This window comes from Fundulus heteroclitus, unplaced genomic scaffold (assembly GCF_011125445.2).
Source record: "Fundulus heteroclitus isolate FHET01 unplaced genomic scaffold, MU-UCD_Fhet_4.1 scaffold_261, whole genome shotgun sequence".
In the NCBI taxonomy this organism is placed as follows: domain Eukaryota; kingdom Metazoa; phylum Chordata; class Actinopteri; order Cyprinodontiformes; family Fundulidae; genus Fundulus; species Fundulus heteroclitus.
The window spans coordinates 25-144,203 of record NW_023396671.1 but is presented as its reverse complement, the minus strand read 5'-3'; the positions used below and the strand labels follow the sequence as shown (position 1 = coordinate 144,203).

Genomic DNA, 144,179 nt, shown 5'->3' with positions numbered 1-144,179 from the left:
CAAGTGGATTCGATGGAGCATGGCGGCGTGGCGAAGTCACCTCCAACGCCACTGCCATACGTTTGGCTCTGAATTCCACAGTTTTGTGCCGAGCTACTTAAAACTCACTTGGATGCATCCTTATCCACCCCCCACAGGAATCCATAACAAACTTTGGTGGGCGTGACCTAATTTCTCTATAGCGCCCCCTACAATATTTTAAATGATCAGCCCCAAGCCAACTTTTCACATGAAGCTGGATTAACAGCTAGTAAGATACCTTTGATTAAATTGGTATATTAATGTTTAAACCAGGGGTGTCAAACGTACGGCCTGTGGGCCGGATCCGGCCCACCAAACGATTTAGTCCGGTCCGGTGGCCAAATGCATTGTAATTATTCAACGCCGGTATGTCCTCGCTGCATCAACCGATCTGCACCAGATTTTTTGTTCACGAATGAGGGGAAGATGGAGCGGGAGATCGACAGGCGGATTGGTGCAGCGTCTGCTGTGAAGCGGAATCTGTACTGGTACAATGTGGTGAAGAGAGAGCTGAGCCAAAAGGCAAAGCTCTCGATTTACCGGTCGATCTACATTCCTACCCTCATCTATGGTCATGAGCTTTGGGTCGTGACTGAAGGATCGAGATCCCTGATACAAGCGGCCGAAATGAGTTTTCTCCGTAGTGTGTCTGGGCTCTCCCTTAGAGATAAGGTGAGGAGCTCAGTCATCCGGGGAGGACTCAGAGTAGAGCCGCTGCTCCTTCACGTCGAGAAGAGCCAGTTTACGTGGCTCGGGCATCTGGTCTGGATGCCTCCTGGACGCCTCCCTGGTGAGGTGTTCCGGGCACGTCCCACCGGGAGGAGGTCCAGGGGAAGACCCAGGACACGCTGGAGGGACTATGTTTCTCAGCTGGCCTGGGAATGCCTTGGGATTCCCCCGGAGGAGCTGGCCCAAGTTGCTGGGGAGAGGGACATCTGGGCCTTCCTACTGAAGCTGCTACCCCCGCAACCCGACCCCGGATAAGCAAAAGACGATGGATGGATGGATGGAAAAAGGAAAGTTTTAAGATTAGTCTTAAAAGTAGACAGGGTGTCTGCCTCACGGACCAAAACTAGGAGTTGGTTCCACAGGAGAGGAGCCTGATAGCTAAAGAATCTGCCTCCCATTCTGGTATTAGAGACTTTAGGAACCACCAGCAGACCTGCAGTCTGAGAGCGAAGTGCTCTGTTAGGAATTACGAAAGTTGTTAAACAACATAGACATGTGGAATATTGCTAAAGTAACACTTTAGCAATATTCCAATTGCTAAAGTGTTACTGTTACAGTATTTCTTTTGGGTGTGTATCCACCGATTTAACTGTCAAACTTTCATAAAGCCTGTCTTAATGCAAGAAACGAAACCCTTAAACACATGAAATAACAATTAACTTTAAATAACTAAAAAGATTTTGTTAACTTTTCACATGAAGCTGGATTAACAGCTTGTAAGATACATTTGATTAAATTGGTATACTAATGTTTAAACCAGGGGTGTCAAACGTACGATTTAGTCCGGTCCAGTGGCCAAATGCATTATCATTATTCAACGGCTGTATCTCCTCGCTGCATCGACCGATCTGAACTAGATTTTTTGTGAGTAGTGGGGGAGCGCTGCCGAACGCGTTCGTGGAAATTGCCCGGTGGACGGGGGGGGGAAATGCGTGACATCTTCTGCGGTGGCTGGTGGCCGGCTGTGCGCGAACCCCCACGGTGGCCAATAGGCCAGAGCGGCGCTTGGCTGCGAGGGACGATCAACGCCGCCTGCGGATTTAATTAGACCCGAGCAGCGAAGCGCTGCGAAGGCCTATTGTATCTGTAGTGTTAATAATTATTATTAGGCCCGAGCAGCTAAGCGCTGCAAAGGCATATTGCAACTGCAGATTCTATTAGGCCCGAGCAGCTGAGTGCTGCGAAGGCATATTGTAACTGCAGATTTTATTAATATTATTATTATTATATTAGGCCCGAGCAGCTAAGCGCTGCGAAGGTCTATTGTAACTGCAGATTTTATTATTATTAGGCCCGAGCAGCTAAGCGCTGCGAAGGGCTGTTGTAACTGCAGATTTTATTATTATTAGGCCCGATCAGCTAAGTGCTGCGAAGGCCTATTGTAACTGCAGATTTTATTATTATTAGGCCCGAGCTGCTAAGCGCTGCGAAGGCCTATTGTAACTGCAGATTTTATTATCATTATTATTATTATTATTATTAGGCCTGAGCAGCTAAGCGCTGCGAAGGCCTATTGTAACTGCAGATTTGATTATTAGGCCCGAGCTGCTAAGCGCTGCGAAGGCATATTGTAACTGCAGATTCTATTAGGCCCGAGCAGCTGAGTGCTGCGAAGGCATATTGTAACTGCAGATTTTATTAATATTATTATTATTATATTAGGCCCGAGCAGCTAAGCGCTGCGAAGGTCTATTGTAACTGCAGATTTTATTATTATTAGGCCCGAGCAGCTAAGCGCTGCGAAGGGCTGTTGTAACTGCAGATTTTATTATTATTAGGCCCGATCAGCTAAGTGCTGCGAAGGCCTATTGTAACTGCAGATTTTATTATTATTAGGCCCGAGCTGCTAAGCGCTGCGAAGGCGTATTGTAACTGCAGATTTTATTATTATTAGGCCCGAGCAGCTAAGCGCTGCGAAGGCCTATTGTAACTGCAGATTTTATTATCATTATTATTATTATTATTATTAGGCCTGAGCAGCTAAGCGCTGCGAAGGCCTATTGTAACTGCAGATTTGATTATTATTAGGCCCGAGCTGCTAAGCGCTGCGAAGGCATATTGTAACTGCAGATTCTATTAGGCCCGAGCAGCTGAGTGCTGCGAAGGCATATTGTAACTGCAGATTTTATTAATATTATTATTATTATATTAGGCCCGAGCAGCTAAGCGCTGTGAAGGTCTATTGTAACTGCAGATTTTATTATTATTAGGCCCGAGCAGCTAAGCGCTGCGAAGGGCTGTTGTAACTGCAGATTTTATTATTATTAGGCCCGATCAGCTAAGTGCTGCGAAGGCCTATTGTAACTGCAGATTTTATTATTATTAGGCCCGAGCTGCTAAGCGCTGCGAAGGCGTATTGTAACTGCAGATTTTATTATTATTAGGCCCGAGCAGCTAAGCGCTGCGAAGGCCTATTGTAACTGCAGATTTTATTATCATTATTATTATTATTATTATTATTAGGCCTGAGCAGCTAAGCGCTGCGAAGGCCTATTGTAACTGCAGATTTGATTATTATTAGGCCCGAGCTGCTAAGCGCTGCGAAGGCATATTGTAACTGGAGATTTTATTATTAATAGGCCCGAGCAGCTAAGCGCTGCGAAGGCCTATTGTAACTGCAGATTTTATTATTATTAGGCCCGAGCTGCTAAGCGCTGCGATGGCATATTGTAACTGCAGATTTGATTATTAATAGGCCCGAGCAGCTAAGCGCTGCGAAGGCCTATTGTAACTGCAGATTTTATTATTATTATTAGGCCCGAGCAGCTAAGCGCTGCAAAGGCCTATTGTAACTGCAGATTTTATTATTATTAGGCCCGAGCAGCTAAGCGCTGCGAAGGGCTATTGTAACTGCATATTTTATTATTATTAGGCCCGAGCAGCTAAGCGCTGCAAAGGCCTATTGTAACTGCAGATTTTAACTGTTAATTATTAGGTCTCCTACAATATCCAATGGTCAAATGACGACATTGCTTAGGCCACGCACCCTGACAACAGGAAGTGTCATGTTTTGTTGTAAGCGGTCGCTATGTTACCCCTCTGAGCTAATCAACATGAAACCGTGTCAAGAGACAGAAGACATGTTGGTGTGTTGTGGATTCCAGGCCCAACTGGATTCCATGGAGCAGGGCGGCATGGTGGCGTGGGGAAGTCACATAGAACCATATATTTTTAATCTTTTGACAGCATTGTTATTTGCTCAAACTTGTCCACCAGGTGGTAGCAAGAGACCACAAATAAACCACAAACCAAGTTGTCTTGTTCAATAAGGCAAGGCAAATTTATTTATATAGCACAATTCAGTACAAAGACAATGCAAAGTGCTTTACATGATTAAAATATAGCAAAATAAAACAGAATAAAAGCAAGTAGGAATAAAATGTAGATAGAAAAAAGAACAAAAAAGTGGTGATTCAGTTAACTAGAACAGTTGAAGGCAGTCCTAAACAAATGTATTTTTAATCTTGATTTAAAGGAACTCAGGCTTCCATCACCTTTACAATTTTCTGGAAGTTTGTTCCAGATCAGTGGAGCATAGGAACTAAATGCTGCTTCTTCTTGTTTAGTTCTGGTTCTAAGTATGCAGAGTAGGCTAGAGCCAGAAGACCTTAATGGTCTGGATGGTTGATACACTTATAGACAAGTCCGATGTATTTAGATGCTAAGCCATTCAGGGATTTATAGACTAACAGAAGTATTTTAAAGTCTATTCTCTGAGATACAGGGAGCCAGTGTAAGGACTTTAGAACTGGGGTGATGTGCTCTACTTTCTTAGTCTTAGTGAGGACGCGGGCAGCAGCGTTCTGGATCAGTTGCAGCTGTCTGATCCACTTTTTAGGCAGGCCTGTGAAAACACTGTTGCAGTAATCAATTCTACTAAATATAAACGCATGGATTAGTTTTTCCAGATCCTGCTGAGACATTAGTCCTTTAATCCTAGAAATGTTCTTCAGGTGATAGAAAGCCGACCTTGTAATTGTCTTTAGATGCTTTTGGAGGTTCAGGTCTGAGTCCATCACTACACCCAGATTTCGGGCCTGATTAGTGGTTTCTAGCTGAAGCGACTGAAGCTGTGTGCTAACCTTTGATCTCTCCTCTATTGGTCCAAAAATTATTACTTCTGTTTTGTTTTTATTCAACTGAAGAAAATTTTGGCACATCCACGTATTGATTTCTTCTAGGCATTTACTCAGTGCTTGAACTGGTCCATAGTCACCTGGTGACATGGTGATGTAGAGCTGTGTGTCGTCTGCATAGTTATGGTAGCTGATGTTGTTGTTTCTTATGATCTGAGCTAGAGGAGCATGTAGATATTGAATAGGAGGGGACCCAGGATGGACCCTTGGGGAACCCCACATGTGATTTTTGTAATCTCCGATGTAAAGTTACCTACTGATACAAAAAAGTCCCTGTCCTTTAAGTAGGATTTAAACCAGTGGAGAGCTGTACCACAGAGGCTGACCCAGTTCTCCAGGCGCTCTAACAGAATGGAGTGCTGCACTGAGGTCCAATAGAACCAGCACGGTGGTTCTTCCACAGTCTGTATTTATATGGATGTCAATAAACACCTTGATAAGGGCGTTCTCTGTACTGTGGTGAGCACGGAAGCCAGACTGGAAAACATCAAAGCGGCTGGTCGTTGTTAAGAAGGTGTTTAATTGTTGAAACACAGCCTTTTCAATAATCTTACTGATAAAGGGGAGGTTTGAAATGGGCCTCTAGTTCTGGAGTAGTAGTTTGTCTAAATTGTTCTTTTTTAACAGTGGTTTGATAATTGCTGTTTTTAGGGACTGGGGGAAAACACCTGACAGAAGGGACGTGTTTATTTGAGTCAAATCAGATGCTATGACAGGCAAAACTTTCTTAAGGAAAACTGTGGGTAGAGCATCAAGACAGCATGAGGAGGAACTCAGCTGCTGAATGATCTCCTCTAAGCTTTTGGAGTTTATTTGGCTGAATTGGGACATTTTGTCAGGATAAGTTCCAGCTGAATATGGCTTTAGTTCTAGAGTTGGTGTGGATGTACAAACTGATCTTCTAATTATCAGTTTATTTATTTTTTAGACTAGTTCCATATGAGAGGTTGTTAGAAATCTTGTAACTTAACTGAATTTGCAGCTTAAGAAGATTGGGTTTGACAGACAACACCAACTGTCCCCTCAATCCAGTGCACACAATACCACAACAGACCTCATCACGCTCTACAGTACATTAAGACAACTAAATCAACTAAAACAAGTTCACGAGTGCACATGAAATGAAGTTAATCCATATTTGTGTGTCAGGGTGTCTAAGCACTCTCCAGAATTTGACATCTCAGCAGAACCTGTAATAATTATAGAAAGTAACGTTATAGTTGTTCTGCCTTTTGTTAAGACAGCAAGGAATTCATGTTGTGAATACATTACATAAATAAGATATAACTTATTAGTCAGAGGAAATCCATGCTAAAAACAGAAACGTTTTGGATTCATATTTAATCAGAGTGAGACATCACAACCTTGTTAGATCTCTATGTGAATTACGTGAGATAGTGAGTGCTCTCACCTTAAAAAAAGATCTTTGACGTATTTTGCTCCAGTAAAAGCTGCTTTTCAGTGATGAAGCTAGGGAAACAGCTAATGTTGACGTTGAATTTGTTCTACACGCTTCTGCCTTGGAAAATATTCGTCTTTTTACAAAAAGAATGTTCAAAGCCAGATTTGTGAATAAAGGTTATTCAGAGAACGCAAGAAAAGGAAGCTTTGTGTGGGGAACTTTTGTCCTAGCTGTCTAGCCGCATATGGCCCCAGGACAGCACAATAGTTTTCTTGAAGTATAATTTTGGAGAAGTAGAAACAAGTATTAATTTCAAAAGGTAGGTAAAAAAGGAAAAAAGTTTTTACAAAATCTTAAAATGTTGATAGCCATTATTTCCATCTTGCTGTGAAAATTGGTTAAATATTTTCATTTTTAATGCTTAGATATAAAATTGCTAGGCAATTACTAAAATTGCCTTTTCTTGAAAATGTTTTTTGGCATGCAATACTTTATATTTATAGGTAGCATCGATGTGCATAATAAAAGAGTGGAACTAAAACCTGGTCTAAAATTATTATGGAGCTTTAACTTGCTAAGAGTAATAACGTTAGATGATTATATCTTTAAAATGAGATAACTGTCTCATAAAATGTGATAGTTTACTTGGTCAAAAGAGATGATGCAATTCAATGTTATTTATATAGCGCCAATTCATGAAACATGTCATCTTAAGGCGCTTTACAAAGTCAAAATTAATCAGATTGTACAGATTGGGTCAGATTATACACATTGGTCAAATAAATCCTATATAAGGGAACCAGTTCATTGCATCAAAGTCTTGACAAGTAGCCTTCTCTCCTGAAGAAGCGTAGAGCCACAGGAAGAGTCGTCTGCATTGTCCATGGCTTTGCAGCAATCACTCATACTGTGCAAGGAAAAAACTCCCCATTAACGGGAAGGAAAAACCTTCAGTAGAACCGGGCTCAGTATGAACGGTCATCTGCCTCGATCGACTGGGGGTTACAAAAGACAGAGAAGAGACACAACGCAGCTGTTTAGAGCATTGAGCTTGGGTCCCAGATGTTCTGAGTTCAACTCCCATAGACTGCCACTCTGGGTCCCTGAGCAAGACCCTTAACCCCCCTAGGGCCAAAACCAAAATTTCCAGGGCGGGCGGGCGAAACGAGACCCTCCATTTCCGTACAGCCCCGTACGGCCCAAAATGCCCAGGTATGCGTTCCGACTCCCGCCCGCCCCGCCGCCGCGCCGTCCCGCCGCCGCGCACGCCGGCCGTGCAGCGGCCCCCCAAAGAAGGCCCTTCTCCGCTCGCAGCGTGGGCTCCATCCACAGTGTGGCACTCGGGGGTAGGGTCGCGAACCGTACGGCCCGTACGCAGGCAGGGAAGGGCCGTACAGCCCGCGGCGGACGGGAGGGGAAAAACGGGAAAGGTTCACGCATTGGCCGAGCCCGCGCGTCCGTCGAAGTGGCGCGATTTTGGGAGGGGCCAGGCGGCCGAAACATGGACTGGCCGTACAGGACCCATAGATTCCCTTTGCCGCTGGCGTCGGGCCTTCGGCGCCACAAACCTGTCGGAGAGGGTATGGCGCCAGCGTGGCAGGGGGCGGGAAGGGAAAAACGGGAAAGGTTCACGCATTGGCCGAGCCCGCACGTCCGTCAAAGTGGCGCATTTTTGGGAGGGCCAAGCGGCCGAAACGTGGACCGGCCGTACAGGACCCATAGATTCCCTTTGCCGCTGGCGTCGGGCCTTCGGCGCCACCAACCTGTCGGAGAGGGGATGGCGCCAGCGCAGCAGGGGGCGGGAGGAGAAAAACGGGAAAGGTTCGCCCATTGGCCGAACCCGTGCATCCATCGAAATGGCGCATTTTTGGGAGGGCCAAGCGTCCAAAACGTGGACCGGCCGTACATGACCCATAGACTCCCTTTGCCGCTGGCACGGGCCAGAACTAAAAAAAATACGCCACTTCCAGGCTGGGGGTGTCTCAGTCAGAGACTTCTACCCAGGAAGAGTGCCTCTCGCTAGGCTAGAGTGCTTGACTGGACCCCCCCTTCTGGAAGTCTGCCTTATCATAGGCACAATTAGAGCTACTCCTGTTGATTTCGTATCCACCCCATGCTGGAGACAGAACTCAAAAAAAATATGCCACTTATTTTAATATAATGTTAAAATTATTATTTAACCCGTTTGCAAATATAGCTTCCAGACCCCTAATATAAAATAAAAAAATAAAATAAAATAATCTCCCACTTCCAGGCTGGGGGGGGGGGTCTCTCCCCAGGAAGAGTGCCTCGCGCTGGGTAAGAGTGCTGGAACGATGACCCCCCCTGCTGGAGCTCTGACATGCATCAGGCAACATCTCTAAATGTTTGGTAGGACAGGTTACAGTTTGTAACAGTGGTAGCCACATGCTGAACTTCATAAGACAATGTTATATTTATTAAAAATAACCTACCACGATATGTACACTTTAGATGTACGGCAGCTACCGCGTTATGTACACTCTGCCCCCTATATATAGGGGGGCAGAGAGCCGTTTTGTACTTCCATGTTGCCTGTACAGCCTCCCTCCTTCCGTACACCTTGATCCCTCCTTAACCCACATAATTACATAGGCCACGCTCTCAGTCAATAGCAAAAGCTGTTCCCCTCCCCCGGTAGTTGTGGTCGTGTATTGCAGTTTCAGACACAACAGTGGAGCTTGATTTCCAATGAGTCCCAGCATCAGCCCGTAACCTACTGCGTTAAGTACACTTTATATGTACGTCCGCTACCGCGTTATGTACATCTAGTTTATGTACAAAGTTTTAAGCTTAGTCCTAAAAGTACACAGGCTGTCTGCATTACGGACCAAAACTGGGAGTTTGTTCCACAGGAGAGGAGCCTGATAGCTAAACGATCTGCCTCCCATTCTACTTTTAGAGACTCTAGGAACCACCAGCAGACCTGCAGTCTGAGAGCAAAGTGCTCTGTTAGGAACATAAGGGGTAATCAGAGCTCTGATATATGATGAAGCTTGATTATTTAGGGCTTTATGTGTTAGTAGAAGAATTTCTATTTTTGATTTAACAGTAAGCCAGTGAAGGAAGGCTAAAATTGGAGAAATATGATCCCTCTTGTTAATTTTCATCAGAACTCCTTCTGCAGCATTTTGGATCAGTTGAAGACTTAAAACTGCATTTTGTGGACTTCCTTATAGTAGTAAAGAATTACAATAGTCCAGCTTTCAAGTAACAAATACATGGACTAGTTTTTGAGGATTGCTCCTAGACAGAATGTAAAGTAAGTAAGTAAAATTTATTTATATAGCACTTTTCTCAGATAAAAATCACAAAGTGCTTCACAGTAAAATACAAATACAAAAAACAGTATACAGCAATACTAAACAGCATTTTAAAACAAAATGGAAAAAAAAAAAAAAAAAAAAAAAAAAAAAAAAAAACATACAAACGAAACCATAAAACCCACACGTCTAATTAAAAGCCTGCTTGAATAGCAGCGTCTTTAGTTGCTTTTTAAAAGAAGCAACAGAATATGTTCCGGAGGTGAAAAAAGGAAACTCTGGAAACCTGTTTAATATGGGATTTCAATGACATGTCTTTGACAAAAATAGCACCAAGATTTTTGACTTTATTACCAGAGGCGACATGTGGAATATTGCTAAAGTAATACTTTAGCAATATTTCCAATTGATAAAGTGTTACTGTTAAAGTATTTCTTTTGGGTGTTTATCCACCAATTTAACTGTCAAACGTTCATAAAAGCTGTCTTAATGCAAGAAACGAAACCCTTAAACACATGAAATAACAATTAACTTTAAAGTACTAAAAAGGTTTTGTTAACTTTTGACATAAAGCTGGATTAACAGCTAGTAAGATACCTTTGATTAAATTGGTATACTAATGTTTAAACCAGGGGTGTCAAACGTACGGCCCGTGGGCTGAATCTGGCCTGCTGAACGCTTTAGCCCGGTCCGGTGGCCCAATGCATTTTCATTATTCAACAGCTGTATCTCCTCACTGCATCGACCGATCTTCACCAGATTTTTTGTGAGTCGTGGGGGAGTGCTGCCCAACGCGTTCGTGTGAATCGCCCGGTGGACGTGCGGGAAAAATGCGTGACAACTTCTGTGGTGGCTGGCGACCGGTGGTGCGCGAACCCTTGTGTTGGCCAATTGGCCAGAGCGGTGCTTGGCTGCGAGGGCCGATCATCACCGCTTGCGGTTTTAATCATTATTATTAGGCCCGAGCAGCGGAGCGCTGCGAAGTGCTATTGTATCTGTAGTGTTAATTATTATTATTATTAGGCCCGAGCAGCGAAGCGCTGCAAAGGCCTATTGTATCTGTAGTGTTAATTATTAGGCCCGAGCAGCGAAGCGCTGCGAAGGCCTATTGTATCTGTGTTGTTTAATTAGGCCCGAGCAGCTAAGCGCTGCGAAGGCCTATTGTATCTGTAGTGTTTAATTATTATTATTATAAATCTGCCACCCCAAAGAGGGGCCTTTTTGAGGGCTTTATCATATTCAAAAACTCACCAAACTTGGCGGATGTATGAAGACTGTTTAAAAATTTTGTATTTTAAGGTCGTCACAAAAATCAAAAGAAAAATGCCTCAACGGCGCCACCTAGCAATTTTCAAAGGACCCTTTGCTATTCACTTACTTCATCGTAGAGACATGAGATTTGGTACAGTGGTAGAGCTCAGCAAGACGCTCAGAATCTACAATTAATGTCATAGTGCAAATATCACAGGAAGTCGGCCATTTTAGATTGAAGGTCTGATTTTGACCCCATTTTTGACGTTTACAGCATTGGTATTTGATCGAACTCCTCCTAGAGATTTTGAGCGAGCGGCTTGAAACTCGGTCAGTCTGATCATAAGGCATGGCCAATTAAAAGTTATCAAAACGGTGAGTTTTTGAGCATGCTGAAGGGGCATTAGCAGGGGTCAAAGTTCACCTACTCGCCACAAAAAATAAAACTGTTATATCTCCTACACAGAAACACACAGAGGCACCAAACTTTCTGTGATTGATCATCATCGGGTCTTCTTTAATATCCAATGGTCAAATAATGACATCACTTAGGCCACGCCCCCTGACAACAGGAAGTGTCATGTTTTGCTGTAAGCGGTCGCTATGTTACCCCTCTGAACTAATCAACATGAAACTGTGTCCACAGACAGAACACATGTTGATGTGTTGTGGATTTCAGGCCAAACTGGATTCGATGGAGCAGGGGGGCGTGGCGGCATGGCATATTCACCTCAAACGCTGCTGTCATACGTTTGGCTCTGAATTCCACAGTTTTGGGCCGAGCTGCTTAAAACTCATTTGGATGCATCCTTATCCACCCCCCAACAGGAATCCATAACAAACTTTAGTGAGCAGGACTTAGTTTCTCTATAGTGCCACCAAGCAATTTTCAAAGGACCCTTTGCTATTCACTTAGTTCATCATAGAGTAATGAAATTTTGTACAGTTGTAGATCTCAGCAAGACGCTCAGAATTTACAATTATTGTCATAGTGCAAGTATCACAGGAAGTAAGCCATTTTAGATTGAAATCTAAATTTTGACACCATGTTGACATGTAAAGCATTTGGATTTGATCAAACTTGTCCAGCAGGTGGCAGCAAGAGACCACAAATAAACCCCAAAGGAATTTCTCTTGGTAAGTAAGTGATCTTAACTCTGGTTTTTTTTATATATTTAAGTTGAACAGATATACAAATCCTGCTTGAAAACTGACAAACTTACTCTTGTTCAGTACATTTCAGTTTTTATTTATATAGCGCCAAATCATGAAACATGTCATCTAAAGGCAGTTTACAATGTCAAAATCAATCAGATTATACGTATTAAGTCAGATTATCCAGATTGGTAAAAGAAATTCCTATATAAGGGAACCAGTTGATTGCATCAAAGTCCCGACAAGCAGCATTCACTCCTGAAGAAGCGTAGAGCCACAGGGAGAGTCGTTTGCATTGTACATGGCTTTGCAGCAATCCCTCATACTGATCAAGCATGAAGTGACAGCAGAAGGAAAAACTCCCCATTAACAGGAAGGAAAAACCTCCAGCAGAACCGGGCTCAGTATGAACGGTAATCTGCTTTGACCGACTGGGGGTTACAAAAGACAGAGCAGAGACACAACAAGAGAGACAAAAAAGCACAGAAGCACACATTGATCCAGTAATCTGTTTTACATTAGATGGTAATAACAGGTGATCTGTCTTCCCTGGATGATGTCACAGCTAACAGAACGCCAGACCAGGTGTACCTACTATGAAGAAAAAAGAAAAATCAAAAAGTTAAAAGCTGAAATGACAACAGTCATGCAAAATTGAAGAACAATAGACCCTGATGTCCTCCAGCAGCCTAAGCCTATAGCAGCATAACTATAGAGGTAGCTCAGGGTAACATGAACCACTCTAACTATAAGCTTTGTCAAAAAGGAAAGTCCCAAGAGCCAGCTTCTAGTGGAGGAGTTCAAGTATCTTGGGGTCTTGTTCATGAATGAGGGGAAGATGGAGCGGGAGATGGGCAGGCGGATTGGTGCAGCGTCTGCTGTGAAGCGGGCGCTGTACCGGTCCATTGTGGTGAAGAGAGAGCTGAGCCAAAAGGCCAAGCTCTCGATTTACCGGTCGATCTACATTCCTTCCCTCATCTATGGTCACGAGCTTTGGGTCGTGACCGAAAGAACGAGATCCTGGATACAAGCGGCCGAAATGAGTTTTCTCCATAGTGTGTCTGGGCTCTCCCTTAGAGATAGGGTGAGGAGCTCAGTCATCCGGGGAGGACTCAGAGTAGAGCCGCTGCTCCTTCACATTGAGAGGAGCCAGTTGAGGTGGCTCGGGCATCTGATCAGGATGCCTCCTGGATGCCTCCCTGGTGAGGTGTTCTGGGCATGTCCCCCAGGGAGGAGGCCCAGGGGAAGACCCAGGACACGCTGGAGAGACTCTGCTGGCCTGGGAACGCTTTGGGATTCCCCCGGAGGAAGTGGCCCAAGTGGCTGGAGAGAGGAAGGTCTGAGCCTCCCTCTTGAAGCTGCTACCCCCCGCGACCTGACTCCGGATAAGCGGAAGACGATGGATGGATGGAAAAAGGAAAGTTTTAGGATTAGTCTTAAAAGTAGACAGGGTGTCTGCGTCACGGACCAAAACTGGGAGTTGGTTCCACTGGAGAGGAGCATGATAGCTAAAGGATCTGCCTCCCATTCTACTTTTAGAGACTCTAGGAACCACCAGCAGACCTGCTTTCTGAGAGTGAAGTGGTCTGTTAGAAATTACTAAAGTTTGTACACAACATACACATGTGGAATATTGCTAACGTGTTACTTTAGCAATATTCCAATTGCTAAAGTGTTACTTTTACATTATTACTTTTGGGTGTGTATCCACCAATTTAACTGTCAAACTTTCATAAAAGCTGTCTTAATGCAAGAAACAAAACCCTTAAACACATGAAATAATTAACTTTAAATAACTAAAAAGGTTTTGTTAACTTTTCACATGAAGCTGGATTAACAGCTAGTAAGATGCCTTTGATTAAATTTGTATACTAGTGTTTAAACCAGGGGTGTCAAACGTACGGCCTGCGGGCCAGATCTGGCCCGCCAAACGATTTAGTCCGGCCCGGTGGCCAAATGCATTATCATTATTCAACGGCTGTATCTCCTCGCTGCATCGACCGATCTGCACCTGATTTTTTGTGAGTTGTGGGTGAGCGCTGCCAAACGGGTTCGTGTGAATCGCCCGGTGGACGGGCAGAGAAATTGCGTGACAGCTTCTGCGGTGGCTGGCGGCAGGCGGTGCGTGTACCCCAGCGGTGCTTGGCTGCGAGGGCCGCTCATCGCCGCTTGCGGCTTTAATTATTATTATTAGGCCCGAGCAGCTAAGCGCTGCGAAGGCCTATTGTATCTGTGTTGTTTAATTATTATTAGGCCCGAGCAGCGAAGCGCTGCGAAGGCCTATTGTTTCTGTGTTGTTTCTTATTAGGCCCGAGCAGCGAAGCGCTGCGAAGGCCTATTGTATCTGTAGTGTTAATTATTATTATTATTATTCTGCCCCCCTAAAGAGGGGCCTTTTTGGGGGCTTTCTCATTTTCAAAAACTCACCAAACTTTGCAGATACAAGGTGACTGTTTAAAAATTTTGTATTTTAAGGTCGTCACAAAAATCAAAAGAAAAATGCCTCAACGGCGCCACCTAGCAATTTTTAAAGGACCCTTTGCTATTCACTTACTTCATCGTAGAGACATGAAATTTGGTACAGTGGTAGAGCTCACCAAGACGCTCAGAATTTACAATTAATGTCATAGTGCAAAAATCACAGGAAGTCGGCCATTTTAGATTGAAGGTCTGATTTTGACCTCAATTTTGACAGTTACAGCATTGGTATTTGATCGAACTCCTCCTAGAGATTTTGAGTGAGCGGCTTGAAACTCGGTCAGTCTGATCATAAGGCATGGCCAATTAAAAGTTATCAAAACGGTGAGTTTTAGAGCATGCTGAAGGGGCGTTGGCAGGGGTCAAAGTTCACCTACTCGCCATGAAACACAAAACTGTTATATTTCATACACAAAAACTCACAGAGCCACCAAACTTTCAGTAGTTGATCACCACTAGGTCTTCTTTAATATCCAATGGTCAAATGATGACATTGCTTAGGCCACGCCCCCTGACAACAGGAAGTGTCATGTTTTGTTGTAAGCAGTCGCTATGTTACCCCTCTGAGCTAATCAACATGAAACTGTGTCAAGAGACAGAAGACATATTGGTGTGTTGTGGATTCCAGCCCCAAGTGGATTCCATGGAGCAGGGCGGCGTGGTGGCGTGGGGAAGTCACATCAAACCATATATTTTTAATCTTTTGACAGCATTATTTGCTCAAACCTGTCCACCAGGTGGCAGCAAGAGACCACAAATAAACCACAAACCAAGTTGTCTTGTTCAGTAAGGCAAGGCAAGGCAAATTTATTTATATAGCACAATTCAGTACAAAGACAATGCAAAGTGCTTTACATGATTAAAATATAGCAAAATAAAACAGAATAAAAGCAAGTAGGAATAAAATGTAGATAGAAAAAAGAACCAAAAAGTGGTGATTCAGTTAACTAGAACAGTTGAAGGCAATCCTAAACAAATGTGTTTTTAATCTTGATTTAAAGGAACTCAGGCTTTCCGCACCTTTACAATTTTCTGGAAGTTTGTTCCAGATCAGTGGAGCATAGGAACTAAATGCTGCTTCTCCTTGTTTAGTTCTGGTTCTAGGTATGCAGAGTAGGCTAGAGCCATAAGACCGTAATGGTCTGGATGGTTAATACACTGATAACAAGTCTGATGTATTTAGGTGCTAAGCCATTCAGGGATTTATAGACGAACAGAAGTTTTTAAAGTCTATTCTCTGATATACAGGGAGCCATGGAAGGACTTTAGAACTGGGGTGATGTGCTCTACTTTCTTAGTCTTAGTGAGGACGCGGGCAGCAGCGTTCTGGATCAGCTGCAGCTGTCTGATCCACTTTTTAGGCAGGCCTGTGAAAACACCGTTGCAGTAATCAATTCTACTAAATATAAACGCATGGATTAGTTTTTCCAGATCCTGCTGAGACATTAGTCCTTTAATCCTGGAAATGTTTTTCAGGTGATAGAAATCTGACCTTGTAACTGTCTTTAGATGCTTTTGGAGGTTCAGGTCTGAGACCATTACTACTCCAAGATTTCGGGCCTCATCAGTGGTTCCTAGCTGAAGCGACTGAAGCTGTGTGCTAACCTTTGATCTCTCCTCTATTGGTCCAAAAATTATTACTTCTGTTTTGTTTTCATTCAACTGAAGAAAATTTTGGCACATCTACGTATTGATTTCTTCTAGGCATTTACTGATCTGAGCTAGAGGAGCATGTAGATATTGAATAGGAGGGGACCCAGGATGGACCCTTGGGGAACCCCACTTGTGATTTTTGTAATCTTCGATGTAAAGTTACCTATTGATACAAAAAAGTCCCTGTCCTTTAAGTAGGATCTAAACCAGTGGAGAGCTGTACCACAGAGGCCGACCCAGTTCTCCAGGCGCTCTAACAGAATGGAGTGATCAACAGTATCAAATGCTGCACTGAGGTCCAACAGAACCAGCATGGTGGTTTTTCCGCAGTCTGTATTTATATGGATGTCATTAAACACCTTGATAAGGGCGGTCTCTGTACTGTGGTGAGCACGGAAGCCAGACTGGAAAACGTCAAAGCGGCTGGTCGTTGTTAAGAAGGTGTTTAATTGTTGAAACACAGCTTTTTCAATAATCTTACTGATAAAGGGGAGGTTTGAGATGGCCCTGTAGTTCTGGAGTAGTAGTTTGTCTAAATTGTTCTTTTTTAACAGTGGTTTGATAATTGCTGTTTTTAGGGACTGGGGGGAAACACCTGACAGAAGGGACGTGTTTATTATCTGAGTCAAATCAGACGCTATGACAGGCAAAACTTTCTTAAGGAAAACTGTGGGTAGAGCATCAAGACAGCATGAGGAGGAACTTAGCTGCTGAATGATCTCCTCTAAGCTTTTGGAGTTTATTTGGCTGAATTGGGACATTTTGTCAGGATAAGTTCCAGCTGAATACGGCTTTGGTTCTAGAGTTGGTGTGGATGTACAAACTGATCTTCTAATTATCAGTTTATTTATTTTTTAGACTAGTTCCATATGAGAGGTTGCAAGAAAACTTGTAACTTTACTGAATTTGCAGCTTAAGAAGATTGGGTTTGACAGACAACACCAACTGTCCCCTCAATCCAGTGCACACAATACCACAACAGACCTCATCATGCTCTACAGTACATCAAGAAAACTACATCAACTAAAACAAGTTCACGAGTGCACATGAAATGAAGTTAATACATATTTGTGTGTCAGGGTGTCTAAGCACTCTCCAGAATATGACATCTCAGCAGAACCTGTAATAATTATAGAAAGTAACGTTATAGTTGTTCTGCCTTTTGTTAAGACAGCAAGGAATTCATGTCGTGAATACATTACACAAATAAGATATAAATTAATTATTAGTCAGAGGAAATCCATGGTAAAAACAGTTAGAAACGTTTTGGGTTCATATTTAATCGTTCGGCGGTGGCCAACGATTTAGTCCGGTCCGATGGCCAAATGCATTATCATTATTCAACGGCTGTATCTCCTCGCTGCATTGAGCGATCTGCACCAGATTTTTTGTGAGTCGTGGGGTAGCGCTGCCGAACACGTTCGTGTGAATCGCCCAGTGGACGGGAGGGCAAAATGCGTGACAGCATCTGAGGTGGCGGCCGGCCGGCGGTGCGCAAATCCCAGCGGTGGCCAATAGGCCAGAGCGGCGCTTTGCTGCGAGGGCCGCTCATCACCGCTTGCGGTTTTAATTATTATTATTATTATTATTATTTTTATTCTGCCCCCCTAAAGAGGGGCCTTTTTGGGGGCTTTATCATATTCAAAAACTCACCAAACTTTGCAGATGCATGGTGACTGTTTAAAAATTTTGTATTTTAAGGTCGTCACAAAAATCTAAAGAAAAATGCCTCAACGGCGCCACCTAGAAATTTTCAAAGGACCCTTTGCTATTCACTTACTTCATCGTAGAGTAATGAAATTTTGTACAGTTGTAGATCTAAGCAAGACGCTCAGAATTTACAATTAACGTCATAGTGCAAATATCACAGGAAGTCGGCCATTTTAGATTGAAGGTCGTAATTTTACCTCATTTTTGACGTTTACAGCATTGGTATTTGATCGAACTCGTCCTAGGGATTTCGAGCGAGCGGCTTGAAACTCGGTCAGTCTGATCATAAGGCATGGCCAATTAAAAGTTATCAAAACGGTGAGTTTTTGAGCATGTTGAAGGGGCGTTAGCAGGGGTCAAAGTTCACCTACTCGCCACAAAACAGAAAACTGTTATATCTCCTACACAGAAACACACAGAGGCACCAAACTTTCTGTGATTGATCATCATCGGGTCTTCTACAGTATCCAATGGTCAAATGATGACATCACTTAGGCCACGCCCCCTGACAACAGGAAAAACTGTTTTATCTCCTACACAGAAACACACAGAGGCACCAAACTTTCTGTGATTGATCATCATCGGGTCTTCTACAATATCCAATAGTCAAATGATGACATCACTTAGGCCACGCCCCCTGACAACAGGAAGTGTCATGTTTTGTTGTAAGCGGTCGCTATGTTACCCCTTTAAGCTAATCAACATGAAACTGTGTCCACAGACAGAACACATGTTGATGTGTTGTGGATTTCAGGCCCAACTGGATTCGATGGAGCAGGGGGGCGTGGCGGCGTGGCATATTCACCTCAAACGCTGCTGTCATACGTTTGGCTCTGAATTCCACAGTTTTGGGCCAAGCTGCTTAAAACTCATTTGGATGCATCCTTATCCACCCCCCAACAGGAATCCATAACAAACTTTAGTGAGCAGGACTTAGTTTCTCCATAGCGCCACCAAGCAATTTTCAAAGGACCCTTTGCTATTCACTTAGTTCATCGTAGAGTAATGAAATTTTGTACAGTTGTAGATCTCAGCAAGACGCTCAGAATTTACAATTAATGTCATAGTGCAAGTATCACAGGAAGTAAGCCATTTTAGATTGAAATCTGAATTTTGACACCATGTTGACATGGTATCAAATACCATCATCATCAAGTTTGATCATATTTGATCAAACTTGTCCAGCAGGGGGCAGCAAGAGACCACAAATAAACCCCAAAGGAATTTCTCTTGGTAAGTAACTGATCTTAACTCTTTGGTTTCCTTATATATTTAAGTTGAACAGATATACAAATCCTGCTTGAAAACTGACAAACTTACTCTTGTTCAATACATTTAAGTTTTTATTTATATAGCGCCAAATCATGAAACATGTCATCAGGGGTGTACTGGGACAAAAAAATCGGCCCTGGCATTTTGGATTAGACTGGCCCACCACATTTTGTTGTGAACTGAATGTGTATACCAACTGTACAATACCTTGAGGTCAGGTTAATGGAAATTAGTGAGAGTGGACACTTAAAATACTTCTAAAATCTTAATTTATTAACACGGTAAAATGTAAACTCCATCACAGCACAGCAACTATTCTTAGATCAGAGAGAGAGAGAGAGAGAGAGAAAGAGAGGTGTCAGGGTCAATCACACATATTATCACGTTACATCATTATAAGAAGTTATTGTAAGTTGCTCATCAGATCTATTCAGTCTTCCAGATACTGTAGGGTAACATTGGACTAATGTGCACTCACTGTGTAAAAAAGGATGCCAATGACAAAATGAACCAGAGAAAGGCCTCACTTATCATGGAAAGAAAGAAAATATATAATAACATAATATAAATTTTGATTTACTCAGTCATTTGTAATAAGTATTTTATTTATCTAATTTCCTAATTTTTGATCATATTTTCTTTAAAATCGCAGACTTTTTGCTATTTTTCATGTAAATCCTTGGTGGCGCTTCATAGCGAAGCCGGTGAGGCCGCAGCGAGCTTGGCCTCCCCTGGGATTGTGCAATCCCATGTTAACTGCGCTGACTTCCATTCTGTGAATGCATCTTCCTGTCTCTAGATCATAAATTAAATTGTTCAAACAGTTATGAACAGATTTTCCACAATTTAATATATGTGGATTACGAATTGTGTTTTGGTCATCAAACTGTGTGCAGATAACATGTTTTCGTGGTGCTGGCTGATCATAAACAGCAAAGAACTGGTTGTAGATGAGGTCGGCAGTTCCTTGGCCGCTAGGCAGGGGGCGCTCAAGGAGCACCGCTCTGATCCTAAAACTGTAGAGTAACAGCAAGTTATGGATGTTTTATTAGCGAGTTTTGCTAAACAAGTAAAGCACTAAAAAGACTCTAAACATACAGCTGGAACAGGACTGATGAAGGAAGGCTTTCCTCCCTGGCAGTGAGCTCCATTGAGACTGAGAGACTTTTAAAACTGAAGAAGATAAAGAGAACTTTTACCGGAAAATGATGATATTTTTGTTCAGAAAGAGCGCCGCATGGACTTTATTTATAAGTAGAGGTAAGACAGCGATACTTATTCATGTTTTGTTTTTGTGATAAAATGTGCGTAATGTGGGTTATAGTTTTAGAATGTGTTACAAATGCAGAAATCCATCATAACTCATAAACTGTTACAGTCAAATGACAAATAATTTATTTTTATTTTTTCATCAAATAATCAATATTTTTCCATGTCTCTTGGTGAATTAATTTGGCTCAATCAGTCTCCTTCAGCACTTTGCAACGAGTCTACTCTGTAGAGTGTAAATATTTGTAAATCTGACTCTGATGACGTCAGTACCTCACCAGCTATGAACCCTGCCGCACGTCACTGATTACAACCACCACCACCATAATCTGCCTTGACCGACTGGGGGTTACAAAAGGGAGAGAAGAGACACAACAAGACAGACAAAAAAGCACAGAAGCACACATTGATCCAGTAATCTGTTTTACATTAGATGGTAATAACAGGTGATCTGTCTTCCCTGAATGATGTCACAGCTAACAGAACGCCAGACCAGGTGTACCTACTATGAAGAAAAAATAGAAAAAACAAAAAGTTAAAAGTTGAAATGACAACAGTCATGCAAAATTGAAGAACAATAGACCCTGATGTCCTCCAGCAGCCTAAGCCTATAGCAGCATAACTATAGAGGTAGCTCAAGGTAACATGAACCACTCTAACTATAAGCTTTGTCAAAAAGGAAAGTCCCAAGAGCCAGCTTCTAGTGGAGGAGTTCAAGTATCTTGGGGTCTTGTTCACGAATGAGGGGAAGATGGAGCGGGAGATCGACAGGTGGATTGGTGTGGTGTCTGCTGTGAAGCGGGCGCTGTACCGATCCGTTGTGGTGAAGAGAGAGCTGAGCCAAAAGGCGAAGCTCTCGATTTACCGGTCGATCTACGTTCCTACCCTCATCTATGGTCACGAGCTTTGGGTCGTGACCGAAAGAACGAGATCCCGGATACAAGCGGCCAAAATGAGTTTTCTCCATAGTGTGTCTGGGCTCTCCCTTAGAGATAGGGTGAGGAGCTCAGTCATCCGGAGAGGACTCAGAGTAGAGCCGCTGCTCCTCCACGTCCAGAGGAGCCAGTTGAGGTGGCTCGGGCATCTGGTTAGGATGCCTCCTGGACGCATCCCTGGTGAGGTGTTCTGGGCACGTCCCTCCGGGAGGAGGCCCAGGGGAAGACCCAGGACACGCTGGAGAGACTCTGCTGGCCTGGGAACGCTTTGGGATTCCTCCTGAGGAGCTGGCCCAAGTGGCTGGGGAGAGGAAGGTCTGGGCCTCCCTCTTGAAGCTGCTACCCCCCGCGACCTGACCCCGGATAAGCGGAAGACGATGGATGGATGGAAAAAGGAAAGTTTTAGGATTAGTCTTAAAAGTAGACAGGGTGTCTGCGTCACGGACCAAAACTGGGAGTTGGTTCCACTGGAGAGGAGCATGATAGCTAAAGGATCTGCCTACCATTCTGGTTTTACAGACTTTAGGAACCACCAGCAGACCTGCTTTCTGAGAGTGAAGTGGTCTGTTAGAAATTACTGAAGTTTGTACACAACATACACATGTGGAATATTGCTAACGTGTTACTTTAGCAATATTCCAATTGCTAAAGTGTTACTTTTACATTATTACTTTTGGGTGTGTATCCACCAATTTAACTGTCAAACTTTCATAAAAGCTGTCTTAATGCAAGAAATGAAACCCTTAAACACATGAAATAATTAACTTTAAATAACTAAAAAGGTTTTGTTAACTTTTCACATGAAGCTGGATTAACAGCTAGTAAGATACCTTTGATTAAATTTGTATACTAGTGTTTAAACCAGGGGTGTCAAATGTACGGCCTGCGGGCCGGATCTGGCCCACCAAACGATTTAGTCCGGCCCGGTGGCCAAATGCATTTTCATTATTCAACGGCTGTGTCTCCTCGGTGCATCGACCGATCTGCACCATATTTTTTGTGAGTCGTGGGGGAGCGCTGCCCAACGCGTACGTGTGTTTTGCATGGTAGATGGGTGAGGAAAATGCATGACAGCTTCTGCGGTGGCTGGCGGCGGGAGGTGCGCGTACCCTAGCGGTGGCCCATAGGCCAGAGCGGCGCTTGGCTGCGAGGGCCGATCATCACCGCTTGCGGTTTTAATTATTATTATTTTTATTCTGCCCCCCTAAAGAGGGGCCTTTTTGGGGGCTTTATCATATTCAAAAACTCACCAAACTTTGCAGATGCATGGTGACTGTTTAAAAATTTTGTATTTTAAGGTCGTCACAAAACTCTAAAGAAAAATGCCTCAACGGCGCCACCTAGAAATTTTCAAAGGACCCTTTGCTATTCACTTACTTCATCGTAGAGTAATGAAATTTTGTACAGTTGTAGATCTAAGCAAGACGCTCAGAATTTACAATTAACGTCATAGTGCAAATATCACAGGAAGTCGGCCATTTTAGATTGAAGGTCGTAATTTTACCTCATTTTTGACGTTTACAGCATTGGTATTTGATCGAACTCGTCCTAGGGATTTCGAGCGAGCGGCTTGAAACTCGGTCAGTCTGATCATAAGGCATGGCCAATTAAAAGTTATGAAAACGGTGAGTTTTTGAGCATGTTGAAGGGGCGTTAGCAGGGGTCAAAGTTCACCTACTCGCCACAAAACAGAAAACTGTTATATCTCCTACACAGAAACACACAGAGGCACCAAACTTTCTGTGATTGATCATCATCGGGTCTTCTACAGTATCCAATGGTCAAATGATGACATCACTTAGGCCACGCCCCCTGACAACAGGAAAAACTGTTTTATCTCCTACACAGAAACACACAGAGGCACCAAACTTTCTGTGATTGATCATCATCGGGTCTTCTACAATATCCAATAGTCAAATGATGACATCACTTAGGCCACGCCCCCTGACAACAGGAAAAACTGTTATATCTCCTAAACAGAAACACACAGAGGCACCAAACTTTCTGTGATTGATCATCATCGGGTCTTCTACAATATCCAATGGACAAATGATGACATCACTTAGGCCACGCCCCCTAACAACAGGAAAAACTGCTATATCTCCTACACAGAAACACACAGAGGCACCAAACTTTCTGTGATTGATCATCATCGGGTCTTCTACAATATCCAATGGTCAAATGATGACATCACTTAGGCCACGCCCCCTGACAACAGGAAAAACTGCTATTTCTACACAGAAACACACAGAGGCACCAAACTTTATGTGATTGATCATCATCGGGTCTTCTACAATATCCAATTGTCAAATGATGACATCACTTAGGCCATGCCCCCTGACAACAGGAAGTGTCATGTTTTATTGTTAGCAGTCGCTATGTTACCCCTCTGAGCTAATCAACATGAAACTGTGTCCACAGACATGTTGCTGTGTTGTGGATTCCAGGCCCAACTGGATTCCATGTAGCAGTGCGGCATGGTGGCGTGGCGAAGTCACCTGAAACGCCGCTGCCATATGTCCAGACTTCCATAGGGTATTGACAAATTTATTAAAAAGTAACTTAAAATTACCTTAAAAGGACAACATTTTTAAAAGTCAAAAGGCTTATTTGATGCTTTGAGAACATCTCTTCTATTCGGCTACAAAATCAACTGGATTCGATGGAGCAGGGCGGCGTAGTGGCGTGGCAAAGTCACCTGAAACGCCGCTGCCATATGTCCAGACTTCCATAGGATATTGATAAATTTAATAAAAAGTAACTTAAAATTACCTTAAAAGGACAACATTTTTAAAAGTCAAAAGGCTTATTTAATGCTTTGAGAACATCTCTTCTATTCGGCTACAAAACCAACCAAAACAGGATGATCTTTTAAGCTATAAGACCATTTTTAAGATGTCAATACATAGATTTTAAGCTGGTGGGTCGCCACTGCCTCCGGTGGCCAAATGCATCGCTGCATCAACTGATCTGCACCAGTTTAATCTCGTCATGGCAAAATTATTTTTTCTCTTCATGTGTGGCCCTAATACTCCATCGTAAGAACACCGCTGTCGTTACCGCGGGTCCTGGGGAAAAAAAAAAACGCTGCTCCTGGGGGGAATTTTTGATTATGCTCACGCATAGATGTGTAAAACTTCACATTGCAATTCAGACAGGCGCAGACTGAACCGTGCAGTTCATTTTAAAGAGGCAGTTTTGGCGCATATTCCGATAGAAACGGGCTGCGGGGAGCCTAAGTGTGTTGTCGTGGGCGTGTTTACCCGCTGCAGGTAACCGCTGTGAAACAATCAGAAAGATTTCCCTGATTAATAACATCTTTATGGCGCTCATCTTTATTGTTACTATGTGCTGCTTTACCAGTTCTCTCTCTCTCGCTCGCTCGCTCGTCATCGGACAAAAATCAAACTGCTTCGTGTTTGTATTTGAAATTGTGCGTCAGACTCAGATTTAGAAGTGTTGTTACGACGTTTGAGCTGTAACTGCAACCGTTTTTTATATATATATATATATATATATATATATATATATATATATATATATCTGGTAACTTTACTGAATTTGCAGCTTAAGAAGATTGGGTTTGACAGACAACACCAACTGTCCCCTCAATCCAGTGCACACAATACCACAACAGACCTCATCATGCTCTACAGTACATCAAGAAAACTAAATCAACTAAAACAAGTTCCAAGTGCACATGAAATGAAGTTAATCCATATTTGTGTGTCAGGGTGTCTAAGCATTCTCCAGAATTTGACATCTCAGCAGAGCCTGTAATAATTATAGAAAGTAACATTATAGTTGTTCTGCCTTTTGTTAAGACAGCAAGGAATTCATGTCGTGAATACATTACATAAATAAGATAATAATTCTTAGTCAGAGGAAATCCAAGGCAAAAACAGTTAGAAAAGTTTTGGGTTCATATTTAATCAGAGTGAGACATCACAACTTTGTTAGATCTCTATGTGAATTACGTGAGATAGTGAGTGCTCTCACCTTAAAAAAAGATCTTTGACGTATTTTGCTCCGGTTAAAAGCTGCTTTTCAGCGATGAAGCTAGGGAAACTGCTAATGTTGAAGTTGAATTTGTTCTACACGCTTCTGCCTTGGAAAAATATTCGTCTTTTTACAAAAAGAATGTTTAAAGCCAGATTTGGGAACAAAGGTTATTCAGAGAATGCAAGAAAAGGAAGCTTTTGTGGGGAACTTTTGTCCTAGCTGTCTAGCTGCATATGGCCCCAGGACAGCACAATAGTTTTCTTGAAGTTTAATTTTGGAGAAGTAGAAACAAGTATTAATTTCAAAAGGTAGGTAAAAAAGGAAAAAAGTTTTTACAAAATCTTAAAATGTTGGATAGTCGTTATTTCCATCTTGCTGTGAAAATTGGTGAAATATTATCATTTTTAATGCTTAGATATAAAATCGCAAGGCCATTACTAAAATTGCCTTTTGTTGAAAATGTTTTTTGGCATGCCATACTTTATATTTATAGGTAGCCTAGATGTGCATAATAAAAGAGTGGAACTAAAACCTGGTCTAAAATTATTATGGAGCTTTAACTTGCTAAGAGTAATACTGTTAGATGATTATATCTTTAAAATGAGATAACTGTCTCAAAAAATGTGATAGTTTATTTGGTCTGAAGAGATGATGCAATTCAATGTTATTTATATAGCGACAATTCATGAAATATGTCATCTCAAGGCACTTTACAACGTCAAAATCAATCAGATTGTACAGATTGGGTCAGATTATACACATTGGTCAAAAATTCCTATATAAGGGAACCAGTTCATTGCATCAAAGTCTTGACAAGTAGCATTCTCTCTTGAAGAAGCGTAGAGCCACAGGGAGAGTCGTCTGCATTGTCCATGGCTTTGCAGCAATCCTACCTACTGAGCAAGCATGAAGCGACAGCAGGAAAAAAAACTCCCCATTAACGGGAAGGAAAAACCTCCAGCAGAACCGGGCTCAGTGTGAACGGTCATCTGCCTCGACTGACTGGGGTTAGAGAAGACAGAGCAGAGACACAACAAGACAGACAAAAAAGCACAGAAGTTCTACATTAGATGGTAGTAGCGGGTCATTCAAAATTGAAGAACAATAGACCCTGATGTCCTGCAGTAGCCTAAACCTATAGCAGCATAACTATAGAGGTAGCTCAGGGTAACATGAGCCACTCTAACTATAAGCTTTTTAAAAAAGGAAAGTCCCAAGGGCCAGCTTCTAGTGGAGAAGTTCAAGTATCTTGGGGTCTTGTTCACGAATGAGGGGAAGATGGAGCGGGAGATCGACAGGCGGATTGGTGCGGCGTCTGCTGTGAAGCGGGCGCTATACCGGTCCGTTGTGGTGAATCTGCACCAGATTTTTTGTGAGTCGTGGGGGAGCGCTGCCGAACACGTTCGTGTAAATCGCCCAGTGGACGGGCGGGCAAAATGCGTGACAGCATCTGCGGTGGCGGGCGGCCGGCGGTGCGCAAATCCCAGCGGTGGCCAAGGCCGGAGCGGCGCTTTGCTGCGAGGGCCGCTCATCACCGCTTGTTATTATTATTATTATTAATCTGCCACCCCAAAGAGGGGCCTTTTTGGGGGCTTTATCATACTCGAAAACTCACCAAACTTGGCGGATGCAAGAAGACTGTTTAAAAATGTTGTATTTTAAGGTCGTCACAAAAATCAAAACAAAAATGCCTCAACGGCGCCACCTAGCAATTTTCAAAAGACCCTTTGCTATTCACTTACTTCATCGTAGAGACATGAAATTTGGTACAGTGGTAGAGCTCACCAAGACGCTCAGAATTTACAATTAATGTCATAGTGAAAATATCACAGGAAGTTGGCCATTTTAGATTGAAGGTCTGATTTTGACCTCAATTTTGACGTTTACAGCATTGGTACTTGATCGAACTCCTCCTAGGGATTTCGAGCGAGCGGCTTGAAACTCGGTCAGTCTGATCATAAGGCATGGCCAATTAAAAGTTATCAAAACGGTGAGTTTTTGAGCATGTTGAAGGGGCGTTAGCAGGGGTCAAAGTTCACCTACTCGCCACAAAAAATAAAACTGTTATATCTCCTACACAGAAACACACAGAGGCACCAAACTTTCTGTGATTGATCATCATCGGGTCTTCTACAGTATCCAATGGTCAAATTATGACCTTGCTTAGGCCATGCCCCCTGACAACAGGAAGTGTCATGTTTTGTTGTAAGCGGTCGCTATGTTACCCCTTTAAGCTAATCAACATGAAACTGTGTCCACAGACAGAACACATGTTGATGTGTTGTGGATTTCAGGCCCAACTGGATTCGATGGAGCAGGGGGGCGTGGCGGCGTGGCATATTCACCTCAAACGCTGCTGTCATACGTTTGGCTCTGAATTCCACAGTTTTGGGCCAAGCTGCTTAAAACTCATTTGGATGCATCCTTATCCACCCCCCCAACAGGAATCCATAACAAACTTTAGTGAGCAGGACTTAGTTTCTCCATAGCGCCACCAAGCAATTTTCAAAGGACCCTTTGCTATTCACTTAGTTCATCGTAGAGTAATGAAATTTTGTACAGTTGTAGATCTCAGCAAGACGCTCAGAATTTACAATTAATGTCATAGTGCAAGTATCACAGGAAGTAAGCCATTTTAGATTGAAATCTGAGTTTTGACACCATGTTGACATGGTATCAAATACCATCATCATCAAGTTTGATCATATTTGATCAAACTTGTCCAGCAGGGGGCAGCAAGAGACCACAAATAAACCCCAAAGGAATTTCTCTTGGTAAGTAACTAATCTTAACTCTTTGGTTTCCTTATATATTTAAGTTGAACAGATATACAAATCCTGCTTGAAAACTGACAAACTTACTCTTGTTCAATACATTTAAGTTTTTATTTATATAGCGCCAAATCATGAAACATGTCATCAGGAGTGTACTGGGACAAAAAAATCGGCCACATTTTGTTGTGTACTGAATGTGTATACCAACTGTACAATACCTTGAGGTCAGGTTAATGGAAATTAGTGAGAGTGGACACTTAAAATACTTCTAAAATCTTAATTTATTAACATGGTAAAATGTAAACTCCATCACAGCACAGCAACTATTCTTAGATCAGAGAGAGAAAGAGAGGTGTCAGGGTCAATCACACATATTATCACGTTACATCATTATAAGAAGTTATTGTAAGTGGCTCATCAGATCTATTTAGTCTTCCAGATACTGTAGGGTAACATTGGACTAATGTGCACTCACTGTGTAAAAAAGGATGCCAATGACAAAATGAACCAGAGAAAGGCCTCACTTATCATGGAAAGAAAGAAAATATATAATAACATAATATAAATTTTGATTTACTCAGTCATTTGTAATAAGTATTTTATTTATCTAATTTCCGATCATATTTTCTTTAAAATCGCAGACTTTTTGCTATTTTTCATGTAAATCCTTGGTGGCGCTTCATAGCGAAGCCGGTGAGGCCGCAGCAAGCTTGGCCTCCCCTGGGATTGTGCAATCCCATGTTAACTGCGCTGACGTCCATTCTGTGAATGCATCTTCCTGTCTCTAGATCATAAATTCAATTGTTCAAACAGTTATGAACAGATTTTCCACAATTTAATATATGTGGATTACGAATTGTGTTTTGGTCATCAAACTGTGTGCAGATAACATGTTTTCGTGGTGCTGGCTGATCATAAACAGCAAAGAACTGGTTGTAGATGAGGTCGGCAGTTCCTTGGCCGCTAGGCAGGGGGCGCTCAAGGTGCACCGCTCGTGATCCCCAAATAGTAGAGTCAAAACAAGTTATGGATGTATTCACAGACATATATACGTAGACGCGTCATAGGGCGCAGGTTCGCACGTCAACGTCACCGCCATATTGTATGTGGCAGAAAAAAGTTGAGTTCTGTTATTGTGAACGTGGATCAGAGAAGATGCCTCATTCCTGTGCTGCAATAAATACACACACAGACACACACACACACACACATATATATATATATATATATATATATATATATATATATATATATATATATATATATATATATATATATATATGCCTGTGTATGTGTTATGAATATAAGGATCAATTTGTTAAATCTAAACATTGTGGTCTTCATTATTTCATTAAACCGTGTCACATGTGAACCTTTAGGAACAGACTTTTTGGGGGAGTATTAAAGAGGTAAAATTAATAATATGAGAAAAAAAGTACTAGGTAAATAAAGTAAAAATAAACAAACAAACACAAAAGTGATAATGTTATGATAAAAACATCATATTATGAGAATTAAGGGGGAACATTTCCAGAATAATCACAGTTTGCAGAATTATTTCACTCCTGGAGTAATAGGGCCAGGTTAGATTATTTTAATTATTTTTATTCTTTAGGAGAATAAATTCAGGAGAATGAAGCTAAAGGGATACGAAAATAAACTTGTAATATTACAAAAAATACTACGAATACAAAGTATATTCAGAGATTAAAGTCCCTCTGATACTGTTTAAGTGACTGAGTAACTGCAGATTTGCCACATTTAAGATGGCGGACGCTCTGACACATCTCAGCATAGGCAGAACCCGCCCAATGACGCGTCTACTCTTATATTATGTCTATGGATGTATTATTAGCGAGTTTTGCTAAACAAGTAAAGCACTAAAAAGACTCTAAACATACATCTGGAACAGGACTGATCAGGAAGGCTTTCCTCCCTGGCAGTGAGCTCCACTGAGACTGAGAGACTTTTAAAACTGAAGAAGATAAAGAGAACTTTTACCGGAAAATGATGATATTTTTGTTCAGAAAGAGCGCCGCAGGGACTTACATTATAAGTAGAGGTAAGACAGCGATACTTATTCATGTTTTGTTTTTGTGATAAAATGTGCGTAATGTGGGTTATAGTTTTAGAATGTGTTACAAATGCAGAAATCCATCATAACTCATAAACTGTTACAGTCAAATGACAAATAATTTATTTTTATTTTTTCATCAAATAATCAATATTTTTCCATGTCTCTTGGTGAATTAATTTGGCTCAATCAGTCTCCTTCAGCACTTTGCAACGAGTCTACTCTGTAGAGTGTATATATTTGTAAATCTGACTCTGATGACGTCAGTACCTCACCAGCTATGAACCCTACCGCACGTCACTGATTACAACCACCACCACCACCACCACCATAATCTGCCTTGACCGACTGGGGGTTACAAAAGGGAGAGAAGAGACACAACAAGACAGACAAAAAAGCACAGAAGCACACATTGATCCAGTAATCTGTTTTACATTAGATGGTAATAACAGGTGATCTGTCTTCCCTGAATGATGTCACAGCTAACAGACCGCCAGACCAGGTGTACCTACTATGAAGAAAAAATAGAAAAAACAAAAAGTTAAAAGTTGAAATGACAACAGTCATGCAAAATTGAAGAACAATAGACCCTGATGTCCTCCAGCAGCCTAAGCCTATAGCAGCATAACTATAGAGGTAGCTCAAGGTAACATGAACCACTCTAACTATAAGCTTTGTCAAAAAGGAAAGTCCCAAGAGCCAGCTTCTAGTGGAGGAGTTCAAGTATCTTGGGGTCTCACGAATGAGGGGAAGATGGAGCGGGAGATCGACAGGCGGATTGGTGCAGCGTCTGCTGTGAAGCGGGCGCTGTACCGATCCGTTGTGGTGAAGAGAGAGCTGAGCCAAAAGGCCAAGCTCTCGATTTACCAGTCGATCTACGTTCCTACCCTCATCGATGGTCACGAGCTTTGGGTCGTGACCGAAAGAACGAGATCCCGGATACAAGCGGCCAAAATTAGTTTTCTCCATAGTGTGTCTGGGCTCTCCCTTAGAGATAGGGTGAGGAGCTCAGTCATCCGGGGAGGACTCAGAGTAGAGCCGCTGCTCCTCCACATCGAGAGGAGCCAGTTGAGGTGGCTCGGGCATCTGGTCAGGATGCCTCCTGGATGCCTTCCTGGTGAGGTGTTCTGGGCACGTCCCTCCGGGAGGAGGCCCAGGGGAAGACCCAGGACACGCTGGAGAGACTCTGCTGGCCTGGGAACGCTTTGGGATTCCCCCGGAGGAAGTGGCCCAAGTGGCTGGGGAGAGGAAGGTCTGGGCCTCCCTCTTGAAGCTGCTACACCCGCGACCTGACCCCGGATAAGCGGAAGACGATGGATGGATGGAAAAAGGAAAGTTTTAGGATTAGTCTTAAAAGTAGACAGGGTGTCTGCGTCACGGACCAAAACTGGGAGTTGGTTCCACTGGAGAGGAGCATGATAGCTAAAGGATCTGCCTACCATTCTGGTTTTACAGACTTTAGGAACCACCAGCAGACCTGCTTTCTGAGAGTGAAGTGGTCTGTTAGAAATTACAGAAGTTTGTACACAACATACACATGTGGAATATTGCTAACGTGTTACTTTAGCAATATTCCAATTGCTAAAGTGTTACTTTTACATTATTACTTTTGGGTGTGTATCCACCAATTTAACTGTCAAACTTTCATAAAAGCTGTCTTAATGCAAGAAATGAAACCCTTAAACACATGAAATAATTAACTTTAAATAACTAAAAAGGTTTTGTTAACTTTTCACATGAAGCTGGATTAACAGCTAGTAAGATACCTTTGATTAAATTTGTATACTAGTGTTTAAACCAGGGGTGTCAAATGTACGGCCTGCGGGCCGGATCTGGCCCACCAAACGATTTAGTCCGGCCCGGTGGCCGAATGCATTTTCATTATTCAACGGCTGTGTCTCCTCGGTGCATCGACCGATCTGCACCATATTTTTTGTGAGTCGTGGGGGAGCGCTGCCCAACGCATACGTGTGTTTTGCATGGTAGATGGGTGAGGAAAATGCATGACAGCTTCTGCGGTGGCTGGCGGCGGGAGGTGCACGTACCCTAGCGGTGGCCCATAGGCCAGAGCGGCGCTTGGCTGCGAGGGCCGATCATCACCGCTTGCGGTTTTAATTATTATTAATCTTCCACCCTAAAGAGGGGCCTTTTTGGGGGCTTTATCATACTCAAAAACTCACCAAACTTGGCAGATGCATGAAGACTGTTTAAAAATTTTGTATTTTAAGGTCGTCACAAAAATCAAAAGAAAAATGCCTCAACGGCGCCACCTAGCAATTTTCAAAGGACCCTTTGCTATTCACTTACTTCATCGTAGAGACACGAGATTTGGTACAGTTGTAGAGCTCACCAAGAAGCTCAGAATTTACAATTAATGTCATAGTACAAGTATCACAGGAAGTCGGCCATTTTAGACTGAATGTCTGATTTTGACACCATTTTTGACGTTTACAGCATTGGTATTTGATCTAACTCCTCCTAGGGATTTCGAGCGAGCGGCTTGAAACTCGGTCAGTCTGATCATAAGGCATGGCCAATTAAACGTTATCAAAACGGTGAGTTTTTGAGCATTTTGAAGGGGCGTTAGCAGGGGTCAAAGTTCACCTATTCGCCATGAAACACAAAACTGTTATATTTCATACACAGAACCACACAGAGGCACCAAACTTTCAGTAGTTGATCACCACTTGGTCTCCTACAATATCCAATGGTCAAATGATGACATTGCTTAGGCCACGCCCCCTGACAACAGGAAGTGTCATGTTTTATTGTTAACAGTCGCTATGTTACCCCTCAGAGCTAATCAACATGAAACTGTGTCCACAGACAGAAGACATGTTGGGGTGTTGTGGATTCCAGGCCCAACTGGATTCCATGTATCAGTGCGGCATGGTGGCGTGGCGAAGTCACCTGAAACGCCGCTGCCATATGCCCAGACTTCCATAGGATATTGACAAATTTAATGAAAAGTAACTTAAAATTACCTTAAAAGGACAACTTTTTTAAAAGTCAAAAGGCTTATATAATGCTTTGAGAACATCTCTTCTATTCGGCTACAAAATCAACTGGATTTGATGGAGCGGGGCAGCGTGGTGGCGTGCCGAAGTCACCTGAAACGCAGCTGCCATATGCCCAGACTTCCATAGGATATTGACAAATTTAATGAAAAGTAACTTAAAATTACCTTAAAAGGACAACATTTTTAAAAGTCAAAAGGCTTATTTAATGCTTTGAGAACATCTCTTCTATTCGGCTACAATATCAACCAAAACAGGCTAATCTTTTAAGCTATAAGACCATTTTTAAGATGTCAATACATAGATTTTAAGCTGGTGGGTCGCCACTGCCTCCGGTGGCCAAATGCATCGCTGCATCAACTGATCTGCACCAGATTTTTTGCGAGTCATGGGGGAGCGCTGCTCAATGCCTTTGTGTGTATTGCCCGGTGGCCAGGTGGGGAAAATGCGTGACAGCTTCTGCCGTGGCTGGCGGCCGGCGGTGCGCGAACCGCTGCGGTGGCCAATAGGCCGGAGCGGAGCACAAAAAAGATTTAAAAAGAATTGTAAAATATTTTTCTGGAGCTTGACTCAAAGCAAAACAATGTTTATAATTATTTGTAAACTCTATGTTTATCTTGTTTTTAAATATTTTATATTTACAATAAAAGAAAGCATTTGAGCAGAAAAACACCATCTTGATGACCCAGTTGAAATCAATAGAGCAAAAATTGGCAGCATCAGCTGAAAGGATTGATGTGTTGGAAGCAGCACAGTTGTTTTGTAAGGACGGTAAGACTAGTTGGTTGTTATTGTGTTTAGTTGATTATATAATTTATGTAACTTATTTATTGTTTTATTCCCCCAAAATTTCAGAAAAAGAAGATGCAGCAACTCAAACAAATTGTGAAATGGACGACATTGTGGAAGACATTTAGATTTGATAAAGTATTGTAAAGTATTTTTCACTGTAAAAAACAGTTTTTGTAAAAATAAACCTTTTGTTATTTGGAATTGATTTATGTTTTGTATTCTTATGTGACTATATTACAAATAGTCAATGGTATTATACAAATAAAATACTAATACATGAAAAATACTTTTTATCTAGTCAGTGTTATAATTTTTGCCAAGGTAAATAATATAACATAAGCTCAAGGATATCCAAACAGTTAGATAATTTTTAATAGACTGTATTATTCATATGAAGGTTGTTTAAGCCTGTTCTGAACTTGTGAAAGTTTGGTCTAAGAGAATAATCTTGTTAGATACAGCTGATACAGCTGAAATGTTATAACATTGAATCAAGCAGTATAACAGTAAAAATAAAATTAATATGTACACAGGTCCTTCAGCTGTAGTTAGTAAGCTTGTAGTAACTCATGTTTTGAAGATGGATTTAATAAACCCAGTGAATTCATAGAATATATATATATATATATATATATATATATATATATATATATATATATATATATATATATATATATATATATATATATATATATACAGGGCTCAGTCCTCAAAAAATTAACTTCTTAACCAATCACTTAATCTGGATGGCATTAATTTCACCACTGGTTATAAAGTAAAAATCTTGGTGTTATTTTTGACCAGTACATGTCATTTCAATCCCATATTAAACAGGTTTCCAGAATTTCCTTTTTACACCTCCGCAATATTGCCAAAATTAGAAACATACTGAGGTGATGCTGAAAACTATTCCATTCATTTGTTAGTTCAACAAAGGACTATTCTAATTCTTTGCTATCAGGAAGTCCACAAAATGCAGCTCAAAATCTTTAGCTGTATAAGGCCCTTAATAATCAAGCTCCATCATATATCAGAGCTCTGATTACCCCGTATGTTCCTAACAGAGCACTTCCCTCTCACGCTGCAAGTCTTCTGGTGGTTCCTAGAATCTATAAAAGTAGAATGGGAGGCAAATCCTTTAGCTCTCAGGCTCCTCTCCTGTGAAACCAAGTCCCTATTTTGGTCCGTGAGACCAAACACACACTATTGCTAAAGTGTTACTTTAGCAATAGTCCAATTGCTAAGTGTTACTATTACATTATTACTTTTGGGTGTGTATCCACCAATTTAGATGTCAAACTTTCACCAAAAGCTGTCTTAAAGCAAGAAACAAAACCCTTAAACACATGAAATAACAATTAACTTTAAATAACTAAAAAGGTTTTGTTAACTTTTCACATGAAGCTGGATTAACAGCTAGTAAGATACCTTTGATTAAATTGGTATACTAATGTTACTAATGTCAAACGTACGGCCCGCGGGCCAAATTCAGCCCACCGAAACATTTAGTCCGGTCCGGTGGCCAAATGCATTTTCATTATTCAACACCTGTATCTCCTCGCTGCATCGACTGATCTTCACTAGATTTTTTGTGAGTCGTGGAGTAGTGCTGCCCAACGCGTTCGTGTGAATCGCCCGGTGGACGGGCAAGAAAAATACATGACAACTTCTGCGGTGGCTGGCGACCGGCGGTGCGTGAACCCCCGCGGTGGCCAATAGGCCAGAGCGGCGCTTGGCTGCGAGGGCCGATCATCACCGCTTGCGGTTTTAATTAGGCCCGAGCAGCGAAGCGCTGCGAAGGCCTATTGTTTCTGTGTTGTTTCTTATTATTATTATTAGGCCCGAGCAGCTAAGCGCTGCGAAGGCCTATTGTAACTGCAGATTTTATTATTATTATTATTATTATTATTATTATTATTATTTATTCTTGGGACTTTTGAAACGGCTTTTTGGAGGCCTAAACATGCATGAAAACTCACCAAACTTTGCCCAAAATTGTCCCCCGTGAGAAATCGCATGATTTTAGTGTAATTGAAAGCGGGCGTGGCAAACCCGCTCAACAGCGCCAACTAGAGTGAGTTGGGCCAAACCGTAACACGTAGAAAGCTGAAATTTTTTACCTAGGTAGCTTTCTTAAAGTTATGAAAAAAAGTCTATTGTGGGTATGCTCTAAAACCCACAGGAAGCCTGCCATTTTGGGTCAAAGGTAAAATATTGACAGTTTTTGCCTCAAACTTTAACGAACTAGTCCTAGGCATTTTAAGCTATCACTTTCAAATTTTTTCAGCGTGGAGATGAGACCTTGAGGGTTAAAAGTTATCAAAGGTTTTATGAAATATGCATATTTGCCTGAGCTGTCACATTGCAAAAATCAGGTTTGTGGAAAACCATTAAAAACGCATTAAATCAGTAAGCCCCAAGCCATGCTTTGTCTGAGAATTATGAAACTTGGTAAGCAGATGTAACTTCTCAGTCCCTACAAAAAAGTCTCTTGGACCAATTGTGTAAACCCTAAAGAAAGTCAATTAATTTTCATCAAAGATGTCATTTTGTCATAAAAACGGGTATTATTTTTGACCACAAGATGGCAGCATAATACTTTGAACCTCTGATTTACCCATGTCTATTCTTAATCACTCTTACTTTTATTTATCGACTCTTTAGCTTTCTTATCAGCCATTTAATTACCTTTCATTCCTATATGTGCAGGAACCCAAAGAAACACAGCTGATAACCCCATCATCTGAATATGATATAATATTTGTTGAATTACTAATAAGATATCTGGACGGCTTTCTGAATGATTTCTTTTTAAACTGATCAATGATGAACTTGAATCTGAACATATGACAGCTCTTAATGGTCTCACTTCCTCAATCCATTCTACAGCACCTAATAATGCAATCATTTCTGCCGTATAAACAGATATTCCTTCATTTAATTTCTTCCCTATATGCAGTTTAAATTCTGGAATTATTACACCTACTCCAGTTTGTCCTAATTGATTTTTTTGATTCATCCGTATACATTTTTACATAATTATAAAACTGTTCTATATATTCCTCCACTATTAAAGAATTACATATATACATTTTATCTCTATTTTTCTTTTCCAATATTGTTAAATCTACTATTGATTCAGGTAAGATCCATGGTGGTGTTATTGATAATGGTACTGTTGGACTAATATTTCAATGATTTAATCCTAATTCTCTTGCTTTCTGAATAATTGTCCAACCAAATGACTTATTATGAACCTTCTTTTTCACTGCAGGAATGTAAAAGTCAATTAATTTTCATCAAAGATGTCATTTTGTCATAAAAACGGGTATTATTTTTGACCACAAGATGGCAGCATAATACTTTGAACCTCTGATTTACCCATGTCTATTCTTAATCACTCTTACTTTTATTTATCGACTCTTTAGCTTTCTTATCAGCCATTTAATTACCTTTCACTCCTATATGTGCAGGAACCCAAAGAAACACAGCTGATAACCCCATCATCTGAATATGATATAATATTTGTTGAATTACTAATAAGATATCTGGACGGCTTTCTGAATGATTTCTTTTTAAACTGATCAATGATGAACTTGAATCTGAACATATGACAGCTCTTAATGGTCTCACCTCCTCAATCCATTCTACAGCACCTAATAATGCAATCATTTAGTAAATTAGCCCAATAGTTTAGAGATAACTGAATTCTTCTCAATGTCGGGAAGTCTGAACAACAACTCTTAATGCATCACGTGACTTTTGGCACAAATTTACCGCAGCGTGGGTGGGATTGTTTCTTAGTCGAGCAGAGGCTGTTTTGTGTGTGCAGAGACCATTTTGTACTGGAGGAAAACTTATAAATGATATTTTGAGTGCAAGGTTGGCGGACAGTTTGCAAAACAATTTCTTTTGTGTGAAACACATCTTTTTGTGTGCAAAACAAGTTTTATTTGTGTGCAACACCTTTTCTGTTTACAACCTTTTGGCAGGAAACTATCTCCATAACTCTTGCTGCAGCATTTTGGATCAGCTGAAGACTTTGAACTGCATTTCAACCAGTAAAGTAATGTTTAAACCAGGGGTGTCAAACGTACGGCCCGCCAAACGATTTGGTCCGGCCCGGTGGCCAAATGCAATATCATTATTCAACGGCTGTATCTCCTTGCTGCATCAACCGATCTGCACCTGATTTCACTGCCGAACGGGTTTGTGTGAATTGCCCGGTGGACGTGCGCGTAAAATGCGTGACATTTTCTGCGGTGGCTGGCGGCAGGCGGTGCGCGTACCCCAGCGGTGCTTGGCTGCGAGGGCCGCTCATCGCCGCTTGCGGCTTTAATTGTATTTATTATTCTCCAGGTTTTTTCACACCATTGGAAATAGGTCCCGCCCACTTGTTTCAATCATTACCATATTTAATACCTTAGGTCAGGGCTATGACTAAAAGGGAATAAAGTATGTTTTGTAGAAATCCAATAAGCAGTTCTTGCGTAGCAGATTTCTTGACATCACAGCGTCCCCTAGTGATGGATAATTCGCAAACGCGGATCAAGTGTGCAAAATCTTATTTGGACAATGGCTTATGAAGGACATGTTAAAATCTGTTATGGTTTTAGAATAATCAGCAATTACATTTAGAGCTAGCTAGCTGACAATCACTTATTTTAGCATTACTTTTCAAAAAAGTTAAAATTAAAAAATCTGCCGCGTTTTTTATTTGTCCATGACACGCTTATATGTAAAGTTTTGTGCGGATTGCACAAAAAATGTAGGAGGAGTTTAACAAGAAAGGTTTAACCTTTGTAGCCATGTAGTGCAAAAAGTAGCTGGGAAACAAAAGGTGTGTCAATTCCCTTTTTTATGCAGAATCATCCAATAAACAAAGTGATGTGAAGTTTTTGAGTTTGGGACCAGTAGTTTGGTGGTTATTGGCCGAAACGCATTGTCCTTTGTTATAGCGCCCCCTAGTTGCTGAGGGGTCTGAATTTCTGGGTTTTAGTAGTGGTGCAAGTTCTGTACTTAGATACCTGATTCAATGGGTTCATTACAAATCCGCATGGGCCGCCCAATGCGTTTTAGCGGATAATAATAATTCTCCGTAATTCAAAATTTAAAAATCTGCCGCGTTAACGTTATCAATTTGTCCATTACACGGTTATATATGGAGTTTTGCACGGATTGCACAACAAATTTAGGAGGAGTTTAACAAGAAAGGTTTAACCTTTGTAGCCATGTAGCGCGAAAACTAGCTGGGAAACGAAGGGTGTGCCAATTCCCTTTATTTTGCAGAATCATCCAATAAACAAAGTGATGTGAAGTTTTTGAGTGTGGGACCAGTAGTTTGGTGGTTATAGGCCAAAACGCGTTGTCCTTTGTTATAGCAGCCCCTAGTTGTTGAGGGTCTGAGTTTCTGGGTTTGTGTAGCGGTTCACATTCTGTACTTTGATACCTGATTCAATAGGTTTGTTACAAGTCCGCATGGGCCGCACAACGCGTTTTAGCGGAGAAGAATAATTCCCTATAATAATAATAATAAATAATGGAAAAACAGATGAAAAACAATAGGGTTCTCTGCACACAGTGCAGACGAACTGCTATGCGTTGCATAGCCCGTTCTTTCTGCACCGCGGGCTTGGAACCCTAATAATAATAATAATAATAATAATAATAATAATAAATTATTTAAAAACACACGAAAAACAATAGTGTTCTCTGCACACAGTGCAGACGAACGGCATAGCTGTTCGCCTGTGCTGCGGGCTTGGAACCCTAATAATGACAATAATAAACAGAGGAGGGAAATAAAACTGTAAAATAAAAATTCTGGTAAATGCATAGAAGTGTCAGAACTCCATTATAAATTTAGCTACTGCTTTCCATTTAGATTTAAAAGTCAACCCAAGTTGCATCTTTGCTGTTATTTTTTTACATATTGTAGACCTTATAAATTTTATCTCTCCAATGCTTAATAATGGGAGAATATGGTGCTATATTTATTTATATCGCACTTTTCAGTAACAAGATGATTCAACATTACAGAGGAAAATATTATATAGGAAAAGAAAAACATTACAGTAACAACGGAAAAAGCGAAACAAACCTGGAAATCTCTTATTTAGTAATCAATTATGAAGTTTTATTGTTTCACTGGATCAAGCTTTATCACTAACATTTTAAAACTTAATTATTTCTATTCAAATATTAACAAAAGAAAGACATTACATTAACCTAAGTAAATCATTGACTAGACTTCTTTAGTTTCACTGGAATCGGCTTCATCACAAAAAATTCAAAGCTTAATTGTTTCTATTCATCCATTAACAAAATCCTTAAAGCTACAACTTAAGCAGTTTAGTAGCACTCTGCTCCAGGTCACAGATGTCACAGAGCATCTTGTTTACATAACATCCAGCATTTATTTTGGGCAGGCAGACTATTGTTTTTCTGACTGCCTTACAATCTTACTGGTACATCTCAATGGCGATTCCAATGCAGCCAAATTTGTGGTCATATTGCCAGAGCCCTGCTTCCAACTATTTCCAAGATCTATTCCATCCTGCCAGCAAGTTCAGGAATCACAGCTGACCTGCAGTTCAACTAGACAGCATTTCACTTTCAGCGTTGTTAGCGGACATATCCCTCACATAGTTCAGGCAGCCTTATGTTGTGCCAAGATATTACGGCCATGATGAGGGAATGAATCAAGTCAGATTGAATTCTGAACATGTAACCATGGGGGAGGAACCCTTCTTAACAGGGTCCATGCTACAAACCACTTCCCACAGACAAAGGTCAGAGCACTTCTGACCAGACTCTCAGAAGACCACTGCTTTTCTCCTGGAGCCCTTGAGGAGAGGGGAGGCTGCCCCCCAGTCTTTCCTTCTTCCAGCCACGCCCTGCAAGCCATGGTCTCCTTCCTGCCTGAGACAAAGGAGGAAAGAGTCCGCCCTGGATGGGCACCATGGGATCGAGGCCTACAAGAGCACACAAGCTGCACAGAAACTTCTGTGAAACTCATCTGCCTGCTTTGATGGAGTGACGAAGGGGGGAGGAAATTCTCGTCCTCTGCGGAGCGGAGGACCCGATGGAATTTGGAGAATCATCGACCCGACCGAAGCCAAGTTGCACCATGACTTCTGCGCAAACCAGCTGCAAAGTACAGAATGCCGAAACAGCTTTGTTTATTTTTGTCAGCTGTTGCAGGAAAGCGGACTTGAGATGGCGCGGATCGGTCGCCTTTCCTCACCCGACAAGCTGAGAGATCAGAGATGCTGCAGGGCCCCCAAGCTGCCCGACCACGCTGTCGGTTAGCTCATAGCTGCAGAGCCGTAGGCTAGCCCGCTGCTGAAAGACCAACGATTTTCCCTGCTTTTCAGTGCTCCTTCCTTGGATGGCTAAAGTGGACCAAACTCACATGAGGCACCGACAGTTGGACAGTGAGTCACCGAGGTTGGACAGAGAGACCCAAAGGGAAAGTTTACATGGTTATTGGAAAATGTTTGTGTAAGGCATTCACATGAGACTATAGGGTACATGGGTACATACTTTAATAATCCATCAACTAATCGAGTTGATGGATTATTAATTCACCTTCTCCGCCCCCCTTACTCAACCCCTCCCCCACCCATAGTTAATTATTATTATTAATATGATATTAATAATAATAATAATAATAATAATAATAATAACTATTATTATTATTATTATTATTATTATTATTATTATTATTATATTATTATTATTAATATAATCATTAATGTTATCATGATTACTTAATTATGTCCAATAATTTAATTTATTCTATACACTTTCAATTATTTAATCCATGTTATACAGATTTCCTGCTCCATCCCCCACTCCCGGAATTCACACCCATCCCCCACTTCCAGACGGCGTAAGTCCCGCCCCCAGAAGTCCCCTTCATCCCGCCCCCAGTCACCGCTCTCATAATATAAGGTCCTTCTCTCAAGCCTCAATAGTGATTGAATCCTTTTCAACATGGCTTTCGAAACAACCAAGCTTGAATCTATCATTTTCGACACACCCGTCACAACCTACAACTATCAAGCTCAGCAGACCCCTCGCAAGGTTATGCTCTCTATGCAGAACTCAGATGCCTCCGACCCTACCTCTGCAAGAACAATGGTCTTTGGAACCCTATGGAGCTCGTGGTAAATGGGGATACCTCTTCTAGTACAAAACCGGCCAAATGTGTCTGTATCAGCTGGATGAAGGAGCCGACAAGCTGCAAACTATCCACTCCTTGTGCATGCTCACATCAAACGATTGGACTGTTCTGAGACTTGTCATGCTCCGCAGATTAAACCCCGAAGACACGTACGCGGAACGCCGCAAGCGGACTCATCAAGAAACCGAGGACGGAATCATGGATTCACCCGCCACTAAACGGGGAAAGAGAGCGCTGACCCGCCTGAACGAAACTGACACAGATTCAACAAATAGGATCTTCTCAGCAACATGGCAATCAAAGACGGGGGTTACAGGCCGATGGTTTTTCCGTGCAAGTCTGAGACAGGCTGAAGATAAAACAACCCCGGTTATTTTTGTGCTTGACTATTATAATGCAGACTGCGGCATGTTCAGAACCTTGTTAACCATTCCCTTTAATGCATGGCGTGACAAGATGACTGCAATAGCAGACCGGATTTTAATGCTGTTTCGCGACTGTCGCAACTAGAGAGACATTTTGGGGGTCAAGAATGTGCTCGCTTTTTAGACCCGCCCTCTCACAACAGCCGATACCGCCCCTTCAACGTTAACCACGCCCCTTCTCAGTATAAAAAACAGCTGAGCAGGCTGATTGGGACTCCATCCAACTTCACTGACCAGACTTCTAACATCTGAAACCATGAGGAACTACACAGGCAGCAGTGGTCCTACTCCACCACTGTCTCCTTCAACCGCTTCATCTGCTTCAGCATCATCGCAGCATGGCTCCCTGGACAGTGACAAATTCTTCCTGGAGTCTCCTCACATCGTTGCTTCCTGCCAGGCCGTCTCTGTCAGAGACCCAGGAGGAAGATTCACAGCTTCAGGACTCACAACTTCCCTCTGGCCAAGGATATCCAGCCTCCCCGGGGGTATCTCAGGACTCACAACTACCCTCCGGCCAAGGAGAGGCTGAAACCGGGGCGGATGAAAACGACAGATGGATCCGCTCCGGCTTCATCAGAGCAGTGAAAACTGTGGTTCACCATCTTTTGTACCACGCCATCAACACGTTCATGCATGATAAATGTTACGGATGCATCGACGGTCGTCTAGGTCAGAGAGAACATGAATGTTTGGAGCATCTTGAGGACTGGTTCTTTGATAGCAATTACCATTGTGTAATGCCAGTGCTTTATAATGCACGTTTCATCTGTGCCATTCAGCAGTTTTTAGCTACATGCAACATCCATCAAGACAGCGACACAGTCAGCGCTGTCACACAGGCGTATCTGTACAAATTGACACGGGTCGAACGGGTGCATGACCCTATCTATCAGGTGTTTGATCAGGTGATTCTAGAAAGCCCTGAATTCAGAAATCAGCTTCAAGTCGCCTTGAAGTACTGGAAGGGATGCTGAAAACCAGTGCATGCATGTTTTCTCTTGTCTTTCTTTAATATATATTAAATGAGTGTTTTCTACAACTAGCTTGTGATATATTATAGTATTTTTTACAATTAGCTTGTGATATATTAAATGTCTTTTCTACAATTAGCTTTTCTACAATTAGCTTTCTACCAATTAGTTTATGACATCGTATTAAAATACTGTTTTTTCAGATCTTTCTTTTTATATATGAAATGACTGTATTTACAATTAGTTTGTGATATATTAAAGTAGTATTTTCTGCAATTAGTTTATGACATAAAATAATGTCTTTTTTTATGAAATGAGTGTTTTAACAATTAGTTTGTGATATAAATGAATGTAATTTCTTTCTGATGATGTTAATAAAAAAATATATATATATATAACCCAATCGCATTCCTCCTGTCTATCATCACTACACGTGTGTGTGGGAAGGTATGGCTGAAAAAAAAATTTATGAAACGGGTATATTACACGCCTTCGCACCCCGGCTCTTTCGGTGGGGTAGATAGACTATAGAGAGCTATGGAAAGTGAAACCCGGTAAGAGGGTACCGGTTAAAAAGGTCCAAGACGTTTTATCAGAACAAGATACTTATTCGTTGCGTAAACTCGCAAGAATAAGATTTCTGAGAAATAGAGTGTTTGTCACCGGGCCTCTGAAACAGTTCCAAGCTGATCTTTGTGATATGCAGAGCTTGTCCAAAGAAAATGATTGATGATAGGTGTATCATTAGGCTATTTATCTATGTTGGGTCCTATCGTTTGAACCAGTTTGGCAACTTTTTTCTCAAAGTGCATCAAGTGTTTGGGTCAGAAGTAGGCATGGGCCAGTTACCGCTATCAAAGTTTACCCGGATTTAAAATACTCTTCTTTCAAAACAGCTAAAACTTTCCCTCCCATCATTTCTACAATTTAGAGATCCTTAAATGCAGGGGTGTCAAACATACGTCCCGCCGAACAATTTAGTCCGGCCCGGTAGTTAAATGCATTATCAGTATTGTTTAATCCAGTGTCCTGTCTGGCAATGTGGCGATAAGAATTGTTGTCTTAATGCCAAAAAGAGCTCATCAGATTTCACTTTCACAAGTGGAGCAGTACTTTTGTAGTGCTTTTGCCATAGCGCTCCGCTTGATTTATGAATGTGAATAGTTTTATTATGATTCATGCGGGGAATATCTCAAATGATATGGACACTACAATGGGAAAGTAGGAGATAAAAGGAAGAGATTGATAAAACAATTATTGAAAAAAACATGTACTTCGTTTAATTGAAAATCTGCACTTCCTATATTGTCCACGAGGGGCGCTGTGTTTTAATCAGCAGATGGTAGCAGATGGTTTTAAATCTGTCATGATTTGTCTTTGGATGAACCCGGACACAGCACGCACGCACAGAGCTTGTTCTTGAAGTGAGTTTTATTGTACAGAGCGAAGGGTTAATGACGAGATGAACTAGAGTCTTTATGGACGGAGATGAAGGGTGCGGAAGCTGGCTGACAGGAGGAGCACGGGGAGACTGACCGGGAGGAGACTCTGGAGCGGAGGACTTGAGACCGTGAAGCAGCTGCGGGACCGGAGAGCGTGGAACTGTTGGAGAACTTGGGAGCGTGGAGCTGGGTTGCCGAACTTGGGAGCGTGGAGCTGAGTTGCAGGACTTGAGAGCGTGGAACTACGGTGGCCGACAGGTGCAAATGCGCAGCAAAAGAGAAAACATGCAAACAAAAAAAAGACATGCGCACAAATTAAATGCGGCAAACAAAAAGCAAATAAAATGCAGCAAACAAAAAAGAAGACACCCCCGAATGAAATGCAGCAAACAAAAAGAGAGACGCAAACAAAAAAGAAGACACCCCCGAATGAAATGCAGCAAACAAAAAGAGAGACGCAAACAAAAAAGAAGACACCCCCGAATGAAATGCAGCAAAAAAAAAGAGAGACGCAAACAAAAAAGAAGACACCCCCGAATGAAATGCAGCAAACAAAAAGTGTTGAAAACGGAAGTGCGGTCCGTGTACCTTCAGTCAATTCCGATTTTTTTCCAAAACAAAGCCGTTTTTCCGTTTTTGTCAACACAATTTAGAAACGGAAAACCAGAAAAACTTAATGAAAAAAACGGCCCGTTTTTCGATTTTGCCCATTCATTTTTCCATTTTCTTCTTCAGGTTGAAAAAAGAAGACGGTTTTCACGAAAAATATTCAAAATAAAAGTCTATATGTACGCGTAACATAATGCAAGCCTGAAAAAAAAATGAAGCGGAGAGATGTCTTTTGAATAAAAAGAGAACCTTTTTACGTTGCAACATGATAGTTTATTGTAAAAAAACGTGAGCTTTATTACGTTATTGTGTGTTTTATTGTTTGGGGGGGGTGTAATGTCTGGGCAGGATGAAGGTTGAGATGAAAACCTGTTGCTGTTAAATGTGACAGCAAAGATTATGTAATGTAAAAATCTAAAATAGCATGAGTATGGGGAAAACTCAGCAGAATTAACTTATTTTTAATCAGTTGAATGATTAAAATTTGTTTTTTGAAGCAGCAACATCCCTACCAGTAGTATAACGTCACATTGTGGGGATTTGGTAAGCAGTTGTTTAAGTAAATAGTGTAACACTTCAATAAAATATTAACCACTTGGTTTCATATAAATGTGTGAAATAACCACAAATCTTCAATATTTCAAGCCAAAATAAATATTAAAAATTCTTAGTACCTTAAGGGAAATTTAAATATATTAAAAAAAATCAATCAAAAATATAGTAGAAGAATGTGAGCTGCTGGCAGGAAGGATCTTGAGGAGCTATCATCTTAAAGAACATGAAGAAGTCCCTTGCTCTTTTAATTCTTCACTGTGTTTTGGAGAGGAGGAAGTTATCCATCATCTTCGGCAGCTTATGCAGCATTTTTTTCTGGACAATCAGCTCAGCGGTTCCGGTAGTGGATCCTCAGCACAGGACCAGCTTTCTGGATCGGTTCTTTCAGCAAATGAGCAAATAATTGCACTTTCTAAAACAGACTTAAAAAAGCTAGGCAATGCAGCGTATCTAGCTATTGGTTAGATTGGATCTCAGTTTCCTTATGAATAAGAATCTCCATCTATAGGCTATTCAATAAGGGAGATTGTAACACTTGTTTAGTAAAAATGTAATCAAAAATTTCCATCAAGGAGAGAGGAAGCACTGAGGAACTCCCGTGAAAGCCGCTATAGATGCTTTTCTAGCCCAGACAGGGAACAGTTTCACTTTTTAATTAGCATCTTTTGTATGACAAATAGGAAATATATGAGGCACTCTATCCCGGTGGCAGTAGGGGAGACCGGGGCTAGTTGTCACATTGCAATTATCTTCTCCAGCAGAGGGTGCAACCAAAAAGTGGAATACTAGTTTTCTTCCTTTGCATGGTCAGGTCTCACGGACTGAGTGAGAAGAGGACAGGACATTGTAAGTTTAAATGAGCACCAATTGACCATTTTCCACTACCCAAAGTAAAAAAATTAAAAAATATTAACTCTATATTTTTTAAAATTACCTTCATTCAGATAAAAATTCTAGCACTTATACATATGGACTTGTTAAAGTAGATATTAAGGCATCCAGTCATACTTCAGTCATTGTTTTGATTAAGCCTAACATTAAGATAGAGCTATTCAATTCAATTTTATTTATATAGCGCCAATTCATGAAACATGTCATCTCGAGACACTTTAAAAAGTCAAATTCAATCATATTATACAGATTGGTAAAAAAAAAAGTCCTATATAAGGGAACCAGTTGATTGCTTCAAAGTCCCGACAAGCAGCATTCACTCCTGGGGAAGCGTAGAGCCACAGGGAGAGTCTTCTGCATTGTACATGGCTTTGCAGCAATCTCTCATACTGAGCAAGCATGAAGCGACAGTGGAAAGAAAAACTCCCCATTAACGGGAAGGAAAACCTCCGGCAGAACCGGGCTCAGTATGAACGGTCATCTGCCTCGACCGACTGGGGGTTACAGAAGACAGAGCAGAGACACAACAAGACAGAAAAAAAAGCACAGAAGCACACATTGATCCAGTAATCTGTTCTACATTAGATGGTAGTAGCGGGTGAGCCGTCTTCCCTCACAGCTAACAGAACGTCAGACTATGAAGAAAAAGAGAGAACAAAAAGTTAAAAGCTGAAATGGCAACAGTCATTTCAATGCAATGCAAAACTGGAGAACAGGAGAAATCAGTAGAGTGAGAAAAATAGGCCCTGATGTCCTCCAGTAGCCTAAGCCTATAGCAGCATAACTATAGAGGTAGCTCAGGGTAACATGAGCCACTCTAGTTATAAGCTTTGTCAAAAAGGAAAGTTTTAAGATTAGTCTTAAAAGCAGAATCAGCAAAAAAAAGCTAGCATTAGCAAACATGATCATTTTGGGGCAAGTTGTCACATGTAACAACTTACCCCAAAATGATAATTTTTTAAAATAATTTAAATCCATACATCCTACTAAATATTTTACATTTTTTACAGAAAAAAGAGCGATTTAAAAGAGAGGACAAAGTGAGAAGATGGTCAGGAGTTATAAAAGAAAAACAGAGCATGGCCGTGCAGCACCTGACGTAATGCTGAGGGCAGTCAGGCAGGTGACCCTAGGTCACAAGTCGAACAGAAGTACAGCGAAGGACTTTAATGTCAATTACCGCACTTTGAGGTGATACTGTAAAACATTCACACCAGCGGAAATTCAGGGTCAGACAGCTATCAATCAAAGTTTCATAACATTTCATTTTATTTCATGTTATTTCATATGAAGCATGTGCTCCTGGCAATTCAGTCTACATAAGCTATGCCAAAACTGCAACTCAGATGAGGAGTCTGACTCTGAGATTTTCTTTTGTTTGTATTCAAAGTTTAAGTGTCAGTTTCGTAATGCATGTTGCATATTTATTTCATAAATAGTAAAAGTGAGTTATTGTCATTTATTCACTTAACATTAAAATAACAAAATTCATTTTGCCCTTTTTTTATTGGTCGCAAAACCCCGTGTGAGAACTCAACCTTTGGAGGGGCAACTTGTCACATGGTGACAATCTCCATTAGATCGCTTATAACTCTGCACAGGAATAAGATATGAAAAATACCAGAATACAAAATATATACCTGAGACTTTGCTCTTTCATCTGGTACATATGTTTTTTATATATGGTGTTTTGATTCCGGTATTTATGTATGAGTGTAAAAAGTGCCCCGGTCTCCCCTATTTGTTTTTGTTGTTGGTGAAGATAAATCAATTAAATTAATAAAAACAACTTTGTTTCTCTGTTAGCTTCAACAATATATACTGTTCACTAAAAACAAGAGACGTATAGACAGTAATCCTATGTGAAGGTGGGTTTTGCTTGATGAGAAAAATCTTCAAATAATGCTTCCATATTTTTGTTTACAGCATTTGATCAGCCTTTATGTTTCATGTTCCACCAATAAAACACACAATAATGTAATAAAGCTCACGTATCTACAATAAACTATCATGTTGCGACGTAAAAAGGTCCTCTTTTTATTCAAAAGAAATCTCTCCGCTTCATTTTTTTTCTTCAGACTTGCATTATGTTACGTGTACATCTAGGCTTTTATTTTGAAATATTTTCCTGCACTTCCGGGCCAGCCGTGAAAGCGTCTTCGTCTTTCAATCTTAAAAAGAAAATGAAAAAAAGAATTGGCGAAATCGAAAAACTTTTTGTTTGCTGCATTTCATTCGGGGGTGTCTTCTTTTTTGTTTGCTGCATTTTATTTGCTTTTTGTTTGCCGCATTTAATTTGTGCGCGTGTCTTTTTTTTTGTTTGCATGTTTTCTCTTTTGCTGCGCATTTGCACCTGTCGGCCACCGTATGGAACAGAGTTGCAGGACTTGAGACTGACTGAGACTGAGCTGGAGTGAACACTACGGGCCGGCGACGAGAGCAGAAAGGTACGTTTAAATAAGGGTGGAACCAGGTGGAAGCAGTTGGAGTTAATTGCAGCCTGTCAGGTGAAATCGATCAGGCTGCGCAGGAACGAGAGAGAGAGGGAGAGAGGCTCAGCATGCAGCCTACAAGCTGCATCCTGACAAAATCATTTCTTAATTTTTATCTGTTTGATGTATTTTGTCATGCAGGACAGGGTTTTTAAGTTCCAAAAAATGTGAATAAATTTTTTTCAACATTGTACAATCACTATGATCAGTTCTTATGCATAATGCACAAGTAAATGTTTAACTGAGTAAAAGTATTGTTGAAATTGCACATACTTTTCTTAAAAACACTGAGGTTATTCATAATATATTGTGTAAAAGTGAAATTCGTTTAATATAAAAATCAACAAGTTCACTTTTATTAGTTCTCTTTAATCTTGCAATGAGTTTACTCGTGTGGCTCTCTTGAGATCAGATTAAGCTGTATGCAGCCCCTAAACCAAAATGAGTTTGATACCCCTGCTTTAATGAGACACTTGACAAAGTGCCTGAGTGGTCAGGGGAAATGCAGTTATACCCTTCCTCAAGTGTTGACTGAAAGAGGGCTTCTACACTTTTCTTTCAACTAGAAAAAAACATCTGTTTGCAAAAACATTTACAACCACGGCGTGGGAATTAAAATGGCACCACTCGTCATTCTTGTTAATGTCACAGTGTTTTGAAACTCCAAATGGCTAGCTAGGAGCACCGTGCATTTGTTATATGTTAAGCAGCAAACTTGAAGGCTGTACCCCGTCTTTCTGAGTTACCACCCTCCCCTTAGATTGGTAGTGTTTAAACGTTTCCCCCCACCGGGCAAAAAGGTCAAGTGGAAATTACTCACGGGCTGCAAAATTGTATCTTTTATTTTCAAAATGTTTTTAAAATAGTATTTTCTGTTTCAGTTTTACCTGCTGAACAAGAAAACTGAGTTGTACGTAATCTGTGTCCATCTACCTCTAGTTTTGAGTTTTGGTTTCGAGCTAAATATGTGCCATTCTTGAATTGAGGTTGAAGAGAAATTCTTTTCAAGGGCTTCAAATGGCCCCTGGAAATAGTTTAGGCACTCCTGCCTTGGGCCGTTGTCTACTAGGCAATCCCGTGGAGGCGGTGTGGACAACTAAAATAACATCTGCAGGTATTATAATCACAACACATGTCCTCAGCTGCGCTTCTCCCCCTGCGCCTGTTCTCCGTCTCACTCAGTGGCGTTACAAAAGAGAAGCCGGCATGCACCTATGTAAAACCCAGTAAAATAAATTAATTAATAACAGGTTTTATCTGCAGCTCATTTTCTATTGTCTCCCTAGAGAGCTTGTCCATAAATGTGAGTTGTTTCCAAAAGTTCCCGACTCCATCATTCCACTTTGTGTTACTCTACAAAGAGCAGAATGACATAAGGGAATATTGTTTTGCACAACATGATATCTAATGAAAACTAAGTTTGAATGGGTGTTTATTTAATAGCTTTTTAAAGTGAAAGTTTTAAAAGAAAAAATAATTTCATATAAGCAGGTCTGGAAATTTTTATTAAACTTGATTTTGTAAAGTGCCTTGAGATGACATGTTTCATGATTTGGCGCTATATAAATAAATTTAATTGAATTGAAAATCAGTTAAGAGACCGGTGCAAAGTCTTAAAATCATCATATCTACATGTGTGACAGCTATCCCGTCCCACAAGCACATAAGGTAATCACCTGAACCCATCAGATATTAAGCCTTTATTTAGTCTAATTGAAGCACAACTTCTCTTTTACCAGAGAGATCTGAAAGTGGGGTGGAGAACATGACAGGATACATGACAGCTATGTTTTTAATGTTGATCTCAGAAGTCTTCCTGTTGCAAAACATTAGCGTTGTTAATTAAAATTGAATATAGACTAAATATATTTTCCTTTCATTACTTGAAGTCTGAAAACACTACATATCTTTTTTTCTAATACCTACTACATGCCATTTTTATGCAAATTATGATAATTTTGTTAGTTCATAAGATAAAATCAAAAATGTCTATTTTAATCAAGCAAATACTTCTAAGTAGTGTATAAACATGTAAAAAGTTGAAGAACTTTTGCAATGGTATATTTCTTTTCTAAAATGAAAATAAAACTTAGGGATAAAGACATAAATCCAGAATCAAAAACTGTAATAATGCTTTGTATTATTTTTACCTTGGTAGAAACTGTCATGGTTTAGTTTTTGGTCTGGCTTTTTTCCTGTTTTGTTTTCAGTTCCTCCTCTCACTCAGCTCGCCCTCCACTCCCTCAGCAATCTGTCACACCTGTTAGGCACTAATTAGTTAGAACTCACTCCACCTGCCAGCCTCCCTACATATGCCTAACCCTAACCCTAACCCTTCACTGCCGGTTCGTCTTCAGTCTCCACTCACTTCACGTCTGTCAGCCTGGTTGTTCCCTGTTTCAGCTGCTGGATTTTCCTGCCACCTCTGAGCTTCAATAGGCCTCTGTTAGCTGCAGGGTTTCCTGCCTTCATCTGTGCCTCAAGTTTTGCTCGCTGCTTCATTGCCTGGATCTCCTGCTGCCCCTATACAACAGCAACCCTGCATCTCAAGAACTCTCTCCAATTCTCCAGCTCCATTTCTCATCTACATTTCTCATCTCATTCTGATTTCCTCATCCACTAATCATCTCTCTTTCAATAAACTATCAGAAAATAACTCCATTTTGTGTGTGCATTCTGGGTTCATCCAAAGACAAATTTATAACAGAAACAAGTTTGCCTTTAGCTCAAAATTAAAAACTGCATTAGATCTGCCATATTTGTTTTAAGTATGTGGGTTTAGTACGGTGAAAATATTGTGTTAAAATTAATTCAAATTAAATGTTGTCAATGCCTAACAGATAAAATAATGAGCAATGTGAGACAAGAGAAGGTGAAAAAACATCCCTGCCATTTTTAACACCAGAAGTAATTCAATCATATATTAGTCATCCATCATCTTTTTCAGTCTTCTTTTTTTTTAAAGCTGAACTCCACTGCTTTTACGAAAGCATTTCTAAGCATTACCAGAGCATAATTTGTTGTTTTAATCTTACTGCTTGCTGGATTTTTCTATGTTGTTTTAAGCAGTGTAACTACAAATAAATGTACTTTGTACAACTGAATATTGTACACACAGTTTGTGGTTTAGCAGTCATTTGTTAACCTAGCAATGTTGTTGGATTCAAACAGCATATAGGAAAACCAAAACCAGCAAGGTTAAAGCTATTGAACACAACTTCAAATATGTACTATGAACCATTACATTGCATATAATCCGTAAATACACACACACACACATTTGTATATGTAAATTTTATAATGTTTCAACTAACTTAATAAATCAAACTAATCTCTGTGACAAGACATAAACTCTTGTAAAATGGAGCCAAGATGAACAGGAATGGAATTTTTTAACCACTTTTCTTCGTGTATAATGTGCACAGATGCAACTGAGAACACGTGAATGCTAGCCAACTTACAATTGCCTTTGGAGTTCCATGAATGCAACTGTATTACGGAAGCTGCAAAGAACTGTCTGGCAAAACAAAACAAATAAATTCCCTCTGTTTCAAAATGTGAAATTAAGATAAGATAAGATAGTCTTTATTGATCTCACAATGGAGAAATTCACTCGTCACATCGGCTCATACAAGAAGGTGCAGAGTAGGGAAGGTGCATTCAGTTATATACAGTGAATCTTCATATCTACAATGGATCAAAAGAATAATTGCAAAAACCCTTTTATTCATTCATGTATTTGATGCAGTGATGGACTAACGATTGTATCATGAAATCTAATTGTTATAAGCAGGAAAGTTAAACATATTGAAAAAGTCCTTACTTGTCTGGCAATAGATGTATTCCTGTGACTAGAGTTCACTGTAGCCAAAGCCTGGAGGACACAAAGACGTATCTTAAAAATACCTACCCATGAAGAAATAGGCTACTTCAGACACCAGAAGTCTGGTTTTATTGCTAAATAGCACAAAAAATAAATTTAATCACAGATTTGGATCGATGCTCTCATGGAACTAACATTGGGAAATGTGGTAGCAACCCCAACAATACTCAGTTTTTGAGATTGCAAACATTTTAAATTGCAACTATAAATCACGATTCACTTCATAACCCCTCTAAAAACCACAATAACAATAAAAAAATTAGCTAATTCCCCATTTTTCTTTGGAAGGGAAACTACAAAATTTCAACATTTCTTTTTAACATCCGTGCCATTGCTTCTGTTGCTGTCAGTCTGATGGTTTAACAAGAAATATCTATATTTGTACAACCTAGAAGAATCATGGAAGATTTATCTAACTGGGAGATTTACCTGTTTTATTTAGAATCAGGTATTTATAGTTTGTGAGATACCTTTGTTTTTTACAATGGGTGGATGGTTTGTTTAAAAGTCTTTCCCCTGTTAAACCGATGTTTACCTGCCTTGCATGTTTATAGCGTATGAAGTAACATTATAAAAAGAAAGTTCAAGTTTAATGCATCTGGTACTGTATTTCAAAGTTGACTGCTATAGATTTGTTTATTACAAAAATACAAGTGCACCGACTTAGAGACCTGTACGCTGCACATTTACCACAGCGCTACAAAAAATATAGAGGTCCTATGCAAATGTTGCATAGGACCTATGCAGGTACCCTTTGCAGTCACTCTGTCTGCACAAATGAAGAGAAATTCGCCTTGTCATGCTAAATACTTAGCCTGATAAGGGTGTGTGACTTATTTTGTGAATAATTTGGGCAATAACTATTTTCTTACTCAGGGGCATTCATTAATGGACTGTGCATAATTATTAAACTTTCCACCCAATATTGTCAGTCAAAGAATAATTTGGAAAAATAAAAACAGAGTGGCAACGCCTTTAATCGTCCAACAAGAAACATGTTCAACTTTCTAAAGTGATTGCAAATAGTGATCTATTCCCTCTTATATTGAAAAAAGGTTTGTTATACCCTGTGGTGCAATTGTGCATCTGCATTTTGTTTCAATAACATAGGAAAACCATGGGAAAATAATGCTCACAGCAAAGGTCCTAATATAACATTTGTTAATCTCGCACTATGTCATACACATTCTTTTCTGATGCCAACATGCTGGATTTCTTAAAACTGCAAATACAAGTGACTGTAAAGCCTACTCTTTGATTAAGCCTGGTAATAATAATAGTACTTGGGGGCACTCACAGTTGCCAAATGGTCAGTAGATGCTTAAATATGAAAAAGTTAAACATGATTGTAATGTCCCAGAAAAAAATCATGTACAATTCCTGACGTTGCAGGTCACTGCATTCCACACCTTATACACATGCACTATTCAGAATAGATAAAACAGGAATGAATGTTCAGCAAATGTTCTGAATGTTCTTTTTTAATTTTGTTCGAAGGCCTGATGGGCTCCGTACATTACATTTAAGAAAATTGTGATTTTGTTAAGCTGTACAGGAGCTGTAAAGGTGAGTTGATGTAAAGAAAGGGATGTTTTAAATCAATATGCTGTCCTATATCTGTTATCTAGAGGAGCTCTGAGTGAACCGTGCCTGGTATGTTTGGCAATTTGTCTCCATCATTCCAAATGGTTAAGAAAGTACATACAGCAAAAGTTAATGCATGCAGACTTGAATTAGAATAAGATCTATTAACCATGAATGTGAAGTCAAATGAGGGGGAAAAAAAATCCACTGTGTTTCACACGGACTTAAAAGAGGGACAGACAACAAGGAAGAGAGAGCAGAAAAGAAAGCAAGCCAGACAAAGAGGACGGAAGTTTGGGGGACTCTTGTGATCAGAGATCCTGGTCAATTTGTGCAGAAGAGGACAAATCTGTAGACAAGCAGAGAGGCAGCCGTTAAGACAAGCTGTAATGTCTCTGAAATGAGACTGCAAGGTTACCCATGTTCCTCCAGCAGGGCCTCCTGATTTGCCAGCTGATAGAATTATTATTACTATGTCTACATATTTTAGGTTATTTACTATTTTCATTTCATTTATCATATATATTTACTCTTTACTACTAAGAAGTTTTAAGGTTTTAGATCTCTCTCTTATATTTGCAGAAGGCCTGCAGAAAGCAGAGAAATATGTTGTGACTATGATCAGTGTTTTTATGAACTCTATTCAGCCATCTGGAGTGCTGCACTGTGTGAACTGCTTGGTTTTATCTGGAAGGTCACAGTTATTTTGCTTATCCCTACCCCTTAGATTCAAAATGGAACCAGGGATTCCCTTTCCTAATAAATAGAGAGGGGGTGACGGATTTGCTTCAGATCGGATTTGGACATCTGTATTAAGCATCTCTGTTCGATCTCCTTGCAAGATTATTTGAAAATCAATCTCATTGTTGTCTCTCCTTCTTGTGTTGTTAATGAATGTTTTAGGTGTTTGAACCTGACATTTAATTGGTCCTTCGAGCCGGATCCCAACATACAGGAGGATTTCCTCTGGGTGAGGTGAACCGGGTGAAAAGTCAGTGATCACTGCATTCAGATCCTTTTCCAAGGGCCTAGTCCATCTCGCCTCTGGGTTTCTGACTGTTGACGGGAAGTCCGAGGGAGGATTGGCAGCAGTGGTGAGTGGATTTGTTTTTTTAAAGGTATAAATGAGTACCTGAGAGGTATTGCGCGTAGAAGGGATAACGGAGTCCGAGAAAGTCCGTGATAACAAACCCTATCATCCTTGGCACTGATAGGTACACTAAGGGGTAACAGAGCCCAAAAGGTCTGTGAATCGAAGGGGTAACAGAGCCCAAAAAGTCTGTGTAGAAAAAAAACTAAATAGGATAACGGCGTCCTGATAATAGGCCGTGTAATTCGAGGCAGGGCGGCAGAGTCCTACAAAACTAACGTCTGCATTGTGTGTTTGTGTGTTTGTGTGTATGACTGGAAAATTAAATACCACTAGGTATTTTCTTTTCATTTAAAAACAGTGGGATTGTAAGTAACAAGCCTTTGTGGAGGTCTAGCAAGAATTCTCCACTCGAAAGAGTTGAAGTGAGAATTACCACAACAGGTATTTTATTGTTACCCCACGGTGTAAAACTCCCAGCCTATAGAACATCCTATGTGTTACAGGACTGGATCAAATTTATAAAAATGGGAAAGGGACAAAGGAAAACGTTGAAACAGCTCCAGAGTAAAGACTGGAAATTCATTGACCAGCAGGGCCCTGATAAAATAAAACCTTTAGCTTCATGGGTAAAATAATACAATGCAGGTTTAAGGGGTGATTTAACAAACAAAAATAGCTAAAATTCCAGGAAGGTATTATTAATAAATGAAGAGATTTAAAAGGGGATCCCACAGAAACATTTTGGGAGTTTTTGAAAACACAGCGGTTAGTCAAGGAGGTATTTAAAGGTCCCGTAGAGAAAAAAAAACAAAGTGTCGCAGAAGACTCTTTTCGCGCAAGCTGTCTGTCTGATATGTTTTTGTTCTTGTTATATCTTGTCCAACGTAATGTGTCGTTTAATGGGATCATTGCATGAAAGGAGAGAATGTTTGAACCCACAGCGCTTGAGAGTGTGTGTGCGCGAGAGTGGGTCTGTGTGTGTAAATCTGCGTATATGTGTGTGCGTATGTGTGGCTCAGAATAGCGTCTGAGTGAAGAGATTTACAGTGGAAAGTACTGTGTGGAGTTGATCTTCGTGAAGGGAGAATTTGGCCAGAATAGTGGTAAAAAGTTATTATAGTTGATATTTGGCAGGGGATTAAACATTTCTTTGAGACAACTGAAAAAGAAAAAAGAAAAATATATATATATTTTTGTACAAGCATAATTTTTACTAGTGTCATTTATTGCAAAATTGCATATTAAGAATCCCAAATGAGCTTTAATACTTTGAGTAATAAAAAGATAAAATACACGATTAATTGAAATAATAAAATTAATAGTTTGACAGCCTTAGTTTAGAGATAATACACCTGATATTATCATATATCTGGTTGAAAAAAGAAAAGCGAAAATTGAATAAAAAAGGGAAACGGAAACGGAACTAAAAGGACGTTGCATCGGGGAAGCGTTTACATAGGGGGACCAACTAGACACTTTCGTTGTGGATAAAAGTGTTCTGAACTGCGACGTATAACTTTCAAAAATGGATAAGCGTCCAGGTGTCTGCAAGACAAAGAGTTGCACCCTTGCGGGGCTGAAGCGTAAAACCGTGTTTGGACGAAACATTCGGGGGTCTTAGCCAGCGCACGCTTTCCACTTTTTAAACTAAGCGGGAACTTAACACGTTGAAAACATCTTTCAGCGTTGCCATAGATGTTTTGAAAAATATTAAAAACATAGATCTGTCTGTGTAAGATAATGAAAAAAAACAGGCCTTCGTCTGTTTGTTTTTTCTGAATGTCATCATTTCTATGTAACTGTATGTATGTATCTATTTAACTAAACGTTCGTCTGGGTGAACTTATAAATCATGGTTTCAAAGATGTTCATTTGTTTTGGGAGAACTGCAGCTCCCTAATCCAAATGACATTTTTAAGCATGAACTATGTTAAATAAAACTAAAGAAGGGAAAAAAGTTTGTTTTTTTAACATTAAATATCAGGGCCGAATTAAATTGATACACGGAGAGATTAAAATGGTTTAAACGAAAAATATTTCAGCTTTGTTAGAAAATTGTAACAGGCAATGAGCTGTACATAAAAGGTTGTTGGGTTTACTCCACTACAGAATTAGGCAGTGACCCCATCATTTGTTTGAGCCCTAAAGTAATATAAACTCACTAAAATCTTATTGCTTATAACAATAGTGATTCATCACAAACCAGTCCATTTGAAAGAAGTTTAGAAATACATGATCTTTGATTTAAATATTTGTAAAAATAAAAAAAACTGTGCTTTGGCTTTGATCAAACCTGTATGGAACTACATATGGTTGCTTTTCTAAGGGTTTTCTATTCATTTATTTTATTTCTTTTTACTTGGGATTTGAATGCAACTAATGAGAAATTTTGAAAAGTGTCAAAATATCAGAAGGCCACGTTACACGCGTCCTCAGTTACAAAATCATCTGATGTTATTAGTTATGCTAAACTGAGGTGAACCTCAGAGGGACAGTTTAACCTGAAACAGGACAATAGATATGATAAACAAATCTGACCATGATGTAAACATCTGAATGTTATGGCAAGGCTGGGTCTGTGTGTTCTGGCCTGGGAGCACGAAAACTATGTCAGAGGGGAAAAAATAAAATAAAGCCAGCTTCTGAAGGGTTAAATTCTAATTCTAATCTTGGGTTGTTTTGGGTAGCCTTCTCAATGTGCTTACGGGGAAAACTCTTATCATTTATAGAGAAACACTAGAAGCTCAGAAACCTAAAAGACAAAATCATTGCTTTAAGGTTTAACGCTTGACCAATTGAGATTTGGGAAGTTATGTATAAATAAAGATATTACTAACAGCAAATACACATGGTCAATGGACCAGAAGGATATCAAAAGTTTGTAATAAGTCAAAAACCTATGTCCAGGCCCGTATTAAGACAATGTGGTGCCCCTGGGCACTATACCTCAACCCCCCCCCCCCCCATCAGACATAATCAAGGGGATTTCTGTAATGTAATTTACTATTTACTAACTTACACAACTACATGTAGGCATATGAGCAGTGAGCAATATTCAAATATCTCATTTTAAAATGTTGAAATCAAAAAGCACAGCTTTTGATGTCTGTTCATTTTGGATTAATTTTCTGTAGCGTTAAAAAAGACGATACATTTGAACGTACTTGTGGACCAGCTCAACTATGACAGATTGGGGAGGGGGAGTGATAGATCATGTAGCCTAATCTTGATTTATTTATCATTTTTTATTATTGTGACATCAGTGTTCACAAAATGAATAATGCATGGTCAATTTCAAGTAAATAATATAACAATTTATGAAAAATATATTTTTAAAGCATGTGTCATGTGGTGCCCCCCCCCCCATCCCCATGCCTGGTGCCCCTGGGCACTGGCCCACTGGCCCTTATGGATAATCCGGCCCTGCTATGTCATATTGAAAATACATAATTGTGCTCCTTGGGAGACAAATTTGTTTTTTTGGTTATTTATTTTGTTTTGATTTTTTTTCTTTTAGAGATGTTTTGAACAGAGTTTCAAAAGAAAGGTGGTGTCTTAAAAATGTTTGTTGCTTTATGCTATACACAGTTCTGTCTTTCTGCTTCTTTTTCTTTGCAAAGAAACCTGGTCAATATGATAGGAATGTGCTAACATAGAGATTTAGTCTCTTTTTAGACATTCTCAGATGCGAGTGAATACCAAAACGGTGCTGCAGTGACATGAGAGCTGATCCATGGGACAAAAGAGAAAAGGTGATGTCATTGACTTCAGCCTGATCCAGTTTTGAGTTTTATTTTGTCAGAGGCAAAGTTTGATTTATTTTTTAAATTACTTTATTTCTTTTATGTTTGTCATGTTAGAGGGAACACAGCGGTTAAAATGTTTGTGACTGCTTTGCTGTGATTTCTTTTCAACCTATGGAGCGTTTATTTGGCAAAAAATGCTGGCAGAATTCATTCTGTTTGCAGGCGTGAGGACTGGAGGATGGGCTGTTGAAGGGAAGGAGAATGTTGTGCTTAAGTCAGACATTGGACTGAAAATGGACAATGAAGGACTATGACTGAAGCATCGGACAACCTTCGACAACAAACACAGATGAGTTCTGCAGACACGACTTCATGCATTTCACTTCAGATTTTCTTGTACACAATTAAAACAAAACACACATTGCGAAACATATTAACATTATGTAAAGATGAAAACTTTTAAAGAAGCAACTTGATGGAATCATAGAGCAACCTAATAAATTAATTGTGTATTATATCAACAGTTGTATAAATAAATTAATTAATTGGTTTTTACTATATAAGCAGAGTAACCTGAACTTTTAAATTGAAATTTAATTTAATGAACATCTTAGAGTAAGCAGATTTCTGCCAATCCAGCAGGCATCAATAAAACAGTAACAAAAGGTTACTGGCTAAAATGGATAAGGTTGCAATATAATTAGCATAATGACACATCCTACTAACTAACATGGGTAGATTTAGGATTAAAGCATCAGTGTAAAATGGTTACAATATTTATGGAGATTTAATATCTCTCGACTAGAACAAATAACTCAATAGTTCTTTTAACTGGTTGTTAAAACATCCTAAGGGGAAGAACACATAAAACAGAGGTTAGCTAATTGTTAACCTGAAGGCTTTTAGATCAGGATAATTTAATGGTTATTCTCTTACATACAGAAAAGAAGTAAGATTTATTTAATTAGATTAAATTATGGAGACATTTTGGATCTGGTCAGGATTGCTGGGGATGAATGAAGGTTTTCTCTGAGGAACATTAAAGCAGCAAAAGACATCCCACATTGGAACTCCTGTTGTGTAAAGAACATCTTGAAAGGCACGTAAGGTGAGATCCTTACAATGAGAGACGTTCCACACAGGGGGGTGTGGAGACCCCTGGGGCATGGCACCCAGGACGAGCTGTTGTAAACTTGACACAGCTGGTGGAACCAGGTTGGAACCAAGGGAGACTATGACGTTGTCCCACAGGTTACCTGACACCTAACACTGACTGTAAAGGGTTCTGGGTTTTCAGAGTTGCTGAAAACAGAAAGCTTCAGAGAACCTTAACCTTTCCTGACCAGGCACTCAGAACACATAGATCATAGATCAGATTACCAAGGCCTAGACAAATAGGAACGCAGAGACGCGTTCATCCAATAACTTCTTAATCAAAGTCCTTAATCCTCAGTTAAATAATGACAAATAATCACATGTGTGGTTTACTTTATTTTAAGATTAAATTGGGAACTAATTCTGATTTGCTTAAGTAGCTTTAGTTGTTCAACAATGTTAGAACGTTTTCAAAAAGCTCTCCTGCTTACTGCTTTGTTTTGAAGAACCTTGGCATCCTTGAACGGTAACAGCTTGGTATAAATATTTTGTCTTTTCTGTGCAGAACAGCACCTCACTTTCTTTCTTTTAGAAAAAAGAGAGAGAGAGAGAAAGAGGGAAAAGGCTTTCACGTGGAAAGGCTTCCTTTTTCTCAGTTGGGGTTTTAAAATAAAACGGGAAATGACATGAAACAAATATGTTGATAAAATTATGTTGCAGAGAACTTCAACTGTCAGACAATGAAAGTTAAGGCAAACATTGGATGCATTCTGTTAAGAATTATTAGGAAACTACTGCAAACACATTTGAACTTAAAGATTACTCTTTTAATTAATAATTAAATTGCAGAATTCTGAAAGCTAAATAATTGTGCACGGAAATATCTTGAATGTGAAAGTGCTTGGAGGATATTTTTAATAAATTACACATGAATGGGGTTTTTGATAAGAACACTAATTACACCTTGTTTCTGTTCTCCAGTGGAAACAAGGACTCGTGTCTGCAGACCATCTTCACAAAGTGTTTTATTAGAGAGAAATGCAAAATAAAATGCTCATTGCCCAAGCCAGAACTGAACATTCATTACCATCCAGCTCAATCGTCCAGCCTGCGAGGGGAAAACAAGAAGAGGACTGGGGATGAAGAAGCCAGAGAACTCTGATTTCTTATTCTTCAACGGGAGGAGTTGCCTGAAGAGACACTAAGCGCGATTAGATTATTTTCTGCCTTGTGCCCTGAAAGGCCTGAAGGCTTTCTTAACTTTGCGTTCTTGATGTTTTGGACTCTTCTCATATTGTGTTACTGTTTGTTTAACTGCTCTGTTCTACTGACTTACTTTGATTTTTTTTGTGTGTTAAGACATCTACACTGTGATGTTGCATTATGTTCAATATGATTTATGGTAAAGGATGGAAACTGTTTGCTTCAGACACACAAAGACCTACGGTTTATGCAATTTTTTGATTTGATATAGGAAGAACCAGGGTCTGATTGGCTCTAAAGATCCTTTAATATTAGCTGGTAATGGTAACTCCTAGTTTCAATACAGGGACTTCTCGCTCAGGATTGGCCGAGAGCGGGATTTCACCTGGGGTCAAATCAGTTTTTATCATCTTTTAGATAGGATGAATTTTTCTGATGACAAAGACCCAGCCTGCCCTCTGATGCCCCTCAGTGGTACTCCTGGATTTGTAAGGTATGAAAGTGATGGACGATTGTCCATGGGAATGGTAAATGGAGAACCAAGTAAGGGGTTTTACAGGGTAGGGGAAGAGTATACGGATTCAACCTTGGTTACTGAACAGTTTTTTCTTATCTAGTCTAATGTAAAATTCAAATAATGTGCGCATAGGGACCTAAAACAGGCCTTACTTAATTAAATGAACCCTAAATTGTAAATAAAAGCTAAACCTTTCTTATTGTGTGATACAACTCTATGAAGCATTCATGTTGATCTGTACTAAAAGTTACAGCACTGCCCGGTTCCAACACGGGAACCTTCAATGTTGTGGAAAATATTATTCAGCTGTACGGAAGTTCGCGGTTGAACCAAAGGACTGTATTAATAAGCTGCTACTTTTTAAAAGAAAGAAAACATCATGAACGATTGAAGTGAGATGAGAAAAAGAGTATATTAAATGATAACAGGGGGGAATGATAGAATTATTATTACTATGTCTACATATTTTAGGTTATTTACTATTTTCATTTCATTTATCATATATATTTACTCTTTACTACTAAGAAGTTTTAAGGTTTTAGATCTCTCTCTTATATTTGCAGAAGGCCTGCAGAAAGCAGAGAAATATGTTGTGACTATGATCAGTGTTTTTATGAACTCTATTCAACCATCTGGAGTGCTGCACTGTGTGAACTGCTTGGTTTTATCTGGAAGGTCACAGTTATTTTGCTTATCCCTACCCCTTAGATTCAAAATGGAACCAGGGATTCCCTTTCCTAATAAATAGAGAGGGGGCGACGGATTTGCTTCAGATCAGATTTGGACATCTGTATTAAGCATCTCTGTTCGATCTCCTTGCAAGATTATTTGAAAATCAATCTCATTGTTGTCTCTCCTTCTTGTGTTGTTAATGAATGTTTTAGGTGTTTGAACCTGACACCAGCCCATTAACAGCAACACCTGAACTGAAGAGGTGGATTGTGGTGAAGTTTGGCATTGATTGATTGATTGATTTTATGATTGAACTGATTGTTGTGTTGTTGAATAGTGGATTTGGATGTTAAGTTTAACAATTAATTAACTTAGTATCTTGTGAGAAAGAATTACAACTGGAAACTATATTTATAAAATGAATATTTATGACTAATATTGAAAAGTAGATATTTGTATATTTAAAAAAATTTAATTGTGTAATTGTAAATATTTATTCGAAATGTATTTTAAAGTTAAAGAACTTAAGTTTAGTTAGTTAGTTCATTTAACTTTGATTACTTTGTGGGGTTGATTCACAGTGGTTTGCTTTGTATTTATATAGTTTACCATTTCTTTTGTAGTTTAAGTGGAATTCATTTAAGTAAATTAACTTATGGATTAGTAATTGTTTGTTTTTTCTTCTTTTGGGCTTGTTTAAAGGTTTTTACCTGTTTCTGGACCAATTTTGCACATGTCCTGATATTCACCAAATAAATGGAGGATAAAAGACGGAAAACTGCGTGGTCCTTTGAGTAAAACCCTGTTGATAAAAGTCTACATGAATTTATCCATCCCTTTTCAAGTGGGGAAGCTGCACAGATTAAAAAAGAACTTGACAATGAATCATTGTTCTACCCGTCTTTCTCTCTGGAATTAAATGACTGGATTTTAAGGGATTTCAAATAGTCCTCTTTTGACTTTTGCAAAAACTCTCCAGCAAAAAAGTATGTGAATACTTAAAATAAAACACATAGGAATAGTTTTGAACAATTAGCCTACAAACCTAAAAACGTGGGTAAACTCTGTGACTCTGTGTTGTGCTTGACGTTGTGCGAGTTTGTTTGCCGGTGGTGAGAGTGACTTAAACATAACCAGTGAGGGAAGGTTGTACGGTACATTTATACCATTATTCTTCCTCAAACCTTGCACCGTGTTATATTTAAAACACATTTAATTTTAGCTCAATAGACTCCAGGGGATCCTCCATATGAAGAAGGTATTCCATGGTCTACAAACCCTTTTATTTCCTTGTAGATGTAATTCATTAGCAGATAGCCGCAATTTTCTTGCTTAATTTTTTAACCTGACTTCTAGTATCTGTCCTGATGCATCAATCTGGGCTGACTCTTTAGTGCTTTTTTTTTTTTATTCAATTCAATTTTATTGATATAGCACCAATTCATGAAACATGTCATCTCAAGACACTTTACAAAGTAAAAATCAATCAGATTATACAGATTGGGTCAGATTATACAGATTGTTCAAAAAATATCCTGGGAACCAGTTGATTGCATCAAAGTCCCGACAAGCAGCATTCACTCCTGGAGAAGCGTAGAGCTACAGGGAGAGCCGTCTGCATTGTTGATGGCTTTGCAGCAATCCCTCATACTAAGCAAGCATGAAGCGATTAAAGTCTGTCTTGACACTTGCTGCACTAGGGCTAATTTGGAGTGACATTAAAGGAAGCAGATGGGACTGATTGTTCAGCCGTCAGAGAGGGCAAAGACAAGGCGCAATCTCTGCACTCTAGATGCAGATATGTGAAGTTGATTCTCACAGACAAACTGTGTAAGATGTTACATTATTGCTTTGTGTGTATATACTGTACAGGCCAAGCTCTTTACTGTCTGTTTTGGACATTTTTTGTTTCTGACCAACTACATGGATAAAGAAGATGCTTGGTGTTGTAAATAAAATCTAAGCGTAACAAATTTATCTAAATGTGAGGTTCTCACACAAACAATCAAGTTCAATATATATATATATATATATATATATATATATATATATATATATATATATCGGGGCGACTGTGGCTTGGTGGGTTGAGTAGTCGTCTGGCAATCTGAGGGTTGTGGGATCGATTCCAGCTTCCCCCTGCCACATGTCGATGTGCCCCTGGGCAAGGCACTTAACCCCAAGTTGCCTACCGAGCTGTGTCTCGGTGTATAAATGTGTGTGCGTTAGTGAGAGCGACTGGGTGAATGTGGCTATAGTGTACAGCGCTTTGGGTGGTCAGCATGACTGGAAAAGCGCTATATAAGTTCAGTCCATTTACCATTTATATATATATATATATATTTTTTTTTTTTTAGTTTGGAAGCAGAATGAATGGCGAGTTGATCCAAACCCACACCGCAATGTGGAAAATGTGTATGGAACTGCAGAATTAGACTTGTAAAATGGAACATGGTAAAACTTTTTAGATTTCTCCCATGAAACACAAAAACATTCACAGAGGAAGGGCAGTAAAAGAAAGCCTGTCTGAGCTTACTCAAAGCTGCATGCTGCTGTAACACTAATATTTATGACATCTAAAGCAAAACGTTTTATTTATAAAGAGGACAATAATTCTTTCTGCAAGTTTTGTGCACACATAAAATATTGGAATATGGTAAAACAAGATCGACCAACAGGATATCATTCAGATAAGTAACCAAGGGCCCTTGGTAACACTGAAGGAGCTCCAGAAATCTGCAGCTCAGGTGGGAGAATATGTAGATAAGACAAGCATTGGTTGTGGATCAAACCAATCTACCATTTATGGTGAAACAGCAAGAAGAAAACCACTATTGAGAGGAGGACATAAGATGTTGTTTGTGTTTTACTCAAAGCTGCATGCTGCTGTAACACTAATTAATATCCATGACGTCCAAAGCAAAACATTTTATTATAAAAGAGGAAATTAAACCTTTCTGCAGGTTATGCGCACATATAAAATATTGGAACAGCAAAGACTACGCTATAGAATTAAGAAATCGGGCATTTTAGTACCTCATCCGTCTCCACACAACTGTTTAACAGAGCACTAAAACTGCAATCCTCAGGTTTCAAAAACAAGGTGTACTAAACTTTCTAAACTGTGTTTCAAAGACTTGGCGAGGAAAGTCCACGGTTTATCTGACAAATCCAACTGTAAAAACTTTTGAAACTGCACCAGTTTTATCATTGTCTTGTTTTAGAATTTATGGACATGTCGATAATAAGACCCAACTTCTGTTCAGCCAAGTTCCAGGGTTAAACGTTTTACTCAAATGCCAAAAATGTTGTAAAAATTCAGAAAGAAAATCTAGTGATTGGATTCTGTTAAAAAAAGAAAACTATGGGCGCGCATGTGGCGCAGCGGGTAGCGTGACCCATATACAGAGGCCTTAGTCCTCGACGCGGTCGACCCGGGTTTGAATCCGACCCGTGGTTCTTTGCCGAATGTCTCTCCCCCTCTTCTACCCCCCTTCCTGTCAGCCTACTTTCGGAAAAAGCGAGCCACTAGAGCCGCAAAAAAACAACAGAAAACTATGTTTTAGTATGTGAAGAGTTTTTTTAAAGCATGAAAATTATATTAATCAACAGTGAGGTAAAATGAGAAGCCCCTGATATCTTACCTGCAGCAAATAACTAAGTTCAACTTCATGGAAGTTGACATAATCAACTAACACATCATTATACATAAATTGTTATTAACATCTTGGGTCCGTATTGTGTCATAATGTCTGGATATTTGTGCAAAATTGAGTGAAGAAACAGTAGTAAGCACCATAAAGTTAAATAGCTACAATAATTTTTCAACAAGGATGGAGAGACTGAGCAGAAGAGGCTTCTGACAGGGTGTATAAGTTTTTTTTATACACATGGTACTGAGGGTTGTGTTTACCGAGAGAGTCGTGACTTCCAGACGGCGTATTGATTTTTACTGACCGTATTGATTTTTTACTTAGATAATCTGAAACTCTTGTTATGTTAAGGAAGATAACGGAGCCGTTTCTCGGGGAGACGGGAGGGGTGTGTATACTTAGCTGTGTCTACCAGTCTGTTCCCTGAGATGACCATGAAACACCGTCTCATGCACTGACCGCATTGTTTTTTTACTATGATAATCTTCAACCCTTGTTATATTGAGGAAAATAGCGGAGACGTTTCTGGTGGAAGAGGGGAGGGGTTTGTATACCTAAGCTGTCTGCACGAGTCTGTTCACTGATCATGACATGCGGTGTCACGTTCGTTAAAAGGGACAGTTTTGATGTTAGGTGTGTGAGCTGTTAAGATAATGCCCGCCCCGAGTTTGTTCATTCAGCTGATGCAAAGCCCGCGTGCAGATCTCCTGTACTGAGGTCGGGGTCAATAAGACACTGTCCAGTACAGGATGAAGTTGAAGTTTTTGTTGTCCCTCCAAACTTTGGAGGGAGGACTGAATTGATCTTTATATCAGGATTAAAGATTAAGGATTCCCTATTTTACCGGATTATTTCAGCGCAAAAGCAACGGTGCGGGGGGAAGGGTTTTTTTTTATTTTTTATCGTAGGACCCGTATTCAACAAAGTTTACATAGAGTCTGACGGGTATGCAGCTCAGCGTGAAGAATGATTGTGTATACACTACCGTTCAAAAGTTTGGGGTCACCCAAACAATTTTGTGTTTTCCATGAAAAGTCACACTTATTCACCACCATACGTTGTGAAATGAATAGAAAATAGAGTCAAGACATTGACAAGGTTAGAAATAATGATTTTGTATTTGAAATAAGATTTTTTTTTTTACATCAAACTTTGTGTTCGTCAAAGAATCCTCCATATGCACCAATTACAGCATTGCAGACCTTTGGCATTCTAGATGTTAATTTGTTGAGGTAATCTGGAGAAATTTCATCCCACACTTCCAAAAGCAGCTCCCACAAGTTGGATTGGTTGGATGGGCACTTCTTGCGTACCATACAGTCAAGCTGCTCCCACAACAGCTCAATGGGGTTCAGATGTGGTGACTGTGCTGGCCACTCCATTACCGATAGGATGCCAGCTGCCTGCTTCTGCTCTAAATAGTTCATGCACAATTTGGAGGTGTGTTTAGGGTCATTGTCCTGTTGTAGGATGAAATTGGCTCCAATCAAGCGCTGTCCACTTGGTATGGCATGGCGTTGCAAAACGGAGTGATAGCCTTACTTATTCAGAATCCCTTTTACCCTGTACAAATCTCCCACTTTACCAGCACTAAAGCAACCCCAGACCATCACATTACCTCCACCATGCTTAACAGATGGTGTCAGGCATTCTTCCAGCATCTTTTCATTTGTTCTGCGTCTCACAAGCGTTCTTCTTTGCGATCCAAACACCTCAAACTTGGATCCATCTGTCCACAACACTTTTTTCCAGACTTCCTCTTTCCAATGTCTGTGTTCTTTTGCCCATCTTAATCTTTTTCTTTTATTGGCAAGTCTCAGATAAGGCTTTTTCTTTGCCACTCTGCCCTGAAGCCCAGAATCCCGTAGCTGCCTCTTCACTGTAGATGTTGACACTGGTGTTTTGCGGGTACTATTTAATGAAGATGCCAGTTGGGGACCTGTGAGGCATCCGTTTCTCAAACTAGAGACTCTAATGTACTTATCATCTTGCTCAGTTGTGCAACGCAGCCTCCCACTTCTTTTTCTACTCTGGTTAGAGCCTGTTTGTGCTGTCCTCTGAAGGGCGTAGTGCACACTGTTGTAGGAAATCTTCAATTTCTTAGCAATTTCTCACATGGAATAGCCTTCATTTCTAAGAACAAGAATAGACTGTCAAGTTTCAGATGAAAGTTCTCTTTTTCTGGCCTTGTTGAGCGTTTAATTGACCCCACAAATGTGATGCTCTGAATCTGCTCAAAGGAAGGTCAGTTTTGTAGCTTCTGTAACGAGCTAAACTGTTTTCAGATGTGTGAACATGATTGTACAAGTGTTTTCTAATCATCAATTAGCCTTCTGAGCCAGTGAGCAAACACATTGTATCATTAGAACACTAGAGTGATAGTTGTTGGAAATGGGTCTCTATACACCTATGTAGATATTGCACCAAAAACCAGACATTTGCAGCTAGAATAGTCATTTACCACATTAGCAATGTATAGTGTATTTCTTTAAAGTTAAGACTAGTTTAAAGTTATCTTCATTGAAAAGTACAGTGCTTTTCCTTAAAAAATAAGGACATTTCAATGTGACCCCAAACTTTTGAACGGTAGTGTAAATTAATTAACTATTTGATTGTGTATAAAATTAATTAAATAATTTAATGTGTATAACATGAATTAAATAATTAGACATAATAAAGTAATCCCAATATTATTATTATTATTATTATTATTAGTAGTAGTAGTAGTAGTAGTAGTAGTAGTAGTAGTAGTAGTAGTAGTAGTAGTAGTAATAATAATAATAATAATAATAATAATAATAATAATAATTATTATTATTATTATTATTATTATTATAAATATATTAATAATTAACTACGGGCGGGGGAGGGTTAGGGTTAGGGGGTAGGGGGGTGAATTAATAATCCATCAACTCGATTGATTACATAGTGACAGAACATGTCTTCTATAGTCTCTCACATGGTGTCTTTAAAAAAGGGTTTAGATTTAGCCCAGGCTAGCATCTTGTTCCATGGCATTGCTGATATGGTTCAAATGCGTTTTATGGTTATAACAAACGTTATCTCCACAGGGGTTTCATACATTGATGGGATATTAATGTTTATGTTATCCGGCTACTCATTATGACTAAAACAAAAGCCGAAGCTTTTAAAGTCAGCGGCGAAAATCCGCTAGCCAAAATGCTATTTAGCTCCTGGTTACATCTGGTTCAGGACTTTCAAAAGGAGCTTGTTTTAAAGCATAAGGCTTATTTGTTTCGCTCAACTGTCGTTTGATAGTGCTTTTAGCCTTATTCCCGCATTAATATTGATTATTAATGTCGATTTAAAGATGTTTTGGTTAACTATAGGAGTAACCGATCACCGCAGCGACCCCTAGCGCCCGGAGGTAGAATCACATTAATAAAATCGTCCGTTCATAAAGTTTAAATTATTTTACCGATTCATTCTTAAAAATTGTATTTCTTTAAAGTAATATTTTGTGTAATCCAGGATTTGCATTGTGAATGGGTTGAAACATATGCCAAATGTTGTTTTGAATTAGTAAAGCTAATTTAAGCTCATTCCATATTATTTAAGAGGAACTTTGGTTCTTTAACTTAAACAAAATGTTACTTAATCAAATAACGTTTTGTTTAACTCAGGATTCACATTGTGAATGGATTGAAAACATGCCAAATGTTGTTCTAAATTAGTTAAGCTAATTTAACTCCATTCCATGCTTTTTGAATCAGATCTGCAGTGAACAGGATTCACTGAATTATTCTGATTATGATCAACCACTTTTGTTTTGTCTTTTGTTTTGCATGTAAATAGTTCCCTAGCTTAATTTCTTTTTATCTTAATTTTGCTTAGTAGTTTAGTTAAGTTTCACTAGCCTAGTAGAGAGGATTTGTTAATCGAAGTAGTGTTAATTCAGATAAACAGCATTATATAGCAGGGCCGCTGGAAGTAATTTTGAACAGGGGGTGCTGTGAATTTTTTTTTTTTTTTGGTGTTTTTGGACAAAAGACCTATGAGCCTATAGGCCTATTTAAAATACAATAAATAATGATAAATAAACAGATTGAGATTCACTACTTTATTGTCATATACACTTCAGTGCACGCAACCAGGGTCTGTAACACACAGACATCATCAGTTCTCGGGTGAATATATGCGCTATTAATTAAACTTCACAATAATACTATAACAACGTAGATTTGAAAAGCCGGCATTCACGAAAGGGTTGTCTTTCTTAAATTTGTCTCTAGGTATGACTGGGTTGTTTATTTTTCCTTGCCATCAGGATCTCTGCCAACTGGCACCAGAAAATTGTATTATTGGGCTTTGTTCGTCTGGAAACGGATGCATACAACACCTTACGGGCACAGCCATGATGAGCTGGTTGAACTCGCATGGCTGAAAATACGCCAATATGATTGGCTGAGCAGCAAAACTCGAATCACGTGACCTCTTGGACCGGAGCGCAACCGTTTATATTTTCTATCGGCTATAACTTATTAATGTGCATGTGAAAACATGGGAACCTTGGTGTTTTGAGATCACTGCTTTATTTAGCAACTGATCCAAGTGCAAAAAAGTTGCCCCCTGACAGTTCATACAAAAAGTCATCCTACAGATTCTGGCCCACGGCCTGTTACTAGCCTGCTGCCGTGAGTGGGATACTTCTTTACTCTGCGACCACTAGCTTGCTTGACATTGCCATGACAACGTAACTTCATGAAGTTGTGTTGATTAGGCCTCAAAATAATTAAATTAAAATCCAAAAACATGTAATAGTAAAATAAAAAAGTCAAAATCATTTTGCAAAATATTGATAAGAAATTTATAAATTGTGCAAAATCTTTTTTAATATATTTTTAAAAAATCTCCCTCTCGCCACTAGGGGGTGCTGCAACACCCCCACTTCCCGCGGCCAAATTATATAGAGATGTTCTCTGGATGTTCATTTAATTTCTGTTAATAAATTCTTGAACTTGAAGAAGTTGTCACTCCTTTATTCTATGTGTGTGCCAAGTTTGCTGTTAAAAGATTGCTAGTGCTCAAATTCATCCGAGGATTTTCGGAGCACAACCATTAAGTCGAACAGGAGGTCGACTTAAAAAGAAGTACTTTCAAACCCACTTCAATCGAAGACTGAGAGCCGTTTATCTCCCGGTGATCGTAAATTAGTAGGTAAATTAGGGACCACGCTTTTGTTTTGGCCGAACAAAGCGTCCAAACGCCCAGAGTGAGACGAAGGGATTTTTCGTCCCGTTCCCCCGCTGTCCGGCGCACGGCTCGCTGAGCTGAACCAGACCTGCGGACCCGGAGCGCCCCCGGACTCCAGCCGGGGCAACATCAGAGTAAAGGATTTGCCCTTCTTTTTTTTTTTTTTTTTTCTCTTTTCACCCGTATGATGATTTAGGTGTGCCTGGGCAGAAGTAGGAATTTAGTTTAATTCTTGTTTACTCCAAGACGGAGTGTTTTAATTGCTGAATATTTCCTATTGTATGTGCATGCATTTTGAAAGTGATTTTGGCTGTGTTGATTTGCGGTTCTTATAAGTGGCTCCGCCGAGAGCCGTTTTTTCCATTCTTTTCCCCGTTTCTATCTCTTGCTTTCTCCTTATCAGTTAAAACTTTTTGTGAACCTCAGTTCGCGGTCTGCCTTTGAACTCCTCATCCAGGCCGCCTCTCTGATCGACGTACCACCCCACATCAGCGTAAGCGTTGGTTGCGTCTAGGGGTGGACTGGGACAAAAAAAATCGGCCCTGGCATTTTGGATTAGACTGGCCCACCACATTGTCATGGTTCCTAAACAGGCGCGCTTGGCCTCCCCTGGGATTGCGCAATCCCATGTTAACTGCGCTGGCTTCCATTCTGTGAATGCATCCTCCTGTCTCTAGATCATAAATTCAATTGTTCAGTTATGAGCTGATTTTCCACAATTTAATATATGTGGATTACGAATTGTGTTTTGGTCATCAAACTGTGTGCAGGTAACATGTTTTTGTGCTGCTGCGCGAACATAAAAGGCAAAGAGTCGGTTGTAGGTGAGGCCGGCAGTTCCATGGCCTCTAGGCAGGGGGCGCTCAAGGAGCACCGCTCCTGATCCAAAACTGTAGAGTGACAGCAAGTTATGGATGTATTATTAGCGAGTTTTGCTAAACAAGTAAAGCACTTAAAAAGACTCTAAACATACAGCCGGAACAGGACTGATCAAGGAAGGCTTTCCTCCCTGGCAGTGAGCTCCATTGAGACTGAGAGACTTTTAAAACTGAAGAAGATAAAGAGAACTTTTACTGGAAAATGAAGATATTTTTGTGCAGAAAGAGCTGCGCATGGACTTAATTTATAAGTAGAGGTAAGACAGCGATAATTATTCATGTTTTGTTTCTGTAATGAAATGTGCTCAATGTGGATTATAGTTTTAGAATGTGTTACAAATGCAGAAATCCATCATAACTCATAAACTGTTACAGTCAAATGACAAATAATTTATTTAAATTTTTTCATCAAATCAATATTTTTCCATGTCTCTTCGTGAATTAATTTGGCTCAATCAGTCGCCTTCAGCACTTTGCAATGAGTCTATTCTGTAGAGTGTATATATAAATAATATATATATATATATATATAAATCTGACTGATGACGTCAGTGCCTCACTAGCTATGAACTCTACTGCACGTACGTCACTGACTACAACCACCACCACCACCATATTTTACATCAGACACCGGAGCAGATGAAGGGCCTGCTGTTGGGAACATGTCAGTCAGTTTGACACATTTCGCAGCGTCCGTTTGAAGAACTTGTTTCTTTTTTTCGCGCAGTTTCTCTGCGCTTCCCTTGCGTTTCTTATCCATTACTACTGTGAACACCGCTGCACAAAGTTCCACATGGAGTGTGAAGGTGTTTTTCTACTTTATGATTGGCCTAGCCCTTTAGACTGTCAGGGATGATAACCAATGGGCTGCAGTAGCCTGTGGTAAGGGCCGGATGATCGGAACAGACTCTTGCGCTGCTTTTTTTATTTTTCTTCATGCATTATGCAAATATAATGAGGCCGATATATAAAATAATAATAATAATAATAATAATAATAATAATAATAATAATTATAATAATAATAATACATATTATTAATATACATGTCGGGTCTGCCGGCCCAAACAGCACGTCGGCCCACCGGGAAAATGCCCGGTACGCCCGATTACCAGTCCATGCCTGGTTGCGCCATTAAGACCTCCCCTTAAGCATCACGCAAGGTGATGCGTAAGGATCACGTGTCGTCATAGTCGCCATTTTGGAAGGGTGTAGCATAGCTAAACTGTATCTAACTAAGCTAAACTAGCTTGTTGGAAAACATTAAAGCGTCCAGTGGGATTCTCAAAGCTGTTTTGTCTGTCAATGCTGCTACGTCAAATGCCGACGTCTTGAATGTGATGTTTAAACAACTGAGTGAACTAAGATTTGCTACTTCTTATTTTAATCAATTTTTGTCCTTTATTTTCACATATATTTTGCTTGTTTAGTAGTGAGTGGGGTTCCCACGGTTGTTGAATCAGAGAATTACTGTAACAGGGAACTGCCTTTGGTTCAATAAAACCAACAACTTGTGGAATAGTAATTGTTTGTGTTCATTCCAATTCACAGTTGCATGGTCTTTCAGAATATAGAGTTACCACTTTTCGTGTTAACATCTGACATTAAAACAGAGACATTATCATTGGATTGGTGAGTAACGGTAAACTCTAATTGCAGTTATAATTTGAGTTATCAACGCTGCTGGATAGATCTCATCTGCCAGGAAACGATCAGATCAGGCCTCCTGTTCCAGCATAAATGAGTCCTGACAGCTAATTAATAAATGCATTAGTGTTATGATTACAAGCTTACCGCTGGTATCACCACCATTTGAGTCATATTTTGTTAGAGCTATGTTAAGAAAAATATCTTAGGCAGAAGGTATGTCTCTCCCTGTTGCCAGCTAAGATAACATGCCGCTTTAGTTTTATTGCCCCCCGGGGGTTGGTCAGAAGGAGAGGGGATCAACCATCCTCCCCCTGACCTGAGCGGGAGGAGCATTAAGTGGATGAAAAAGGATGTCTTGGCAAAACGTAGATCAGACAAAAAACTGCATGGGCCAGGAATGGACATAGATGACTGGTAATGTAAATTTTTGTCTCCATATTTAATTTCCAATAAATTAAATATGCATATTACACTGTTCTACCTCTTGATCAATGTTTTCTCACTTGCGGCCAAATCTGGAACCGGGGTAAGATGGGCTTCAATAGATATGTAAGAGCAGGCCGGTGTACCCAATCTTTAACAGCTACTATTTAAGTTTGAATAACCTATTAATAAAATTATAACACCAAATTATGATTAATAATATTAATCATATTCAAACAGCTTCTGGCACAACAGCTGCAAGTCAAGGCTTCGATGCACTCTTCTGGGTTTCCTTAGATAGATGTGAAATACGAGTCATGTAACCTTACACAATGTGATCTATTGACATTTGATGTGTAAGTTAATTAGCCTGGCCAGACAGACTGACCTACACTGTGGATTGAATATACAGCGTAAGTCAGTTTGGACAGGCTTAGACTCAACATTTCCGCTGACCCTGTTAGCCCCGCCTTTGAAATTGTCTCTACTGGCAGCTTTCCAGACTAATTTGCTGTGTGTATGGTGTAAGTCAGTCTGGCTGGCCAGGCTATTGGTTAATAGGACTGCAGATTTTTCCATGTAGAGCTGTTGGCTTCTGCATTCCAATTCTAGACGCATGCTGGGTTAGTGGGGCGTGAGACCTGGCGAATCGGAAGGGGGAGGGGCAGACTTGTTGGAATGACCTTGGAACCCTTTCATTAATTGCTTGCAGTTCTAAATGTACTCCTTGAACCAATAAGAAAATTCAACAGCAATAACCACTGTTCAACTAAGACAGGAAAACTAAGACTGTTAGAATATTGTAGAACTAAAGTTCACAAAAAAGGTAAACGATTACACAGTAACATAAAATAAAAGTATTACCCTTAGGTCCAGTAGATTACCTACTAACTTTACTAAATAAAATTAATAAAGTACATGAAGCTATTACTGAACCCCACTCACCTGGACCCACTCAGCATCAGCACCATCTACCGCTGGCCTGACCTTCACTTTCGCCTGGCTGCACTGCTGGATGAAGGTTCGGGCCTGAAGCCTTTTGGACTTCTGAAGCACAAGTGGGCTGTTGAAACACAGACATTCAAAGGAAAACTGTGTGAAGATTACTTAACATTAGGAAATGTGAAAAATCTAATTAAAACTGTAGTTTTTGTGTCTCACCTCTCCACTTTAGGAGGTAAGTGTGCTGCCTGTGACAGTGCAGAGTTGGCAATAGTGAAAACAGGCCATGGTTTGGAACTTGGGGCCACAACTGGCTCAAGACCGCAGCTGGAGCTCCCCTGTGTGAAACTGTGTCCCTGCACTCTTCTCTTTCTCTTCACTGGGCACTTGTCAATGTACTGGCTCTGGAGATCCCTTGATTTTTTGGTCTTTTTTCCACAATTGTTATTCAGAGTTTGAATTTGGTTAGGAAGAAAATGTGGCTCAATCAGAGGTAGGGCTGTGCCATGCTCTTGAATAAAATTAGGCACATCAATATTGTTTTCAGATCTAACTGTTACTTTGGGATCTCCAGGTTGAAGTGGCTCCTTTGACAAGCTCTGCTTACTGGATTGAATCACAGAGCTGTTTAATGTGTCAGACTGTACAGAGGTTGTCATTCTATTCGGCCAGACCCTGGGAAGAAGGGTTGAGTTGGGAATCCTGGGTTGAAGAATGATAGATGCTTTGGCCTGAAGTTGAGATGAGGTTCTTAGATGGATAAGTATCGGAATTTTTGGCTTCAGATTTGTGGGAGGCATACTGTAGGACAAAGGAATTGAAGGTGTTTCCACAGACTGTAATAGGAGGCAAAACAAAGGTATCAACTCCATGACCATACGTTGGCAGCTTCAAAAACAAATTGTTTCTCAAACTACATATAGTTCTCAAATGTTCATCTAGCGCAAACTGCTGCATGACCAATTTACAGAACATCCATCTATCGTCTTCCGCTTATCAGAGTACATTCTACGTCTAATTAAAGGGTAACTCACCCCCAAAACAACGTTTTTCATTCATACCATCTGTGGCCAGTTTAAAATGCTATCCCAAAAGTTAAAATGATTGAACATCGTTAAACGTCAGTTTGGCAGATGTCCGCTTTGTCAAGACCAATGCTACTCTCTTTCTGATTGGCTAATGCCCAGGCTCTGGCAGGTTTCATTGGTTGAGAGCAGCTTCTGCTTAAAACCTTGAATAAAAAGTCTAGACGGAACTTTTTGCTCTCATTTTCCAAATGACCGAAATCCGTCACAGCGACAGAGAACTTTAACCCCTGGACTACGTTCAAGTACAGCCGACAGGCTCTACTCGACATCTGCAAAAGCAAGTTTTGCAAATTTTTGGACCATGTAACAGAGATACTAAAGGAGCTTGGGCCACCCCGGACCTGCCTACTACTCCTCCCCTGGAAAGAAGGTGTCGGAAGAAGCAGAAAAGGGGCCTGACGCCATCCTAGCAGGCCCAAACGTATTGTGAGGGTCTGCTGGAAACGTCTGGCAGAGTCCCCTGTGAGACGGAGCTTTAACTCCCACCTCCGGGAGAGCTTTGAACATGTCTCAAGGGAGGCGGGGGACATTGAGTCTGAATGGACCATGTTCCCTGCCTCTATTGTTGAGGAGGCTAGTGGGAGCTGTGGCCGCAAGGTTGTCGGTGCATGTCGCGGCGGCAACCCTCAAACACGCTGGTGGACACCCAGGGTGAGGGAAACCGTCAAGCTGAAGAAGTAGTCCTATCGGGCTTCATTGGCCTGTGGGACTCCGGAGGCAGCTGATGTGTACCGGTAGTCAAAGCGGCAGGCGGCTTGGCTGGTCGCCGAGGCAAACACTCGGGTGTGGGAAGAGGTCGGAGAGGCCACGGAGAAAGAATTCCGTATAGCTTTGAAGCGATTCTGGTCCACTATCCGGCGTCTCAGGAGGGGGAAGCAGTGCAGTACCAACACTGTTTATAGTGGGGGTGGTGTGCTGCTGACCTCGACTCGGGACGTCGTGTGTCAGTGGATGGAGTACTTCAAAGTAGGGGTGGGCGATATGAAGAAAATCTAGTATCCCGACATCTTTGGGCTATATCACGATACACAATATAAATCGCGATATGTTCAAATAACCTTGAATAACAAATGTTTTAGCCAAATAGTGCCTAAAGTTGCATTGTTATATCTCATATTAACGTGTATAAACAAGATGGCGCCGCGGACGGCTGCCACGGTGTGTTGGTGCGCTTTTTTTTGCTTTGTTTTACTATTTAACTCTGGTTTTTGCGATGATACCCGGAGCTCTTTCACCCGAGAAAAGCTCATGAACATCAGGGCTACATCACCAGAGGATTTATTCCCTACTTTTCTTCTCCCTACGCTGGAAATTTTGGACATTCTGGTCAAAAGTGCACTCACCTTTGCTCACACAGCAAAACGCCGGAGAAGAGGAAAACGCGCTGGTCGCGGACTCCGCTCACCGCTACCGGGTATAATCCTGTCCAACGTGCGTTCGCTGTCCAACAAACTAAACAAACTGAAACTGATGCTGGGCAAAAACAGAGACTTCTCTTCATCTGCTGTTTTTTGCTTCACTGAGTCGTGGCTGTGTGGAGAAATCCCGGACGCAGCGCTGCAGCTGGACGGCTTCCAACTTGTCAGAGCTGACCGCGACACATCTCTCCGGCAAAGCAAAGGGTGGAGGGATCTGTTTTTACACCAATAGCGGCTGGTGCAACAATGTAGCAGTGATCCAGCACCACTGTTCTCCTGACCTGGAATCCTTCATCATAAACTGTAAGCCTTTTTATTGACCCCGCGAGTTTGCCTCATTCATTCTGGTCGGTGTTTACATCGCGCCAAACGCAACTGTGCAGGTCAACTCTGCAAAGCTGTAGTGAGGACATCAAAGAAGTGGACCAGTGAGGCTGTGGAAGATCTTCAGGCGTATTTGGATTCTACTGACCGGGATGTTTTTAGGACTGCTACAACCAGTCTGGATGAGTTCACAGAGGCTGTGACATCATATATCAGCTTCTGTGAGGACTGCTGTGTTCCATCACGAACCAGGGTGATTTACAATAATGACAAACCCTGGTTCACAGCCAAAAGTCAGATGGCTAAGGTTGGACAAAGAAGATGCCTTCAGAAGTGGGGACAAATGCAGATTCAGAGATGCAAAATACAAGTTTAGCAGGGCAGTAAAATACGTTAAACGGCTGTTCTCTGAGAAGATGCAAAACCAGTTTTCAGCCAACGACTCTGCTTCTGTCTGGAAAGGTCTCAGGCAGATAACAAATTACAAGCCTAAAACCCCCTACTCCATGAACGACAGTTAGCATATGACCTGAACAACTTCTACTGTCGTTTCGACAGACAAAGGGACAGTCCTGCAATCACCCCCCACGACTCCACCCAACAGATCACCTCCTCCTAAGTGACAACTCTTTCCATTCATGAGAGAGATGTTAACAAACTCTTCAAAAGACAGAACCCTAGGAATGCTGCTGGACCAGACTCTGTCTCTCCATCCACCCTGAAGCACTGTGCTGATCAGCTGTCTCCAGTGTTCACAGACATTTTTAACACCTCACTGGCGACATGCCACGACATGCCACGAAATCCTCCATCATTATCCCTGTTCCCAAGAAGCCAAGGACCACAGGACTTAATGACTTTAGACCTGTCACTCTGACCTCTGTGGTTATGAAGTCCTTTGAGCGCCTTGTGCTTTCACACCTAAAAGAAATCACAGATCCCCTCCTGGATCCCCTAGTTTGCCTACAGAGCCAACAGGTCTGCAGACGACGCTGTCAACCTGGCCCTTCACCACATCCACCAGCACCTGGACTCTGCAGGAACCTACGCCACGATCCTGTTTGTAGATTTCAGCTCTGCCTTCAATACAATCATCCCAGCTCTGCTTCAGGAGAAGCTCTCCCAGCTGAATGTGCCCGACTCCACCTGCAGGTGGATCACAGACTTCCTGTCTGACAGGAAGCAGCACGTGAAGCTGGGAAAACATGACTCTGACTGACAGCTCATCAGCACTGGTTCCCCCCAGGGCTGTGTTCTTTCTCCTCTGCTCCTCTCCCTGTACACCAACAGCTGCACCTCCAGTCACCAGTCTGTCAAGCTCCTGAAGTTTGCGGATGACACCACTCTCATCGGACTCATCTCTGATGGTGACGAGTCCGCCTACAGGTGGGAGGCTGACCATCTGGTGACCTGGTGCAGAACAACCTGGAGCTCAACGCTGTAAAAACAGTGAAGATGGTTGTGGACTTCAGGAAGAACTCAGCCCCAGCTACCCCCATCACCCTCTGTGACTCCACCATTGACACTGTGGAGTCTTTCCACTTCCTGGGAACTATCATCTCCCAGGACCTCAAGTGGGAGCTGAACATCAACTCCCTCACCAAGAAAGCCCAGCATAGGATGTACTTCCTGCGGCAGCTGAAGAAATTCAACCTGCCAAGGACAATGATGGTACAGTTGTACTCCTCCATCATTGAGTCCATCCTTACCTCCTCCATCACCATCTGGTACGCTGGTGCCACCGCTAAGGACAAAAGTAGACTGCAGCGTGTCCTCCGGTCTGCAGAGAAGGTAATCGGCTGCAATCTTCCATCCCTCCAGGACCTGTACGCCTCCAGGACTCTGAGACGTGCAGGGAAGATTGTGGCTGATCCCTCGCACCCCAGTCACAGACTATTTCAGTCACTTCCCTCTGGCAGGAGGCTGCGGTCCATCAGGACCAAAACCTCACGCCACAAGAACAGTTTTTACCATCTGCTACCAGCTTTATGAACAAGGCCAAGAGCCGCCTGTGACACTGGACACTGTCTCTCTCCCCTGTTTAGGTCTACAAGCTTCTGCGTTACATTAACGCACAGTTTACTGAGTGTATATAGCTTCTGTATATATTTATATATCCTTTTACTTTTTTTTCACTGTATTCTTATTTTTTTGTCTGCACCATCAACACCAAGTCAAATTCCTTGTAAGTGCAAACCTACTTGGCGATTAAACCTGATTCTGATTCTGGTGTCAATTTTGTTTTGTTTGAAAAATTGATTGCAAAATAAAAATGAATTTAAAATGTTTTATTTTAGCCGTTATTTCTACCACAGCTGCACATAGAAGCTTTTCACAAATTAAAATATTGTCACATTAAAGCTCTTTCATGGTCAACACTGGACCTTAAAAAACACAACATCCCAGTGGCCAAAAGGAACACCAAGGAAAAATCTGACACAAAATACACCTGAAATAAAAGGTATCATAAAAATGTGATAATCCCAAAAACAAAAGCTTGTATTGTGGCTATAAAAATCAACTGACCAGTCGCACCTACATATTCAGAGCATTTCAAAAATATTTCCGTTGCTCTTTAGATGCTGGGAAATTTTAAACAAACGTTTTTTTTCTGTCATATGGGATTTAGCAAAAGAAGATGCCAGTTTCAACAGTTTTATGTCTGGTTTAATTAAAGCTCCCTTCGGTGTGTGTGTGTGTCAGGGGGAGGGGGTCGACACACGGAGTTTACAAAAGTCTTAATTTTCACACTGGATGACGTTTTAGGTGGAACAAATTTGTGCTACTGCTACCTTTTGTGGCAAACTACCGCGTTTTGTTCGACATCCTTCCACTGCCTGAAAAGCTCGCTGTCACCATAGTTCTCGCTGTCTCATCAACGTTAAGTAAGCGCACGGGTTCATTGTTGTGTGCGCACACCAGAGCGCTTTCTGGTTTGGAGGAGGAGTGAGTGATGCATTCACAGCCTGTGGGAAAAACTAATGTCACAGTGAATTAAATACAGTGGCTAAATCTTGCCATGAAAATTTACATGCGATGGTCGCGATAAAGTAATTTTAACTTGAGATACATCGAGTATACTCGATATATCGCCCACCCCGACTTCGAAGACCTCCATAATCCCACCAACACGTCTTCCGTTGCGGAAGCAGAGCCTGAGGACTTTGGGTCAGGTTCTCCCATCTCTGGTGCTGAAGTCGCCAAGGTTGTTAAAAAGCTCCTCGGCGGCAAGGCCGTTCCAATTACAGAGGAATCCCACTCTTAAGCCTCCCTGGTAAGGTCTATTCCGGGGTTCTGGAAAGGAGGGTCCATCGGATAGTCGAATCTTGGATTCAGGAAGAGCAGTGTGGTTTTTGTCCTATCCGTGGAACACTGGATCAGCTCTACACCCTCAGCAGGATCCTGGAGGGGGCATGGGAGTTTGCCCAACCAGTCTACATGTGCTTTGTGGATCTGGAGAAGGCATTCGACCGTGTCCCTCGAGGGATCCTTTGGGGGGTACTCCGGGAGTATGGAGTACCGGGCCTTTTAATAAGGGCTGTCAGGTCTCTGTATGACTGGTTTCAGAGTCTGGTCCGCATTGCCAGACTTGTTTCCGGTGAGAGTTGGACTCTGCCATGGTTGCCCTTTGTCACCGATTCTGTTCATAACTTTTATGGACAGAATTTCTAAGCGCAGCCAAGGTGTTGAGGGGGTCTGTTTTGGTGGCCTTAGGATTGCGTCTCTGCTATTCGCAGATGACGTGGTCCTATTGGCTTCATCAGGGCGTGATCTACAGCTCTCACTAGAGCGGTTCGCAGCCCAGTGTGAAGCGGCCGGCATGAGAATCAGTGCCTCCAAAACAAAGACCATGGTCTTGAACCGGAAAAGGGTAGAGTGCCTCCTCCAGGTTGGGGAGGATGTGCTGCCCCTAGTGGAGGAGTTCAAGTATCTTGGGGTCTTGTTCACGAATGAGGGGAAGATGGAGCGGGAGATCGACAGGTGGATTAGTGCGGCGTCTGCTGTGAAGCGGGCGCTGTACCGATCCGTTGTGGTGAAGAGAGAGCTGAGCCAAAAGGCAAAGCTCTCGATTTACCGGTTGATCTACGTTACTACCCTCATCTATGGTCATGAGCTTTGGGTCTTGACCAACAGAACAAGATCCTGGATACATGGGGCCGAAATGAGTTTTCTCCTTAGTGTGTCTGGGCTCTCCCTTAGAGATAGGGTGAGGAGCTCAGTCATCCGGGGAGGACTCAGAGTAGAGCCAATGCTCCTACACGTCGAGAGGAGCCAGTTGAGGTGGCTCGGGCATCTGATTAAGATGTCTTCTGGACGCCTCCCTGGTGAGGTGTTCCGGGCATGTCCCACCGGGAGGAGGCCCAGAGGGAGACCCAGGACACGCTGGGGGGATTATGTCTCTCGGCTGGCCTGCGAACGCCTTGGGATCCCTCCGGAGGAGCTGGCCCAAGTGGCTGGGGAGAGGGACGTCTGGGCCTCCCTACTGAAGCTGCTACCCCCGCGACCCAACCCCGGATAAGCGGAAGACAATGGATGGATGGATAATACAATTTCAATGTGCTTTAAAATTAGGCAGCAAAAAAGTATTTTTCTCCTTCAGATTTCAACTTTTTATTTTTAAGACAGTTAAATGTTTGGGTTAAAAATATAGTCTGCACCAAAGAAAACCAGAATAAATATAAAATGCAGCTTTCAAATAGTGATGCCATTTATTAGGGGAAAAATGCTATCCAAACCAAGCAGGCCTGTTTAAAAGAATAATTGCCCCCAAAACACTAATAATTGCTGTCAGGGTTCAGTTTTTGCCTGTCTCACCCTGGACGTTTGTAGCACCTTCCCCCTCCCATGCAGCCCAGCTCCACTCATCACTGATTCCTGCCACCAGCCGCCACTGATCAAGTCGGACTTGAAACCCACCTGTCAACACTCCTACTTAAGCTCACCTCAGTCAGCTCTTCCCTGCCGGATTGTCATCATTCTTCACTCGAACCTCGTCCTGCCTGTGCTCCCTACGGCTGCCTGCCTGTGTTCACCCAAGCCTGCCTACTTCTGCTCCTCCACGTCCACCTGCTCCAGCTCTGCCACGTCTGCCGGCTCCAGCCATCGTCATCCGTCTGCAGTCTCGTACATTCCTCTGGTCTCCTTCTCCATAACTCATCCAGCCTCAATAAACTGTTAAAGACGTAAACTCCGTGTGTGGCTGAATTCAGGTTCAAATCCACAATACCTGAAAATTACTATTCCCAACCTTGTCAGTAAACACTGGCATTGCGTGTCTGTGATAAATGCAATGAGCTTTTCTACATTGATGCCCCATTCTTTTACGCACAATTTCCAAATTATAAACAAGCTTGATTAGGTAGAGTTTTGAAGCAATTTTTTTAGCCATTCAGAAGTTTATTTGCTGTTGTGCTTCAGATCACTGTCCTGCTGCATAATCTGTTATGGTTATAGAGTACTCACATTACTTTATCGTGGTGAATAAGATTCAGACGGTCAAGAAACTCACCATTGTCTCCACGGATTCCAGCGTATGCTCCTCCTCTACAATCCCATCTCTCAAGCCACTTTCAATATTATCATCATTATCACCACCGTCATATGCATAATCCCCACAGCCACCATATTCATCACTGGAACAATGGAAAAAGACAGAGGATGGTTATAAAGTCATAATTAATTGAAATAAAATTACTTTACTTCAATTTTAACAACTACAATTTTTTAAACACATTTAGACGTCACTCAGTCTATACCAGACTGTATTTTTTATGTTTACACTGAAAAAGCACAACTCTAAAATTGTTTCACAACTCTTAAGCTATAAAATATGTTCTTTATAATAATTTATCTTTGCATAATTTCTAACTCAGTTAATGAAATCGATGTAGTTTTCATAAAATTTTGGTTAGCTCTGACTTGACTTTGCACATTTTTGTTTTTCATTTTTTTTAATCCAATTCAAAAATACTTTATTAATCCCAAAGTTAAAATTAAATGCTGGTGTAACTCATATGGGTTTCTTTAAAGAGTTGTTGATGGCTACAGGCAGGAAGGATCTCCTGATCAAGAGGATGCTCAGAGTTATCCATATATTTCTTCATTTTATGAAGAATCCTTCTTTGTACAGTCATCACCAGAGGTTCTACAGGGTCCCCAGAACAGAGCCAGCCTTCTTTACAAGCTTGTTAAGCTTCTTTAGGTCAACTGTTCTGATGCTGCTACCCCAACAGATGATGGCAGAGGAGATCACACCCTCCACAACAAACTTAAAGAAGACATGCAGAATCTTGCTGTAAACCATGAAGGACCTAAGCATCCTCAGGAAGTAAAGTTTGCTCTGTCCATTCCTGTAAAAGGTCTCACAGCTTCGTCTCCAGTCCAGGCTGTTGTCCAGGTAAACACCAAGGTATTTATACTCCTCCGCCACCTCCACTTCTTCTCCCTGGATGGCAATAATGTTGGTACTATTCCTGTTTCTCCTGAAATATGCAATCATTTCCCTTATTTTAGTCTCATTCGGTATAAAATTAATGTTTCCACACCATGGCACAAAGCGGTCCACCAGCTCCTTGGACTCAGCTTTCTGTCCAACTCTGATGCATATGATTGTAGAAGCATTTGAGCATTTCTGCAGATGACAGGAGCCTGTCTTGTATTGGAAGTCTGAGGTGTAAACAATGAAAAGGAATGGTGAGATTACAGTCCACTGATGGCAATTGTTGAGGCCTCCAATTAAGTTTCAGGAGTTTGTGACAAAGCAAATCAAGCTAACTAGTGTTAAATGCACTGGGGAAAAGAACATGATCCTCACAGTGCGGTCTGCTTTGTCTAATTGACAGTGGGTTTGTTGAAGCAGGTGTATGATGGCATCTTCAACTTCAACTCCACAGTTATAAGCAAATTGTAAGGATGCGTGATAGTTACTTGTTTGCTTACTCAAGCGGGCCAACAATAGTCTCTCAAGGACCTTGATAATGTGGGCTGTCACGGCAACAGGTCTATAGTCACTGAGGACATATGACCGCATTTCTTTAAAACTGGAACAAGGCAGGATTAGTGTTGTGAAAGACCTCCTGCCTTGCTCCAGCACCAAAGAAAGCTCACCCTTGAGAAAACTCCAACAAGAAAATAGTTCCTGCAGACTGCAGTAGATATTTTCATGCTGCTATCAAGCTATCCATGGCAAGAAATTACACTGAAATTACATCCAAAAACCCATAAAACACAGCATAACTAGCATCAAGCATTATTCTTTAATTTAACCATAAAGTTAACAACATAATTGTGAACAAAAACGGAGTTTACTTTGTACAGGTAAACATGTGGTAGTTCCCCACATTCACTGTTGTCTTTTAAATCATATACATGATTTAAAAGAGGGATCATATTTCTCCAATTTTAGCTTCCCCTCATTGGCTTCCTGTTAAATCAAGAATAGAATTTAAAATTCTTCTTCTAACATATAAAGCCCTTAATAATCAAGCTCCATCATATATCAGAGCTCTGATTACCCCGTATGTTCCTAACAGAGCACTTCGCTCTCAGACTGCAGGTCTGCTGGTGGTTCCTAGAGTCTCTAAAAGTAGAATGGGAGGCAGATCCTTTAGCTATCAGGCTCCTCTCCTGTGGAACCAACTCCCATTTTGGTCCGTGAGGCAGACACCCTGTCTACTTTTAAGACTAATCATATTACTTTCCTTTTTGACAAAGCTTATAGTTAGAGTGGCTCATGTTACCCTGACCTACCTCTGTAGTTATGTTGCAATAGGCTTAGGCTACTGGAGGACATCAGGGCCTATTTTTTATTCTACTGATTTCTACTGAAAGGGTGTGGCAAAGGTGAGCAGGTATCCAACCAGGGTAGCAAAATGGCTGGAACTTTGTATGAACATAATCATTGTCAATTATAACCAAATCATTGGCAGGGAGGCAAAGATCCAACAGTGTTTGGCAATCATACACAAGCAGTGAACTGACATTGGCAATGATAGCCAAAAACAACACTAAAACAAACAATCTTGACAGCGAGCAACACTACACACACTGGCGGCATCTTGGATCCAGCACCACTAAGGGAGAGGAAGGATTTATCATGGGTGGTAAGAACGGCACAGGGAATTGAGGGATGCCTTTTACATGATTTGGACTTGGTTTATGCAGCACGAATCCAGAGAAGAGCCAGGTTGTGAGCTAAGGAATTTCACACCTCCATACAGAGACAGCCTCTCTCAGGGGGAGCCTGCTATGAGCCTAGACCACTCTTCGCTATCTTACACACTTTTTGCCTGGAGACTCTGAAAGAGCCACCCATACCGGCCAGCCATGCAAGGGGCTACATGGGCCTCGATTTCAAACATAAGGTTTGTTTCGTTTCGCTCCACCATTGTTCGATAGTGCTATGAGTGTTATTACAGCATTAATGCAGAATATTAATGTCGATTTAAAGGCATTTGTTATAAATTTAGAAGTAACCGGTTTTAGCGACCAATCGCTATAGCGATCCCTAGCCTCCCGGAGGTATATTCGCATAAGTAAAATCAAGCATTCCTAAAGTTTACAGATTCTTACTGAGAAAATCTTTCTTTAAAATGTTATTTTGTCAAATAATGTTTTTTAACTCAGGATTTGCATTGTGAATAGGTTGAAACACATACCAAATGTTGTTCTGAATTAGTTAAGCTAATTTAAGCTCATTCCATGTTCTTTAAGATGAACTTTGGTTCTTTGACTGAGACCTGCAGTGAACCCGGATTCACAGAATTATTCTGACAATGCTGATGATGATGATCAACCATTTTGTTTTGTCTTTTGTTTCTTTTTGGTGTGTACATAGTTCTTTAGTTTAGCTTCTGTTTATCTTAATTTTGCTTAGTAGTTTAGTTAAGTTTCACTAGCCTGGTAGAGAGGAATTGTTGATCACCGGGCAATACCTAACAGACAGAGAATTATTTATCAAACGTTAAATAACTTTAAAACATTGTGTATTTACACAACACACCCAACCGGGCAATGCACTGTTTGCCCCTCTTCCATAAGGTAAACGTTTCAGAAACATTAAATTCAAAACTAACAAACTCAGAAACAGTCTTTTTGGAAAAGCTGTGCAAGCTGTCACTCCCTGCTGAGAAGACTGAGTCTGTTACGCGTTACAATGACACTACTGTGAATGCATATTTAACTTACCAGGAATTTTCCATTGAACAGTTCTGCATATAAAAGGTTTAAGTTTACTTCACAAAATTTAATGTAAATGACCCAGATTTATTATTTTTCAGATATGCTTTCACTCATATATAGTCTTTTGTTTTTATGCCTAATGTTCTTGATTCTTCCGTTTTAAGAGGTGATTTTAGGTTAATAGTGAATTCCGGTAAAAAAGGTTTACGGGGCATTTATTTTGAAGGCATGTTATCTATTTCCGGCTCCGGTAAAAAAAAAAGAAACACTACGATCCTACGTCCGTACCAGATGGTTTTCTGCTTGTTAAAGGAATTACGGGTTCCCATGCACATTTTATCTAGCATTTAGCTGGAAGACGAACAGGTATAATTTGCATTGTTGTGCATTTTATTTTTATAGTGACTAAGTTTACTTAGTTATTTTTATATGCAAAGCAAGTTTGAAAAAAGCTAATAAGTCAATGCTAGCTAATGGAATTCATCCTTCATGGTTTTGTTAGATGTAAATATGAAGCGTGGTCATATGTTAAGTGAAGTAATCTTTGTTTTATTTATCTACAGCTCTTACAGTGTGTCTATGGTGTATATTCCTGTCTGTTGAATAAATGGGTTGGAATACCCCACCATAGTCCATCAGTGTTCATCATTGAGTGCATCGTCTGAATAAAGTCTGGCTAGAATGCTACATTTACTGCTCATCAGAGAAGCTTGGAGCGATTAATTCATGCAACAACACATTCATACAGTTTAAAAAGGACTGAATTTCGGAACTACGAGCACGAGTCTTAGCACTCCCTAAAGTCTATTTTGCATGCTTGGGCTTCTCAGGAAGTGATTGCCCACTGCAGCCAACTGACTGACTTCATTACTATATATAAAAAAGGAGGAAGTGAAAATACTGTTGTGCCTACCTCTATAGATTATTTGTGTGCATTCTGAGCCGGTGTCTTAAAAAAATTACCACGGTAATGTGGTGATAATAAAAGATTGTTGATTTGTTAAGGGCCATTTATGTAAAACAGCCCAATGACACATGGAGACAGTGTGAGGAAAACTGCAGTACCACTCCGGTCCAGCAGGTAGCAGCAAGAAGACAGCATAGGTTAAACAGACAAAGGCATGCTGAGAAGCCATCTCCGTATCCTCCTCCCACTCATCAAGACTCTGGAGAAACAGGATGGAGAAGCTTTGCTGATGGCATTATACCTCCTTAGCCCATTCCACACTGGTCCTACCCTATTCTGCCTACTCGGATCCACCGGGCTCCAATCTATTCTACTCCTGCTGGCATAAATAAATTAATATAAAGCACAGCTTCTCTCTGCGCAGGGACTGCAGTGATGCAGTGCTGGGTGGGGCTTGCCAGGGAGCAGACAGACTGATCTGTCCATTCCAAAGTTTCCTCATGGAGTTAGAATTTAGAGCTTTATGAGTAGGGTTTTGCCTCAGCCATGTCAAGAATGATCAGTGGGGGTTCAATAGAATACAGTGGACTTTTGATGGCAGTAAAAGTATTTTTATACATTATAGGATATATGTACACCCTAAGAAAAGCAGTTAGCCGTGTTCCGATCTGATTTAGGTTATTAAATACAGCATGCCAGTCTGAATCTAGAAAGCGTAAGTGTCCTTTCCCCCTCACACGTGGTTTATGGTTTGTAAATAGTAAAAGAGTTCACATTTCATCAATTTACGTTATTATGAAAAGTCAGTTTTAGGGAAATGTGTTTTCTGTGCACAAGGAAAAGGAAAAGACTCTGTTTGATCATTAGTAAGCTGAACTCTTGTGGTATTTGTATGTTTACAAACACAGGAGAATTCATCTTGTCTCGCTCCGGCCTCAACAGTTCCAAGACCGAACCAAAGTGGGGCGGACCAATCACATTGCAATATTTTCAATTTAATATTATTTATACAGCCCCAATTCACAACACATGTCATATCAAGGCACTTTACAAAGTCAAATTCAATCAAATTGGTCAAAAAATGTCCTATCTAAGGAAACCCCGTAGATTGTATCGAGTCTTGACAAGCAGCTTTCCCTCCCTATGAAAGAGCATAGAGCCACAGTGGACAGTCGTCTGGATTGTTGATGGCGTTGCAGCAATCCCTCATACTGAGCAAGCATGAAGCAACAGTGGAGAGGAAAACACCCCTTTAACCGGAAGTTTTGCAATATTATGGTTTAAGGCAGGGAAATATAGCTGTGACGAAAACAAGAAGTGCCAAGCCCACAGCTGAACCAAAATAAACAGGACGCACTAGCTGCCGCTATCACATCAGAATCTATAACTGTCACGAGAGTCGCTATCCAAATAAGCAGAGCTCTTAGCTCTCAAGCAATGACCATGTGAGACACGCATTTCCCTAACTACACATGCACACACACCACACAACATTCCTCACATAAAAATAACAATGGGTCATATGGGCAGCGGATGATCTGTTCACAGCTCTGTCCATTCAGAGCTCAGTCTAAACCCTGCCTTGTGCAGAGCTGTTTCAGCTTCTTTCACATCTTATTTCTGCTGCAGTTCATATTAACAGAGCAGCAGGAAGAGCGATCAATTATAAATAATTTTGGTCTTAACCAGTGGTGAAAGTTGGTCCGGCCCAGTACTGCGTATGCAGGAGGCAAGGGGGGAGAGCGGCTGCCACAGAAAGCCTTCATTCAGAACTAGTCATGGCTGCACGTTGGATCAGAAAATAGATTTGCTAACCAGGTGCAGTCTAGAACACCCCTTAGTCTGTTTATAAGTTTTGTTTTTATTAATTCTGCATTTTTCGGTGCCTCAACACTCTTATTGCTCCTCTCCCCTCCCTTCCCTTGGAGCCAGGGGCTTTTTATCAGCGGTCAGCCTTCAAAATGTGAACCACTATGTTTAACGTCCTTCCGCCTGTAGCAAAGTGTCCCAATTAAAATCAGTAGGAGAGTTAGTAGTTGTGTTTTATGGTATTTTGTTTAACGACACAGAACCGTTGGTGCTGCGGTGGGCTGCTGCGTCGCTTTGTGCTTGTAATCAGGTGCAAATTATGTTACTTGTAATTTAGAAGTGCACTTTTAAGGGGCTTGTAATATCAGGGGCTTCAGATCAGTCATTCCTCCTGTTCCCTCTACAGGAGCCATTTACAGTCTTTGTTTACGCATTCTTTCGTTGTTTATTCCTCGAGTGCAGCGCACCAATGGGGGAACAAATCCACCCGCCTCACCGCCCCAAACCGGTATCATTAGGTATAAATTATGCTTGTACCAGACGTTAACAAACAAAACTTTTTTTTTTCTACAGTCACTTAGGACCCAGTGAGGTGCAGGGCTTGAAAAGCTACGCCTATACCGATATAATCTGGGGTTGCAATGCATAAAAAGTGCTATATTTCCTATAGGATTCCTCCTGTAAGACTATCCATCCATTTTCCGTCACGTGAGTAGGGGTGCTGGTGTCTATCTCCAGCTGTCAATGGGCAAGAGGTGGGACACCATGGACAGGTCGCCAGTCTGTCGCATGGCAACACAGAAACAAACAGGACATACACTCAGGACATTCACACACACACACTCACACCTAAGGAGAATTTAGAGAGGCCTAACAGTCATGTTTTTGGACTGTGGGAGGAGTACCCAGAGAGAACCCATGCATGCACAGGGAGAACATGCAAACTCCATGCAGAAAGAACTTGAACCCAGGACCTTCTTGCTGCAAGGCAACAGCGCTACCCACTGCAACACTGTGCAGCCCTGCTTTGGCACCATCTTGGATCCAGATTCAACAACAGTTGCTTGTTGCTTGTAAAAATTAAAATCCTTTAAGACTATTAGTGGGCTAAAAGCAAAGCGGAATGTAATCATTACATCCACTGCAACCACAAACAAAATTGCTCGGAGAACAACTTCAAACTCAGCCTTCGGCTTGCGTAAACACAGACTACAGCGCCCTGCGCCATACAGGAGATATATTATCTGGTCAGGGCAGCGACTGAAATGAGAAACCGTTGTGAAAGGTGTCGAAAAAGGTTAAAAACAGTTTTGGTCCGTGAGGCAGACACCCCGTCTACTTTTAAGACTAGGCTTAAAATGTTGGCTTAGGTTACCCTGAGCTATCTCTGTAGTCATGCTGCTTTAGGCTTAGACTGCTGGAGGACAGGTCTATTTTTCTCACCCTGCTGAGTTCTCCTACTGTTTTCAAATTTGCATTTTGTTGTTATTTCAACTTTTTGTTCTCTGTCATTTGTTTTCTTCATAGTAGGTACATCTGGTCTGGTGTTCTGTTAGCTGCGACATCATCCAGGGGAGACAGATCAACCACTATTACCATATAAGATAGAAATGATTCCTAGATCAATGTGTGCTTCTGTGCTTTTCTGTCTCTGCTCTGTCTTCTCTAACCCCCAGTTGGTTGAGGCAGATGATTGTTCACACTGAGTCTGGTTCTGCTGGAGGTTTTCCTCCCTGTTAAAGGGGAGTTTTCCTCTCCACTGTCGCTTCATGCATGCTAAGACTTTGTAAAGTGCCTTGTGATGACATGTGTTGTGAATTGGTGCAATATAAACAAAATTTAATTGAATGTACCGCTATCGACAACATTCTGCCTTTCTGTATTTAACCTCTGTAAAGCCCTTTGTGTTACCCCTCATTGTATAAAAGGTGCCATCATGTCTTTGTTTTAATTTACATCTCAATGTTTCTCTTTTTATGTGAAGCTTAGAGTTTTTCTATTAATATTTGATGTTTTGTCATACTTTGCTGTCCTGTAATGCACTCACTTAACCTGAATAATGCTATAAAAATAAGGTTGTCTAGGCTTGCCAGGGGTGACAATAACTGTGGCGAGTGTTGTATGTCTGTGCTCAACCATAAAAAAAAAGAGCTGTGACCAACACACATGTGTGAGCCACATTCTGCAGATGTCAGAGACTGAAACATTTCAGACCTTTCTGTCTCTGCTCGACGGCATGTTTTTTTTTTTATTATCTTCAGGCTGCACTGAGAACAGTTGTTGATCCACTGCACCACATCAGGCTTCATTGTTTGCCAGTAGTACCTGTCAGAGATAAGACTTTGAAAAATTATTACATGATAACTATGAGCAATATGCAGCACCTAAGGAAAAATAAACATGGAAAAACCTTTCGTTGAGCAATCTGAGGCACTTGTTGACACTGAGGTGGTTAAGTTCATTGTGAAAGTCCACAAGAGCAGTTTCAATCTGCTGCCTACTCCTCAGGACCAAGCGCATCTGGTCTCCTGACATCACATGCAGCTTGCCATCTGTCAAAACATGTCCAATAAAAGGAGAAGAGGGTACAAGACTTGTATTAGAAGAGCTATAAAATGTATTGCCCTTTATTGTTACTAATATTAATTTTGGGGAATTTTATTCCATTTCGGTATATATAAAAACTAAAAGTGAATAATGAAATATAATTCTAAACAAAATTTTAAGATGTGAGAAATTAGCAAGTATTCGAATTTCATGCCAGTGTATCACAACCATGTTGGACGATGAGCTTCACAATGCAAAAAGGGGAAAACAGCAGCAAGAGAAAAGGTAGAATGGGCAATTTGCTGAAACCATAATTTAAACTCACACAGCCTGATCATTATCTGATAAAACATTTCAAGACCATTAGCCAAAGGTTTTAATTTTGTCACACTGTATATTTGAGTTTGACACCCCCGATCCTAACAAACATACAAAGAAAAATATTCTGTCTTTGCAATAAGGGGTCAGGAGAGTGTTAATGCCAGACAGAGAATCACATAAACACTAGATTTGTATGCATTTTTGATTTTTGGGTGTGTGTGGTCTTAAACGTCTGTTCAGCTGGTTGTAATTTAAATGCAGTTGCTGATAATTTGCCTTCACTGTTTTGTCTTGTGCTACGGATTTTTCTTTCTACATACAAGCTGTTTATAAAAATATTTGCAAAAATTCGTACACAGAATCCCAAATACTATAACTGAATGTCGTTAGTTTTTTTGTGCTTAAATTTTTGTCTCAGTTGGAACAGTTTGTCTCTTTTTAAGACTGTGCCACACAAAACGAATCACAGAATTTGACAAACCTATGATAGCATATCTTTTGCAGAATCTCCTGAAAGTGTTCTTCTCTACATAGGTCAATCCAGGAGGGTAAATGCGTCTGCTGATGTAGAGCTCCACTGCATTGTACTTAGCAAAAAAAGCCTGTTCACACAGAATTGTATTAGAATTTGAATGCATGCTATATTGTTTCAGAGAAGTCCAACACCCTAGTGACATACTTCCTCCCCAGCTGGTGTCAAGGTCAAGTCATCTGCCTGAACCTGTGGAAGAAAAATAACTATTATAAGCTAGTTGCTCAAATAAAATAAATGAGCCTCAGCTGTGACTCAGTGTCTCACTTTTGAGTCGTAGTGGATGTTAAGTGTGGGAACTGCATCTGGAAGGAGGGTAATATTCTCGCTGCTGCTGTCATAGCACTTCTCTGTAAAATGCGCTGAGCAAATGGAAGACCAGAGCCGAGGATGCCAATTACCACGGCCACAAGCTTTCAGCCACTGAGACAGCAGGGGCAGATTATGAAGAGGAAACCTAGGTGTAGAGTAGAATAGAAACATCTTTATTGCACCACAATAGGAACATTTGGCCATGACAGTGGAAAAAACTTGTAGACAGGATACACCATAGCTACACACTAGATTAGGTAATATGAATAGGGCTGGGCAACGATTAAAATATTTAATCGCGATTAATCGCACTGATTAATCGCGATTAATCGCGATTAATCGCATTGTATTTACAAACTCCAAGAATGAATTCAAAAGTAGTGTAAAGAGCACTTTTATTTTAATGTTCTGCTGCCATATGAACAAAAGTGTTGTAACATTTGTAGCACTTATCAGTAACACATATTTAGTGTAAAGCTCAACTTAAACATGTAAAACAAAAAATAGCAATAATAATAAATTAAAGCTTATTGCCACTGACAGGGAATTCTCTTTATGGGGAAAAAATCTACCAAAAACAGGCAATTTCTGAGGTAACAGCAGGGAGCAGCATTACCATTTTATGTTCAATACCAAAGTTTAACTTGGCAGTGGTTCCAACTAACTTGTTTCTGTCATATTCCATGCTGGAAGAACTTTAAACTGAAATGCTTGCTAACTCGATATGCTTGCGTTTATTTGACGTTGACACGCGGTTTTTTGTTGTTGCTTTCTCGCGCGCATATAGTGAATGGCAGGGGGAAAACAGGCAAAAACACATGGATACTTTGAAACGAGAAGCGACTTCACCGACGGCGTCGATGCAGACCCCCCCCCCGCTCCGCACAAAACTTGTTCCGGCCGCCAACTCACCGCCTCGCCTCGCCTAAGCTCGCTCGCGGTACCTGCGGGAAACACCGCCTTCCGCATGTCAGCTGTGTTTTTTTCCGGCCAGCACCTTTCTTCCTCTTTGAATCCGAGGCTTGGCTGACAGCGAGGTTATTGGCGCATTATCGCCAGCTACTGTTCTGATTCAAACCCCTACACCGCAGCAACAGACCTTCACAAAATAAAAGCATGTGACCAACATGCGTTAACGCGCGTTAAAGAAAATATCGCCGTTAATAGTCTAATGAGTTAACGCGAAATTAACGCGTTAACTTGCCCAGCCCTAAATATGAATAAAAGGAGGAGGCCAAAGAAGCTCAGAGAGACTGCTTCAGCGCCACTGTGTGGGTTGAGCTATGCAATCCTCATGGAGAGACCATGAATCATATACTACATAAACCTCTGTGGGGACTCTACTGTAAAGTCACCTCGCCAATATTAAAAAAAAAACAAACAAAAAAACGCGCAAAGCTTGTCTCTCCCCGCCAGTCCCCAACCGCTAAGCCGGGCATACCCTGTACGAGTTTTTCAGTGGTGGTACATCTCAAACTGTACGACGGAACCGCGGGTTTAAAAAGTTCACCGCTCACGATCTGTGCGGCGCGACGCTCAGACGCGAGCGGACTGCTCATTCTGTACGTCGTGCCCCCTCTGGGACCGCTCGCTGTGGTGGCAGAGGCAGGCGAGCGACGGTGGGTGACAGGGACCCAGAGCAGGGGGTCGAGCCCAGCTCACGCACCGCACCGGCGGCCGCGCGGCACGGCAGGTCGCCTGGCCCGCCCCGTGAGCGGAGGCGGGCCGAAACAGGCGGCCAGCGCGTCGCGCGGACCGGAGCGCTTGCCCTCCCCCCGCCCCGCGAGCCGACGTGCGGGCCCCGCGGGTCCCGGGCCGGGCGAAGGTCGCTTTGGGGATGCCTGCTCCCCTCCCTCCCCTGGAGGGGACGGAGAGGAGGGGAGGGCGCTCCCTTGTAGCTCTGCTTGAACAGCAGGATGCGCTCACAAAAACCTCACGACGGCCGACTGAATTTCAAACATGTTTGATTTTCACTGACCGTCCGATTTTTTTATGTGAAATTTTCTTCTGGATTTCTTGCTTTATTTCATTGTGCTGTAGCATAATGTGTGTCTGATTTTTGTCCTATGGGATCAATTCTGGACTTCAAGACAGGAAAAGAGAAGTATACAGTTCACTTAAAAATGTCTCTCTCAAGTCTTATTAAAATGTAATATCAGCTTTTCTGGATGCCTAGTTGGTGATCATCAACACTCAGTTGTGTTTTATTCTGAACACCTGCCTGAAGGGTATTAGAGGGTGCGAAACGCGCATAACATAACAGTGTTAAAGCGCCTGCCTGTGGCAAGTTTAGACCCAAAATGGCGGCACTCGCTGAGTTGGCGCAACTTTCATTTAAGGGACTTTACTCTACTGTGCCCTTTAAGAAAGTTAGGTGCTTCTCCAACTGCATGCCCTGGCTAAAAACCTGAGATAAAATCTTTGCTAAAGGAGAACAAGAGAGCTTTCAGGTAGGAAAGAAAGAAGAACTAAGAGATTTACAGAAGAAAAAGATCAGAAAAACGAACTACAGAAAGAAAATGGAGGTGTGGCTGCAGGACAACAACATCAGTGATGTTTGGGAACGGCTGAAAATAATTTCAGGTCACAAACTAAACACCAATGATGTAGATGACTTGAGATGGGTGAATAAACTGAATCAGCACTTTGAGGTTTTATCAGCTAGCATCCCTAAGGCACTAGCACCTCAGAGGGGTATCCAGCCCCCAGACCCGGGAGGTGAACCCTTACATCAAGATGGGGGAAGGGGGGGACCACCACAACCTGACCTACACGGTCCATGCTCCAGTCCTAAGCCCCCATCCCGGCCCCAGACCAGATGACGCAAAGCCCACCCATCCGGAGATGGGGCCAACATGAACCAAACGTGCTAACCAACCAGAGCCCCCCCCCCTTCCAACACACACACACACACACACACACACACACACACACACACACACACACACACACACAAACCCTGAGGTACTACCTCCCCCACACCCTACCCTCCATACCTTAGCCCCCCATATTCCAGGCGAGAGGAGAAACACTAGCCCCAGTCCCATCTGATCACATGGACCCAACTTCCACCGCCAGCCAAGAACACTCGGGCCAGGTAGCCTGCTCCTCCTCCAGGCCCCGGACTCCGGGGGGCAATCGGAGAACAGTGGTGTGAAAAAGACCCTAAGCCTGCAATGTCTTCTAAATAAGTCAAAATGGTCTGGATTTTCACCAAACTGAAATCCATGTTTAGTCTGCATGTGCTTTACAAATAGAGGCCATTTTTTGGGGGATTGAACAATATTTGTGGAAAATACATTGATTTCTCCATTTTACAAACTTTTAAAAAAACAGTGTGGCACTTTCAAAAACCTCAATACATGCAGTGAGAGAATTGTTACACCTTATTCCCTGAATACATCCTGAAAATCTGAGATCAAAAAATTGATTTTAAACCATTTTTTATTCTTTTCTTTATTGTAATTATTCTCCAGGTTTTTTCACACTTCTGGAAATAGGCCCCGCCCACTTGTTTCAATCATTACCATATTTAATACCTGAGTTCAAGGCTATGACTGGAAGGGGATGAAGAACGTTTTGTAAAAATATGATCAGCCATTCTTGCGTAGTAAATTTCTTGACATCACAGCGCCCCCTAGTGATGGACGATCCTCAAACACGGGTCACGTGCAAAATCTTATTTGGACTATGGGTTATGAAGGACATGTTAAAATCTGTTATGGTTTTAGAATAATCAGCAATTACATTTAGAGCTAGCTAGCAAACAATCACTTATTTTAGCGTTACTTTTCAAAAAAGTAAAAATTAAATAATCCGCCGCGATAACTTTTTTTATTTGTCCGTCCGTCCGTCCGTCTTCTTCCGCTTATCCGGGGTCGGGTCGCGGGGGTAGCAGCTTCAGTAGGGAGGCCCAGACGTCCCTCTCCCCAGCCACTTGGGCCAGCTCCTCAGGAGGAATCCCAAGGCGTTCCCAGGCCAGCCGGGAGACATAGTCCCTCCAGCGGGTCCTGGGTCTTCCCCTGGGCCTCCTCCCGGTGGGACCTGCCCAGAACACCTCACCAGAGAGGCATCCAGGAGGCATCCTGACCAGATGCCCGAGCCACCTTAACTGGCTCCTCTCGGCGTGGAGGAGCAGCGGCTCTACTCTGAGTCCTCCCCGGATGACTGAGCTCCTCACCCTATCTCTAAGGGAGAGCCCAGACACACTACGGAGAAAACTCATTTCAGCCGCTTGTATCCGGGATCTCGTTCTTTCGGTCACGACCCAAAGCTCGTGACCATAGATGAGGGTAGGAACGTAGATCGACCGGTAAATCGAGAGCTTCGCCTTTTGGCTCAGCTCTCTCTTCACCACAACGGATCGGTACAGCGCCCGCTTCACAGCAGACGCTGCACCAATCCGCCTGTCGATCTCCCGCTCCATCTTCCCCTCATTCGTGAACAAAACCCCAAGATACTTGAACTCCTCCACTAGGGGCAGGACATCCTCCCCAACCCGAGAAGGCACTCTACCCTTTTCCGGTTCAAGACCATGGTCTCGGATTTGGAGGCACTGATTTTCATCCCGGCCGCTTCGCACTCGGCTGCGAACCACTCCAGTGAGAGCTGTAGATCACGCCCTGATGAAGCCAATAGGACCACGTCATCCGCGAATAGCAGAGACGCAATCCTAAGGCCACCAAAACGGATCCCCTCAACACCTTGGCTGCGCCTAGAAATTCTGTCCATAAAAGTTATGAACAGAATCGGTGACAAAGGGCAACCTTGGCGGAGTCCAACTCTCACCGGAAACGAGTCCGACTTACTGCCGGCAATGCGGACCAGACTCTGACACCGGTCGTACAGAGACCTGACAGCCCTTATTAAAGGGTCCGGTACTCCATACTCCCGGAGTACCCCCCACAGGATCCCCCGGGGGACACGGTCGAATGCCTTCTCCAGATCCACAAAGCACATGTAGACTGGTTGGGCAAACTCCCATGCCCCCTCAAGAATCCTGCTGAGGGTATAGAGCTGGTCCAATGTTCCACGGCCAGGACGAAAACCACACTGCTCTTCCTGAATCCGAGATTCGACTATCCGATGGACCCTCCTTTCCAGAACCCCTGAATAGACCTTACCAGGGAGGCTTAAGAGTGTGATTCCTCTGTAGTTGGAACACACCCTCCGGTCCCCCTTTTTAAATAGGGGGACCACCCCAGTCTGCCAATCCAGAGGAACTGCCCCCGATGTCCACGCAATGTTGCAGAGCCGCGTTAACCAACACAGCTCCACAACATCCAGAGCCTTAAGGTACTCAGGGCGAATCTCATCCACCCCCGGGGCCTTGCCACCGAGGAGCTTTTTAACAACCTCGGCAACCTCAGCACCAGAGATGGGAGAACCCGACCCAGAGTCCTCAGGCTCTGCTTCCTCAGTGGAAGACGTGTTGGTGGGATTAAGGAGGTCTTCGAAGTATTCCGCCCACCGACGCACGACGTCCCGAGTCGAGGTCAGCAGTACACCACCCCCACTGTAAACAGTGTTGGTACTGCACCGCTTCCCCCTCCCGAGACGCCGGATAGTGGACCAGAATCGCTTCGAAGCCGTACGGAAGTCTTTCTCAATGGCCTCTCCGAACTCTTCCCACGCCCGAGTTTTTGCCTCGGCGACTAGCCGAGCCGCCTGCCGCTTCGACTGCCGGTACACATCAGCTGCTTCCGGAGTCCCACAGGCCAAAAAAGCCCGGTAGGACTCCTTCTTCAGCTTGACGGCTTCCCTCACCGCTGGTGTCCACCAGCGGGTTCGAGGGTTGCCGCCGCGACATGCACCGACAACCTTGCGGCCACAGCTCCAACTAGCCGCCTCAACAATAGAGGCGTGGAACATGGTCCATTCAGACTCAATGTCCCCCGCCTCCCTCGGGACGTGTTTAAAGTTCTCCCGGAGGTGGGAGTTAAAGCTCCGCCTCACAGGGGACTCTGCCAGACGTTCCCAGCAAACCCTCACAGTGCGTTTGGGCCTGCCCGGTCGGACCGGCTTCCTCCCCCGCCATCGGAGCCAACTCACCACCAGGTAGTGGTCGGTGGAGAGCTCCGCCCCTCTCTTCACCCGAGTGTCCAAGACATACGGCCGCAGGTCAGATGAAACGACAACAAAGTCGATCATTGAACTGCGACCTAGGGTGTCCTGGTGCCAAGAGCACATATGGACACCCTTATGCTTGAACATGGTGTTTGTGATGGACAATCCATGATGAGCACAGAAGTCCAACAACAAAACACCACTCGAGTTCAGATCAGATGGGCCATTCCTCCCAACCACGCCCCTCCAGGTCCCACTGTCATTGCCCACGTGAGCGTTGAAGTCCCCCAGCAAAACGAGGGAGTCCCCAGGAGGGGCACTCTCCAGTACCCCTTCCAAGGACTCCAAAAAGGGTGGGTAATCTGAACTGCTGTTTGGCGCATAAGCGCAAACAACAGTCAGAACCCGTCCCCCCACACGAATGCAGAGGGAGGCCACCCTCTCGTTCACCGGGGAAAACCCCAACGTGCAGGCACCGAGATGGGGGGCAACCAGTATGCCAACCCCAGCTCGGCGCCTCTCACCATGGGCAACTCCAGAGTGGAAGAATGTCCAGCCTCTCTCAAGGAGACTGGTTCCGGAGCCAGAGCGGTGCGTCGAGGTGAGTCCGACTATCTCTAGTCGGAACCTCTCAACCTTGCGCACAAGCTCAGGCTCCTTCCCCACCAGAGAGGTGACATTCCACGTCCCAAGAGCCAGCTTCTGCAGCCGAGGATCGGAACGCCAAGGTCCATTATTTGTCCATTACACGGTTATATATGGAGTTTTGCGCACATTGCACAAAAAAATGTAGGAGGAGTTTAACAAGAAAGGTTTAACCTTTGTAGCCATGTAGCGCGAAAACTAGCTGGGAAACCAAGGGTGTGCCAATTCCCTTTATTTTGCAGGAACATCCAATAAACAAAGTGATGTGAAGTTTTTGAGTGTGGGACCAGTAGTTTGGTGGTTATAGGCCGAAACGCATTGTCCTTTGTTATAGCGCCCCTTAGTTGTTGAGGGTCTGAATTTCTGGGTTTGAGTAGCGGAGCACATTCTGTACATGGATACCTGATTCAACCGTTTCGTTACAAGTCCGCATGGGCCGCACAACGCGTTTTAGTGGAGAAAAATAATTATTTATAATAATAATAAATAATGGAAAAACAGAGGAAAAACAATAGTGTTCTCTGCTCACAGAGCAGACGAACGGCATAGCCGTTCGCCTGTGCTGCGGGCTTGGAACCCTAATAATTTAAAAACACACGAAAAACAATAGGGTTCTCTGCACACAGTGCAGACGAACGGCTTAGCTGTTCGCCTGCGCTGCGGGCTTGTAACCCTAACAAGGACCCAGTCAGAATATTGCGAATGTTTCACTGAAACATGGCTGCAAAATCATATCCACGACTCACGCATCTCTACAAGGCTTTCTGACCTGAAGGGCGATAAGAGCAAACGTGGTGAATTGGTGGTACTTGTGACCGAGAGATCAGTGTTACCCTGAGTTCACCAGTGTTATGTTTTGGCAACGTTCCACCAACTGCTGTTGCCGACATTAAGTGTGATGTCAGCAGCTCAGTTGTAGATAAGCTTCAGACAACACTCAAACGCGTTTGAGGCAATATCGGGGCCCCGTTTCAGAAAGAATGGCCTACTAAGTAGAAAGCAGCTACTCTGAGTAGTTCTACCTCACTCTGCCATACTCAGCATTTTCAGTTTCAGAACAGGTGATAACCAAGTAAGTAATCTCAGCATCCTATCAACCCTGAGTTAAGCGTGAACACAAGCATAAAAAGAAGCCCTGAACAATGTAACAGATAATGTGATTCGCTATGGCAACAGAAGGAAATAAGAAGCCTCAAAGTGTGCTTTTCTCGTAAGGGGGACGGAGGGACTGGCGCCAAGGGGTTCAATCCAGCCCACAGGATAAATCTGAAAGTGAAAAAGTGCAATGAGACATGAAATACAATTTTTTAAATAAACTGCTATTCCTAAATTGTCCACCACGCACTGTTTTAGACATGGAGACAAAAGCCCCTTTGGGAGTCCGGGGTTACGGGTCCCCTGACTCCTGCCTCTGTGCTCGGGGAAGGTGGGTCTTCGGTTCTCCACAATCACTATCAAGCTATTTCCTTCTGGATAATTTTCACCTAAACTAGTGCACTCTCACAAACTCCCACAGGTGCTGGGTCCCAGGTATTAAATGTTCACTTATATACAGAAAGGCTATAATTTATTTATTTACTTTCTTTTACTTTCTTTTTTAGGCATCACATTACACATGTCAGCTTAAATAATAATACATATGATTTAGCAATGGTATCAAGGTGTTACACGATTGTATCTGTTGCTTTATGTCTGTTGGTTGTGCTGTTCTTTTTGTGTCTCTTTCCAGGTGATGGAGCAGACAGAGGACGTTTTATCATTCTCTTCCTTTTATCTCTTCTATCTTTCACCTCTTCTTTCTCTTTTTTTCTCTTCTTGTTTTACTTTTACTCTCCTACTTTCCCATTGTAGTGTCCATATAATTTGAAATTCTCCCTGCAGGAATCACAATAAAGCTATTTACACGCACAAATCAAGCGGAGCATTATGGCGAAAGCTGTTTGCTCCACTTGTGAAAGTAAAATCTGTCGAGCTCTATTTGGCATTAAGATATAAATTTATATTGCCACATTGCTAGACAGGACACTGGGAAAAAAAAAAAAAAAAGACATGGAGACAAAACAATGCTGAGATAGACACAGCTAATGTTTAGTGATTACTACCATACGTCTACTTACTTTTGTACTCGCCTTTACACCCTCATTAGCCAAAATGTTTTTGTCAAAAAGGAGGAAAGTGGATATTGAGTACAGAGTTTTCCAAGAAAAATGGACAGCTTCTTATTTATTTACAGAAGTGAATGGGAAACCTGTGTGCTTGATGTGAATGCAACATGTCTCAGTGTTTAAGGAATATAATATTCAGCACCACTGTGAGACTCAGCATAGTGAAAAATACGACAGCCTGCAAGTACAACTGAGACAAGAGAAGATAAATGAGCTGCTAGTGGGTCTGAAGAAACAGCAGTCTGTTTTCATTTGGAGCTGAGAGGTCAGTGATGCAGCAGTAAAACCCATCTACATAATTTCAGCTAATAGCTATTAGCTAATTAGCTATTTCGTTGAAATAGCTAATGCTATTTCAACGAAATAGCATTAGCATCAAAGCCGTATTACCAAGGGGAGTTCATCAAAACATGCATGCTGAAGGCTGCGGAACTCGTATATCCAGAGAAACGACAAGCTTTTGCAAACATCAGCCTGATGAGGAATACTATTGCAGAGAGGATTTCAGAACTATCCAGAGATTTGAACAGCCAACTGAAACACAAAGTCAAGCCGTTTGTTGCATTTTCTGTTGCAAGTGATGAGAGCAGCATGGGAAGACTTCCATACGGCTTTGAGGCACTTCTGGTCCACTATCTGACATCTCAGAGTGAAAAGCAGTGCGGTACCAACACTTTTTATAGTGGGGGCGGCATGCTGCTGACCTCGACTCGGGATGTTGTGTGTCGGTGGGCGGAATACTTCGAAGACCTCCTTAATCCTACCAACATGTCTTCCATTGAAGAAGCAGAGCCTGGGAACTCCGGGTTGGGTTCTCCCATTTCTGGTGCTGAGGTCACAGCGGTGGTTAAAAAGCTCCTTGGTGCTAAGGCCCTGAATACCTTAAGTGGATGTTGTGGGGCTCTGTTGGTTAACGTGACTCTGCAACATTGAGAAATCACATTCTTAAGCCTCTATGGTAAGGTCTATTCCAGGGTTCTGGAAAGGAGGGTCCGCCGGATAGTCGAATCTCGGCTTTAGGAAGAGCAGTGTTGTTTTCGTTCTGGCCGTGGAACACTGGATCAGCTCTACACCCTTAGCAGGATCCTGGAGGGGGCATGGGAGTTTGCCCAACCAGTCTACATGTGCTTTGTGGATCTGGTGAAGGCATTCGACCGTGTCCCTCGAGGGGTCCTGTGGGGGGTACTCCGGGAGTATGGAGTATCGGGCCCTTTAATAAGGGCTGTCAGGTCTCTGTATGATCGGTGTCAGAGTCTGGTTCGCATTGCCGGCAGTAAGTCGGACTCGTTTCCGGTGAGAGTTAGACTCCACCAAGGTTGCCCTTTGTCACCGATTCTAATCATAACTTTTATGGACAGAATTTTTAGGCGCAGCCAAGGTGTTGAGGGAATTCGTTTTGGTGGCCTTAGGATTGCGTCTCTGCTATTCACGGATGAGGTGGTCCTATTGGCTTCGTCAGGGCTTGATCTACAGCTTTCACTAGAGTGGTTCGCAGCTGAGTGTGAAGCGGCCGGGATGAGGATCAGTGCCTCCAAATCCAAGACCATGATCTTGTGCCGGAAAAGGGTAGAGTGCCTTCTTCGGGTTGGGGAGGATGTGCTACCCCTAGTGGAGGAGTTTAAGTATCTTGGGATCTTATTCACGAATGAGAGGTAGATGGAGCAGGAGCTTGACAGGCGGATTTGTGCGGCGTCTGCTGTGAAGCAGGCGCTGTACCGGTCCACTGTCGTGAAGAGAGAGCTGAGCCAAAAGGCGAAGCTCTCGAATTTCCGATCGATATACGTTCCAACCCTTATCTATGGTCATGAGCTTTGGGTCATGACCGAAAGAACAAGATCCCGGATACAAGCGGCCGAAATTAGTTTTCTCCGTAGTGTGTCTGGGCTCTCCCTTAGAGATAGGGTGAGGAGCTCAGTCATCCCGGGAGGACACAGAGTAGAGCCGCTGCTGCTCCACGTCGAGAGGAGCCAGTTGAGGTGGCTCGGGCATCTGGTTAGGATGCCTCCTGGACGCCTCCCTGGTGAGGTGTTCCAGGCACCTCCCACCGGGGAGGAGACCCAGGGGAAGACCCAGGACACGCTGGAGGGACTATGATTCTCGGCTTGCCTGGGAACGCCTTGGGATTCCCCCGGAGGAGCTGGCCCAAGTGGCTGGGAAGAGGGACGTCTGGGCCTCCCTACTAAAGCTGCTACCCCAGTGACCCGACCCCAGATAAGCGAAAGACGATGGATGGATGAATGGATGGATGGATGGATGGATGGATGGATGGATGGATGGATGGATGGATGGATGGATGGATGGATGGATGGATGGGTGTACACATACGAGGAATTTAATTCTGGATTGTAAAATGCTCACAATGTGCTAACTTATTCAATATTACAATAAACAATAATGCACTTAAACAATAACAGCAATTTGTTCACAAAAACAACCATGCTTTTGTTAAAATGGGACTGGGTAAAATAGAAATAATGTTTATGTTTTTTAAATTGTTATTAAATGTTATCAATAGTGTAAAACATTTCATTTTGCTATTTCTCTTTTATCAGTCATCTCATCAGGAGTGAAATTGCCTTGAACTCAGATGAAAGTTACAATAATAACATAAAACACACTACAAACTGAGTCCACCCATGTTTGATGAGAGAGAGCTAGACATTTTGGATTGTGAAATTCCTTGGGTCATATAAAATTAACAGATAAGCCCCTAAATATTTCCAACATAAAGGCAGAGTGGATGCCAGGCTTAAAATAATTGTAAACAAATTTGTCTTGCAGACAATGAAGTTGAAGAGGAACACTCTGAAGTGAAGGTGTGCTGTTTACGTACCTCTGAAATTATGACAGTTTTCTCTTTAAGACGGAAAATCAGAGATCCTGGGCCCACAAAAAACTGCTTAGTCCCTTATATAGGAACTTTTTTGACCAATCTGTATAATATGATTGAATTTGACTTTGTAAAGTGCCTCGAGATGACATGTTTCATGAATTGGCGCTATATGAATAACATTTAATTGAATGGAATTGAACCCTTTATGACTTAAAATGTCTGAATTCATCGCTGGTATAAAAAGTAACACCATTGACAAGATAGAAAACAAGCTCAGGATCTGAGAAAGGCAGCAGGTCATGTAAAGCCTTTGTCCAGTTATCATGCTCATATGGATCATGCTCTCGGTTAGCTTGCCTCAGAATAGTCCATCACCTTTCTCTTTTGTAAGGTCCCTTTTTCAAGCATATTATGTCTATCACTCACAGCACCACATCCAAATCAGCATTGTAAGCAACAGCTGGAAAATGGCGACTACAGTCCACAATACATTGCAAGATCCCATGCTCTTTCGAGCTCCATTGGAGCAGAGTGAAGAGAGCATAACGTAACAAGCAGCAGGTAGACTATCAGCTAAAACTAGTTTACTTTGGAGGATAACAGAGTAAGCATCACTAAAGAAATAATAGCAGCAAGAGTTACCATCAGTGAATCCCACCTCTGGGGAAGCTGAAAACCATTCAGGTGTACAACTAGCCTACACTTTATGTCCCACAGCATAGAACAACAGCCACTGACTGCCTAGGAAGCCAGGCATAATGTTAGGTTTTTATTGACAAGCAGACATCCAACATAAGATCAGAAGTGGATGATATGATCCAAAATCATCTCTCATTTGAGACTGAAAGAAGGTTTCAATGAAGTAAGCTTTAAATGATAAAACCAGGGTTTTGTTCCCAGGCTAACGGTGATTTTGCTACATATGCAAAACAGAGCTACATAATGTATAATTTACGGAGGTTTCTCTAAACTACTTAGATAGGGTTAAGCGGGTCCCAGAATCTGAGAATTTTAAAATGTAAGATTTTTCTAAAAAGAAAAAAGAAATTCTGTTTGGTTTTGAAGTCATACCTATGGAAAATAAGTCCGAGTTTTCTCTCAACTGGACCACAGCGGTTGGTGCACTTGGAAACACTACAGCGAATCATCTTCCTTTTAGACCTGTTAACACACGTTTGGCAGCTAGAGATCCAGCTGGCCAGGTCTCGACTCAGGCTACCCCAATAGTAGTGCTTTGAGATTTGTCTCTGGCAGATTCCCTGACCAAAGTGGCCCTGGTTGTCATGGAATTGCTGAAGTATTGAATTTACCTGGAAGACATGGCAATTTCGTTAGTTATACCTAAAATCCTTAATCCTTTAAAGATTTGTTCATGTTGCATCTCTTTGTAAACAAATGCTGGACCTGAGGTATGTCTTTCTGTCAAATTGTTATGTATTATTTGCAAGATTACTTTACAGCTCTGTGCCTATTTTCCATCAAACCATAGCAACTTCATGTCTATACAGCTTGAATGTGTAACATACTGCTCAAAAAAGTAAAGGGAACACTTAAACAACACAATGTTTCTCCAAGTCAATCACACTTCTGTGAAATCAAACAGTCAATTTAAGAAGCAACACTGATTGCCAATCAATTTCACATGCTGTTGTGCAAATGGAATAGAGAACAGGTGGAAACTATAGGCAATTAGCAAGACACCCCCAATAAAGAAGTGTTTCTGCAGGTGATGACCACAGACCACTTCTCAGTTACTATGCTTTCTGGCTGATGTTTTGTCACTTTTGAATGCTGGAGGTACTTTCACTCTAGCGGTAGCATGAAAGAGTCTACAACACACAAGAGGCTCAGGTAGTGCAGCTCATCCAGGATGGCACACCAATGTGAGCTGTGGCAAGAAGGTTTGCTGTGTCTGTCAGCGTAGTGTCTAGAGCATGGAGGCGCTACCAAGAGATAGGCCAGTACATCAAGAGACATGGAGGAGGCTGTAGGAGGGCAACAACCCTGTAACAGGACTGTTACTGCTGTCTTTGTGCAAGGAGGAACAGGAGGAGCACTGCCAGAGCCCTGCATAATGACCTCCAACAGACGCCAAATGATCGATCAGAAACAGAGTCCATGAGGGTGGTATTAGGGCCCGACGTTCAAATGTGGGGGGTTATGCTTACACAGTGCAGGACATTCGCCATTTGCTTGAGAACACTAAGATTGGAAAATTTGCAACTGACGCTCTGTGCTCTCCAGAGATGAACGCAGGTTCACACCGAGCACATGTGATAGACCTGACAGTCTGGAGATGCCATGGAGATCGTTCTGCTGCCTGAAACATCCTCCAGCATGACCGGTTTGGCAGTGGGTTGGTAATGGTGTGGGGCAGCATTTCTTTGGGGGGTGCACAGTCCTCCATGTGCTTGCCAGACTGCCAGTATGACTGCCATTAGGTACAGAGATGAGATCCTGAGACCAATTGTGAGACCATAAGCTGGTGAAGTTGGCCCTGGGTTCCTCCTAATGCAAGACATGTGGCTGCAGTGTGTCAGCAGTTCCTGCAAGATGAAGGCCTTGACGCTATACTTCCCCGCCCTGTCCCCAAACCTGAATGCAACTGATCTGGGACTAATCTGGCTCTCGGCAAATGGATTTCGTTCCGCAGAGCTCCACACATTTTGTGTGGACAATGGCTGCGAGCCCCACGCTGGAGGGACTATGTCTCCCGGCTGGCCTGGGAACGCCTTGGGGTTCCTCCTGAGGAGCTGGCCCAAGTGGCTGGGGAGAGGGACGTCTGGGCCTCCCTACTGAAGCTGCTACCCCCGCGACCCGACCCCGGATAAGCGGAAGACAACGGACGGACGGACGGATGGCTGCGAGCCACCACCTCACCAGGAGCATGCCCATGAGTTGTAGGGAGGGCATACAGGCATGTGGAGGCCACACTTGCTACTGAGCTTCATATTGACTTGTTTAAAGGACATTAGATCAAAGTTGGATCCGCCTGTAGTGTTTTTCCACTTTAAGTGAGTGTGGCTCCAAATTCAGACCTCCATTCGTTAATAAAATTGATTTCCATTGATAATTTGTGTGTGATTTTGTTGTCAGCACATTCAACTATTTAAAGAACAAAGTTTTTAATAAGAATATTTAATTAATTCAGATCTAGGATGTGCTATTTTAGTATTCCCGTTCATTTTTTGAGCAGTGTATTAAGGAACCTTTACAGGTGAAAATGTAATACTGAAAAATTTGGCATTGCCCTTTTTTTACCTCCTCTCTACTGCGTGGCACTCTGAGAGGCGGAGACACTCTTGTGTACATCAGCACTCCATCTGAAAAAACACATTTTAACACTTGTTTTATTTTTCTATAATTAAATAATGATGTGCAAATTAGTGATACTATAGAATCTGAATCAGGTTTAATCAGCAAGTCAGTTCATACAACAAGGAATTGGACTCCAGTTTCGCTTTGTTCTCAGTGGGGACATTTAGTAAAAATTTACAAAAGAAGGATAATGTTCTCTCCACTTACCTATTAGACTAAAACGCTTGGCCATTCTTTTTAAAGCTGATCTGCTTCTCTTACCCTGCATAGGTAAGACCCTGGTACTCAAGTACCTGTAGTATGGAAAAATCCCAACAGGGTAACATGAAAATTAAAAATTGCATTGGTCCCCTGTTATTAACCAGCGATTATACCTGGCAATATGGTTGTAAGTCATAAAGCCTGGCTCGAAAGCTGTCCTCCTCCTGTGTTCGTTCATTATCTTGGCAGCCCTGGAGTCTGGGGCAGGGCCTGGCAAACAGTATTGATGTTCCTGAAGCTGTAAAGCTGCTTCGGAGAGACTGAGGGAATGATGGCTGTGGTCCACAACTTCAGCAGTAGCAGCCACAGTAGCTCCATTAAGTTTGTCTTTCCATGTGTTGGAATAACTTAAATTTTCACCTGACTTGAGAGGCACCTGAAAATCAAGGAAAATTACCTGATTTGGTGTTACCAAGCATTTCAAGCCTAAATTTTAATCCAGGTTTTAATTTAAAAACAATTTGTTCTAATATTATTATTCCGTTTATATTTGCCAGAACTGCGTTGTACTCTTACATCCCAAAAATGTAACAATTAAAGACGCAATTTATTGATTAAAGAGTAAACCTAAAGTTGACAGATCTTATCAATCAACATATGATTATTTGATAAGTGGTCATTTTCTTTAAAAAAACAGCATTATCTCTTGAAGAGGGTCTTTCATGAAGGGCACATCATTATGGTTTAACAATGTATTGTGCCAGCTTGAATTGAATACAGAGTTAATAAACAAAATATTGTGGTTTTCTCACACATTGTTAAACCTAGGCATATTTATAAAATATATACATTACTGAATATAAAAATATGTGAAACACTTAGAATTCTCACAAAAGCCCTCAAAATCAACCATACATTTTAGCATTGTGTCTTTTTCTATTATAATTCTTTTGTTGCATAATGCCCTCTGCCTTTCTCTCATTGCATCATTGCCTAGAGATAGAGATAGGGTAAGGAGCTCAGTCATCTGGGGAGGACTCAGTAGAGCCACTGCTCCTCCACGTCGAGAGGAGCCAGTTGAGTTGGCTCGGGCATCTGGTTAGGATGCCTGCTGGACACCTCCCTGATGAGGTGTTCCGGGCACGTCCCACCGGGAGAAGACCCAGAGGAAGACCCAGGACACACTGGAGGGACTATGTTTCTTGGCTGGCCTGGGAACGCCTTGGGAATCCCCCAGAGGAGCTGGCCCAAGTGGCTGGGGAGAGGGACATCTGGGCATCCCTACTGATGCTGCTAACCCCACGACACGACCCCGGATAAGCGAAAGAAGATAGATGGATGACCCCTGACCTATCTTCTTCCAAAACATATAAACAGCTGCATACAGTTAGAAGTCGGTTTCACTCTACCCTGGTTCAAGGTCCACACTTACGTGTTTTCTGTGTGAGACTGTAAAAGTTTTGGTTTGAGATGTTCGGAATACACATCTGCTCTGGTCAGCCGATAGAGCAGAGTTTTAGAAGGAGGTGTGCGGATATGGAGGAGACCAGAGCAGGTAGTTGTCAGGGGGCCAGGTTGTGGCCTAGCCAAGGGTGCAATTACTTTGCCTCTGCTCTGGTTCTCAATAAAGTGCCAGAACGTGATGGAATCACCTTTTCCTTTTATTCAATAAGTAACTGGGGAATCAGTCATTTATTTCCCACAATATATATGTCCACTTTGAGGATGCTCAGCACCACCCTCTTCTGGATGCTGGCCACACTACAGCACTGAAAGGTCTGTCTAAGCAGAAATTAACAGTTAATGGCATCAAACCAAGTTTAATTTATTTAACTATGATTTGATAATCATATCCCTTAGCTCTCAGAAGTAATGACTTTATGGGATTCTTCATAAATAACATTTATTCTGTTATGTCATTTTAATGTGACAAACTGCAACTCCCAGCATGCAACACAGCTTATATGGCTGAAACCTTATCTCATCACCATGGAGACCGACTATAAAAAGCGAAGGCGGACTATTCTGTGTTTTCGGGCAATTTGCCTTGTTGAGGAGACGTTCAGCTGACTCCCATGTTGGGTCCCCCACGTGGCACATGACTATATCCATGGCTGGCTCCAAGCTCCGTTGATCACTTCTCCCCTGTATCCAATCAGGGAGGTCTTGACTTTAAAAATAATGTTTTTAAAGTTGGATCAATTAATTTTTGATCTAACTGGAAGCTCCATTATCTTCAAGAAATCGTCAAGGTCCGCTCGTTTTTGTTTTGGCCAAACAAATCGGGGAAGCGCCCAGATAACGAGGTGTTTTCTGTTCCTCACAGTGAACCGTGCCAAGCCTACCCGAGACTCTAGCTGAAAGCAATGGACACTGGGTCAAGCCGCATCAAGCTCTTTGCTGGAGCAACACAAAGTAACAGGTTTCAACTTTTTTATTTCCCTTTTTCCACCCATAAGGTGGTATTTTGTGCCTGGGCAAAACCTATTAGGGATAGTCTTAATGCTTAAGTACTCGAAAAGGAGTTTAACTGGGCTGAATATTTCCAATCTGCGCATGCATTATAAGTGATTTTTGCTGTGTTGGTTTTGACGATAAACTGGCCACACTGATCAGCTGAAATTAGATTTCTTTTCCATATCTCTTTCCTCTTTTCTCTCTCCCCCCTTTCGGGTTTCCAGTACTCTTTTCAAAGTTTTTCTCTTAACTGGTACTGCCTTATGTTCAGGACCGCCTCCTTACGCACCACACCCAAGGTCGGAGCTCATATGTCGTTATAGTCGCCATCTTGGGTGAGACATCGAGTAGCCTGAAGCAGTTAGCCGTACGCTGTTGTGAAGTCACGCTAGCTTAGCTGCCGTTAGCTGAGTGCTACCTTGAAGCCGTGCCAGAACGAGTTAGAAGATAACTGTGCATGAACATTGCCAGCGGCTAGCTTTGCCAGAAGCATTATCCATCTTAGCTTCAGATCTGTTTCGGTATGCCAGTATTGCTACCTCAGAGCTATTTAGCTGATGTTCTTTCAATGCTGCTACTTCAAAGTACTGACACATAGATTGTGATGGTTAATGTTGTTGTCAATAAGATTCCCAACAAACCGCGAATTGATTAAACATTGCTATTTCTCAATTAGTCCATTTTGATTGACGTTTGTTCTCTTGCATGTTCTATTTAGTAGTATGTATTTTTTTTTTTATTATTTATTTATTTGACAGGGACAGTACAATTAAACATTGGAACCAAACAGGTGACCGATGTCCAAGTACATAAGGCTTGTAGCCATGGGCTAATTTGCAGCCTTCGTCCCTGGTTAGGCTTTTAAAAGGTGTAAGCATTACGGGGAGGGAGGTTAGTAAAAACACACAAATACATAAAAAACAAGAAAAGTTAAAAGAAACAATACAGTACAAGCCAGTTTAGTGTTCACACTTTTGATTGTCTTTGAGCCATTTTTTCAATCTTGTGGAGAAAAGTTTAACATCAGTCTGTGACTTAAGCTCCAGAGGCAAAGAGTTCCATAAATGTGATGCTTTCACTGAGAAGGCGGACTGACCCATAGATGTCCGACATCTTTTAATCCTGCAGTTCCCACTAGCTCCAGCTCTTGTCCTGATTCCTTCATTTGCATACTTTAAAACAAATGTACAGATTACTTCAGGGGCAAGACCATTAAGGCATTTACAAATAGCTTTTAAAAATGAGAAATTTAAAAAATTGTCAAATGTCATCATGTTGTATTTTTTAATAATTTTGCAGTGATGCCACTTTACCGGTTTTTGATCGAATATTTTTAGTGCTTGTTTGTAAAGTGAGAGTAAAGGTTTTAAAACAGACTTTGTGGCCTGGGCCCAAACGATGGAACAATAAGACATATGGGATAAAAACATTGCATGTAAATATACTTGTGCAGCTTGATTTGATACACATGGTCGAATCATTCGAAAGCAATTTATATTTGTCTTTATAGTTTTCGTCATTTTCTTAATATGGGCATCAAATTTCAATTTTGAATCTACAACTACCCCCAGATACTTAAATTCACCAGCCGGCTTTATTTCATGTTGATTAATAATTATTTTGAGTTCATTGTTTGTAATTTTCTTAAGGGAGAAACACATGGAGACAGTCTTGGTGTAATTCAAAGTTAAGCAGTTATTTTGGAGCCACTCTGATAAGATGCACAACTGTCTGTTTAAAAGATCAGAGGCCTTTTCAGGTGTGTCTGCTGTCACATAAATTATTGTATCATCTGCATACATTTGACAGATGGCATCTTTGCAGATGTTTGGGATATCATTTATGTACAAACAGAAAAGTAATGGGCCCAAAATGGACCCCTGTGGTACACCCACATTACATTTTTGGATCCCAGATTTGACGCCATTAATTTTAACGCACTGATATTGTTGCTCAAGATAAGATTTAAACCAACTTAGGGTTTGTTTCGAAATATGTAGTTGTTCCAGTAGTGTTTCCTACTGTTTTATTAAGCAGAATAATTGTTGTAACAGGGAATGTGAGATCAATAAACCCTATCTTATTATATCTTATCTTAAATACCAGTTTAATAAATAACAGCTCGTGAAATCGTAGGTGTTTGTGATCATTTTGAGTCAGAAATTGAATGGTCTCTAAGTGTTACCGAATTATCTCCTTTTGAGTTAATAACTGAATAAACAGACATTTTCATTGGCTTGTGGTGAAGGAGTAAAACTCCAATTATAATAAGTTATCAACGTTTGCTGGACAAGTGTAACCAGTAAGCAACTGGTTAGATAATACTTTTCCAGTATAAATAAGTTCATAACTGCTAATTAATAAACCAGTTAGTGCTAATCATTACAGGCTCATAGCCCTTGATCACAACCATTTGAATTCATTTTCGTTATAGCTATTCTTTGATTTTGAATGATATATTATTCAATTATAATTGCCAATTATAATTAATATGTCATGAGTCAGAAACAGAGGACCCTGAACTCTGCCAGACAAGCAAGGTTAAAATAAAAAAGGTGATTTATTAACAGAGCAAAAAACCAAAAGAGGGCACCAAGCCAAAAAGCAAGGAGGCAGTGTCCAAAAAACTTAAACGATCCACAGCCAACACCCTAAATAAACTGGTCAAGAGTGTGGCTGATCTAATAACAAAAAGAGCAGAACAGGTCAAATAATCCAGGTAAAAACTAACAGAATCAGGTTGGGTACAGGCAGATAGGCAAAACAGGATCAGACTTACCCCAGGCAGGAAAAAACACAAACACAATGATCGGGCAGAGTGCAAGGGACAGAGGCGGATATAAGTAGGCAAGTGAGCAGGTGAATGGAATGAAACTAATTAGACTAGGAGGAGCTGATCAGGGATGTGGCTGGAGGTGGAACTGAACTACTGAAACAGGTAAACTAAAAAACAGTTCAAGAACCAATCTAGAACATACAATAAATGACAAGGCCCAACCTAAGATGGAACCAAGACTGAAACAGGACACAAGCTAAAATAGAAAAGAACCCAAAAACAGAAACTAAACTAAGGCAGGAACTCAAACTATGACATAATAATAAAATAGGTAATTGCATAACAATTCTATTAAACATAAAATCATTGGCATTCTCCCAAACATGGTTAGCTAGTCCTCAGTAAGTGAGGCAGCTTTGGAGGCATCTTGAGAACCTGATCAGTGTTTGGACTGTTTAGATGCAGTAGAGCCCTGACCCCTGCTAAACATGTCCACGTATCCCACTATGTAATTAGCCTGAGGTAAACGCTAGTTGTTAGCAAACATACATTACGTAGTTGTTGTAGTTCTCGTGTCATATGTCAGGGTTTCCCGCGGCGCAGGGTTTCCCGCAGCCAGGGGTTTCCCGCAGCGCAAACTCACGGTACCGCCTTAGCAACATAAAAAAAACAAAAACTAAATATGTTGTTTATTTGACGTTAACACTGGGTTTTTTGTTGTTGCTTTCGCGCGTGCATATAGTGAATGGCAGGGAAAAAACACATGGATACCCCCCCCCCCTCCGGCGCAAAAGTTGTCGTCGACCACCTCACCCCCCGCTCCGCGCAAAACTTCGTCGTCTTATCCCCCGTTTGTTTAATTCGCTCCACCATTGTTCAATAGTACTGTAGAGTGTTATTACCACATCAAAATGGAATATTAATGTTGATTTAAAGGTGTTTTGCGCTACAGCGACCCCTAGCCTCCCAGAGGTATAATCACATTAATAAAATGGAGCGTTGTGGGAGTTCACTGATGTTTACTGAGAAAATCATTCTTTAAAATGTTATTTCATCAAATGTTTTGTTTAGCTCAGGATTTTCATTGTGAATGGGTTGAGACACATGCCAAATGTTCTGAATTAGTCAAGCTAATTTAACCTCAATTCACATTCTTTAAGATGAACTTTGGTTCTTTAACTTAGACCTGTAGTGAACCAGGAATCACTGAATTATTCTGATGATGCTGATCAACCACTTTATTTTGTCTTTTGTTTCTTTTGTGTGTACATAGTAGTTCCTTAACTTTTCATCTTCATTTTGCTTAGTAGTTTTAGTTAAGTTTCACTAGCCTTGTAGAGAGGATTTGTTGATTGAAATATAGTTCATTCAGATAAACAGCATTCTATAATGATGTTGTCTGAAAGGTCATTTTATTTCTGTTAATAAATTCTTCAACTTGAAAATAAGTCGTCTCTCCTTTATTCCATATTTATGAAGAGTTTGCTGTTAAAAGAACGTCAGTGCTTGAATCATTCCTTTCAACTATCGTCCCAATATCAGCCCTTGGGCTGATATTCACCGGACAATACCTAACAGACAAGAGTTATTTATTAAACATTAAATAACTTAGAACAGTGTTATAGCAAAACACCATATAACATAGAAAGGATTCCTAGATCAATGTGTGTTTCTGTGCTTTTTGTGTCTCTGCTCAATCTTCTCTAACCCCCAGTCGGTCAAGGCAGATGGCCTTTCACACCGAGCTTGGTTCTGCTGGAGGCTTTCCTTCCTGTTAAAGGGGAGTTTTCCTCTCCACTGTCTCTTCATGCATGCTTGGTATGAGGGATTGCTGCAAAGCCATCGACAATGCAGACGCCTGCAGGAGGAAGTGAATGCTGCTTGCCAAGATCTACTGGATTTCCTTAGACAGGACATTTTTTGACCAATCTGCCTGTATGATTTCATTGAATTTGACTTTTGTAAAGCACCTTGAGATGACATGTATTGTGAATTGGTGCTATATAGATAAATAAATAAATAAATAAATACATTTAATAATTAACCGTAAGTCGATTATTTGTTTGCATAACTAGTAGAAATAATTGATTTTGTCCTTAAATTACTTGTCCAATCAATGCAGAGTACACCAATAAACTAAGCCAGCATCAGTGTATCACCTCATTTCCATGGACCGGCAATATGGTTGGTTCAGCATCTGGGGACAGCACCAGCTGACCTTCTTCAGTAAGTGTAAAGCACGACATTTCAAAGTGTTTGGAGCAGATGTAAGAGTTTGTGCGTACTGAGGCTTCATCCCTCTGAGCCACCTGCAACCACTTCTTTCGCTTAGCCTCATCTTCAGGAAACCTACAGGCATCAAGGAGAACCCCCACATGACACATTAACATCATTTTACCAAATTTAAAGAAACAACACACAACTGGACCTGTAGGATTCTTAGGTTTCTTATTGTTTTCATGTCAACATAATACCAATGACCAATTTCAAGACTTATTATGAAAGAGAACATTTATTCTTGTTTTGATTTAGGGGCTGTAACAATAAGTGTTTTGTGTTTTCTTGCCTGACCTGTGGAAGCTGAGTTCAGGGAAAGCATAACTGGAGGCATCGCATCCGTAAACCAGGCAAAAATAAACAGCTGGTTGAGAAGAATGAGGAGGAGCACGGCTGTGACAAGCTGGGCAAGCTTTGACCCAATTCTTCACAGTCTCCGTCACTCCAACCCAGTAGTACATCAGCTGGAAAAACATGAAGATCTGTTTTTAACACAAACTACTAGACAGTTTTACATAAATAACAGATAATCTACACTCACCATAATTTCTTTCACAACCCGTTCTCGGCCAGCATGGTTATTATCATCGTGGTAGCGTGTCAGGATCTCTCGAATTTCACTGTCACTTCTGACAACACGAAGAAGGCGACCTCGATAAGGTCGCCACAAAAGGCCATCTGGAGAATGAATCATTTTACAGCTTCAGGCTCAGCAAACTTTAATGATTTCATTTTATTTTTGTATAGTGGAAAGTGTTGTATTACTTTTGTATTTCATTTGTGTATCAAGTTAGATGTATAAAAGCACAATTTTATAAACAAAAAGTTTGTTTCTTTGGAGCACTCAAGTGAAGCCATGAAATTAGTATTTATATATTTTTTCAAAAGTGTCAGGCTTGGAAATATCTAAAGTGACTTGTAATGCCACATTATGCAATACTACAGCATACCGTTTTAATGTAATATATTCAGACTAAAATAAAACATCACCAAAACCCCATTTTGTAATAATGGCCACAGAATGTAATAAAATCCATGAACACATTATGAAATAGATTTGTCCCATATTATGTTGTAACACTTACATTTTGCAGTGGTTATTACAAAATGAGGCGGTTCCTGTTTTTCTTTTTTTTTTTTTATAAAATAATGATGTGTTGCACTATGCAATAAATGTTCACAAATCAGTTTTGTGTTCATCCAAATCAAATGAATGTCTTTTTATGAATCCAAAATATTAAGATTGATTTGTGATTGTTTTTAGCATAATGAAATACAATTTCTTTTTAATTGCTGCATTTTTTAATAACCACCGCAAAATGTAATAGTTATGATATAATGCGGCATAAACTATTACCAAATTCCTTCGTGAACTATGACGTAATTGTTAGAAATTCGTAACAGAGAATAAAGAAAACTGAACGTCTTAATAAATATGACCCAAATAGAATATATAAAGATATCTATGTAGTTCATGGACTGACTGAATTTAAATCTTCTGCACTCCTAGAGATTCCAAGTACACAACACAATGTATTTTTTTCCTGCACTGTACATTCTTATCACTGCTGCATTTTAAATTGTACGGTTATTTTATTTATTATCTCTTTACATTGTTGTAAGCTGTAGGCAATAAAATTTCGTTTTGTATGCACTAAGTTTGTCTAAGTCTAATTTAAACGCAGAGCTAGAATCTTAGCAAAAATATGTTGTGTTAAAGATTAATAGTAATATCAAACAGTATGAGCCATATTCTGTCTTATGGTACCATGCCATGACGTTTCTCTTGGTCACACTTCCTCTGTCTGTTCACAATTCAAATAGAGGATATGATGTAATAGTTACAAACAGCTTTCAAGGTATAAGACAACAGGGAGGGTAAGACACCTAGAGTTCTAAGTCAACAAACATTTTAATGAAAACTGAAATAGATTCACACAATCTTTTGTCTTTAAGTAATGCTAAATCAAGTCTTCATAAAGCCAAGTCAAAGTGGTTTGAGTGGGAAAAGCTGATTTAATACCATTGGCCTAACTTCAGATTTGATAGTAGCTGAGAAACATATTGGCATGACATGTGAAAGTATGTGGACATGTGGAAACATTGCCAATAACAAATTGACAATTCCAGTATGGAAAAGGGTCTAAAAAGCCCATCTGTAAAGTTGAGAACTTTTAGATTATTAGAATTTGAGAATTAATGATAATTTTTTTCATTAATTTGGATTTAAAATTGGAATGAAAGACTTTTCAATAAGAGACTTGTGGCAAAATGTGGGTATTTATAGGCTATAAATGTGCTGAAAGAAATTAAAGGCATTACTTCATTACTGGATTTATTTCTCCAGTTATAGTTTTTACTGTCAAGATGAAAATCTCCACTTTTTTGTCTTCATTATTATTATTTATTGGATTACCTTTGTAGGTAAATCTTTTGCAGGCAGCTTTGATTCCTTTTTTTAAACTTTTAGATGAGTTTTCTTCAAATCTTCCAGTCCGAAAAAATGTTTCCAATTTATCCAGAAAACCAAATGAAGGCATCTGTAAGTAAAAGAGAAATGAGAGAAATGTTGAAATACTGACAAATATAATATCCACTAGTAGGATACAGAGCTAGAACATAAATACAACTTTGTAAGATCTTATATACACACACACATATATATATATATATATATATATACACACACACACATATATATATATATATATACATATATATATATATATATATATATATATATATATATATATATATATATACCCTGGACAGGTCGCCAGTCTGTCGCAGGGCAACACAGAGAGACAAACAGGACAAACAACCATTCTCACACACACTCACAACTAAGGACAATTTGGAGAAGCCAATTAACCTAACAGTCATGTTTTTGGACTGTGGGAGGAAGCCGGAGTACCCGGAGAGAACCCACACATGCACAGGGAGAACATGCAAACTCCATGCAGAAAGACCCAGGGGTGTACTCGAACCCAGGACCTTCTTGCTGCAAGGCAACAGCGCTACCCACTGCGCCACTGTGCAGCCCTACATACATATATACATATACATGTATATACATACACATATACATATATATATACACACACACATATATATATATACATATATACATATATATACACACATATATATATATATATATACACACACACATACATATATACATATTAATATCAACATATAACACACAAACATATATATATATAATATATAATAGTATAATATATATATATATAATATAATATATACACACACATATATATACACACACATATATACATATATACACACACACATATATATATATATATACACATATACATATATATATATATACACATATACATATACACACACACATATATATATATATATACACATATACATATACACACACATATATAATATATATCACACACCATATATATATATATACACACACAGATATATAGATAGAGATAGAGAGATACACACACATATAGATAGATAGACAGAGAGATAGATATAGACACACAGATATAGAGATAGAGAGAGAGATATATACACACACAGATAGATATACATATAGAGATAGATACACAGATAGATAGATAGAGATATAGAGATACACACACACATATATATATATAGAGATATATATAGATATATACATATATATATATATATAGATATATATATATCTATATATGTGTATATATGTGTGAGAGAGAGAGAGAGAGAGAGAGAGAGATATACAGAGAGAGTGGAGAGAGAGATAGAGAGAGATAGAGACAGAGAGATATAGAGAGAGAGAGAGAGAGAGAGAGAGAGAGACAGAGAGAGACACACAGAGAGAGATATAGAGATAGAGAGAGAGATAGAGAGAGAGAGAGAGAGACATATATATATACACACACATATATACACACATTAGTATATATAATATATATATATATATATATACATATATATATATATACATATATATATATATATATATACACATATACACTATATATATATATATAATATTATATATATATATATATATATATATATATATATATATATATATATATATATATATATATATATATATACATACTGGTCCTACTCTCAAAAACTTGATGTAACTTTGTTTATTGGATGATTCTGCAAAATAAAGTGAATTGGCACACCCTTCGTTTCCCAGCTAGTTTTCGCGCTACATGGCTACAAAGGTTAAACCTTTCTTGTTAAACTCCTCCTACATTTTTTGTGCAATCCGCGCAAAACTTTATATATAAGCGTGTCATGGACAAATAAAAGTTATCGCGGCGGATTTTTGAATTTTGACTTTTTCGAAAAGTAACGCTAAAATAAGTGATTGTTAGCTAGCTAGCTCTAAATGTAATTGCTTATTATTCTAAAACTATAACAGATTTTGACATGTTCTTCATAACACATAGTCCAAATAAGATTTTGCACATGTGACCCGCGTTTGAGGATCGTCCATCACTAAGGGGCGCTGTGATGTCAAAAAATCTACTACGCAAGAATGGCTTATCGGATTTTTACAAAACCTTTTTCATCCCCTTCCAGTAATAGCTCTTAACTAAAGTCTTAAATATGGTAATGATTGAAACAAGTGGGCGGGGCCTATTTCCAAAAGTGTGAAAAAAACCTATAAAACTTTAAAAAATTACTAAAAATCAATTTTGTGGTGTAACGATCTCAGATTTTCAGGATGTATTCCTTGAATAAGATGTAACAATTCTCTCACTGCATTTATCGAGGTTTTTCAAAGTTGCACACTCTGATTTTTTAAAAGTTTGTAAAATGGAGAAATCAATGTATTTTCCACAAATATTGTTCAATCCCAATAAAAATGGCCACTATTTGTAAAGCACATTCAGACTAAACGTGGACTTCAGTTTGGTAAAAATCCAGGCGATTTTGAACTATTTAAAAGACTTTGAAATTCACATGTGCAAGACTATAAAGTTTAATTATTTTCTCTGAAACACTTTTTTTCAATGGGTATTTAAAAAAAAAATCACACAGTTAGATAAACCACTCTCTGAGATCCATGAATATTTTCAGAATTCTAGAGCACACCGTTGATTTTTAACGAATTTATGAATTGTATGATCTGTTCACAGCTCTCACCATCCTGAGCTCTGACTCTCCAGAGCTGTGAACAGGGCGGCCATTTTGCCCATATTTGGGCACATCACATGATGTGACGTCACATCCTGTGCTGTTTCTAAGCGGAGCCGAAACTTGAAGAGGGAGGAATTGGAATTTGAAATCAGAAATTAATAAAGTAAGTATTGTAGCAGTGTTTTTTTTATATTGAAAAGGCTTATGTTGTGGAAAGAAGGTTTATTAATTAAAATTATAAAGACGGGTATTACAGGTAGGATGTGTCAGTGGATCAAAGATTTTCCACCTAAAAAACAAAATACATGTTCAAATAGGTAATTATCATTCTGAGAAAAATATTGTTGAAAATGGTACTCCACAGGGAAGTATAATAAGTCCTTTATTAGTTTCGGTAATGATAGATGATGTGTTTTCTTTGCAACTACCAAGAAGTATGCTTGAGATTCAGAGTTTCAAAATATAGATAATGGAATGGGTTTTTCTCTTTTTGCTGATAATGGAGCTATGTGGAAGAGAGGAAGTAATTTGGAGTTTATTACTAAAAAGATGCAAGAAACTATTTTTAAAGTTGAAGCATGGTCATTAAAATGGGGATTTAAATTCTCAGTGGATAAGACTAAAACAATGTTCTTTTCAAGGAAGAAAATGAATGATGTTAAATTAAAATCTTACAATCAAGAAATAGAAAGAGTGAAACAATTAAAATTTTTAGGGGTTTGGTTTGACGAAAGAATAACATGGAATATACACATTCAAAGAGCCTTAATTCAATTCAATTCAATTTTATTTATATAGCGCCAATTCATGAAACATGTCATCTTGAGGCACTTTACAAAGTCAAAATCAATCATATTATACAAATTGGTCAAAAATGTCCTATATAAGAAAGACCCAATGCCAACCAAGTTGTTTAAGGACATATTCCCTTTGATCAGTGGCACTATTTTAGACATGATTAATCTATCCTTAGTAAATGGATATGTAAGTTACCACAAGTAGCTGTTATTAAACCTTTACTTAAGAAACCTTCTCTTGATCAAGATGAGTTAGTAAACTACAGACCTATATCTAATTTTCTTTTCTTATCTAAAATTCTTGAGAAAGTAGTTGCTAATAAACTTTGTGAACATCTACAAAGCAATGACCTACTTGAGGAGTTTCAGTCAGGCTTCAGAGCTCATCATAACACTGAAACAGCTCTGGTGAAGGTCACTAATGATATTCTCATGGCCTCAGATAATGGACTTGTGTCTGTACTTGTCCTGTTAGATCTCAGTGCTGCATTTGATACAGTTGATCACAATATTCTCCAACAAAGACTTGAACATGCTGTAGGGATTAAGGGGAAAGCATTAGGCTGGTTTAAATCTTATCTATCGGACAGATTCCAGTTTGTTCATGTTAATAATAAATCTTCCTCAAACTCTAGGGTCACCTTTGGAGTACCACAGGGTTCAGTCCTTGGACCAATTCTCTTTACTATATATATATGCTTCCGATCGGCAAAATTATCAGACAACATAGGATTAATTTCCACTGTTATGCTGATGATACTCAGCTATATTTATCCATAAATCCTGATGAATCCAATCAATTACTTCGACTGCAGTCATGTCTTGTTGACATCAAAAGCTGGATGACTTTAAATTTCCTGCATCTAAATTCTGACAAGACCGAAGTTGTAATCTTTGGGCCAGAGTCCTCAAAGTTCTTAATCAATCACTTAATCTGGATGGCATTAACTTGGCCTCTGGTAATAAAGTAAAAAATCTTGGTGTTATTTTTGACCAAGACATGTCATTTAAATCCCATATTAAACAGGTTTCCAGAGTTTCCTTTTTTCACCTCCGGAATATCGCCAAAATTAGAAACATTCTGTCCAGTGGGCCGGCGCGCGCCCGGGTGTCCGCCCCTGCACGGGGCCTCTGGTGCGCTGGGGGGCCTCGGGGCCCGTTGAGCTGGTAGGGGGGCATGGTCATTAACACCTCTGGGCAGATGCTCTTCTCCTTCATTGGATAGGCACTCTGCCAGTGGGGGGAGGGGAAAGGAGGGGGAGTAGGGATCTACCCAGCCTGGATGTCTACTGTCGAATGTATGGTGAGTTGTTTGAACGTTAGTGTTGGGGAGGGATTAAATCCACGGGTGGGGGTGGGGTGGGGGGGGGGGTTGGGGGGGTTGACGTTATGGTGGGCTTGTGTCCGGCCCCCTGTCACGGTCCTGGTCCGTGTCGTCTTCCGGTGCGGGTTTCGGGGTGGCTCGTGCGGGCCGGCTGGCCAGGGTCCCTCCCTCTTATTATTATTTATTTATTTATTTATTTATTTATTTATTTATTTAGTTTAAGTAGGCTTGATGGGTGGGCTGGGGGGGCTGAGGTGTTGGTCCTGGTGGGTGGTTGGCTGGCGGGCCCTGCGGCCTCTCCCTGGCCCCCGGGCTACGGTGGTGCCGCTGGCGAGGCCCCCTTCTCTGGGTGGGGCTTTCGGGGAGCGGGGGTGCCTATTGGAGTCAGTAGGGGAGCTGGCTCCCTGGGTTGGCTTCCCAGTCATTTGCTCCCCATCCCCGGACTCCTCCCTCTGCCTGCTCCATCACGCCGCCACACATGTAGGTCATGAGGGAGGGGGCGTTACTGGAGGTTGCCACTTTCTGGTGACGCCCCTCTCCCCAATTTTATCATGCATCTTAGACACTTTCACTTCAAACATTTTTCACATCGCACACTCATATAGGCCATGGTAAGGGGGAGTGGGGGGAAGACGTCTGGGGGGGGGGGCTTATGTTGTGTGGGCCACACCTCGGACGGCTCCCTTCACCTCCTCTCCCACTTAGACATTGAGGGTTCTGGGCAGTCACACGGAGGGGGTGCGCTGGCAACAGCTACCTTCCGGAAGGGGGGTGGGCTGTGCCGTGCATCCCCTTCGGCGCTCCCAGTTTTTAAACGCACTTGAGAACAACATGCAACAACACAACATTTGAGCAGGCGTAGGGAGGGTCGGGGTCTTCTGCACACACCCGTTCTCCGATGGCGGCAAGGAGTCTGGGGCCTGGAGGAGGTGCGGGCCACTGTGTCCGGGGTCTTGGCGGGGGGCTGCGGTGTGCAGTCAGCGGCTTGCCAGGTCTGGGGCTGATGCCTCTGCTCCCCCCAGGGGGCGGGGGGCAGGGATGGCAAGGGTAAGGTGGGGGGAGGGAGGGGGTTTATTAGGTATTTAGGGGGAGGGGGGGCTCTGGCCGGGTGGCTCGTGCGGGTCATGTTGGCCCGCCCTCTTGGGGGGGCCCGGTCCGGGGGGCGTCTGGTCTGGGGCCGGGGGTCGGGCACAAGCAGTCGTATAGTCGATTTGGGGTGACCCCCCCCCCCCCTTTGGTCAGTGTTGGATGTGAGTGTTATGTGGGAATGTGTGTACAGCGTCTTTTTTTCTCTGTGTGTGGTGAGTGGGGCACAAGGAGGGATGGGGTGAATGAGTTTTTTTTTTTTTTTTTTTCCCCAGGTATGGGTGTGGTCCGCTCCCTCTCCCAAGAACATCTCAAGTCTCCGATAGGTGCGGAGCCCATCCCCCCACGTCCTGCCCTCCTCCACTTTGTTGGCGGGCGCCTTGGCCCCCTGGCGCATTGGTTGGCTTCAGGTTTGGGGCGGGTTCCCGGGCGTGCGCCGGCCCACTCCCGGCGGCCTCTTCGCGGGGCCTGGCCCCCCGGGGGGCGGCCGGGGCCCTCGTCGCGGGGGCGGGGCGCCCCTGGGGCCTCTGGCCCTCAGGGCCCATGGCCGGGACCACTTCAGCGGGGCTAGCTGCCGGCGGAGCCCACGGGCTCGTCTCCGCGGCTCTTGAGGGCGTCGGCATTGCGGTGGCTGGGGAATTTCCTCGGGGTCGTCTCTGCTCCTCCCTTGGGGGGGGGGTTGCAGATATCCTGTGTCGGCCCCTCCTGGGCGACCTGCTTTAGGGACCCCTTTGGGAGTCCGGGGTTACGGGTCCCCTGACGCCTGCCTCTGTGCTCGGGGAAGGTGGGTCTTCGGTTCTCCACAATCACTATCAAGCTATTTCTGGATAATCTTCACCTAAACTAGTGCACTTTCACATCTCCCACAGGTGCTGGGTCCGAGGTATTAAGTGTTCACTTATATACAGTAATCTTATAATTTATTTATTTATTTATTTATGTTTTTTCACTTTCTTTTTTCAAATATCACATTACACATGTCAGCTTACATAATAATATATATGATTTAGCAATGGCATCTAGGTGTTATTCGAGTGTATCTGTTGCTTTATGTCTGTTGGTTGTGCTGTTCTTTTTGTGTCTCTTTCCAGGTGATGGAGCAGACAGAGGACGTTTTATCATTCTCTTCCTTTTATCTCCTCTTTTTTTTTCTTTTCTTTCACTTTTTGTTCTTCCTTTACTCTCCCATTGTCATGTCCATATAATTTGAAATTCTCCTTGCAGGAATCATAATAAAGCTATTTACAAGCATAAATCAAGTGGAGCACTATGGCGAAAGCTGTTTGCCCCACTTGTAAAAGCAAAATCTGTCGAGCTCTATCTGGCATTGAGATATCAATTCCTATTGCCATATTGCTAGACAGGACACTGGGAAAAAAAAAAAAAAAAAAAAAAAAAGAAACATTCTGTCCAGGAGTGATGCTGAAAAACTGGTCCATACATTTGTTACTTCAAGGCTGGACTATTGTAATTCTTTACTATCAGGAAGTCCACAAAATGCAGTTCAAAGCCTTCAGCTCATCCAAAATGCTGCAGCAAGAGTTCTGATGAAAATCAACAAGCGGGGTCATATTTCTCCAATTTTAGCTTCCCTTCATTGGCTTCCTGTTAAATCAAGAATAGAATTTAAAATTCTTCTAACGTATAAAGCCCTTAATAATCAAGCTCCATCATATATCAGAGCTCTGATTACCCCGTATGTTCCTAACAGAGCACTTCGCTCTCAGACTGCAGGTCTGCTGATGGTTTCTAGAGTCTCTAAAAGTAGAATGGGAGGCAGATCCTTTAGCTATCAGGCTCCTCTCCTGTGGAACCAACTCCCAGTTTTGGTCCGTGAGGCAGACACCCTGTTTACTTTTAAGACTAATCTTAAAACTTTCCTTTTTGACAAAACTTATAACTAGAGTGGCTCATGTTACTCTGAGCTACCTTTATAGTTTTACTGCTATAGGCATAGGCTACTGGGGGATATCAGAATCTAATTTTCTCACTCTATAGAGTTCTACTGTTCTTCAATTATGCATTATGTGTTGTCATTTCTGCTTTAACTTTCTGTTCTCTCTCTTTTATCTTCATAGTAGGTACACCTGGTCTGGCGTTCTGTTAACTGTGACATCATCCAGAGAAGACTGCTCACCCGCTACTACCATCTAATGTAGAACAGATTACTGGATCAATGTGTGCTTCTGTGCTTTTTTTTCTGTCTTGTTGTGTCTCTGCTCTGTCTTCTGTAACCCCCAGTCGGTCGAGGCAGATCACCATTCATACTGAGCCTGGTTCTGCCGGAGGTTTTCCTTCCCGTTAATGGGGAGTTTTTCTTCCCACTGTCGCTTCATGCTTGCTCAGTATGAGGGATTGCAGCAAAGCCATGGACAATGCAGACGACTCTCCCTGTGGCTCTACGCTTCCCCAGGAGTGAATGATGCTTGTCGGGACTTTGATGCAATCAACTGGTTTCCTTATATAGGACATTTTTGACCAATCTGTATAATCTGACCCAATCTGTATAATATGATTGAACTTGACTTTGTAAAGTGCCTTGAGATGACATGTTTCATGATTTGGCGCTATATAAATAAAATTTAATTGAATATAAGGGAACCAGTTGATTGCTTCAAAGTCCCGACAAGCAGCATTCACTCCTGGAGAAGCATAGAGCTACAGGGAGAGTCCTCTGCATTGTTCATGGCTTTGCAGCAATCCCTCATACTGAGCAAGCATGAAGCGAAAGTGGAATTATAAACCACCTATTAGCGGGAAGGAAAAACCTCCAGCAGAACCGGGCTCAGTATGAACGGTCATCTGCCTCGACTGACTGGGGGTTAAAGAAGACAGAGCAGAGACACAACAAGACAGACAAAGAAGCACAGAAATACACATTGATCCAGTAATCTGTTCTACATTAGATGGTAATAGCGGGTGATCTGTCTTGTCTGGATGATCAGGTTTTGAGTGAAAAGAAAGTTGTTGGAGAAAATAGAGTATCACGTAGTGTAATCACTGGTATTCCACTCAAGGAAGATTTGGAAAAACATAAAAGAAATATACAAGGTGGTGAAGTGCGTAGGTTAAAAAGATTGTTAAAATCTGTGGATTGGGAAAAAATAGAGAGTCTCTCGGAAATTTTGTAGTTTCAAGGTGGCGTTCTTCCTGATAAGGTAAAGATTGGCTTTATGAGTTTTTCTGTTAGGCCTTATATCCCTCCTCCTTTGCGTTAAAAAACGCATTACCTTATGTATTTTTTAAAAAAATAATAAAAGTTCAACAACATTGGTAATGCCAGATAATGATGCAAATGTGTAGACTCCAGTTTACAGTTCAACAGTCAGATGGCAACACAAAAAAAGCTGTTGCAAAACCTGGTGGACCTGCAGCAGGTGCCTCAAAACCTTTTCCCAGTGGGCAGCAGGGAGAACATTCCATGGTGGGGTTGTGAGGGGTCTCTGATAATGTTATGGGCTCAGGACAGGCAGCGCTGGGATGAAATGTCTTTAATGGAGGGTAGGGTACCCCGATGATCTCTTCTGCTGTCATCATCACTCTCCTCAGGTCCCTCAAGTCAGAGGCGATGCAGCATCCACACCACACAGACAAACAGCTGGTCACAATGCCCTCTATGGTGCTGCTGTAGAAGGTCGTGAGGACGGGCGGGGGCAGGTGGGCTCTCCTCATCTTCCGCAGTAAGTGCAAGTGCTTTTGTGCCCTCTTCGCCAGTGACATGGTGTTCACAGACCAGCTGAGGTTGTGTGTTATGTGCACCCCGAGGAATTTATTGCTGCTCACCACCTCCACAGCTGAGCTGTTAATGAGAAGTGGAGCATGGCGAGGCCATTTCTTCCTGAAGTCCACGATGATCTCCTTCGTTTTCTCCACGTTCAGGATCAGTCCTGGTCCTGGTCGTTGTCGTCTTTAATTAGGCCCACCACCGTTGTGTCGTCTGCAAACTTCAAGATGTGATTGGTGGTGAATCTGGGGACACAGTCGTGTGTCATCAGGGTGAACAGCAGGGGGCTCAGGACACAGCCCTGAGGAAAGCCTGTGCTGAGGGTGATGACTTCAGAGGTATTCTGTCCGACCCGGACCAACTGAGGTCTGTTGGTGATAAAGTCTAGCAGGCAGTTGCGAAGAGGTGTGCTGAAGCCCAGATGTTCCAGTTTTGATGGTGTTGAACGCTGAACTGAAGTCCAGGAACATGCTCAATGGGGCGGGCATGGGTGGGCTTGGAACCCGTTAATAACTGCTTGCAGTTCTAGTTTCTATTTTGTATTTTTATTCTTATTTTTCTTATCTACTTCTTTTTTTTGATCCACTGTATAGCTTAAACGAGGACACTGTATATAACCGATGCACCTTGTCCTACGTTTGGCACCTTCTTCTGATTATTGATTACTGAGCCAATGTGACGTGAATTTCTCCAATGTGAGATCAATAAAGCCTATCTTACCTTATCATCATTCCTCCTCTTCCCTCTAAAGGAGCCCGTTACAGTCTTTAGTTATGCATTTTGCCACTGTTTATCTCTCGCGTGCAGCGCACCAATGGGGGTAAAATCCCTGTACCTCAATGCCTTAAACTGATATCTTTAGATATAAATTATGCTGATACCAGACGTTATCACAGACGTTATCAGCGTCACTTATGAACCAGTGAGACGCAGAGCTTGAAAAGCTGCGCCTATACTCATCAATTCTGGGGTTGCAATGCATAAAAAAGGGCTATATATCCTATAGGATTCCCCATTTAAGAGTATTAGTGGACTAAAAGCGAAGCAGAAAGTCATTATTTTGTCCGCCCCAACCACAAACAAATGCAGTCAGAGAGCCTTTGGCTTGAGTAAATACGCACCAGAGCACCTAGGGCCATAGAAGAGATTTGTCTGGTCAGCACGGAGAATGAGATGAGAAACCTGTCGCTGTAAAAGGTGATGATGATGGTCATAAACTGTAACAGGCTAGAAGTGCATGTGTAGCAGTGTGATGTTATTACACTAGGTTGACAAGTAAATTAGTCCGGTAGGATACTGTATGAGCACCAGCAGCTTTTATTATGAAAATACGACAGAGCCATTGAAAAACAGCGGGTAACTTCCTGTTTGAAAATTATTATTATTATTCAAATTTAATTTGTTGCGAATGAAAATGTAAATTATTATCTTTACTGTTGAACATATTGAGTTACCATGGCGACGTTATAAACAACGTATTTTCTCCCTTTTTAGGCACTTCTCAGTACAGGATTTCAACCAAACCAACAGAGTACCATCACGCGGGGTGATACTGATCACAACCATGTTAACGGCTAACGGTTAGCATGTTGCTAACCGGAAGTAGCTCTAGGAAGTTCCTACCAAGTTCTGCTTAGCCAGGGTTGTTCTGCCATTACAGACAAAGACAGAGCTACAGCTGTGAGGGAGTCTCAATGACAACGCTGCTAGCCAGAGGCTCCTAGGGACATGCTCCATTGACTTAACACGGCACCTTTCGACGGCCGCTGCGGGGGCTGTGAAGACCGTAGGAAAGTGAAATTTGCAGTGTTACTTCCTGTTAGTATTTTTGAGGGTACAGTACGCACCATGAGGCATCGCCTTATTAAATTTCTTTAGAAATTTTCTAGTTTTGAGTGTTAGTTTGGGGTTTAAGAAGACAAATTAACAAATCATACCTCTATATTCTGTGAAGGGTTTTGCCCATGCGCTCTGTCGCGCTCTTTCTGTTCAGATTCCGTGGGAGAAGGTATGAAGTTTTGTTTTCCGTGTTAAATAAGCGACGGTTTGATTGTTTTTGTAAAATAATATGCTTTGTCGCATTTGGACTTTGTTGAGCAGTGATAGAGCTGTGTTAAGAGTTGTTTAGCTGCTCTTGTGTTACATATGAAACAGTGCTAATGAAAGTGCTACATCCATGTGCTGAAAATAGTATTGTTCATTGTTAAACAGGCGCTGTGGAACACTGATGACAAAAGGCCTGTTTTTTTATACTATTTTTGATGTGAATGCAGGAGCATTAAAAGTGCCTCCAGATCAGCCGTTGCCTGATTATTATTTCTCACAAGACACAACGCAGAATCAACTAAGCTACAAATGGAGCTGAAAACAGACCATAAACGTCAGACCATATAGGCTTGATGAAACTCAGCCTGATTCGCCAATGAGGTTATAGATCTACACTGATAAACAAACCAATAGATTAATGTGTAACAATGTAATAATACAGTCAATAACTTAAAACTACTTTATTTGATTCAGTATTATTTGATTGAACAGTTGTTTTTTTTCTATTTTAACCAACTAACTGAACAATAACGTGTTAACACTTCTCTTTCACTTTTTAACAAAAGTAATAATTGTCTACTTCCATGTCTGGTTGGTTGGATAAAAATGAGACAGAGTTTACTGGACCGGTGTTGTGCACTTCTGTTCCCCCGTGAAAATCTATTCCCCCTGTCTCGGGAGCGCGCTTTGCAGGCGTTTTCACTGCGCTTCTAATTGATTTCTTGGTAAAACAACTCCTTTAATCATGTCAAGGTTGTAACATTCAGTTTATTCAGCAGCTGTTTACAAAATTGTAAAATAAAAATAAATAAACGAGGTCTTCTTACGCTGTTTTGTGTTATTTGAAATTGCAAGATAATCAGTCTTTTTCCAACTTTTGTCACTTTAGCCTGACAAATAAAAGTAAGCCACCAAACACAGTATTCCAGCATGTAGTGTGTATTTATGATTTTACATTGCTGAAAAAGGAGGATGGCTGATAGCAGGACACAAACATTATGGCTGTTTCTCAATTCAGGAGAACGCGCTCGCGTTCTCGTGAATTAACAAACAGCCTAAGACTTCCTGAAAAGACGTGAGTGTAGACTTACCAGTAAATCCCGTTGTAATGTAAAATATGACAGTTTACTGGATTAAGGAAAGTTCTAGTACACTACATGCTATCACACATAATTTTTGAGAATTTGGAAACATTTGCTCTTTATTTCCCAAAGTTTTCGGTGGAGGAGAGGAGATAATGGATATTTCAGATGTCTGAAAGACCCCATTTATTTATTTTTAATTTACAATTTTGTAAACAGCTACCGGTTAAACTGAATGTTACAACCTTGACATGATTATAGGAGTTGTTTTACTGAGAAATCAATTAGAAGCACAGAATTGTGCACAACACCGGTGTTGTGCGCAATTCTGTTCCCCCATGGAAATCTGTTTCCCCTGTCTCGGGAGCGCGCATTGCAGCGAGGGAGGCTGGGCTGAACACTGTCACGTCACTTCTGATAGATTTCTCGGTTAAAACCAAAAATTAAAAAAACTCAAGTCAAGGTTTTAAAATTTACTTTAATCGGTAGCTATTTCCAAAATTATAAAATACACACCACAAATTAATAAAACAAGGTCTTTAAACATTTTCTAAACAGTAAAAAATCACGTGATGCACATTTGCATTATTGATTGAAGGACTAGCAAGTCCGCTGGGTTAACTCGCCACTTCTTCTAAAAATCAGCGTAGGAAGAGCCTGCTTTATTACTTTGTGGTGTGTATTTTATACATTTGGAAACAGCTACTGATTAAAGTTAATTTTACAACCTTGACTTGAGTTTTTTTGTTTGTTTTTTTACGGAGAAATCTATCAGAAGTGAAGTGAAAGAGTTAAAAATAGCATAAGAAGACCCTGTTTTATTAATTTGTGGTGTGTATTTTATAATTTTGGAAACAGCTACCAATTAAAGTAAATTTTAAAACCTTGAGTTGAGTTTTTTTAATTTTTGGTTTTAACTGAGAAATCTATCGGACGTCACGTGACAGTGTTCAGCCCAGCCTCCCTCGCTGCAATGCGCGCTCCCGACACAGGGGAAACAGATTTCCATGGGGGAACAGAATTGCGCACAACACCTGGGCCGTTTCTCAATTCACGAGAACGCGAGTACGGACTCGCGTTCTCGTCAAGTCTGTTCTCGGTAAGAACACAGGAAGATCGGACTTGACGAGAACGCGAGCACGCAGCACGTATTGTGCATTGGAACAGAAGTATACTCGTGACGTCATCACACCCACAGCGCTTGAGCATTCCTTTAACGTTCAAAACTATTTATACACTACACCATCATATCTTATTGAAAACGTTTTTTATTTAAATTAATTTCTAAAAAGTATAAAAAATATCTAAAATAATTACAGAACTGTGGGTATAAAACAAGCAACAGCGGGAATTTATTTGTGGGGAGTTGTAATTGTTCTAGTTATAGAGGCGATTGAATCTTCTTTAAAAATCAGCACTTTGTAGAAGCAAAATGAGCGATACGAGCAATATTGCTGTTGCTTCGGTCGTTGGTCAGCTTTACCAGCAGGCTGAAGAGGAGGTGATGCAGCTGAGGGGAGGCAAATCCGAGCAAGGAGAAGATTGATGCAGCAGAGGAGGCTCAGAAGGCAGGCTTTGCTCACCCATCTATTGCCAACTGGTAGGCATTTTAAGATTGACAGTCTATTTTCTACTTTTATCTTTAAAAAAACATTGATGATGATATTAAAAACGTGATCAGGTTGAAATTGTGACTATTTTTCCTATATTAATAAAAATGAAGACCCAGTTTTAACATTAATAACAGTAGGGTTAAGCTACTTTATTGCACCTCCTGACCTACACAGCATTGATTATTAAGAAAGGGGGGGAAAAAACATTTTTATGTCTGTCCACCTTTACAGTGATTAATCTATAAATTATGTGCAGTTAGTTCAGCCCATTTTTTCAGTGAAATGGTAAAAATACCAGAGAAGGGAAGCCATTTGTTACATTTACTATACAACACTATACATTTTACCTTTTCTTTCTTGAGAACTATAATAATCTGCATGTTAAACAGGTATAGTTTTATGCATAGAAAAGGTGACAAAAAACAATTATGGTAACATTTGGCATTTTTTATTTACAGGAAGAAACAGAAACAAAATATGTGAGGATAAACACTTCTGTGCCAATCCTCCAAATATTTTTTAATGAAGGAGACCTGAAACCAGCCTTCAGGCTAAACAGGGCCACCATCGTCCTCCTCCTTCAGCTGCTGCCCATCAGAAGGTCCATGGATGGCCACAGGAGATAGAGGTGCTGGTGACCCTCTGCTGGCTGGCCTGTGGTGCATCCTATAGGGAAACAGCTTGCCAGTAAGATCTCTTACCTTCTTGTCCTTAAATAGAGCCAGCAATGACACACAATTGATACATAGATGATAGAAGTGAAATAGAAGATTAAGACATATCAGCATATTACCTAAATTACAAGTTAATTTTATATTTGGTACAGGTCAAGTGGAGGCACGCTACAACAGGCACCACGCCAAGGTTGATAAACATCATTGAGTGTGTCTTTGGTGGTCTGAAGACACGGTGGCGTTTCATCTTCTTAAGGGCGTTGGAGGTCCGCATGACATTTGCCCCAAAAGTAATCGCCGCCTGCTGCATCCTTCACAGTATTAGTATAGAGGCAGGGGACCAGCTAGATGAGGAGGATGAGGAGGTTGATCCAGAGGAGGACGAGGAGGTGGATCCAGAGGAGGATGAGGAGGTGGACCCAGAGGAGGACAGCCAGGGAGCTGCTGCAACTGGCTGCATGTTTAAGTGAACATGACTACACCTGACCTAATGTAGATCATTTCTAGTTATGTTCACATGCTGCTTCATTTCTTTTTTTTTTACCACCTGGAAAAATACATAAAATAATGTGTAAATTAATTTCCATTCCAACTATTTTTAATTGTAAGTTTATAGGCATTATCTGTTTGTATAAGATCTTAATGAGTTATTTCTTTGTTTTAAACCATGTTAGTAACTGTTAATAATTTGTTGAATATATTACACCTTCATTCTGTTCCAAAGATAAAACATTTGTATAAAATAAATGTCAGTTTTTTCATATACTATTATTACTATTATTTTCTTTCCTTCTTTCTCCTCTATTATTCGTGTCCTGACTCAGAAGAAACTCACTTAGATAGGAAAAACATTTATAGAATGTATTTATTTATTTATTTTATATGCTGCTGCCGTCCTAGGCAGACTTATACAATTTATTCCAGCAAGTATTGAGTTAATAAAGCAACACACGTCAGTCAGATAAACACTAAACAAATAAATCATAACCAGAGGTATTATGCACTCTACTTCTTTTAATTACGCACTAACTCTGTAAACAGGCCACATAGAGAAAACTTAAAAGTATAATGTTCTCGCCTCAAACGATCTTAAAACGTACTTTTGAACAACAACAGCAGCAGAAAAGGGAATTTTTAACTTACCGCTGTGAGCTCTGTTTGCGCCGTCTCGAGTCAAGCTGCGGCCGCGGTGCATTCTGGGCAAGCGGACAGTCTGAAGAACGCACAAGTCTGCTCTGATGCATGCTCGATAAAGAGGGCGGGCGAGAACAACATCCGGGGAATTCGGCGCGTTCTCGATTTGGCGTTCTCAGCATTGGAACAGTGCTCGGGCTGAGGCTGATGACGTATCACGAGTACACGAGCACACGAGAACGCTCAAGAACGCATATTGAGAAACGGCCCTGTTCTTCCAGGGTCCAGTCAACCACGCCCCGACCACGCCCCCAGGTCCGCTCCGCCCCCGGGAATTTGCATATTCTCACTTTTAACTTTTAATAAAAGTTGAGAGGTCTGACACACACGCACACACACACATATGCAGTTTGGACCTATCAAGTCTTATGGATGAACTGATTACAGAGGTGGGAAAATCTGGCTTCAGAAAGTAGAAACTCTGTCTAGTACTTTCATTCTTTTCACTAAACCAGACGATTTTAAAACCAGTGGTCTCAAAGCACCGGTGTTCTGCAACTTTTAGATATGTCCCTTGCCCTACACACCTGAATCAAATGGCTAAACTTCCTCACTAGCATGCAGTCAAGGGCTGCATCCAAAATGTTATAATTAACTTATGCAGAATAGCTGTATAGCTGGAAATACAAATGGTTTGAAGTAATATGTGTACAGGCCTTTTTCTTTCTGGACCTGTATTACCCTCCTATTGAACTGAACCACAAAAAGATTGACGAGCACTGTTAGCAGATGTGGCTGCACAGCAGTAACCAGACGCGGTGTTTAGCTTTACCTTGACGAAGGAATAAGGGCATCACACAGACTTGAGCTCAAACTTTGAGTGGTGTGAGAGAGCGTCGTGCCAGTACTCGTTTCATCTTAAGAACCATCTCACCGTCATAGGAAAACATGTTTACGTCTTCGTCTTCGTCCTCTTCTTCTTCTTCTTCTTCTTCATGGGATTTTATTGGCGGTTGGCAAACAACGAATGGAGCATTACCGCCACCAACTGGTATGGAGTGTGGATAAAAATGACTACCTATTTCATACTAAACCAAACCAAATCAACAAAATATAACAAACTAAACAAAATCAACACAGCAAATATATTTAATATATAATTTCAGATTTCTTCCCCTCTTCCAAATCGCCCCGTCATCCACAAAAAGTGAAAATCCTAACCCATCCTCTATGTCCCTCAAAACATAATTTAATAATATTGAGAATAATAGAGGACTGATTATACTCCCTCGGGGTATTCCATTCTCAACAATGTATTTTCTTGAGTAACTATTTCCTATTCTAACTTGTATTAATCTTCCATGTAAAAAGTTCTTCATCCATCTGTATATTCATCCAATGATACTTAGTTTATGTTTTTTAATTAACAACCCTTCTCTCCACTTCATGTCATAGGCCTTCTTTATGTCAAAAAATACGGCCACTATGCTTTCTTTGTTTACTTGTGCTTTTTTAATTTCATTTTCTAAACTTACAGCCGGATCCAATGTATTTCTTCCTTTCCTGAAGCCACTATCCTTTCTTTCCCATATAATATGTTAATCTTTCATTTATAATTTTCTCCATTATTTTACATATGTTCGATGTTAAAGCAATTGGCCTTTAAGTTCCCGGATTTGTAGTCTTTTCCTGGTTTACGTATTGGTACCACTGTAGCCTCTTTCCAGCTCTGTGGTAGCTTCCCCTCCTCCCACACTTCATTATATAGTTCTATTAAAACACCCTTTGCATTTTCACTGAGCTGATTTGTCATTATATAACAAATCTGACCCATTCCTGGAGCTGACTTCTTGGTTTTGTAGAGTACGTTTGAGTTCTGTCATTGAAAATGATTCATTTAGTAAGTCATTAGAATCTACTTCTTGTTGTAACTCTTAACTCTCCCTTACTGTAGCTTCCTTCGCTCTTTTCCCCTCTTCACTAATATTATTTGAACTGTGAATATTTACAAAGGTCTTAGCTAGCATCTCTGCCTTTTCCTCATCTCCCACTGCTGTTATTATTCCATCATTTAACACATGCTACCCATATTCTCTTTATATCCAATTCATTCTTTTTATCATCCCCCAAACTTGACCAATTTCAGTCTCCCTTCCTACTGTGCAACAAAATGTCCTCCAATATTCTTTCTTTGCACTTTTCATAATTCTCCTTACATTTGCTTGTGATGTTTATATTCTATAAGATTCTGAAAACAATGTTTAACGAACAATGATAAACACTATAAAAGCTTTATTTTGAATTTGTATTGCTCTTTTACATTCCTTTGTCCACCATGGTACATTCTTACTCTGCGCTTACCTGCCTTCTTCTTTATTGACTTCTCTGTAGCTTCTAGAACAATTTTACAAAATTACAAAAAATTACAAAAGAAACATTTGAATTTTCAACATGTTTATCTGTATCAATTATACCTATTTCTTTATCACTAATATCCCTATCATATATTCTTCTAAACTTAAACCTACTACTATAAAAATTGGATAACGGTCACTTCCTATTGTCGTTCCTCTAACTACCTCCTAAGTACAAATGCCTGCTAATGAATCTGATGCTAATGTAAGATCTATTGCAGATTCTGTTCCAGTTCTGATACTAATTCTTGTTCCACCTCCATCATTTAAACACACTAATTTTGTCATCTCCATTAACTCCTGTTGTGCCAGTTCAGACAAAAAACGGCATCAATTCGGGACGTAACGGACTGCGTTACCCATGATGCAATGTGGTCAAAATGGCCACCAACTCATGTGGTCAAAATGGCCACCAACTCCCATCACGCAACACGGCAAAATGGCCGCCGATCAAGATAAGGTTGCTATGGTGATGGCTATAAAAGCCGATCACACACGACAATCTTCCTTCTTCCCTGGCTTTAGCCAACCCGAGAAGACACACACAGCTGTTTCCGTTGCGGTAATCCCACGCCACGTGTTCGAGTTTCTCGCTGGACCGAGATTGTTTCGACACAACGGTTATTCCCTGCTTTGCATAACAGGAGGTCGACTAAAATAAGTACTTTTAAATTCCCTCTGATCAAAAGACTGAGAGACGCCGTATCTCCCAGTGATCGAAGAGGACCCTGCTTTGTCTGGCCAACAAAGCGACTGTGAACCCAGCGGAAGAAACGAAGGAGCTTCTTCCCCGTCCTGCTGCAGCCTGCGGAAAACTGCGCTCGTCAAGGCGCGTCCAGAAAGCCGCACTACTCGGAGCGCTCCGGACCAGCCCCGAGGCACCTCAAAGTAACGGAGTTTCCCCTTTTATTTCTGTCTCACCAACAGGATGTTTAGAAGTACCTGGGCAGGCGTTAGGACTTTGTAGGTGTTGGTTAATGCTTTTATTCCACGACGAAGTTGGAATTATTTTGCTGAACATTTTCTTTGTATGTGCATGCATTTTACAATTGATTTTGCTGTGTTGATTTGTGATTCATCAATAACCCCGCCGTGGGTCACTGTTTCAGTTTCTTTTCCATCTTCTTCCCTGCTTTCCCCCCTCTCTCTTTTCGCTTCTTCTTATCAGTTAATCTCTTTGTCCGAGCTCGATTCGCGGGTTTGTTTAAAGGGGAAGTCCGGTCAACAAGGAAAAATCAGGGTATCATTAGCTATAACTAAAACTAATACGTTTGTGGTTATTTAATGAACTTATCTTTAATCAATAAGAAAATAAAAACATAAATTGTCGTCTGAATCACTGTGTATGGGGGCTGACATTACTGCCCATATTTAGGCAGTAAGGGGCGTTTGACATCACATCCTGGGGCGTGGAAAAGCGGAAGCGGCGACAGCATTTCTCTCCGCTTTCCATGCAAAGTCAATAGGAGCCGTTCTACATAGCTGCGATCATCAACAATTTTTTCGGATTTCCAGAGGACTTCACCGCTGACATTCCCAAGAGCTTTTGCTGAAGCAACAATGCCCACGTGCATGGCCATCGGATGTTCCAACACAACTGGTAAAAGTAGAAAAAACATTGCTTATTTCAACTTCCCGATTCATGAGCCACCTGGCTCGGCGCTGGATTGCCAACTTGAACAGAGCGGATTTGCCATCTAACTTCTGGCCAGAGAGAAAACACGTCATATGCAGCGACCATTTTGAAGAAGAATGTTTTGAACATGACATGAGAGCGAGGATTTTCGGTAAGTTATTTTTTATTTTAGAATTTTTTATTTAGAATTTGCGGGGATGGTTACCGAGCAGAGGGGCGGAGGGATACCACATGTGATGTGGTATCCCTCCGCCCCAGCATGTGCTGGAACGCTCTTATATTTTAATATTTATACAATAATGACCACCTGCCCTATTTACTAGAGGGAAAATATATAACTTAAGTCACTTCAGCGATCTCTCCTCCGCTGTGTGTGTGTGTGTGCTCCGCTGCAGCGCGGGCAAAGCCGTGCTGCGGCGGAGTGCGCGCGCGCACACACACACACACACACACACACACACACACACACACGCGCGCGCGCGTGTATACATATATACTGTAGGACCCGACTGAGTTTGCGCTGGAAATAGGTACGCTGGATTCCGTCAAAAGTCCGGTTTCTGTCAAGAAACTCTTCTAAAAAAATCCATATTGCTATCAGATGATGATAGCTCCACGGAACTCTCATCACTGTCACTTAGTACTTCATCACTCTCTGCTTCATACAGAGCACCAGTCGTCGCCATGTTGGAAAATAGTGCGCCGTCACAAACAGAGCGTTGAAACTTGCTCAACTGCGGGTCCGCCGAAGTGACGTCAAAAAATGGGAGGTGACAGTACTATTCTTGACCAAGATGGATTCCTCCACATAAACATGATTAAATGAAAATTATTCATAATTAAAAAAACTTATAATTTTTTGCACAGTATGTAGTAGTTTTATATTTAAAGTACTTTCAGCAGTTTGAATTCTGATTTTGACCGGACTTCTCCTTTAAACTCCCAGTTAGCCGCGCCCTCTCGAAGCGAGGCATTATCCCATCAGCGTAAGCGTGGTTACGTCATTAGGACCTCCCCTCATACGTCATCGTAGCAGCCATCTTGGGAGGGTGACGTGTATCTGAACTGTAGGGAGCTTGGCTGAACTAGCTTGTGTAAGACATCAAAGCGTCCAGTGAGATTCCCGAAGCTGTTCTGTCTGTCAATGCTGACACGTCAAATGCCGGTGTTTTGAGGGCGGTGTTAAACAACTGTGAGTTAAGTTAAGATCTGCTAACCGCTCATTTTAATCCATTGTTTATTTTTGTTTTGTTCTTTATTTCCACATATATATTTTGCATGTTTAGTTAGTAGTGAGTAAGAATTCCAAAGTTGTTGAATCAGAGAATTACTGTAACAGGGAATTGCTTTTGGTTCAATAAAACCAACCACTGCGGAATAGACATTGTTTTGTGTTCAGTCCAATTCACAGTTGCCTGGCTATTCAGAATTCAGAGCTAACCTCCTTTGGAGTTAACATCTGATATTAATACAGAGACAATATCATTGGATGGTGATAAGGAATAAGGATTTAAACTGTAATTGCAGTTACATTGGGGTTCTCACAGCCTGCTGGATAGACCTCGGTCGGTTAACAGTCCGACCTGATCATTTATTCCAGCATAAATGAGTTCATAACAGCAAGTTAACTAATGCATTAGTGGTATAAATACTTATAAGCTTATAGCTAACATCACCACCATTTGAACTATATTTGTTATAGCGGAAATCTGAGTTGAATGATTTATTATTTAAATTATAATACCAAATTATAATTGATAATAATAATAAGCATATTCAACCAGCTTATGGCATAACACTCCTCAACCACCATTCCATTATTATCATTACTGTTCCTATATAATGTAGTGTTAAAATCTCCACAGCAGATCACCTTTCCTTCTAACTGCTTCACCAGTTCATCCATCAATTCTAAAGACAATTTATGACATGGATTATAAAAGTTAATGATTTTGATATCTCCATCTCTAGTCCATACTGTCATAGTTTAGGTTCTGTCTTAGTTTTGGTTTATGTACACTGTTTGGGTTTTGGTTTGATTTTGTACTTTGATTCTGTTAATGTTGTCAGTTTACTTGTGTTCTGCCACTGTTTAGTTTTCTCTGTTTTGAATTTTCTTTTGTTCCTGTTTGTGCAGTGATTGTTTAGATTTGGTCTGCTCCTCCTGAGTTCTTGTTTTGCGCCTGGGCACTGATGACTGGTCTGATTACTTAGTCCGCACACCTGCCTAACTCCACCCCTCCTGCAATTACCTCTCACCGGTTTCACCTGTTTTCACCTCAATATAAACTGTTCAGTCCAGACATCAGTGCCAGGTTGTCTGTTCATGTTACAGGTGAGTCCTATCCAGCACTATCTGTTTCTGTTCTGCTTTTGGATTTTGACCCTGTTCCCTGCAGGGATCTGAGCCCTCCTGTTCCTGCCTGTTGGTTCCTGCGTTTGCCTGCCTGGCTGGACTGTTTGTTTTTCTGCCGTCTTTTTGGTTGCAACGGTCTTTTTGGTTTTGCCCAGTTTTTGATTTTGGTTATTAAAAAAACCTGTTCGGAACCTCTGCTGGTCTGGTTGAATTCTGGATCTCCTGCCTCTGATTGTCACACATACTTCAATTATTAAATATTCCAACCCTTTTCCTTTCCCCAAAACTCTATATTGTATTCCTTGTTTTATAAATCCCCCTCCACTATCTTATCTTCTATCTTTACAGATACTATCATATCCTTAAATAAAAAATATATATTTCTGATTTAAGCCGTGTTTCTTGAACACATATGATTTCTGGGTCTATTTTTTATTTCTTTGATAAATCCCTTAAATTCCTGGCCATTAGCTATTAAGCTTCTTGCCTTCCATTGTATAATAATCAATTTCTCTTATCACTTGGGCCTCCCGCTTTCCCATCTGCTTCAAGTCTTTTTTTGATATGCTTCAAACACATATCTTTTATGCCCAAATACTTCTCAGCTCCCTTTATTATTGTAATTTTTTCCGTTTTGTGTTTGACTTGAGCAGTATAATTGATCACATATGGCAAGTTATGCAATTACACCTGTTTGATTATGAAGATTATTATTAATTATAATTGGCAATTATCATTTAATAATCATTCAAAATCAAAGGATAGCTATAACAAAAAATATTTCAAATGGGCTATGAGCCTGTAATGATTAGTGCTACAATGGGTTTATTAATTAGCAGTTATTAACTTATTTATAGCGGAAAAGGGTTATCTAACCAGTTGTTTACTGGTTAGACTTGTCCAGCAAACGTTGACAACTTTAATTATAATTCCAATTAATTAATAATTACTCCTTCATCACAAGCCAATGAAATGTCTCAATTTGTTCAGTTATTAACTCAAAAGGAGATAATTTGGTAACTCTTAGAGATCATTCAATTTATGACTCAAAATAACCACAAAACACCTATGACTTCACTAACTAGTATTTATTAAAATGATAATTCTGCTTAAGAAACTACTCAAAAACACTGCTCACTACTAAATAGAACATGAAAAGAAAACAAATGAAAATAAAAGGGGAAGCAATGTATACTCACTTGTTGACATCAACATTGATCATCACAATCCACATGTCAACACAAGCTCATGCTTGTGGTGTGGCCGCCAGGCCTGCCCTACTTGGCTAGCAGCTGTTGACACCATGGTGGTGGGTGCAGGAGGTTTTTCTCCACGCTGATGCGAAGAAATGGCGGGTGGGTGCTGGCTCTCCGTGCAGCGTGGAGGAAGTTTGTTTGGCGATAGGGGAGGGTATGTCCATCCAGTCCACAGCCCGGATGAACGCTGCTGTGGTTTTGTTTGTCGAAAAGGTGGAGCAGGCTCAACAGTTGGTTGGGGGCAGAATTTCTGTTAATGGCTTGTTTTTGCAGGTGTCACCACTCATGTTGCAAGCAACCAAAATCATGCTGTCCAACGTGCCACCATTTATTAGCAACACATTTTTGGTTAGGGAGTTGCCCAGATATGGGAACTTTAAAAAGTGCTGTTTGGGTGCAAGTCATCAATATTAAAACGTGTTGTCTCTCATAGGAGACAGCTTTACATTATCCTTAATAGGAAGGATGAAGAGTTCAATGTAAGTTTCATGTTAAGTTGGATGATTTTGAATATGTTTTGTTTGCCACCTCTTCCAACATGAAGTGTTTTAGATGTGGCCAAGCGGGAAGATCATTAAAATGTGCCCAAACAGGGCTGGTGCCGGCCCCACTGAATTTAGAGGAGCAGTGGACTGCTGCTGCT

The 144,179-nt window shown here is 41.2% G+C and overlaps 1 protein-coding gene and 1 long non-coding RNA gene across 2 annotated transcripts; one reads left to right on the top strand and one right to left on the bottom strand.

Moving 5' to 3' along the window:
- The first annotated feature begins 49,370 nt into the window (after nt 1-49,370).
- LOC118559274 lies at nt 49,371-56,899 on the top strand. Its single transcript, XR_004928742.1, has 2 exons — nt 49,371-49,482; nt 55,898-56,899. It is a non-coding gene; the product is annotated as an uncharacterized LOC118559274 (long non-coding RNA).
- LOC105922430 lies at nt 51,851-136,866 on the bottom strand. Its single transcript, XM_036129966.1, has 18 exons — nt 136,809-136,866; nt 119,672-119,795; nt 117,797-117,933; nt 117,550-117,719; nt 117,138-117,327; nt 109,919-110,181; nt 109,752-109,837; nt 109,488-109,549; nt 107,298-107,536; nt 94,473-94,662; nt 94,353-94,394; nt 94,155-94,275; nt 93,216-93,357; nt 93,020-93,130; nt 84,419-84,542; nt 76,299-76,915; nt 76,083-76,200; nt 51,851-52,050 (listed from the first exon to the last, which is right to left on the bottom strand). Exons 1-18 carry the CDS (start codon nt 136,812-136,814, stop codon nt 51,892-51,894), a joined length of 2,901 nt encoding a protein of 966 aa, XP_035985859.1. The 5' UTR covers nt 136,815-136,866; the 3' UTR covers nt 51,851-51,891.
- Between the last annotated feature and the right edge of the window lie 7,313 nt (nt 136,867-144,179).

Coding starts and splice junctions, on each gene's coding strand:
- LOC105922430 (XM_036129966.1), bottom strand. Junction 109,550..109,751: donor CAAGCGTTTTAGTCTAATAG/GTAAGTGGAGAG, acceptor GTGTTTTTTCAG/ATGGAGTGCTGATGTACACA. Junction 84,543..93,019: donor CGTCGAGCAGAGACAGAAAG/GTCTGAAATGTT, acceptor CCATTGTTCCAG/TGATGAATATGGTGGCTGTG.